The sequence below is a fragment of the Leptodactylus fuscus genome, chromosome 9 (assembly GCF_031893055.1).
Source record: "Leptodactylus fuscus isolate aLepFus1 chromosome 9, aLepFus1.hap2, whole genome shotgun sequence".
NCBI classification, from domain to species: Eukaryota; Metazoa; Chordata; class Amphibia; order Anura; family Leptodactylidae; genus Leptodactylus; species Leptodactylus fuscus.
This window is the reverse complement of record NC_134273.1, coordinates 53,644,425-53,788,603: the sequence shown is the minus strand read 5'-3', so window position 1 is coordinate 53,788,603 and position 144,179 is coordinate 53,644,425. Positions and strand designations below refer to the sequence as shown.

General features: G+C 41.8%; 6 protein-coding genes across 6 annotated transcripts; 2 read left to right on the top strand and 4 right to left on the bottom strand.

The window, feature by feature from the left end:
* Positions 1-2,968: 2,968 nt before the first annotated feature.
* On the bottom strand, positions 2,969-4,799 carry LOC142217852 (sperm acrosome membrane-associated protein 6-like). Its single transcript, XM_075286172.1, has 8 exons — positions 4,589-4,799; positions 4,423-4,497; positions 4,260-4,337; positions 4,123-4,155; positions 3,919-3,996; positions 3,725-3,828; positions 3,449-3,608; positions 2,969-3,252 (listed from the first exon to the last, which is right to left on the bottom strand). The coding sequence occupies exons 1-8, from the start codon at positions 4,797-4,799 to the stop codon at positions 2,969-2,971; spliced, it is 1,023 nt and encodes a 340-aa protein (XP_075142273.1).
* Positions 4,800-19,584: 14,785 nt separating this feature from the next.
* Positions 19,585-21,428, bottom strand: LOC142217851 (sperm acrosome membrane-associated protein 6-like). Its single transcript, XM_075286170.1, has 8 exons — positions 21,211-21,428; positions 21,045-21,119; positions 20,882-20,959; positions 20,745-20,777; positions 20,535-20,612; positions 20,341-20,444; positions 20,065-20,224; positions 19,585-19,868 (listed from the first exon to the last, which is right to left on the bottom strand). Exons 1-8 carry the CDS (start codon positions 21,419-21,421, stop codon positions 19,585-19,587), a joined length of 1,023 nt encoding a protein of 340 aa, XP_075142271.1. The 5' UTR covers positions 21,422-21,428.
* A 7,998-nt stretch (positions 21,429-29,426) lies between these two features.
* LOC142217850 (sperm acrosome membrane-associated protein 6-like) lies at positions 29,427-31,257 on the bottom strand. Its single transcript, XM_075286169.1, has 8 exons — positions 31,047-31,257; positions 30,881-30,955; positions 30,718-30,795; positions 30,581-30,613; positions 30,377-30,454; positions 30,183-30,286; positions 29,907-30,066; positions 29,427-29,710 (listed from the first exon to the last, which is right to left on the bottom strand). Exons 1-8 carry the CDS (start codon positions 31,255-31,257, stop codon positions 29,427-29,429), a joined length of 1,023 nt encoding a protein of 340 aa, XP_075142270.1.
* Positions 31,258-45,992: 14,735 nt separating this feature from the next.
* On the bottom strand, positions 45,993-47,830 carry LOC142217849 (sperm acrosome membrane-associated protein 6-like). The gene is made up of 8 exons (XM_075286168.1): positions 47,613-47,830; positions 47,447-47,521; positions 47,284-47,361; positions 47,147-47,179; positions 46,943-47,020; positions 46,749-46,852; positions 46,473-46,632; positions 45,993-46,276 (listed from the first exon to the last, which is right to left on the bottom strand). The coding sequence occupies exons 1-8, from the start codon at positions 47,821-47,823 to the stop codon at positions 45,993-45,995; spliced, it is 1,023 nt and encodes a 340-aa protein (XP_075142269.1). The 5' UTR covers positions 47,824-47,830.
* Positions 47,831-54,333: 6,503 nt separating this feature from the next.
* COLGALT2 (collagen beta(1-O)galactosyltransferase 2) lies at positions 54,334-126,604 on the top strand. Its single transcript, XM_075286702.1, has 12 exons — positions 54,334-54,645; positions 90,275-90,385; positions 94,883-95,000; positions 95,363-95,497; positions 102,620-102,824; positions 107,626-107,745; positions 113,789-113,865; positions 118,757-118,863; positions 120,082-120,214; positions 121,454-121,581; positions 123,753-123,959; positions 125,525-126,604. The coding sequence occupies exons 1-12, from the start codon at positions 54,419-54,421 to the stop codon at positions 125,796-125,798; spliced, it is 1,842 nt and encodes a 613-aa protein (XP_075142803.1). The 5' UTR covers positions 54,334-54,418; the 3' UTR covers positions 125,799-126,604.
* Positions 126,605-137,940: 11,336 nt separating this feature from the next.
* APOBEC4 (apolipoprotein B mRNA editing enzyme catalytic polypeptide like 4) lies at positions 137,941-139,032 on the top strand. The gene has a single exon (XM_075286783.1). The coding sequence runs from the start codon at positions 137,941-137,943 to the stop codon at positions 139,030-139,032; it is 1,092 nt and encodes a 363-aa protein (XP_075142884.1).
* The last annotated feature ends 5,147 nt before the right edge of the window (positions 139,033-144,179 follow it).

Here is a 144,179-nt window from a genome sequence, read left to right as displayed (position 1 = left end):
CAGTGGAAACCCCTTAAAAGTGATGCTATTTTGGAAACTACACCCCCACAGAACATATCAAAGGGTAAAGTGAGCATTTTGACCTTACAGCTGTTTCACAGATTTTATTAGCATTGGGACATGAAGATGAAAAATTACTTTTTTTCCAATAAACTGTCAATTTAGCCCCAAATTTTTCATTTTCACAAGAGGATGAAGGAAAAAAAGCTCCCTAAAGTCCATTACACAATCTCTCCTGAACACAGAAATGCCCCATATGTTGTCATAATCTGCTGTATGGGAACATGGTGGGACTCATAACGGAAAGAGTGCGATTCAGATTTTGGGGAGCAGATTTTGCTGGAGTAGTTTTCAAATGCCATGTCTTATTTGCAGAGCCCCTAAAGTACTAATGCCGTCTAAACCCCCTGAAAGTGACCCTATTTTGGAAGCTACACCCCTCATTTATCTAGGGGTAGAGTGAACATTTTGACCTCACAGCTGTTTCACAGATTTTATTAACATCGGGACATAAAAATGAAAAATTACTTTTTTTCCCAATAAATCATCCATTTAGCGCCATATTTTTAATTTTTGCAAGTAGTTAAAGAATTAAAAACACACCACAGTTTGTTACTCCATTTCTCCTGAACACGCTAATACCCCATATGTGGCCATAATCTGCTGTATGGGTACATGGTGGGGCTCAGAATGGGAACAGTGCTGTTTGGCTTTTAGAGGGCAGATGTGGCTGGAATAGTTTTAAGATGCCATGTCGCGTTTGCTGAGTCCCTAAAGTATCAATACAATGGAATCTCCTCAATAGTGACCACATTTCAGGGCCACGTGGTGGCTCAGTGGTTAGCACTGCAACCTTGCAGCACTGGAGTCCTGGTGTTCAAATCCCGCCAAGGGCAAAAAACCATCTGCAAGGAGTTTGTATGTTCTCCCCGTGTTTGCATGGATTTCCATCCCATATTCCAAAAAAGACATACTGATAGGGAAAAATATGTACATTGTGAGTGCTATGTGGGGCTCACAATCTACATTAAAGAAAAAAAAAGTGACCCTATCTTAGACACTACACCCATCAAGGAATGAATCAAGAGGTATTATCATTTTGAGACTAAAAATGCTTCCCAAAAAGTAATGTACAAAATAAAAATTTAAATTTTGAATGAAATATGCCATTTTGGCGCCCAATATGTTCCACCCACTTTTTGTTGTCAGAGACCTGCACTCCTAAAATGATTAAGTGGGCCATCCCAGTGGTCAAAAATTTATATATGTGGATGTAAACTGCTGCTTGGACACACTGCAGGGCTCAGAAGGGAAGGAGCATTGCGCTTTAGAGCTATTGGGGTACAGAGTTAGAGGGACTTTCTGAGCGGCATGATGTTTTTGCAGAGAGCTGGAGGTGACAGTAAACTGGAATTCCCCAAGAAGTGACCCCATTTTGTAAGGGCAATTTTAGGGTGTCTGCAAAAATTTCATGGCATCCAAAATCCAAACCGTCTAAGTCTGTGCTCCAAAAACCAAATAACACTTCTTCCTTTCTGTGTCCGACTGTGCCCTAATATCACTTTATACCCACATATGAGATTACGTCCATTATTCTGGGTACACCAGTGTCATACAGGTCGGTACGGTTATGGCGATACCTCATTTATATATATTTTTTTTTTTATTCGATACTAATTCTGCAGAACAAAAACACATTTGGGGACATAAATCAATGTTTGTGGGGCCACACGGTGGCTCAGTGGTTAGCACTGCAGCCTTGCAGCACTGGAGTCCTGGTGTTCAAATCCCACCAAGGGCAAAAAATCATCTGCAAGGAGTTTGTATGTTCTCCCCGTGTTTGCATGGATTTCCATCCCATATTCCAAAAAAAAGACATACTGATAGGGAAAAATGTACATTGTGAGCTCTATGTGGGACTCACAATCTACATTTAAAAAAATAAAAAAAAATAAATCAATGTTTGTTGCATTGCCATCTTCTGAAAGGCGCAACATTTTTTATTTTTCGGTTGACAGTGTTGGTTGGGGCTCAGGGTAGCCTGGGGTCAGTGGCCAGACCGCAGGCTCCGATCTTGCTGCGGGGAGTACCGGGGGGTAGGAATAGGGCGAAACCCTTTGTTTGTGGTGGCCATGTTTGACCATCACAATCAAAGGGTTAAAACCTCCGATCAGTAAAAGCACCGACCGCAGGTTATGGAAAAGGGTTATAGCTGTCGGTAACAGATATCACCCGCTTCTGCTTCCGCCCGCTCAGCTAGCTGAGCAGGCGGAATATCCTTGACGTAGGATTACCTCATGGTGCGCTAAGTACCTAGCACCCATGAGGTAATAGTACGTCAAAGGTCGCTAAGCGGTTAAAAGGCATATTACATAGACTAATTATCAGACCTATAAGCAGAGACTATCAGTCCTAGACCAGGCGCCAGTGATCGCCCCACAAACAAGCAAACGCTCAATTGTCGGGTGATCGCATCTTTTATGCATCATGAAAGCTGTTTGTTTGTGATCAGGAGATCCTCCCATGTAAACAGGAATGTGCAGGAAACAAATGTATATAAAGAATTGATAAAAGATTCCTTCATCCCCATACAGTAGTGAATGCTGTGTGTAAACACAGCCCAGGAGCAGGGCAATATCCTGGAATGAATGTTCTTAAGAACATCCATTACTGATGTCTGCCCCACTCATCGGACCCTGTAAATTGTCCCCTAACACCATCTTGTAACAATACATGCAGTATATATTGAAGATAATGGGCTAGTGATCTCTCTACATCCCTCCACCACCTCCTACCACCATTCCAACCCTTCTCTGTTCCAACCCTCTCCCCACACTGTAACATTTCACCTTCATATGTAATAAAGTTATCAAACAATAAAATGTTTTTTTTTTTTGTTTTTTTTTATTACAATCCTGCAAATATAGAATAATACAGGATTGTTGTTTTTTTTTTTTAGGTGTAGATCTTAGGGATATGGTGGTGACGTTAGTGGACTATATTTTTTCCTGTTCCTCCATTCCACGTTGAGGGAATATCGGGCCAGGTATCCAACCACCAAGATGATGACTAAAAAGCAGACTCCGGCGTAGATGGCATAGCTGATGGGGCTCTTGAGGTATGAGAGGATGGTCTCAGTAGTGGATGGACCATGTTGAAGCCTCTCCTCTTCATCCTCTTGAGTAGGAAGTTTTTCTACTAAAGCCCGTTGAAACTCCATCTGCATTTGATCGCCGAACGTTGACCGTGCCACTGAAAAATAGAAGATAAATGTAAGTAAATAAAGCAATAAGAGGAAAATTGTTTTCATAATAAGCAGAAGAATTATCAGAAAGAGTTCTTTACAGTAAAAGCAGGGCAGAGCCGGGAGCGGCTTCTTACCTACTATATTCATTTATGTGACGTATCACAAAATATTGGAGAGACAGAACGCTTTTAGAATTCTTACCATCCAGATAATAGAATTTTCGGATGATTATGTCATCATCTTCATCAAAGATCTCACAGGCATATGTCCCTTTATGGCTGACTCTTGTTGGCTTTATCATTACAAACAGGTCTTCGCCAGTGTGGATATCCTTAAAGTAGCTTGAATCGGTGACCTTCATCTGAAAACATAGATGACATCAGAAAGACATTAGTCACATGTGGAGTATAAACTGGAGCAGGAATGGGGACATTGCTATGTGTATACCTATAGAATAGGTAGAACTTGATGACTTACATTTTTGGCATATTTCCAGACTACTTTTAGTTTATCTGGCAGGATGAATGAGGCCCCGCAATAGATGTTGGTCGTATCCAATTCATTTACTTTAATGGATTCAACTGAAAAGAAAGAGAAGAGAAACGGTGGTCAAACACAACGGCAAAAACCCAAAAGCTTTATATAATAAGTGATGATAGAAATGATCTTACTGGGACAAGCCACAGGGAGCTGGCAATCCTCCTCGGCACAGCGGCTGCAGGTGAAGGCTCTGGCAGCTTTTTGAAGACCTGGGAATAAAAAACAGAGAGAGAGAGTTAAATGTATGAGGTAAGTGAGGATCCCCACATATATATATCATGGGGGTCATATACATGGTCCTGTCTAATGGATGATACTGTTTGATCAATACTCACCACATGGAGGACTGCATTGTGCCGGAGGATAACCTGATGGAAGGAATTGGAGACAGTTAAGAATAACCAAGGGCATGTGTGGGGGAGGGGAGATGATACAGATAATATATTCTATCTGATTACTATTACACACTTACTTGCTGCACGGCTTTTCACTGCTTTTACATATTGGGCCATTTTTTGATCAAATTGCTCGACCCAAGCCGGTGCAGAAGCTAAAAGAAAAAAGACAGAAAGCAGACATTTACTATTGATGCATCAACAGAAATTGGAGAAATTGTTGAGATTTCAGGAACTTACCTGATTTGTCAAATTTCTTGACTTCCTTTTCGAACGTTTTTAGATATTTACGAACGTAATCCATCTGCGAAAAGGCTGCAAGGAGAAGAGACATGAGGATTATGAGATGACACCTTCTATGTACAAGATGGAGGAGCCATAAGAAATAGAAGTAGGTCATAGTTACCTAATGAGATGTCATTCAGGGGGTCAAAACCCAAGTTCAGCCTCTGGAGGCATTCCTCAGGTCCCATCTTTCCCAGCGAGACGGCATGTTGGCATATGCTGGCTCTGTCTGCTGGGGTGGTGAAGCATCGTAGGCAGGATCTTACAACCTCCGCTCCACATAGGATCACTATAAGTTGCAGCAGCAGCTTATAGGAATGAAAGAAACGCATGACTGTCGTCACAGAAAAAGCACTTCAGAGTTTGCGAACCTGAGAAAACAGAAAAATGAGGTTACGATTTTTATTTGTGCAAAATTCAGTCCAATGTCACATTGTGTTGCTTCTATCTATATACTATATACAGGCAGCTAGAGACAGACATGAAGCAGTACTCACGTATTCACATCCAACTGATGAGTGACTGCTCTCTGCCCAGCACCACATTATATACCCCAGTGACATCACAATAGACTCTGCTGCAGGTTCCATGATGACATCACAGTAGACTCTGCTGCAGGTTCCATGATGACATCACGATGGGTGTTCATGATGTAGATTGGCCATGACCTTACCCATGAGAATGTCCAGAATTCACATTATTGTATATGGAATAATAGATTTATTATAGTCACATTTTACATGTAATAAATCAACACTAAATTATTCTACAATATCCAGAGATCTGACCTGAAACTTCTAAGACCTAATGATAAATATGTAAGATGATCCCCAGCTATAAAATGTCATTTATGGTACAGGTCTCCTCATATGGACCAAAGGGACCTTTTGGCTCCTGAAGCTTAAGGGCTTGGGTATGTTATATAGCTAAATCCCTGCAAATTAACCAAACATCATTCCCTAATATACACATAACAGGGCCGGTGAGAGGGAGAAACACCGATCTAGGGTACAATGTGAAGAATAAGACAAATATAAGATATCTCATGATACTAAGAAACTTGGACTCCTACTATAAAGATACAGCAGGTAGGGGATCTGGGCTATATATATATAGTGGGTTCAGTTATGTATTGCCATAGAACTACAAGTCACAGCATGCCCTAAAGTTAAGTGCATTGATATAAGAGACTCTGTTATAGGGATGGAGATATGTTTGCTCTGCAGATGTCTTAGGAATAAGAGACAATAGTTTTATAAAGGTTTTTTTCCCCATGAATATAACTAGATTTACCTTTGTAGACGGTTAAAGTTAAAACTCTGTAAATGTTTTAATTTCTTATATTTATAAAAATGTTTTTAAAGACTTTCTCTAATCATCTCAGTGATGACGGTCTTAGAATAAGGAAATTTCTGACAAGTTCCAGCCCATAGAAAGTTCCTGCATCTATGGACATATCCATTGGTAACTGATAAAACAGATATCACCACTAAGGGCTCGTTCACATCAGCGTTCATCTGTCCTTATTGCAGGTTTCCGTTTCCTGCATAAAACAGATGCAGGAGACGGAAGCCTGCAGGAGACTTTCTCACCCATTCATTTGAATGGGTGAGAAAGCTGTCCGGCCGTGAGCGGCGGTGAGCGTTTTGCGCTCTCCGCCGCGAAACCGGGTTTTATAATCTGGACACAGAGTCGGACATGCAGTACTCTGTGTCCGGATTAAAAAATCCGGTTTCGCGGCGGAGAGCCTAAAACGCTCACCGCCACTCACGACCGGACCCGGTCTATGGTTTCCGTCTTCTGCCATGCACAAGACGGAAACCACAGAACGGAGACATGAACGCAGGTGTGAACCTAGCGTCAGATGGTTAGAAGAAATCTCTAAAACTCTGCAATATGCTTCATTATTTCTATTTGCAAAAATGTTTATCTTTGAATAATCTACAAATGTAAATCTGGTTCTGTTCATAGGAAACCCCTCTAAGAAAAACCTGAAGGAAATGGGTAAGGATATAGGAGGGGACACTTATTTATTACCAAGAGATAGAGACAGAAATGAAGCAGTACTCACGTATTCACATCCAACTGATGAGTGACTGCTCTCTGCCCAGCACCACATTATATACCCCAGTGACATCACAATAGACTCTGCTGCAGGTTCCATGATGACATCACTATCATACTGCAGGTTGGTCACATGATTTTACCAATCAGTATGGCAGGATCTTACATAGTTCACTATGGTATATAGTATATAGTCAGGTTTATATGTAATAAACCTATACTGATTTATTCTGGAATTTACAGAGGCATAATCTGAAGCCTCTGGGTCCCTAAAAATACTTAAAAATAAAATTAGACAAAAATTTTACAATTTTCTTAGATTCCTACTACAAATATACAGAATTCTGTACATAATTAGGAAAACATGGCCGCCATCTTCCAGACAGCACTATACCTGTCTATAGGTTGTATCTTATATTGCAGTTCATCTCTACTACAGTGAATAGGGGTTGGGCTGTTTTAGTAAGAACAAGAAATTCTCCAGTTACAGATAATGTCCTAGTATCCCGGGCACAACATTCATCTCTGATACACGTCGGGCACAACATGAAATGACGGATTCCTGGAAAAAGTGTCATTTTCACCTCTCACAGTCAGCTTTGTATTCATTTATGGATAATGAGTTAAAGCAACACTTGGGGGTTAAAAATGCTCTCTGTACCCCTGGAGAAATCCTTCAGGGGTGTAGTTTCCAAAATAAGTTGACATATCAACGGATTCCACTTTACTGGTGTTTCAGCTCTGCAAAAGTGTCATGGCATCCAAAAACCAAACCGTCTGTGCTCCAAAAACCAAATACCCCTTCTTCCCTTCTGTGTCCGGCTGTGTCCTAATATCAGTTAATAATCCAAAAGGAGCAATCAGGAAAACCAAAAATGCATAAAACATAACCTTTAATAGAACCATTAAAATAGTAATAAAATCATTTGTTAAAAGCTATAACATTTAGCCCAAAGCTAATAAACATCTCCACAAGAAAAAAGTAACTACAAAACAGTGGACTCGGCGGTCCCAGGTAAGAAAAATAAACCAATAACAACTTACCCACTGGATGTGGATGACCAGGAGACGTATATTAAATCCAGGGGGTAGATATAAGGACGTTCTTGTAGAACTAGCAGAGGTGCATAGAAGGAAAGAAAAATGTCCCTAGACTGCTGTGTAACAACAGGGAAGGGACTAAGCACCCCTAATACCTAATACGTATATAAAACAAAAACAAAAAACAGCACCGAGCTGCATATGGTGAAGCACTGTGCCAAAATTTGAGATATTAATAGTAAGGTAAGATGGCCTCTTACCTCAGATGGTTGTGTATACAACCATTTGTTTGGGTTTTTGAACCACTTAGAGAGGGGGGGTTCTGCCCTTGATGGTGAGACTGCAGGATCCTGTGCCACCTTTGGTGTCAGTCGAGTATAGGAAGAGGACCAGATTACAAAGAGGATCACCGCGCTCAGTTGATGGATAGTAAGAAGACTTTTATTCCAGTAAAAGAAACACAACGCGTTTCGGGCATCGGTGCCCTTTCTCAAGTGTATGTACTGTATCACAATAAATAGAAAATGTATAATAAAATCAAATGCATCTCTATAAAAGTAAGGCTGTCTTGCTGATTAAAAAATCTCATTAAAGAGTATAAACATGGTAGTTCTATTCAATAAAAACAAAGGTCAATAAATGACTGATTCATATGTGCGAACAGTGCGATTAGTTCACAACTAAACATAATATACCATATAGAGCAATTGGTTATCAAGTGAATAAAATAATTGGAACTCTAGTATAGAATACAGCAAATTCTCTGGATGTAGTTCCCAAGATATAAACAGGTGGTCTGGACAAGTCCCACCAGGCACACAATGTCACATCCAACATATACATTAAAAGTTATAAGATTACTATTGAATAGGAGGAGATTCAGTTCAAAATGCCATATTAGACAGAACAAGCTGTCAAAGGACGATAATAGAAGGAAACCTTGTGTCCTTACCTTAACTCACGTCGAGCTGGATGCTTCTCCAGCCGACGGAGACTAATTCTATAAATACCATTGGTGGTAGTGGATACTCGCGCGCTCTTTCTCCAGGCGCGTGCGCAGATTGCCGCACGTGGAGAAGAGTCCCGGCGTCTAGAAAAAGCCAGTGCGCATGCGCCGGCCCGGCTCGCCCTGTGTACACGTCTCGGGACAAGTCGGAGGGAGCCGATCATGTACCCGAGACGGAGCACAAACCCGCGCATGTGCAACTGACCGGCAGGGCTGAAATAGCACAGCCGAGTCAGTGGCTTGTCCATGGATGGAAAAATTCTTTGTCTGGGATAAATATCCCAGAAATGGTGAGAGGCGATCACTAAGCAACCAGTAAGCATATGGGCATTTAAACCATATGTGTTTCTATTAAAAATATTTTTAAATTAGTATTACAATCTATTTTAGACTGCTGGATGTTTTGATGCAGATATTATAGGTAAAGGAGATATATATACACTTATGGTAAGTATACAGGAGATAAATAAAATCGTGATAAGATAGGCACTTGGTGCCACCAATAGTTAAAAACATACAAAAATTAATAAATGAATGAACTCATCAAGTCCCTGCATATGTACTATTTAAAATACTGATAGATGCTGCAACCCAGATTAGTCTTTATATTGATGGATGTTTCACTGTAAATAAGGGATATATAAATATAGATATGTGTACAAAAACTACATAAAACCGGGTGTGTATGGAATTACTGTGTACGTTATTGATAAGATGAATAAACCCATCGAGTGTTCACGTATGTTAAATATGAACACTTAAAATGACCCAATGATCTATAGTTGAGGCGACCTTAAGAGGGTAAATATCCTGACACTCGACTTAATTCTATTGCTAGAAAAAGTCAGGTTCCCAGTGCCTGATTAGCCAGAAATGTCTTCCAAGGCTTCATTTAGACCTATTGGAGTAAGTGAATTTATTTTATATATCCAATACATCTCCTTCCGACGTAACGTACTAAATCTGTTTGGACAGGAGATGGGGATATGTTCTATTGGATCTATTGAGAAATTAGCAAAGGATCCATCATGAGCAGAGGCTGCGTGTCTGGATACGCTGTGTTTAAGGAATCGGTTATTCACATTCGAACGGTGTTTTGTAAGCCTCTCCCTCAAGGTTCTAATGGTGCGCCCTACATACTGGAGGCCGCATGGGCACTCCAGGACGTATATTACAAAATTTGAATAGCAGGATAGATGTTGTTGTCTAATCGGGAAAATCTCTCCAGTGGAGTTGCTGGTTATATTATGTACGTCATTCTTAATACTTGTGCAACATTTGCACTTCTTGCTGTTGCAACGGTAGCTTCCCGCTGGTTCTATACTTGGCGGATTGGGCATCCGTATACTGCTCTGATCACGTAGTCTGCTCGGAGCCAAGGTACTCTTCAAAGTGCGGGCTCTTCGAAACGTCAGCTTGGGTTGTTTGGGGATTAAAGGTTTAAGAAAGTCGTCCCCTTCCAAGATAAACCAATGCTCCTTCAGAATTTTTCTAATTTTGGGGTGTAGACCGTTGTAGGTTGTTATAAAATTACAGCTGTAATTCTCCTGATTCATCTTTCTCTTGGATTGGAGACATTCCCGCTGATTGGAGCAAGAAGCCCGTTCTCTGGCTGCGTCCACTAAGCCCTTAGGATAATGCTTCTCCAAAAATCTGTTCGTCAAGACCTTACTTTGTCTTTCAAAATCATTGTCGACCGTACAATTACGTCGTACTCTCTTATATTGTCCGAACGGGACGTTGTCTTTCCACTTTTTATAGTGTAGACTTCTATAATCCAGTAAGCTGTTACAGTCCACTGTTTTGAAAAAGGTCTTAGTATGTATCTTGTCTCCTTCACCAACCAAAGTGAGATCCAAAAAGTGGATTTCTGTCTTGTTGGATCCACCGGAAAAGTGAAGTCCCCACTGATTGTTGTTGAGATGTTCTGTAAATTCTTGGAATACAACATCAGAACCTTTCCAAATGAAGATCATATCGTCGATATATCTCTTATAGAGAACAATGTTATTTGCCCATTTCTTGTTATTGAGAATATACTGTTCTTCAAATTTCCCGACATACAAATTCGCGAAACTAGGCGCAAAACGCGTGCCCATGGCAGTCCCTTGTGTTTGGAGGTAGATTTTTTCTTCAAAACTGAAGGCGTTATTTGCAAGAATAAAGCGGATGCCATCTAGGATAAAGTTTTTCTGTGCGTCAGGCATTGTGCTATTTTCGTTCAGAATAGTTGCAATATTTTCCACACCTTTCTTATGGGGGATATTGCTATACAGTGCAGTGATATCCAGGGTAGCCCATCTGTAGTCATCACACCACTGAAGGTCCAATACAAGATTGATTAAATGAGGCAAATCTTTCAGGTATGACCTTAATTCAACAACAAGCGGTTGTAGTTGGATGTCAATATAATGGGACAAATTTCTAGTAACTGAATTGAGACCTGAAATTATAGGTCTACCAGGAGGGTTTTGGCGGTTTTTATGAATCTTCGGGAGATGATAGTAGATTGCTAAAGTCGGGTTCTTCACCCACAAAAAGTCTTTTTCGTTCTTCAACAGTATTCCATCCGAAAATGCCTTTTGGATCAGTCTCAAATATTCCTTGAATTGCTCGGGGGTGGGGTCTTGTTCCAACCTAGTATAATATTCTGGATCCGACAGGATCCTTTCAGCTTCCAATAAATAATCGGTCCTGTTTTGTATGACTATCCCCCCTCCTTTATCCGCGTTGCGGATAACAATGTCCCTATTGGCCTATGTCCCTATTATATCTTGGGAACTACATCCAGAGAATTTGCTGTATTCTATACTAGAGTTCCAATTATTTTATTCACTTGATAACCAATTGCTCTATATGGTATATTATGTTTAGTTGTGAACTAATCGCACTGTTCGCACATATGAATCAGTCATTTATTGACCTTTGTTTTTATTGAATAGAACTACCATGTTTATACTCTTTAATGAGATTTTTTAATCAGCAAGACAGCCTTACTTTTATAGAGATGCATTTGATTTTATTATACATTTTCTATTTATTGTGATACAGTACATACACTTGAGAAAGGGCACCGATGCCCGAAACGCGTTGTGTTTCTTTTACTGGAATAAAAGTCTTCTTACTATCCATCAACTGAGCGCGGTGATCCTCTTTGTAATCTGGTCCTCTTCCTAATACCTAACACGGGGTCACCTCCTTAGTCGGCCGCGCCCCGTCCGGAACGTTACCCTAATATTGGGGTCTGTCCCTAATTAAACCCTCCTAGAAAAAGATGTGCATAAAAGTGTTTGAGAGTGTACATGAAAGTTAGACAAATAAGCATACAGTTACATCATCATACCCGACATGCATGTTTCGTGGTGCATCAATAACGAACAGCACCCACTCATCAGGGGTAATTAGTGCCAATAGAGCAACTCACAAGCACATGAGGATATAAACTCATATACACATGCTCACCATGGGGGACCGATACACTCTCCAATATGTGGAGAAAGTACATTCAAACCACACTGGTGTAGAGTGGCTAGTTGAAAAGGACAGAAAAGTTTACAGAGGATGCGTTCAGTGCAGACACTCTATCCCCCTCACACTCCGGAGTGCCGGACAGCGTGCGTCCTACGATCCCATCCCCTCCCACTCCTATTTTAATGGTTCTATTAAAGGTTATGTTTTATGCATTTTTGGTTTTCCTGATTGCTCCTTTTGGATTGTTAATGCAGTATTGAGCAATTACTTTATACATTATCAGATTTTCTTGGAATCTTGCTATTTTCGGGATATGGCTGGTTTTCTCAGGACAGGTCTTGATACTGCCCAATGGTTGAATGAACTACCAGATATATTTTCCAATAAGAATTATACCCAACAGAAATATACTCCTACTTTTAACCCCTTCCCGCCGATGGCATTTTTTGATTTTCGTTTTTCGTTTTTGACTCCCCTCCTTCTAAACCCCATAACTTTTTTATTTCTCCGCTCCCAGAGTCATATGAGGTCTTAATTTTTGCGGGACAATTTTTTCTTCATGATGCCACCATTAATTATTCTATATAATGTACTGGGAAGCAGGAAAAAAATTCAGAATGGGGTGGATTTGAAGAAAAAATGCATTTCTGCGACTTTCTTACGGGCTTTGGTTTTACGGCGTTCACTGTGTAGCCAAAATGACATGTCCCCTGTATTCTGTGTTTCGGTACGGTTCCAGGGATACCAAATTTATATGGTTTTATTTACATTTTGACCCCTAAAAAAAATTCGAAAACGGTGTTAAAAATTTTTTTTTCTAAAAGTCGCCATATTCCGACGGCCGTAACCTTTTTATACATAGGTGTACGGGGATGCATAGGGCGTCTTTTTTTGCGGGGCCGGGTGTACTTTTTAGTTCTACCATTTTCGGGAAATGTTATTGCTTTGATCACTTTTTATTCAAATTTTTAGCAGAATTAAAACAGTGAAAAAACGGCGGTTTGGCACTTTTGACTATTTTTCCTGCTACGGCGTTTACCGAACAGGAAAAATATTTGTATAGATTTGTAGAGCGGGCGATTTCGGACGCGGGGATACCTAACATGTATATGTTTCTCAGTTTTTAACTACTTTTATATCTGTTCTAGGGAAAGGGGGGTGATTTGAACTTTTAATACTTTTTATATTTTTTTATATTTTTTTTACTTTTTTTTTATTTTTTTTTTGCATTTATTAGACCCCCTAGGGGTGTTGAACCCCAGGGGGTCTGATCACTAATGCAATGCATTACAATGCTAATGCATTGCAATGCATTGCAAAAAAGCATCATCTCTTTTGCAGGCTGTATACACCAGCCTGCAAAAGAGAGAATTTGCAGACTGGCTGGGAGCCCTTAACAAGGCTCCCGGCTGTCATGGCAACGGGGGGTCGGCCCTGGAGCATGCTCCAGGAGCCGGCGATCCCTGCCAAAATGGCGGCGCCCATGCGCCGCCGGGAAGATGGCGCCTCCGGCGCCTTTGACAGCAGCGCCGGAGGGGTTAATGCCTCCGATCGGTCCGGGGACCGATCGGAGGCATTAGAGCCGGTTGTCTACTGCTTAAAGCAGTAGACACCCGGCGGCTATGACGGCCGCCCGGCTCCCGGGTGGTCGCCATAGTTACAGACCCGACACGCGCCGTACTATTACGGCGCATGTCGGGAAGGGGTTAAGGGAGCATTCAGGGAACTTACTGCAATATATAAAGAACAAATCAGCGTGTGGTGGGAGGTGCATAGCCTTGAGTGTTACATCAAACAGGGTATATTTCCCCGTGGTTTACGTATGCCCTTGGTGCCTGCAGCACGTTGCCGAAACGCTACATTTTTGGGTAAATGGGAACGTGAGGCTACTAATAGTTCTCTAAGACTAATGCAGTTGTTGTTAGAAGAGGAAAAATCTAACTTAGAACAATTAGATACAAAATTAAAAGACGCTATTGAGACTGCCCAGAAATTTGTACAGGAGTCAGATTTTGTGAATCAGGAACGGGTATTACAGCAAACGGTGGAGCGTTTCCAATATCATTTAAAGGAACGCAAGCATCGCCAATTTGTGCGAGACTCAGCTGATTTTAAGGATAACAAGGTCTACTCTTTTATAGGGTTACCACAGAGGGGAGGTCCTCCAGAGATGGATATCTCCTCCTCTGAGGTGGAAGTCTCAGATTCTGATTCTTCTGTTAGAAACAAAAATAAAAGCCGAAAAAATCAGAGGGGGAGAGGGCGATGAGCATCTAGTAACCCTCAAACCAATCGGGATTTTTTAGACAACAGCACTTCGTATCCTCTTCGCAATCGGTACCTAGGGAAACCACGTCAGTAGAGGCACAGATCATAACTCTTTCTTCCACCCCTTTAAAACCTGCTGAAATTTCAATCTTGCAGAAAGGTCTTTCTTTTGTTCCTACCAATAATTTTGATCTTTTAAATTGGACAAAAGACATTAATTTGTTTATTCGCAAACTTAAGTGGTATAAATATTTTAGAGTGAAGGATAGACGGGAGGCCTTAGAAATGGGCATCTCAACAGAAATGTTGACTGATGTCCGACTTCTTTTTGGATTATCTGAGGAATTGCCGGAACAAACGGGATGCGGTCCTTTTACCACACTTAAAAGTAAAAGCACAGCTTCTCCTCCAATAACTGATGTTTCATGTTTAGACGTGTTTTCTGACCTCGTTTTCTGTGATTTACAACAGGTCTCTGGTGGGTTCGCCCACCATAACTGTACACGGGAGGAATCTCAGGCGCTTTCCACCCTCGGGACGGATCTGTCCAGGGTGATTAAGCCCTCGGATAAAGGGGGCAACATCGTGGTGATGAATTCGGGTGATTACAAGGCATTATGTGAATCTTTATTGGCAGATACATCCTGCTATGAAATTCTATCGAATGACCTGACACAAATGTATCTACAGGAACTTAAATCTATTCTGACTGATGCCTTGAGTAATAATTTAATTAGCAAGGAGGAATACTCCTTTTTATTGCCATCACATCCCCGCATCGCCACTTTTTACTCCCTCCCCAAAATCCATAAGGGGACGACTCCCTTGAAAGGTCGACCGATCGTCTCGGGGGTGGGGGCGTTGTGTGAGAACATTGGTATATATTTAGACCGTATCATGGCCCCTTTTGTATGTGCACTTCCTTCTTTTGTAAAAGATACCACTGACCTATTGAAAAGGTTGGAAGGTACCCACATTGACGACCAATGTCAACTAGCTTCAATTGATGTGGAAGCCTTGTACTCATCGATCCCCCATAAGTTTGGCTTGTTGGCAGTTCGGTCTTACCTGGAGACTCGTGGCAGTCGTTTGCGGGCCCACACGGAATTCGTCCTGCGGTTGCTCGAGTTCTCCCTCACTCGGAATTATTTCACCTTTGACCAGCGGATCTTCCACCAGCTCAGGGGCTGTGCGATGGGCAGTCCTTGTACACCATCGTACGCTAATCTGTTCCTGGGCTGGTGGGAGCATTCGCTGGGTCCGGGTGAGGGGGAGGGCGATTGGCTTGGGCGGGTTCACGTGTGAGCCCGTTATATCGACGACATTTTTGTCGTCTGGGAGGGGACTAAATGTGAATTTGAACAGTTTGTTGGGTCCTTGAACAACAACCACATTGGTCTCCGTTTCACTTTTGAAATTGATCCTTGTAGTTTACCCTTCTTGGATGTTAAAATCTTCAGAACGGCGGGTGGTGACATACATACCACAATTTTTTGGAAGTCCACCGCTACAAACTCTCTGTTGAGGTGGGAGAGTCACCACCCGTCGTCTCTGAAGAGGGGGATCCCTAAGGGTCAATTTTTGCGACTGTGTCATAAATGCGCTACTCTCCAGGATTTTAAGATCCAAGCGGATGACCTTAGAACTAGATTTCAGGCCAGGGGGTACCCTGATTCGGTTATACGCAAAGCTTATCAATTTGCTCTCAGAAGTGACCGGACACAACTCTTGACACCCAAGACAAAGAGTCCGGATGAGGGCTTGATAAGGCTTATAGCCACTTTCGATGGGGCTTCTGGGCCTGTGAGAGACATTATCAACAAACATTGGAGGATCCTTTTGATGGACTCCGATATTGCGCCAGTGGTAGGACCTCGGCCTCAAATTACATACCGTAGAGGGAGAAACATCAGGGATCGTGTTGTAAATAGTCACTTTGTAGGTCCGGCTGCCGCTCAGAATTGGCTATCAGTGCAGACTAAGGGCTGTTACAGATGTAGTGGGTGTGTGGCTTGCCCATTCATTGCTCGTGGCAAATATTTTGTGAGTCAGGTGACAGGTGTAAGTTATACCATCCGACACTTCATTAACTGTCGTACCAAAGGTGTGATCTATAGAGCCATTTGCCAATGTGGCATGGAATATATTGGTAAGACAGTTAGAAAATTACGTAGACGGGTAGGTGAACATCTAGGCGACATCACGCAATTGAGGTTTATGGGTATTGATTTGGTAAAATTCCCAGCGTGAAAGGGTGACAGATTTTACTAACATTGGGATGTGTAAATGAAAATTGACTAAAATGTCACTTTATTCCCAAAGTTTTTATTTTTACAAGGGGTTAAAGGAGGAAAAGCCCCCCACAGTTTGTTAACCAATTTCTCCTGAACATGGCAATACCCCATATGTGGTTATAATCTGCTGTATGACTACATGGCGGGACTTGGAATGGAAGGAGCGCTATTTGGCTTTTGGATGGCAGATTTTGCTGGATTAGTTTTTAGGTGCCATGTTGCATTTGCTGAGCCCCTAGAGTACCAATACAGTGGAAACCCCTTAACAGTGATGCTATTTTGGAAACTACACCCCCACAGAACATATCAAAGGGTAGAGTGAGCATTTTGACACTACAGCTGTTTCACAGATTTTATTAGCATTGGGACATGAAGATGAAAAATTATTTTTTTTTTCCAATAAACTGTCAATTTAGCCCCAAATGTTTCATTTTCACAAGAGAATAAAGGAGAAAAAGCTCCCTAAAGTCCATTACACAATTTCTCCTAACACAGAAATGCCCCATATGTTGTCATAATCTGCTGTATGGGAACATGGTGGGACTCATAACGGAAAGAGTGTGATTCAGATTTTGGAGAGCAGGTTTTGCTGGAATAGTTTTCAAATGCTATGTCTTATTTGCAGAGCCCCTAAAGTACTAATGCCGTCTAAACCCCCTGAAAGTGACCCTATTTTGGAAGCTACACCCCTCATTTATCTAGGGGTAGAGTGAACATTTTGACCTCACAGCTGTTTCACAGATTTTATTAACATCGGGACATAAAAATGAAAAATTACTTTTTTTCCCAATAAATCATCCATTTAGCGCCATATTTTTAATTTTTGCAAGTAGTTAAAGAATTAAAAACACACCACAGTTTGTTACACAATTTCTCCTGAACACGCTAATACCCCATATGTGGCCATAATCTGCTGTATGGGTACATGGTGGGGCTCAGAATGGGAACAGTGCTGTTTGGCTTTTAGAGGGCAGATGTGGCTGGAATAGTTTTAAGATGCCATGTCGCGTTTGCTGAGTCCCTAAAAGTATCAATACAATGGAATCTCCTCAATAGTGACCACATTTCGGGGCCACATGGTGGCTCAGTGGTTAGCACTGCAACCTTGCAGCGCTGGAGTCCTGGTGTTCAAATCCCGCCAAGGGCAAAAAACCATCTGCAAGGAGTTTTTATGTTCTCCCCGTGTTTGCATGGATTTCCATTCCATATTCCAAAAAAGACATACTGATAGGGAAAAAAAATGTACATTGTGAGTGCTATGTGGGGCTCACAATCTACATTAAAGAAAAAAAAAGTGACCCTATCTTAGACACTACACCCATCAAGGAATGAATCAAGAGGTATTATCATTTTGAGACTAAAAATGCTTCCCAAAAAGTAATGTACAAAATAAAAATTAAAATTTTGAATGAAATATGCCATTTTGGTGCCCAATATGTTCCACCCACTTTTTGTTGTCAGAGACCTGCACTCCTAAAATGATTAAGTGGGCCATCCCAGTGGTCAAAAAATTATATATGTGGGTGTAAACTGCTGCTTGGACACACAGCAGGGCTCAGAAGGGAAGGAGCACTGCGCTTTAGAGCTATTGGGGTACAGAGTTAGAGGGACTTTCTGAGCGGCATGTTGTTTTTGCAGAGAGCTGGAGGTGACAGTAAACTGGAATTCCCCAAGAAGTGACCCCATTTTGTAAGGGCAATTTTAGGGTGTCTGCAAAAATTTCATGGCATCCAAAATCCAAACCGTCTAAGTCTGTGCTCCAAAAACCAAATAACACTTCTTCCTTTCTGTGTCCGACTGTGCCCTAATATCACTTTATACCCACATATGAGATTACGTCCATTATTCTGGGTACACCAGTGTCATACAGGTCGGTACGGTTACGGCAATACCTCATTTATATTATTTTTTTATTCGATACTAATTCTGCAGAACAAAAACACATTTGGGGACATAAATCAATGTTTGTTGCATTGCCATCTTCTGAAAGGCGCAACATTTTTTATTTTTCGGTTGACAGTGTTGGTTGGGGCTCAGGGCAGCCTGGGGTCAGTGGCCAGACCGCAGGCTCCGATCTTGCTGCGGGGAGTACCGAGGGTTAGGAATAGGGTGAAACCCTTTGTTTGTGGTGGCCATGTTTGACCATCACAATCAAAGGGTTAAAACCTCCGATCAGTAAAAGCACCGACCGCAGGTTATGGAAAAGGGTTATAGCTGTCGGTAACAGATATCACCCGCTTCCGCTTCCGCCCGCTCAGCTAGCTGAGCAGGCGGAATATCCTTGACGTAGGATTACCTCATGGTGCGCTAAGTACCTAGCACCCATGAGGTAATAGTACGTCAAAGGTCGCTAAGCGGTTAAAAGGCATATTACATAGACTAATTATCAGACCTATAAGCAGAGACTATCAGTCCTAGACCAGGCGCCAGTGATCGCCCCACAAACAAGCAAACGCTCAATTGTCGGGTGATCGCATCTTTTATGCATCATGAAAGCTGTTTGTTTGTGATCAGGAGATCCTCCCATGTAAACAGGAATGTGCAGGAAACAAATGTATATAAAGAATTGATAAAAGATTCCTTCATCCCCATACAGTAGTGAATGCTGTGTGTAAACACAGCCCAGGAGCAGGGCAATATCCTGGAATGAATGTTCTTAAGAACATCCATTACTGATGTCTGCCCCACTCATCGGACCCTGTAAATTGTCCCCTAACACCATCTTGTAACAATACATGCAGTATATATTGAAGATAATGGGCTAGTGATCTCTCTACATCCCTCCACCACCTCCTACCACCATTCCAACCCTTCTCTGTTCCAACCCTCGCCCCACACTGTGACATTTCACCTTCATATGTAATAAAGTTATCAAACAATAAAATGTTTTTTTTTTTGTTTTTGTTTTTTTATTACAATCCTGCAAATATAGAATAATACAGGATTGTTGTTTTTTTTTTTTAGGTGTAGATCTTAGGGATATGGTGGTGACGTTAGTGGACTATATTTTTTCCTGTTCCTCCATTCCACGTTGAGGGAATATCGGGCCAGGTATCCAACCACCAAGATGATGACTAAAAAGCAGACTCCGGCGTAGATGGCATAGCTGATGGGGCTCTTGAGGTATGAGAGGATGGTCTCAGTAGTGGATGGACCATGTTGAAGCCTCTCCTCTTCATCCTCTTGAGTAGGAAGTTTTTCTACTAAAGCCCGTTGAAACTCCATCTGCATTTGATCGCCGAACGTTGACCGTGCCACTGAAAAATAGAAGATAAATGTAAGTAAATAAAGCAATAAGAGGAAAATTGTTTTCATAATAAGCAGAAGAATTATCAGAAAGAGTTCTTTACAGTAAAAGCAGGGCAGAGCCGGGAGCGGCTTCTTATCTACTATATTCATTTATGTGACGTATCACAAAATATTGGAGAGACAGAACGCTTTTAGAATTCTTACCATCCAGATAATAGAATTTTCGGATGATTATGTCATCATCTTCATCAAAGATCTCACAGGCATATGTCCCTTTATGGCTGACTCTTGTTGGCTTTATCATTACAAACAGGTCTTCGCCAGTGTGGATATCCTTAAAGTAGCTTGAATCGGTGACCTTCATCTGAAAACATAGATGACATCAGAAAGACATTAGTCACATGTGGAGTATAAACTGGAGCAGGAATGGGGACATTGCTATGTGTATACCTATAGAATAGGTAGAACTTGATGACTTACATTTTTGGCATATTTCCAGACTACTTTTAGTTTATCTGGCAGGATGAATGAGGCCCCGCAATAGATGTTGGTCGTATCCAATTCATTTACTTTAATGGATTCAACTGAAAAGAAAGAGAAGAGAAACGGTGGTCAAACACAACGGCAAAAACCCAAAAGCTTTATATAATAAGTGATGATAGAAATGATCTTACTGGGACAAGCCACAGGGAGCTGGCAATCCTCCTCGGCACAGCGGCTGCAGGTGAAGGCTCTGGCAGCTTTTTGAAGACCTGGGAATAAAAAACAGAGAGAGAGAGTTAAATGTATGAGGTAAGTGAGGATCCCCACATATATATATATATATCATGGGGGTCATATACATGGTCCTGTCTAATGGATGATACTGTTTGATCAATACTCACCACATGGAGGACTGCATTGTGCCGGAGGATAACCTGATGGAAGGAATTGGAGACAGTTAAGAATAACCAAGGGCATGTGTGGGGGAGGGGAGATGATACAGATAATATATTCTATCTGATTACTATTACACACTTACTTGCTGCACGGCTTTTCACTGCTTTTACATATTGGGCCATTTTTTGATCAAATTGCTCGACCCAAGCCGGTGCAGAAGCTAAAAGAAAAAAGACAGAAATCAGACATTTACTATTGATGCATCAACAGAAATTGGAGAAATTGTTGAGATTTCAGGAACTTACCTGATTTGTCAAATTTCTTGACTTCCTTTTCGAACGTTTTTAGATATTTACGAACGTAATCCATCTGCGAAAAGGCTGCAAGGAGAAGAGACATGAGGATTATGAGATGACACCTTCTATGTACAAGATGGAGGAGCCATAAGAAATAGAAGTAGGTCATAGTTACCTAATGAGATGTCATTCAGGGGGTCAAAACCCAAGTTCAGCCTCTGGAGGCATTCCTCAGGTCCCATCTTTCCCAGCGAGACGGCATGTTGGCAAATGCTGGCTCTGTCTGCTGGGGTGGTGAAGCATCGTAGGCAGGATCTTACAACCTCCGCTCCACATAGGATCACTATAAGCTGCAGCAGCAGCTTATAGGAATGAAAGAAACGCATGACTGTCGTCACAGAAAAAGCACTTCAGAGTTTGCGAACCTGAGAAAACAGAAAAATGAGGTTACGATTTTTATTTGTGCAAAATTCAGTCCAATGTCACATTGTGTTACTTCTATCTATATACTATATACAGGCAGCTAGAGACAGACATGAAGCAGTACTCACGTATTCACATCCAACTGATGAGTGACTGCTCTCTGCCCAGCACCACATTATATACCCCAGTGACATCACAATAGACTCTGCTGCAGGTTCCATGATGACATCACAGTAGACTCTGCTGCAGGTTCCATGATGACATCACGATGGGTGTTCATGATGTAGATTGGCCATGACCTTACCCATGAGAATGTCCAGAATTCACATAGCTGATATTATTGTATATGGAATAATAGATTTATTATAGTCACATTTTACATGTAATAAATCAACACTAAATTATTCTACAATATCCAGAGATCTGACCTGAAACTTCTAAGACCTAATGATAAATATGTAAGATGATCCCCAGCTATAAAATGTCATTTATGGTACAGGTCTCCTCATATGGACCAAAGGGACCTTTTGGCTCCTGAGGCTTAAGGGCTTGGGTATGTTATATAGCTAAATCCCTGCAAATTAACCAAACATCATTCCCTAATATACACATAACAGGGCCGGTGAGAGGGAGAAACACCGATCTAGGGTACAATGTGCAGAATAATACAAATATAAGATATCTCATGATATTAAGAAACTTGGACTCCTACTATAAAGATACAGCAGGTAGGGGATCTGGGCTATATATATAGTGGGTTCAGTTATGTATTGCCATAGAACTACAAGTCACAGCATGCAGTAAAGTTAAGTGCATTGATATAAGAGGCTCTGTTATAGGGATGGAGAGATGTTTGCTCTGCAGATGTCTTAGGAATAAGAGACAATAGTTTTATAAAGGTTTTTTTCCCCATGAATATAACTAGATTTACCTTTGTAGACGGTTAAAGTTAAAACTCTGTAAATGTTTTAATTTCTTATATTTATAAAAAATGTTTTTAAAGACTTTCTCTAATCATCTCATTGATGACGGTCTTAGAATAAGGAAATTTCTGACCAGTTCCAGCCCATAGAAAGTTCCTGCATCTATGGACATATCCATTGGTAACTGATAAAACAGATATCACCACTAAGGGCTCGTTCACATCAGCGTTCATCTGTCCTTATTGCAGGTTTCCGTTTCCTGCATAAAACAGATGCAGGAGACGGAAGCCTGCAGGAGACTTTCTCACCCATTCATTTGAATGGGTGAGAAAGCTGTCCGGCCGTGAGCGGCAGTGAGCGTTTTGCGCTCTCCGCCGCGAAACCGGGTTTTATAATCCGGACACAGAGTCGGACATGCAGTACTCTGTGTCCGGATGTTTATCTTTGAATAATCTACAAATGTAAATCTGGTTCTGTTCATAGGAAACCCCTCTAAGAAAAACCTGAAGGAAATGGGTAAGGATATAGGAGGGGACACTTATTTATTACCAAGAGATAAAGACAGAAATGAAGCAGTACTCACGTATTCACATCCAACTGATGAGTGACTGCTCTCTGCCCAGCACCACATTATATACCCCAGTGACATCACAATAGACTCTGCTGCAGGTTCCATGATGACATCACTATAATACTGCAGGTTGGTCACATGATTTTACCAATCAGTATGGCAGGATCTTACATAGTTCACTATGGTATATAGTATATAGTCAGGTTTATATGTAATAAACCTATACTGATTTATTCTGGAATTTACAGAGGCATAATCTGAAGCCTCTGGGTCCCTAAAAATACTTAGAAATAAAATTAGACAAAAATTTTACAATTTTCTTAGATTCCTACTACAAATATACAGAATTCTGTACATAATTAGGAAAACATGGCCGCCATCTTCCAGACAGCACTATACCTGTCTATAGGTTGTATCTTATATTGCAGTACACATGCTCACCACGGGGGACCGATACACTCTCCAATATGTGGAGAAAGTACATTCAAACCACACTGGTGTAGAGTGGCTAGTTGAAAAGGACAGAAAAGTTTACAGAGGATGCGTTCAGTGCAGACACTCTATCCCCCTCACACTCCGGAGTGCCGGACAGTGTGCGTCCTACGATCCCATCCCCTCCCACTCCTATTTTAATGGTTCAATTAAAGGTTATGTTTTATGCATTTTTGGTTTTCCTGATTGCTCCTTTTGGATTGTTAATGCAGTATTGAGCAATTACTGTATACATTATCAGATTTTCTTGGAATCTTGCTATTTTCGGGATATGGCTGGTTTTCTCAGGACAGATCTTGATACTGCCCAGTGGTTGAATGAACTACCAGATATATTTTCCGATAAGAATTATACCCAACAGAAATATACTCCTACTTTTAAGGGAGCATTCAGGGAACTTACTGCAATATATAAAGAACAAATCAGCGCGTGGTGGGAGGTGCATAGCCTTGAGTGTTACATCAAACAGGGTATATTTCCCCGTGGTTTACGTATGCCCTTGGTGCCTGCAGCACGTTGCCGAAACGCTACATTTTTGGGTAAATGGGAACGTGAGGCTACTAATAGTTCTCTAAGACTAATGCAGTTGTTGTTAGAAGAGGAAAAATCTAACTTAGAACAATTAGATACAAAATTAAAAGACGCTATTGAGACTGCCCAGAAATTTGTACAGGAGTCAGATTTTGTGAATCAGGAACGGGTATTACAGCAAACAGTGGAGCGTTTCCAATATCATTTAAAGGAACGCAAGCATCGCCAATAAAATAAAAGCCGAAAAAATCAGAGGGGGAGAGGGCGATGAGCATCTAGTAACCCTCAAACCAATCGGGATTTTTTAGACAACAGCACTTCGTATCCTCTTCGCAATCGGTACCTAGGGAAACCACGTCAGTAGAGGCATAGATCATAACTCTTTCTTCCACCCCTTTAAAACCTGCTGAAATTTCAATCTTGCAGAAAGGTGTTTCTTTTGTTCCTACCAATAATTTTGATCTTTTAAATTGGACAAAAGACATTAATTTGTTTATTCGCAAACTTAAGTGGTATAAATATTTTAGAGTGAAGGATAGACGGGAGGCCTTAGAAATGGGCATCTCAACAGAAATGTTGACTGATGTCCGACTTCTTTTTGGATTATCTGAGGAATTGCCGGAACAAACGGGATGCGGTCCTTTTACCACACTTAAAAGTAAAAGCACAGCTTCTCCTCCAATAACTGATGTTTCATGTTTAGACGTGTTTTCTGACCTCGTTTTCTGTGATTTACAACAGGTCTCTGGTGGGTTCGCCCACCATAACTGTACACGGGAGGAATCTCAGGCGCTTTCCACCCTCGGGACGGATCGGTCCAGGGTGATTAAGCCCTCGGATAAAGGGGGCAACATCGTGGTGATGAATTCGGGTGATTACAAGGCATTATGTGAATCTTTATTGGCAGATACATCCTGCTATGAAATTATATCGAATGACCCGACACAAATGTATCTACAGGAACTTAAATCTATTCTGACTGATGCCTTGAGTAATAATTTAATTAGCAAGGAGGAATACTCCTTTTTATTGCCATCACATCCCCGCATCGCCATTTTTTACTCCCTCCCCAAAATCCATAAGGGGACGACTCCCTTGAAAGGTCGACCGATCGTCTCGGGGGTGGGGGCGTTGTGTGAGAACATTGGTATATATTTAGACCGTATCATGGCCCCTTTTGTATGTGCACTTCCTTCTTTTGTAAAAGATACCACTGACCTATTGAAAAGGTTGGAAGGTACCCACATTGACGACCAATGTCAACTAGCTTCAATTGATGTGGAAGCCTTGTACTCATCGATCCCCCATAAGTTTGGCTTGTTGGCAGTTCGGTCTTACCTGGAGACTCGTGGCAGTCGTTTGCGGGCCCACACGGAATTCGTCCTGCGGTTGCTCGAGTTCTCCCTCACCCGGAATTATTTCACCTTTGACCAGCGGATCTTCCACCAGCTCAGGGGCTGTGCGATGGGCAGTCCTTGTACGCCATCGTACGCTAATCTGTTCCTGGGCTGGTGGGAGCATTCGCTGGGTCCGGGTGAGGGGGAGAGCGATTGGCTTGGGCGGGTTCACGTGTGGGCCCGTTATATCGACGACATTTTTGTCGTCTGGGAGGGGACTAAATGTGAGTTTGAACAGTTTGTTGGGTCCTTGAACAACAACCACATTGGTCTCCGTTTCACTTTTGAAATTGATCCTTGTAGTTTACCCTTCTTGGATGTTAAAATCTTCAGAACGGCGGGTGGTGACATACATACCACAATTTTTTGGAAGTCCACCGCTACAAACTCTGTGTTGAGGTGGGAGAGTCACCACCCGTCATTTCTGAAGAGGGGGATCCCTAAGGGTCAATTTTTGCGACTGTGTCATAAATGCGCTACTCTCCAGGATTTTAAGGTCCAAGCGGATGACCTTAGAACTAGATTTCAGGCCAGGGGGTACCCTGATTCGGTTATACGCAAAGCTTATCAATTTGCTCTCAGAAGTGACCGGACACAACTCTTGACACCTAAGACAAAGAGTCCGGATGAGGGCTTGATAAGGCTTATAGCCACTTTCGATGGGGCTTCTGGGCCTGTGAGAGACATTATCAACAAACATTGGAGGATCCTTTTGATGGACTCCGATATTGCGCCAGTGGTAGGACCTCAGCCTCAAATTACATACCGTAGAGGGAGAAACATCAGGGATCGTGTTGTAAATAGTCACTTTGTAGGTCTGGCTGCCGCTCAGAATTGGCTATCAGTGCAGACTAAGGGCTGTTACAGATGTAGTGGGTGTGTGGCTTGCCCATTCATTGCTCGTGGCAAATATTTTGTGAGTCAGGTGACAGGTGTAAGTTATACCATCCGACACTTCATTAACTGTCGTACCAAAGGTGTGATCTATAGAGCCATTTGCCAATGTGGCATGGAATATATTGGTAAGACAGTTAGAAAATTACGTAGACGGGTAGGTGAACATCTGGGCGACATCACGCAATTGAGGTTTATGGGTATTGATTTGGTAAAATTCCCAGCGTGAAAGGGTGACAGATTTTACTAACATTGGGATGTGTAAATGAAAATTGACTAAAATGTCACTTTATTCCCAAAGTTTTTATTTTTACAAGGGGTTAAAGGAGGAAAAGCCCCCCACAGTTTGTTAACCAATTTCTCCTGAACATGGCAATACCCCATATGTGGTTATAATCTGCTGTATGACTACATGGCGGGACTTGGAATGGAAGGAGCGCTATTTGGCTTTTGGATGGCAGATTTTGCTGGATTAGTTTTTAGGTGCCATGTTGCATTTGCTGAGCCCCTAGAGTACCAATACAGTGGAAACCCCTTAACAGTGATGCTATTTTGGAAACTACACCCCCACAGAACATATCAAAGGGTAGAGTGAGCATTTTGACCCTACAGCTGTTTCACAGATTTTATTAGCATTGGGACATGAAGATGAAAAATTATTTTTTTTTCCAATAAACTGTCAATTTAGCCCCAAATGTTTCATTTTCACAAGAGAATAAAGGAGAAAAAGCTCCCTAAAGTCCATTACACAATTTCTCCTGAACACAGAAATGCCCCATATGTTGTCATAATCTGCTGTATGCCATGTCTTATTTGCAGAGCCCCTAAAGTACTAATGCCGTCTAAACCCCCTGAAAGTGACCCTATTTTGGAAGCTACACCCCTCATTTATCTAGGGGTAGAGTGAACATTTTGACCTCACAGCTGTTTCACAGATTTTATTAACATCGGGACATAAAAATGAAAAATTACTTTTTTTCCCAATATATCATCCATTTAGCGCCATATTTTTAATTTTTGCAAGTAGTTAAAGAATTAAAAGCACACCACAGTTTGTTACTCCATTTCTCCTGAACACGCTAATACCCCATATGTGGCCATAATCTGCTGTATGGGTACATGGTGGGGCTCAGAATGGGAACAGTGCTGTTTGGCTTTTAGAGGGCAGATGTGGCTGGAATAGTTTTAAGATGCCATGTCGCGTTTGCTGAGTCCCTAAAGTATCAATACAATGGAATCTCCTCAATAGTGATCACATTTCGGGGCCACATGGTGGCTCAGTGGTTAGCACTGCAACCTTGCAGCACTGGAGTCCTGGTGTTCAAATCCCGCCAAGGGCAAAAAACCATCTGCAAGGAGTTTGTATGTTCTCCCCGTGTTTGCATGGATTTCCATCCCATATTCCAAAAAAGACATACTGATAGGGAAAAAAATGTACATTGTGAGTGCTATGTGGGGCTCACAATCTACATTAAAGAAAAAAAAAGTGACCCTATCTTAGACACTACACCCATCAAGGAATGAATCAAGAGGTATTATCATTTTGAGACTAAAAATGCTTCCCAAAAAGTAATGTACAAAATAAAAATTTAAATTTTGAATGAAATATGCCATTTTGGCGCCCAATATGTTCCTCCCACTTTTTGTTGTCAGAGACCTGCACTCCTAAAATGATTAAGTGGGCCATCCCAGTGGTCAAAAAATTATATATGTGGGTGTAAACTGCTGCTTGGACACACAGCAGGGCTCAGAAGGGAAGGAGCACTGCGCTTTAGAGCTATTGGGGTACAGAGTTAGAGGGACTTTCTGAGCGGCATGTTGTTTTTGCAGAGAGCTGGAGGTGACAGTAAACTGGAATTCCCCAAGAAGTGACCCCATTTTGTAAGGGCAATTTTAGGGTGTCTGCAAAAATTTCATGGCATCCAAAATCCAAACCGTCTAAGTCTGTGCTCCAAAAACCAAATAACACTTCTTCCTTTCTGTGTCCGACTGTGCCCTAATATCACTTTATACCCACATATGAGATTACGTCCATTATTCTGGGTACACCAGTGTCATACAGGTCGGTACGGTTACGGCAATACCTCATTTATATTATTTTTTTATTCGATATTAATTCTGCAGAACAAAAACACATTTGGGGACATAAATCAATGTTTGTTGCATTGCCATCTTCTGAAAGGCGCAACATTTTTTATTTTTCGGTTGACAGTGTTGGTTGGGGCTCAGGGCAGCCTGGGGTCAGTGGCCAGACCGCAGGCTCCGATCTTGCTGCGGGGAGTACCGAGGGTTAGGAATAGGGCGAAACCCTTTGTTTGTGGTGGCCATGTTTGACCATCACAATCAAAGGGTTAAAACCTCCGATCAGTAAAAGCACCGACCGCAGGTTATGGAAAAGGGTTATAGCTGTCGGTAACAGATATCACCCGCTTCCGCCCGCTCAGCTAGCTGAGCAGGCGGAATATCCTTGACGTAGGATTACCTCATGGTGCGCTAAGTACCTAGCACCCATGAGGTAATAGTACGTCAAAGGTCGCTAAGCGGTTAAAAGGCATATTACATAGACTAATTATCAGACCTATAAGCAGAGACTATCAGTCCTAGACCAGGCGCCAGTGATCGCCCCACAAACAAGCAAACGCTCAATTGTCGGGTGATCGCATCTTTTATGCATCATGAAAGCTGTTTGTTTGTGATCAGGAGATCCTCCCATGTAAACAGGAATGTGCAGGAAACAAATGTATATAAAGAATTGATAAAAGATTCCTTCATCCCCATACAGTAGTGAATGCTGTGTGTAAACACAGCCCAGGAGCAGGGCAATATCCTGGAATGAATGTTCTTAAGAACATCCATTACTGATGTCTGCCCCACTCATCGGACCCTGTAAATTGTCCCCTAACACCATCTTGTAACAATACATGCAGTATATATTGAAGATAATGGGCTAGTGATCTCTCTACATCCCTCCACCACCTCCTACCACCATTCCAACCCTTCTCTGTTCCAACCCTCCCCCCACACTGTGACATTTCACCTTCATATGTAATAAAGTTATCAAACAATAAAATGTTTTTTTTTTTTTTTTTTGTTTTTTTATTACAATCCTGCAAATATAGAATAATACAGGATTGTTTTTTTTTTTTTTTAGGTGTAGATCTTAGGGATATGGTGGTGACGTTAGTGGACTATATTTTTTCCTGTTCCTCCATTCCACGTTGAGGGAATATCGGGCCAGGTATCCAACCACCAAGATGATGACTAAAAAGCAGACTCCGGCGTAGATGGCATAGCTGATGGGGCTCTTGAGGTATGAGAGGATGGTCTCAGTAGTGGATGGACCATGTTGAAGCCTCTCCTCTTCATCCTCTTGAGTAGGAAGTTTTTCTACTAAAGCCCGTTGAAACTCCATCTGCATTTGATCGCCGAACGTTGACCGTGCCACTGAAAAATAGAAGATAAATGTAAGTAAATAAAGCAATAAGAGGAAAATTGTTTTCATAATAAGCAGAAGAATTATCAGAAAGAGTTCTTTACAGTAAAAGCAGGGCAGAGCCGGGAGCGGCTTCTTACCTACTATATTCATTTATGTGACGTATCACAAAATATTGGAGAGACAGAACGCTTTTAGAATTCTTACCATCCAGATAATAGAATTTTCGGATGATTATGTCATCATCTTCATCAAAGATCTCACAGGCATATGTCCCTTTATGGCTGACTCTTGTTGGCTTTATCATTACAAACAGGTCTTCGCCAGTGTGGATATCCTTAAAGTAGCTTGAATCGGTGACCTTCATCTGAAAACATAGATGACATCAGAAAGACATTAGTCACATGTGGAGTATAAACTGGAGCAGGAATGGGGACATTGCTATGTGTATACCTATAGAATAGGTAGAACTTGATGACTTACATTTTTGGCATATTTCCAGACTACTTTTAGTTTATCTGGCAGGATGAATGAGGCCCCGCAATAGATGTTGGTCGTATCCAATTCATTTACTTTAATGGATTCAACTGAAAAGAAAGAGAAGAGAAACGGTGGTCAAAAACAACGGCAAAAACCCAAAAGCTTTATATAATAAGTGATGATAGAAATGATCTTACTGGGACAAGCCACAGGGAGCTGGCAATCCTCCTCGGCACAGCGGCTGCAGGTGAAGGCTCTGGCAGCTTTTTGAAGACCTGGGAATAAAAAACAGAGAGAGAGAGTTAAATGTATGAGGTAAGTGAGGATCCCCACATATATATATCATGGGGGTCATATACATGGTCCTGTCTAATGGATGATACTGTTTGATCAATACTCACCACATGGAGGACTGCATTGTGCCGGAGGATAACCTGATGGAAGGAATTGGAGACAGTTAAGAATAACCAAGGGCATGTGTGGGGGAGGGGAGATGATCCAGATAATATATTCTATCTGATTACTATTACACACTTACTTGCTGCACGGCTTTTCACTGCTTTTACATATTGGGCCATTTTTTGATCAAATTGCTCGACCCAAGCCGGTGCAGAAGCTAAAAGAAAAAAGACAGAAAGCAGACATTTACTATTGATGCATCAACAGAAATTGGAGAAATTGTTGAGATTTCAGGAACTTACCTGATTTGTCAAATTTCTTGACTTCCTTTTCGAACGTTTTTAGATATTTACGAACGTAATCCATCTGCGAAAAGGCTGCAAGGAGAAGAGACATGAGGATTATGAGATGACACCTTCTATGTACAAGATGGAGGAGCCATAAGAAATAGAAGTAGGTCATAGTTACCTAATGAGATGTCATTCAGGGGGTCAAAACCCAAGTTCAGCCTCTGGAGGCATTCCTCAGGTCCCATCTTTCCCAGCGAGACGGCATGTTGGCAAATGCTGGCTCTGTCTGCTGGGGTGGTGAAGCATCGTAGGCAGGATCTTACAACCTCCGCTCCACATAGGATCACTATAAGTTGCAGCAGCAGCTTATAGGAATGAAAGAAACGCATGACTGTCGTCACAGAAAAAGCACTTCAGAGTTTGCGAACCTGAGAAAACAGAAAAATGAGGTTACGATTTTTATTTGTGCAAAATTCAGTCCAATGTCACATTGTGTTGCTTCTATCTATATACTATATACAGGCAGCTAGAGACAGACATGAAGCAGTACTCACGTATTCACATCCAACTGATGAGTGACTGCTCTCTGCCCAGCACCACATTATATACCCCAGTGACATCACAATAGACTCTGCTGCAGGTTCCATGATGACATCACAGTAGACTCTGCTGCAGGTTCCATGATGACATCACGATGGGTGTTCATGATGTAGATTGGCCATGACCTTACCCATGAGAATGTCCAGAATTCACATTATTGTATATGGAATAATAGATTTATTATAGTCACATTTTACATGTAATAAATCAACACTAAATTATTCTACAATATCCAGAGATCTGACCTGAAACTTCTAAGACCTAATGATAAATATGTAAGATGATCCCCAGCTATAAAATGTCATTTATGGTACAGGTCTCCTCATATGGACCAAAGGGACCTTTTGGCTCCTGAGGCTTAAGGGCTTGGGTATGTTATATAGCTAAATCCCTGCAAATTAACCAAACATCATTCCCTAATATACACATAACAGGGCCGGTGAGAGGGAGAAACACCCATCTAGGGTACAATGTGAAGAATAAGACAAATATAAGATATCTCATGATACTAAGAAACTTGGACTCCTACTATAAAGATACAGCAGGTAGGGGATCTGGGCTATATATATATAGTGGGTTCAGTTATGTATTGCCATAGAACTACAAGTCACAGCATGCCCTAAAGTTAAGTGCATTGATATAAGAGACTCTGTTATAGGGATGGAGATATGTTTGCTCTGCAGATGTCTTAGGAATAAGAGACAATAGTTTTATAAAGGTTTTTTTCCCCAAGAATATAACTAGATTTACCTTTGTAGACGGTTAAAGTTAAAACTCTGTAAATGTTTTAATTTCTTATATTTATAAAAATGTTTTTAAAGACTTTCTCTAATCATCTCAGTGATGACGGTCTTAGAATAAGGAAATTTCTGACAAGTTCCAGCCCATAGAAAGTTCCTGCATCTATGGACATATCCATTGGTAACTGATAAAACAGATATCACCACTAAGGGCTCGTTCACATCAGCGTTCATCTGTCCTTATTGCAGGTTTCCGTTTCCTGCATAAAACAGATGCAGGAGACGGAAGCCTGCAGGAGACTTTCTCACCCATTCATTTGAATGGGTGAGAAAGCTGTCTGGCCGTGAGCGGCAGTGAGCGTTTTGCGCTCTCCGCTGCGAAACCGGGTTTTATAATCTGGACACAGAGTCGGACATGCAGTACTCTGTGTCCGGATTAAAAAATCCGGTTTCGCGGCGGAGAGCCTAAAACGCTCACCGCCACTCACGGCCGGACCCGGTCTATGGTTTCCGTCTTCTGCCATGCACAAGACGGAAACCACAGAACGGAGACATGAACGCAGGTGTGAACCTAGCGTCAGATGGTTAGAAGAAATCTCTAAAACTCTGCAATATGCTTCATTATTTCTATTTGCAAAAATGTTTATCTTTGAATAATCTACAAATGTAAATCTGGTTCTGTTCATAGGAAACCCCTCTAAGAAAAACCTGAAGGAAATGGGTAAGGATATAGGAGGGGACACTTATTTATTACCAAGAGATAGAGACAGAAATGAAGCAGTACTCACGTATTCACATCCAACTGATGAGTGACTGCTCTCTGCCCAGCACCACATTATATACCCCAGTGACATCACAATAGACTCTGCTGCAGGTTCCATGATGACATCACTATCATACTGCAGGTTGGTCACATGATTTTACCAATCAGTATGGCAGGATCTTACATAGTTCACTATGGTATATAGTATATAGTCAGGTTTATATGTAATAAACCTATACTGATTTATTCTGGAATTTACAGAGGCATAATCTGAAGCCTCTGGGTCCCTAAAAATACTTAGAAATAAAATTAGACACAAATTTTACAATTTTCTTAGATTCCTACTACAAATATACAGAATTCTGTACATAATTAGGAAAACATGGCCGCCATCTTCCAGACAGCACTATACCTGTCTATAGGTTGTATCTTATATTGCAGTTCATCTCTACTACAGTGAATAGGGGTTGGGCTGTTTTAGTAAGAACAAGAAATTCTCCAGTTACAGATAATGTCCTAGTATCCCGGGCACAACATTCATCTCTGATACACGTCGGGCACAACATGAAATGACGGATTCCTGGAAAAAGTGTCATTTTCACCTCTCACAGTCAGCTTTGTATTCATTTATGGATAATGAGTTAAAGCAACACTTGGGGGTTAAAAATGCTCTCTGTACCCCTGGAGAAATCCTTCAGGGGTGTAGTTTCCAAAATAAGTTGACATATCAACGGATTCCACTTTACTGGTGTTTCAGCTCTGCAAAAGTGTCATGGCATCCAAAAACCAAACCGTCTGTGCTCCAAAAACCAAATACCCCTTCTTCCCTTCTGTGTCCGGCTGTGTCCTAATATCAGTTAATAATCCAAAAGGAGCAATCAGGAAAACCAAAAATTCATAAAACATAACCTTTAATAGAACCATTAAAATAGTAATAAAATCATTTGTTAAAAGGTATAACATTTAGCCCAAAGCTAATAAACATCTCCACAAGAAAAAAGTAACTACAAAACAGTGGACTCGGCGGTCCCAGGTAAGAAAAATAAACCAATAACAACTTACCCACTGGATGTGGATGACCAGGAGACGTATATTAAATCCAGGGGGTAGATATAAGGACGTTCTTGTAGAACTAGCAGAGGTGCATAGAAGGAAAGAAAAATGTCCCTAGACTGCTGTGTAACAACAGGGAAGGGACTAAGCACCCCTAATACCTAATACGTATATAAAACAAAAACAAAAAACAGCACCGAGCTGCATATGGTGAAGCACTGTGCCAAAATTTGAGATATTAATAGTAAGGTAAGATGGCCTCTTACCTCAGATGGTTGTGTATACAACCATTTGTTTGGGTTTTTGAACCACTTAGAGAGGGGGGGTTCTGCCCTTGATGGTGAGACTGCAGGATCCTGTGCCACCTTTGGTGTCAGTCGAGTATAGGAAGAGGACCAGATTACAAAGAGGATCACCGCGCTCAGTTGATGGATAGTAAGAAGACTTTTATTCCAGTAAAAGAAACACAACGCGTTTCGGGCATCGGTGCCCTTTCTCAAGTGTATGTACTGTATCACAATAAATAGAAAATGTATAATAAAATCAAATGCATCTCTATAAAAGTAAGGCTGTCTTGCTGATTAAAAAATCTCATTAAAGAGTATAAACATGGTAGTTCTATTCAATAAAAACAAAGGTCAATAAATGACTGATTCATATGTGCGAACAGTGCGATTAGTTCACAACTAAACATAATATACCATATAGAGCAATTGGTTATCAAGTGAATAAAATAATTGGAACTCTAGTATAGAATACAGCAAATTCTCTGGATGTAGTTCCCAAGATATAAACAGGTGGTCTGGACAAGTCCCACCAGGCACACAATGTCACATCCAACATATACATTAAAAGTTATAAGATTACTATTGAATAGGAGGAGATTCAGTTCAAAATGCCATATTAGACAGAACAAGCTGTCAAAGGACGATAATAGAAGGAAACCTTGTGTCCTTACCTTAACTCACGTCGAGCTGGATGCTTCTCCAGCCGACGGAGACTAATTCTATAAATACCATTGGTGGTAGTGGATACTCGCGTGCTCTTTCTCCAGGCGCGTGCGCAGATTGCCGCACGTGGAGAAGAGTCCCGGCGTCTAGAAAAAGCCAGTGCGCATGCGCCGGCCCGGCTCGCCCTGTGTACACGTCTCGGGACAAGTCGGAGGGAGCCGATCATGTACCCGAGACGGAGCACAAACCCGCGCATGCGCAACTGACCGGCAGGGCTGAAATAGCACAGCCGAGTCAGTGGCTTGTCCATGGATGGAAAAATTCTTTGTCTGGGATAAATATCCCAGAAATGGTGAGAGGCGATCACTAAGCAACCAGTAAGCATATGGGCATTTAAACCATATGTGTTTCTATTAAAAATATATTTAAATTAGTATTACAATCTATTTTAGACTGCTGGATGTTTTGATGCAGATATTATAGGTAAAGGAGATATATATACACTTATGGTAAGTATACAGGAGATAAATAAAATCGTGATAAGATAGGCACTTGGTGCCACCAATAGTTAAAAACATACAAAAATTAATAAATGAATGAACTCATCAAGTCCCTGCATATGTACTATTTAAAATACTGATAGATGCTGCAACCCAGATTAGTCTTTATACTGATGGATGTTTCACTGTAAATAAGGGATATATAAATATAGATATGTGTACAAAAACTACATAAAACCGGGTGTGTATGGAATTACTGTGTACGTTATTGATAAGATGAATAAACCCATCGAGTGTTCACGTATGTTAAATAAATATGAACACTTAAAATGACCCAATGATCTATAGTTGAGGCGACCTTAAGAGGGTAAATATCCTGACACTCGACTTAATTCTATTGCTAGAAAAAGTCAGGTTCCCAGTGCCTGATTAGCCAGAAATGTCTTCCAAGGCTTCATTTAGACCTATTGGAGTAAGTGAATTTATTTTATATATCCAATACATCTCCTTCCGACGTAACGTACTAAATCTGTTTGGACAGGAGATGGGGATATGTTCTATTGGATCTATTGAGAAATTAGCAAAGGATCCATCATGAGCAGAGGCTGCGTGTCTGGATACGCTGTGTTTAAGGAATCGGTTATTCACATTCGAACGGTGTTTTGTAAGCCTCTCCCTCAAGGTTCTAATGGTGCGCCCTACATACTGGAGGCCGCATGGGCACTCCAGGACGTATATTACAAAATTTGAATAGCAGGATAGATGTTGTTGTCTAATCGGGAAAATCTCTCCAGTGGAGTTGCTGGTTATATTATGTACGTCATTCTTAATACTTGTGCAACATTTGCACTATTTGCTGTTGCAACGGTAGCTTCCCGCTGGTTCTATACTTGGCGGATTGGGCATCCGTATACTGCTCTGATCACGTAGTCTGCTCGGAGCCAAGGTACTCTTCAAAGTGCGGGCTCTTCGAAACGTCAGCTTGGGTTGTTTGGGGATTAAAGGTTTAAGAAAGTCGTCCCCTTCCAAGATAAACCAATGCTCCTTCAGAATTTTTCTAATTTTGGGGTGTAGACCGTTGTAGGTTGTTATAAAATTACAGCTGTAATTCTCCTGATTCGTCTTTCTCTTGGATTGGAGACATTCCCGCTGATTGGAGCAAGAAGCCCGTTCTCTGGCTGCGTCCACTAAGCCCTTAGGATAATGCTTCTCCAAAAATCTGTTCGTCAAGACCTTACTTTGTCTTTCAAAATCATTGTCGACCGTACAATTACGTCGTACTCTCTTATATTGTCCGAACGGGACGTTGTCTTTCCACTTTTTATAGTGTAGACTTCTATAATCCAGTAAGCTGTTACAGTCCACTGTTTTGAAAAAGGTCTTAGTATGTATCTTGTCTCCTTCACCAACCAAAGTGAGATCCAAAAAGTGGATTTCTGTCTTGTTGGATCCACCGGAAAAGTGAAGTCCCCACTGATTGTTGTTGAGATGTTCTGTAAATTCTTGGAATACAACATCAGAACCTTTCCAAATGAAGATCATATCGTCGATATATCTCTTATAGAGAACAATGTTATTTGCCCATTTCTTGTTATTGAGAATATACTGTTCTTCAAATTTCCCGACATACAAATTCGCGAAACTAGGCGCAAAACACGTGCCCATGGCAGTCCCTTGTGTTTGGAGGTAGATTTTTTCTTCAAAACTAAAGGCGTTATTTGCAAGAATAAAGCGGATGCCATCTAGGATAAAGTTTTTCTGTGCGTCAGGCATTGTGCTATTTTCGTTCAGAATAGTTGCAATATTTTCCACACCTTTCTTATGGGGGATATTGCTATACAGTGCAGTGATATCCAGGGTAGCCCATCTGTAGTCATCACACCACTGAAGGTCCAATACAAGATTGATGAAATGAGGCAAATCTTTCAGGTATGACCTTAATTCAACAACAAGCGGTTGTAGTTGGATGTCAATATAATGGGACAAATTTCTAGTAACTGAATTGAGACCTGAAATTATAGGTCTACCAGGAGGGTTTTGGCGGTTTTTATGAATCTTCGGGAGATGATAGTAGATTGCTAAAGTCGGGTTCTTCACCCACAAAAAGTCTTTTTCGTTCTTCAACAGTATTCCATCCGAAAATGCCTTTTGGATCAGTCTCAAATATTCCTTGAATTGCTCGGGGGTGGGGTCTTGTTCCAACCTAGTATAATATTCTGGATCCGACAGGATCCTTTCAGCTTCCAATAAATAATCGGTCCTGTTTTGTATGACTATCCCCCCTCCTTTATCCGCGTTGCGGATAACAATGTCCCTATTGGCCTATGTCCCTATTATATCTTGGGAACTACATCCAGAGAATTTGCTGTATTCTATACTAGAGTTCCAATTATTTTATTCACTTGATAACCAATTGCTCTATATGGTATATTATGTTTAGTTGTGAACTAATCGCACTGTTCGCACATATGAATCAGTCATTTATTGACCTTTGTTTTTATTGAATAGAACTACCATGTTTATACTCTTTAATGAGATTTTTTAATCAGCAAGACAGCCTTACTTTTATAGAGATGCATTTGATTTTATTATACATTTTCTATTTATTGTGATACAGTACATACACTTGAGAAAGGGCACCGATGCCCGAAACGCGTTGTGTTTCTTTTACTGGAATAAAAGTCTTCTTACTATCCATCAACTGAGCGCGGTGATCCTCTTTGTAATCTGGTCCTCTTCCTAATACCTAACACGGGGTCACCTCCTTAGTCGGCCGCGCCCCGTCCGGAACCTTACCCTAATATTGGGGTCTGTCCCTAATTAAACCCTCCTAGAAAAAGATGTGCATAAAAGTGTTTGAGAGTGTACATGAAAGTTAGACAAATAAGCATACAGTTACATCATCATACCCGACATGCATGTTTCGTGGTGCATCAATAACGAACAGCACCCACTCATCAGGGGTAATTAGTGCCAATAGAGCAACTCACAAGCACATGAGGATATAAACTCATATACACATGCTCACCATGGGGGACCGATACACTCTCCAATATGTGGAGAAAGTACATTCAAACCACACTGGTGTAGAGTGGCTAGTTGAAAAGGACAGAAAAGTTTACAGAGGATGCGTTCAGTGCAGACACTCTATCCCCCTCACACTCCGGAGTGCCGGACAGTGTGCGTCCTACGATCCCATCCCCTCCCACTCCTATTTTAATGGTTCTATTAAAGGTTATGTTTTATGCATTTTTGGTTTTCCTGATTGCTCCTTTTGGATTGTTAATGCAGTATTGAGCAATTACTGTATACATTATCAGATTTTCTTGGAATCTTGCTATTTTCGGGATATGGCTGGTTTTCTCAGGACAGGTCTTGATACTGCCCAGTGGTTGAATGAACTACCAGATATATTTTCCGATAAGAATTATACCCAACAGAAATATACTCCTACTTTTAACCCCTTCCCGCCGATGGCATTTTTTGATTTTCGTTTTTCGTTTTTGACTCCCCTCCTTCTAAACCCCATAACTTTTTTATTTCTCAGCTCCCAGAGTCATATGAGGTCTTAATTTTTGCGGGACAATTTTTTCTTCATGATGCCACCATTAATTATTCTATATAATGTACTGGGAAGCAGGAAAAAAATTCAGAATGGGGTGGATTTGAAGAAAAAATGCATTTCTGCGACTTTCTTACGGGCTTTGGTTTTACGGCGTTCACTGTGCAGCCAAAATGACATGTCCCCTGTATTCTGTGTTTCGGTACGGTTCCAGGGATACCAAATTTATATGGTTTTATTTACATTTTGACCCCTAAAAAAAATTCGAAAACGGTGTTAAAAAAATTTTTTTCTAAAAGTCGCCATATTCCGACGGCCGTAACCTTTTTATACATAGGTGTACGGGGATGCATAGGGCGTCTTTTTTTGCGGGGCCGGGTGTACTTTTTAGTTCTACCATTTTCGGGAAATGTTATTACTTTGATCACTTTTTATTCAAATTTTTAGCAGAATTAAAACAGTGAAAAAACGGCGGTTTGGCACTTTTGACTATTTTTCCTGCTACGGCGTTTACCGAACAGGAAAAATATTTGTATAGATTTGTAGAGCGGGCGATTTTGGACGCGGGGATACCTAACATGTATATGTTTCACAGTTTTTAACTACTTTTATATCTGTTCTAGGGAAAGGGGGGTGATTTGAACTTTTAATACTTTTTATATTTTTTTATATTTTTTTTTACTTTTTTTTTTTTTTTTTTTGCATTTATTAGACCCCCTAGGGGTGTTGCAATGCATTGCAAAAAAGCATCATCTCTTTTGCAGGCTGTATACACCAGCCTGCAAAAGAGAGAATTTGCAGACTGGCTGGGAGCCCTTAACAAGGCTCCCGGCTGTCATGGCAACGGGGGGTCGGTCCTGGAGCATGCTCCAGGAGCCGGCGATCCCTGCCAAAATGGCGGCGCCCATGCGCCGCCGGGAAGATGGCGCCTCCGGCGCCTTTGACAGCAGCGCCGGAGGGGTTAATGCCTCCGATCGGTCCGGGGACCGATCGGAGGCATTAGAGCCGGTTGTCTACTGCTTAAAGCAGTAGACACCCGGCGGCTATGACGGCCGCCCGGCTCCCAGGCGGTCGCCATAGTTACAGACCCGACACGCGCCGTACTATTACGGCGCATGTCGGGAAGGGGTTAAGGGAGCATTCAGGGAACTTACTGCAATATATAAAGAACAAATCAGCGTGTGGTGGGAGGTGCATAGCCTTGAGTGTTACATCAAACAGGGTATATTTCCCCGTGGTTTACGTATGCCCTTGGTGCCTGCAGCACGTTGCCGAAACGCTACATTTTTGGGTAAATGGGAACGTGAGGCTACTAATAGTTCTCTAAGACTAATGCAGTTGTTGTTAGAAGAGGAAAAATCTAACTTAGAACAATTAGATACAAAATTAAAAGACGCTATTGAGACTGCCCAGAAATTTGTACAGGAGTCAGATTTTGTGAATCAGGAACGGGTATTACAGCAAACGGTGGAGCGTTTCCAATATCATTTAAAGGAACGCAAGCATCGCCAATTTGTGCGAGACTCAGCTGATTTTAAAGATAACAAGGTCTACTCTTTTATAGGGTTACCACAGAGGGGAGGTCCTCCAGAGATGGATATCTCCTCCTCTGAGGTGGAAGTCTCAGATTCTGATTCTTCTGTTAGAAACAAAAATAAAAGCCGAAAAAATCAGAGGGGGAGAGGGCGATGAGCATCTAGTAACCCTCAAACCAATCGGGATTTTTTAGACAACAGCACTTCGTATCTTCTTCGCAATCGGTACCTAGGGAAACCACGTCAGTAGAGGCACAGATCATAACTCTTTCTTCCACCCCTTTAAAACCTGCTGAAATTTCAATCTTGCAGAAAGGTGTTTCTTTTGTTCCTACCAATAATTTTGATCTTTTAAATTGGACAAAAGACATTAATTTGTTTATTCGCAAACTTAAGTGGTATAAATATTTTAGAGTGAAGGATAGACGGGAGGCCTTAGAAATGGGCATCTCAACAGAAATGTTGACTGATGTCCGACTTCTTTTTGGATTATCTGAGGAATTGCCGGAACAAACGGGATGCGGTCCTTTTACCACACTTAAAAGTAAAAGCACAGCTTCTCCTCCAATAACTGATGTTTCATGTTTAGACGTGTTTTCTGACCTCGTTTTCTGTGATTTACAACAGGTCTCTGGTGGGTTCGCCCACCATAACTGTACACGGGAGGAATCTCAGGCGCTTTCCACCCTCGGGACGGATCTGTCCAGGGTGATTAAGCCCTCGGATAAAGGGGGCAACATCGTGGTGATGAATTCGGGTGATTACAAGGCATTATGTGAATCTTTATTGGCAGATACATCCTGCTATGAAATTCTATCGAATGACCTGACACAAATGTATCTACAGGAACTTAAATCTATTCTGACTGATGCCTTGAGTAATAATTTAATTAGCAAGGAGGAATACTCCTTTTTATTGCCATCACATCCCCGCATCGCCACTTTTTACTCCCTCCCCAAAATCCATAAGGGGACGACTCCCTTGAAAGGTCGACCGATCGTCTCGGGGGTGGGGGCGTTGTGTGAGAACATTGGTATATATTTAGACCGTATCATGGCCCCTTTTGTATGTGCACTTCCTTCTTTTGTAAAAGATACCACTGACCTATTGAAAAGGTTGGAAGGTACCCACATTGACGACCAATGTCAACTAGCTTCAATTGATGTGGAAGCCTTGTACTCATCGATCCCCCATAAGTTTGGCTTGTTGGCAGTTCGGTCTTACCTGGAGACTCGTGGCAGTCGTTTGCGGGCCCACACGGAATTCGTCCTGCGGTTGCTCGAGTTCTCCCTCACCCGGAATTATTTCACCTTTGACCAGCGGATCTTCCACCAGCTCAGGGGCTGTGCGATGGGCAGTCCTTGTACACCATCGTACGCTAATCTGTTCCTGGGCTGGTGGGAGCATTCGCTGGGTCCGGGTGAGGGGGAGGGCGATTGGCTTGGGCGGGTTCACGTGTGGGCCCGTTATATCGACGACATTTTTGTCGTCTGGGAGGGGACTAAATGTGAATTTGAACAGTTTGTTGGGTCCTTGAACAACAACCACATTGGTCTCCGTTTCACTTTTGAAATTGATCCTTGTAGTTTACCCTTCTTGGATGTTAAAATCTTCAGAACGGCGGGTGGTGACATACATACCACAATTTTTTGGAAGTCCACCGCTACAAACTCTCTGTTGAGGTGGGAGAGTCACCACCCGTCGTCTCTGAAGAGGGGGATCCCTAAGGGTCAATTTTTGCGACTGTGTCATAAATGCGCTACTCTCCAGGATTTTAAGATCCAAGCGGATGACCTTAGAACTAGATTTCAGGCCAGGGGGTACCCTGATTCGGTTATACGCAAAGCTTATCAATTTGCTCTCAGAAGTGACCGGACACAACTCTTGACACCCAAGACAAAGAGTCCGGATGAGGGCTTGATAAGGCTTATAGCCACTTTCGATGGGGCTTCTGGGCCTGTGAGAGACATTATCAACAAACATTGGAGGATCCTTTTGATGGACTCCGATATTGCGCCAGTGGTAGGACCTCGGCCTCAAATTACATACCGTAGAGGGAGAAACATCAGGGATCGTGTTGTAAATAGTCACTTTGTAGGTCCGGCTGCCGCTCAGAATTGGCTATCAGTGCAGACTAAGGGCTGTTACAGATGTAGTGGGTGTGTGGCTTGCCCATTCATTGCTCGTGGCAAATATTTTGTGAGTCAGGTGACAGGTGTAAGTTATACCATCCGACACTTCATTAACTGTCGTACCAAAGGTGTGATCTATAGAGCCATTTGCCAATGTGGCATGGAATATATTGGTAAGACAGTTAGAAAATTACGTAGACGGGTAGGTGAACATCTGGGCGACATCACGCAATTGAGGTTTATGGGTATTGATTTGGTAAAATTCCCAGCGTGAAAGGGTGACAGATTTTACTAACATTGGGATGTGCAAATGAAAATTGACTAAAATGTCACTTTATTCCCAAAGTTTTTATTTTTACAAGGGGTTAAAGGAGGAAAAGCCCCCCACAGTTTGTTAACCAATTTCTCCTGAACATGGCAATACCCCATATGTGGTTATAATCTGCTGTATGACTACATGGCGGGACTTGGAATGGAAGGAGCGCTATTTGGCTTTTGGATGGCAGATTTTGCTGGATTAGTTTTTAGGTGCCATGTTGCATTTGCTGAGCCCCTAGAGTACCAATACAGTGGAAACCCCTTAACAGTGATGCTATTTTGGAAACTACACCCCCACAGAACATATCAAAGGGTAGAGTGAGCATTTTGACACTACAGCTGTTTCACAGATTTTATTAGCATTGGGACATGAAGATGAAAAATTATTTTTTTTTTCCAATAAACTGTCAATTTAGCCCCAAATGTTTCATTTTCACAAGAGAATAAAGGAGAAAAAGCTCCCTAAAGTCCATTACACAATTTCTCCTAACACAGAAATGCCCCATATGTTGTCATAATCTGCTGTATGGGAACATGGTGGGACTCATAACGGAAAGAGTGCGATTCAGATTTTGGAGAGCAGGTTTTGCTGGAATAGTTTTCAAATGCTATGTCTTATTTGCAGAGCCCCTAAAGTACTAATGCCGTCTAAACCCCCTGAAAGTGACCCTATTTTGGAAGCTACACCCCTCATTTATCTAGGGGTAGAGTGAACATTTTGACCTCACAGCTGTTTCACAGATTTTATTAACATCGGGACATAAAAATGAAAAATTACTTTTTTTCCCAATAAATCATCCATTTAGCGCCATATTTTTAATTTTTGCAAGTAGTTAAAGAATTAAAAACACACCACAGTTTGTTACACAATTTCTCCTGAACACGCTAATACCCCATATGTGGCCATAATCTGCTGTATGGGTACATGGTGGGGCTCAGAATGGGAACAGTGCTGTTTGGCTTTTAGAGGGCAGATGTGGCTGGAATAGTTTTAAGATGCCATGTCGCGTTTGCTGAGTCCCTAAAGTATCAATACAATGGAATCTCCTCAATAGTGACCACATTTCGGGGCCACATGGTGGCTCAGTGGTTAGCACTGCAACCTTGCAGCGCTGGAGTCCTGGTGTTCAAATCCCGCCAAGGGCAAAAAACCATCTGCAAGGAGTTTTTATGTTCTCCCCGTGTTTGCATGGATTTCCATCCCATATTCCAAAAAAGACATACTGATAGGGAAAAAAATGTACATTGTGAGTGCTATGTGGGGCTCACAATCTACATTAAAGAAAAAAAAAGTGACCCTATCTTAGACACTACACCCATCAAGGAATGAATCAAGAGGTATTATCATTTTGAGACTAAAAATGCTTCCCAAAAAGTAATGTACAAAATAAAAATTTAAATTTTGAATGAAATATGCCATTTTGGCGCCCAATATGTTCCTCCCACTTTTTGTTGTCAGAGACCTGCACTCCTAAAATGATTAAGTGGGCCATCCCAGTGGTCAAAAAATTATATATGTGGGTGTAAACTGCTGCTTGGACACACAGCAGGGCTCAGAAGGGAAGGAGCACTGCGCTTTAGAGCTATTGGGGTACAGAGTTAGAGGGACTTTCTGAGCGGCATGTTGTTTTTGCAGAGAGCTGGAGGTGACAGTAAACTGGAATTCCCCAAGAAGTGACCCCATTTTGTAAGGGCAATTTTAGGGTGTCTGCAAAAATTTCATGGCATCCAAAATCCAAACCGTCTAAGTCTGTGCTCCAAAAACCAAATAACACTTCTTCCTTTCTGTGTCCGACTGTGCCCTAATATCACTTTATACCCACATATGAGATTACGTCCATTATTCTGGGTACACCAGTCTCATACAGGTCGGTACGGTTACGGCAATACCTCATTTATATTATTTTTTTATTCGATACTAATTCTGCAGAACAAAAACACATTTGGGGACATAAATCAATGTTTGTTGCATTGCCATCTTCTGAAAGGCGCAACATTTTTTATTTTTCGGTTGACAGTGTTGGTTGGGGCTCAGGGCAGCCTGGGGTCAGTGGCCAGACCGCAGGCTCCGATCTTGCTGCGGGGAGTACCGGGGGGTAGGAATAGGGCGAAACCCTTTGTTTGTGGTGGCCATGTTTGACCATCACAATCAAAGGGTTAAAACCTCCGATCAGTAAAAGCACCGACCGCAGGTTATGGAAAAGGGTTATAGCTGTCGGTAACAGATATCACCCGCTTCCGCTTCCGCCCGCTCAGCTAGCTGAGCAGGCGGAATATCCTTGACGTAGGATTACCTCATGGTGCGCTAAGTACCTAGCACCCATGAGGTAATAGTACGTCAAAGGTCGCTAAGCGGTTAAAAGGCATATTACATAGACTAATTATCAGACCTATAAGCAGAGACTATCAGTCCTAGACCAGGCGCCAGTGATCGCCCCACAAACAAGCAAACGCTCAATTGTCGGGTGATCGCATCTTTTATGCATCATGAAAGCTGTTTGTTTGTGATCAGGAGATCCTCCCATGTAAACAGGAATGTGCAGGAAACAAATGTATATAAAGAATTGATAAAATATTCCTTCATCCCCATACAGTAGTGAATGCTGTGTGTAAACACAGCCCAGGAGCAGGGCAATATCCTGGAATGAATGTTCTTAAGAACATCCATTACTGATGTCTGCCCCACTCATCGGACCCTGTAAATTGTCCCCTAACACCATCTTGTAACAATACATGCAGTATATATTGAAGATAATGGGCTAGTGATCTCTCTACATCCCTCCACCACCTCCTACCACCATTCCAACCCTTCTCTGTTCCAACCCTCCCCCCACACTGTGACATTTCACCTTCATATGTAATAAAGTTATCAAACAATAAAATGTTTTTTTTTGTTTTTTTGTTTTTTTATTACAATCCTGCAAATATAGAATAATACAGGATTGTTGTTTTTTTTTTTTAGGTGTAGATCTTAGGGATATGGTGGTGACGTTAGTGGACTATATTTTTTCCTGTTCCTCCATTCCACGTTGAGGGAATATCGGGCCAGGTATCCAACCACCAAGATGATGACTAAAAAGCAGACTCCGGCGTAGATGGCATAGCTGATGGGGCTCTTGAGGTATGAGAGGATGGTCTCAGTAGTGGATGGACCATGTTGAAGCCTCTCCTCTTCATCCTCTTGAGTAGGAAGTTTTTCTACTAAAGCCCGTTGAAACTCCATCTGCATTTGATCGCCGAACGTTGACCGTGCCACTGAAAAATAGAAGATAAATGTAAGTAAATAAAGCAATAAGAGAAAAATTGTTTTCATAATAAGCAGAAGAATTATCAGAAAGAGTTCTTTACAGTAAAAGCAGGGCAGAGCCGGGAGCGGCTTCTTATCTACTATATTCATTTATGTGACGTATCACAAAATATTGGAGAGACAGAACGCTTTTAGAATTCTTACCATCCAGATAATAGAATTTTCGGATGATTATGTCATCATCTTCATCAAAGATCTCACAGGCATATGTCCCTTTATGGCTGACTCTTGTTGGCTTTATCATTACAAACAGGTCTTCGCCAGTGTGGATATCCTTAAAGTAGCTTGAATCGGTGACCTTCATCTGAAAACATAGATGACATCAGAAAGACATTAGTCACATGTGGAGTATAAACTGGAGCAGGAATGGGGACATTGCTATGTGTATACCTATAGAATAGGTAGAACTTGATGACTTACATTTTTGGCATATTTCCAGACTACTTTTAGTTTATCTGGCAGGATGAATGAGGCCCCGCAATAGATGTTGGTCGTATCCAATTCATTTACTTTAATGGATTCAACTGAAAAGAAAGAGAAGAGAAACGGTGGTCAAAAACAACGGCAAAAACCCAAAAGCTTTATATAATAAGTGATGATAGAAATGATCTTACTGGGACAAGCCACAGGGAGCTGGCAATCCTCCTCGGCACAGCGGCTGCAGGTGAAGGCTCTGGCAGCTTTTTGAAGACCTGGGAATAAAAAACAGAGAGAGAGAGTTAAATGTATGAGGTAAGTGAGGATCCCCACATATATATATCATGGGGGTCATATACATGGTCCTGTCTAATGGATGATACTGTTTGATCAATACTCACCACATGGAGGACTGCATTGTGCCGGAGGATAACCTGATGGAAGGAATTGGAGACAGTTAAGAATAACCAAGGGCATGTGTGGGGGAGGGGAGATGATCCAGATAATATATTCTATCTGATTACTATTACACACTTACTTGCTGCACGGCTTTTCACTGCTTTTACATATTGGGCCATTTTTTGATCAAATTGCTCGACCCAAGCCGGTGCAGAAGCTAAAAGAAAAAAGACAGAAAGCAGACATTTACTATTGATGCATCAACAGAAATTGGAGAAATTGTTGAGATTTCAGGAACTTACCTGATTTGTCAAATTTCTTGACTTCCTTTTCGAACGTTTTTAGATATTTACGAACGTAATCCATCTGCGAAAAGGCTGCAAGGAGAAGAGACATGAGGATTATGAGATGACACCTTCTATGTACAAGATGGAGGAGCCATAAGAAATAGAAGTAGGTCATAGTTACCTAATGAGATGTCATTCAGGGGGTCAAAACCCAAGTTCAGCCTCTGGAGGCATTCCTCAGGTCCCATCTTTCCCAGCGAGACGGCATGTTGGCATATGCTGGCTCTGTCTGCTGGGGTGGTGAAGCATCGTAGGCAGGATCTTACAACCTCCGCTCCACATAGGATCACTATAAGCTGCAGCAGCAGCTTATAGGAATGAAAGAAACGCATGACTGTCGTCACAGAAAAAGCACTTCAGAGTTTGCGAACCTGAGAAAACAGAAAAATGAGGTTACGATTTTTATTTGTGCAAAATTCAGTCCAATGTCACATTGTGTTACTTCTATCTATATACTATATACAGGCAGCTAGAGACAGACATGAAGCAGTACTCACGTATTCACATCCAACTGATGAGTGACTGCTCTCTGCCCAGCACCACATTATATACCCCAGTGACATCACAATAGACTCTGCTGCAGGTTCCATGATGACATCACAGTAGACTCTGCTGCAGGTTCCATGATGACATCACGATGGGTGTTCATGATGTAGATTGGCCATGACCTTACCCATGAGAATGTCCAGAATTCACATAGCTGATATTATTGTATATGGAATAATAGATTTATTATAGTCACATTTTACATGTAATAAATCAACACTAAATTATTCTACAATATCCAGAGATCTGACCTGAAACTTCTAAGACCTAATGATAAATATGTAAGATGATCCCCAGCTATAAAATGTCATTTATGGTACAGGTCTCCTCATATGGACCAAAGGGACCTTTTGGCTCCTGAGGCTTAAGGGCTTGGGTATGTTATATAGCTAAATCCCTGCAAATTAACCAAACATCATTCCCTAATATACACATAACAGGGCCGGTGAGAGGGAGAAACACCGATCTAGGGTACAATGTGAAGAATAAGACAAATATAAGACATCTCATGATACTAAGAAACTTGGACTCCTACTATAAAGATACAGCAGGTAGAGGATCTGGGCTATATATATATAGTGGGTTCAGTTATGTATTGCCATAGAACTACAAGTCACAGCATGCCCTAAAGTTAAGTGCATTGATATAAGAGACTCTGTTATAGGGATGGAGAGATGTTTGCTCTGCAGATGTCTTAGGAATAAGAGACAATAGTTTTATAAAGGTTTTTTTCCCCATGAATATAACTAGATTTACCTTTGTAGACGGTTAAAGTTAAAACTCTGTAAATGTTTTAATTTCTTATATTTATAAAAATGTTTTTAGAGACTTTCTCTAATCATCTCAGTGATGACGGTCTTAGAATAAGGAAATTTCTGACAAGTTCCAGCCCATAGAAAGTTCCTGCATCTATGGACATATCCATTGGTAACTGATAAAACAGATATCACCACTAAGGGCTCGTTCACATCAGCGTTCATCTGTCCTTATTGCAGGTTTCCGTTTCCTGCATAAAACAGATGCAGGAGACGGAAGCCTGCAGGAGTCTCTCTCACCCATTCATTTGAATGGGTGAGAAAGCTGTCCGAACGTGAGCGGCGGTGAGCGTTTTGCGCTCTCCGCCGCGAAACCGGGTTTTATAATCCGGACACAGAGTCGGACATGCAGTACTCTGTGTCCGGATTAAAAAATCCGGTTTCGTGGCGGAGAGCCTAAAACGCTCACCGCCACTCACGACCGGACCCGGTCTATGGTTTCCGTCTTCTGCCATGCACAAGACGGAAACCACAGAACGGAGACATGAACGCAGGTGTGAACCTAGCGTCAGATGGTTAGAAGAAATCTCTAAAACTCTGCAATATGCTTCATTATTTCTATTTGCAAAAATGTTTATCTTTGAATAATCTACAAATGTAAATCTGGTTCTGTTCATAGGAAACCCCTCTAAGAAAAACCTGAAGGAAATGGGTAAGGATATAGGAGGGGACACTTATTTATTACCAAGAGATAGAGACAGAAATGAAGCAGTACTCACGTATTCACATCCAACTGATGAGTGACTGCTCTCTGCCCAGCACCACATTATATACCCCAGTGACATCACAATAGACTCTGCTGCAGGTTCCATGATGACATCACTATCATACTGCAGGTTGGTCACATGATTTTACCAATCAGTATGGCAGGATCTTACATAGTTCACTATGGTATATAGTATATAGTCAGGTTTATATGTAATAAACCTATACTGATTTATTCTGGAATTTACAGAGGCATAATCTGAAGCTTCTGGGTCCCCAAAAATACTTAGAAATAAAATTAGACAAAAAATTTTCCAATTTTCTTAGATTCCTACTACAAATATACAGAATTCTGTACACAATTAGGAAAACATGGCCGCCATCTTCCAGACAGCACTATACCTGTCTATAGGTTGTATCTTATATTGCAGTTCATCTCTACTACAGTGAATAGGGGTTGGGCTGTTTTAGTAAGAACAAGAAATTCTCCAGTTACAGATAATGTCCTAGTATCCCGGGCACAACAGCTTTTAGAGCGTTCATCTCTGATACACGTCGGGCACAACATGAAATGACGGATTCCTCGAAAAAGTGTCATTTTCACCTCTCACAGTCAGCTTTGTATTCATTTATGGATAATGAGTTATAGCAACACTTGGGGGTTAAAAATGCTCTCTGTACCCCTGGATAAATCCTTCAGGGGTGTAGTTTCCAAAATAAGTTGACATATCAACGGATTCCACTTTACTGGTGTTTCAGCTTTGCAAAAGTGTCATGGCATCCAAAAACCAAAACGTCTGTGCTCCAAAAACCAAATACCCCGTCTTCCTTTCCGTGTCCGGCTGTGTCCTAATATCAGTTAATACCCACATATGACATTACGTATGGTATCCCGGGTACACCAGTGTCATACATGTGGCATAAACTGCAGTTTGGGCACACAGCAGGGCGCAGAAGGGAAGGAGCGCTATGCGGCTTTTGGAGTACAGATTTGAATGTTTGATATTTGGCCGCCATGTCATGTTTGTAGAGCCTGTAAGGTACCAGAAAAGTGGATTCCCCAAAGGAGTGACCTAATTTTGAAAACTGCACCCCTCAAAGAATTTCTCAGAGAGTGTAATGAGTATTAGTATCCCAGACGTGACTGCACAGCGGATGGCGAAGAGTGAATATGTAAGCGGTGTGGAGGACATTGCAAACACCAAATTCCCTACCATGTCCCAGTAGCTCCTATGATTGGGGGAGTCACTCTGGGGGTCACTTTGGGGGTTACTTCTGGTGTCTTTTCCTTCATAAACTCTAAATCTGGGGTGTCCCCTGATATACAATCACACAGCTTATATATTCTCTACCTGACGCAGCCAGTTGTGTTCTAATGATTTGGCGATTTTGGGGGTTTTGTCTTCACATTGCTAGATGCTATATTTTCTTTATTTTTCTGGTGACGTGGCCATATAAGGGCTTGTTGTTTGCGGGATGAGATGCATTTTGTAATGACACCATTTTTGGTTGCCTACAACTTATTGAATACATTTTATTAACTGTTTTTTGCTGGATTAACTGTTTTACCTTTTAAATTTTTCGCCATGCAACATACAGTATAAGTAACATGTGACCGTTATTCTGTGGGTTGGTACGATGACGGCGATACCTCATTTATATTATTTTTTTATGTGATACTAATTCTGCAGAGAAAAAACACATTTGGGGACATAAATCAATGTTTTTTGCATCGCCATCTTCTGAAAGGCGCAACATTTTTATTTTTCGTTGTTGGTTGGGGGCTTATTTTTGCGGGACAACGTGTGCTTTTTATTGGTTCTGTTGTGGGGTACATATGACTTTTTGATCACTTTTTATAGCATATTTTGTAAGGTGAGTTGGTGAAAAATAACTACTTCCTGCTGTTTTTTTCCGTTTCTTGGCAAAAACCAAGCCCAAAAACCGCCAGTCGGTTTTTTAAGGTCCATTCACTGTCCAGGAGGGAAAAACCGGCTGGCGTTTTTTGAGGCGGTTTTCACCAAAAACCACTCCAAAAAACGCCTCAGTGTCCAAAAACCGCTTCAGGAATAATAATAATTCCTGAAGCGTTTTTTTTTTCCGGACCAAATTACGCCACACAGTATTCATGTGTGAACTAACCCTAAAGAGGTTGCAATGCTCACTTGAGTACTGTGGTCCATTCAAACAGTTGATCTATGGAGAGGTGTGGTGGGGGGTTTGGAGGGGTCAAGAGTCTGACCCTTATGAATTGATCTAGATGAAATATTCTAAGTTTAGGTGATCAGTATATTGATCCTTTACATTTTAGAGGTCTGAATTAATTTAGGGGTGTGCTCTGGGTTCTGAATTTATCTTATGGCCCTCTCTAGGATATGAATTAACATGTGGGTCTGGTCTTAATCCTGCATTAACTTGTGTTACAGAAATAGCATGAAATCCACAGCAAAAGACACATATGGATGGAATGCTTTGTACTTTAAAATTACTAAAAAATCTGCGTCACATATGTCATGCTGCAGATAATGAATTTTAGCTTGACCTCAAATATATAAAATCTGATTCACATGCAAGTTCTATAGTTTGTGTGATGAAATATGTATGTATTGTGTTAGTTAAGAATTTTCTTATAATTATGTTTTTACCATTCATGGCTGTAGTTAGGGGATTGGGCCTTTGTATACTTTTCCGTGCTAGAGTTTCATTTGTTGGTAACTCCAATGCAATGCATTGCAAATATCCAGCAGTTCTATTATAAGCTACATAGAGTAGCCTGCAATAGAATGTGTTGAATAACAAATCTGGGAGCCTTCACAAGGCCCCCGACTGCCATAGAAACGGGACACTGGGCCTGGAGCTTGCTCCGGGTGCTTGTGATCCCTAGGAAAATGGCAGCACCCATGCGCCGGCAGTAAAATAGCGCCTCAGTCAGCTTTGACAGAGGTGCAAGAGGGGTTAATGCCCATGATCAATGCAGGCACCGATCATGGGCATTACCGCTGTGTGTCTGCTGTATAAAACAGCAGACACCCGGCAGCTATGGCGGCCGCCATCTTTAAGCACTCGTCATCCACCATACTAATACGGCAGATGTCAGGAAGGGGGTTAAGGCTCACCCTTCTGACGGCGATGAGATGTTGGTGCCGAAACAAATGGCACCGATATCAACGGCACCTGGGTGCATATCATCAAAGTATATAAACCGCGGGTGTCAGAGGATGTGAAAGGTCCTCTTTAAGTTGGAAGTGGTGGCAGCTCTGTGGAATCCACAGCAAAATAACCATGTGTGCTGCTAGCATAAGGCACCAAGTTGCGGAAACCCAGTGTTTTTTGTTGCAGATTTTGCTGTGGTTATTTGAGGCAGAGTCAGATGTGAAATTAACAGAAGGGAAACAAGTAGGAGCTTCCTTTTCCATTTCTTTTATAGCCACTCCTAACTTTGGCTCAAAAATTGTAGCGAAATCTGTAACAGAAAAGCTGCATTTTCGCAACATGGGGCCTTCAGCTAAGACAGCACATTGTGGAAACCAGGCAGAAAACAGCTGTAGAAATCCAGTAGAAACTGCAATACAAATAACACACCTTGTACTTGCAGTTGTCAAAGCATTTTGCTATTTTCCGTTTTGAAAACTTCCATGGGAAAAAAACCCCATCATTTTACCAGCTACGTTTTCATGCACACGGGTATATGTATTGTCAGTGTGCTACTGACCTATTATATTATTTGGCCCCATACACATTTGTGTATTATCATTAGCCCAGGTATTGGGCCATGAGCCCAGGACAAAATGCAAGACAGGTCCTGTTCCTGTCCATTTTGTGGCCTAGGCTCACTGAAATAAGTGAATGGGCTCATGGAGCCACAGGCGGCACATGTATGTCATTCATATATCGGCAATGCCATTCAACCATGTACCTGGCACATGCACACAGCCATGTGTAAGTAGCCTCAAATTAACGTGCAGATTTTTACAAACTAATGCGTTTTCCAAAGCATTTTTTTTTCTGCAATATGTGGATGAGACTATATGAAACTGTAAAATGGGGCTGTAAAAGGCTACGTTTTTGAAACTTGCATTACCATTTTGTTCAGAAATGCTGTGTTTCTGCAATGTTTTGCCTCTGCCTAATGTCATATTCACGTGTTTTGCCTCTGCCTAATGTCATATTCACGTGGTGGAGATAAGATAAGATAATCCTTTAATAGTCCCACATTGGGGAAATTTCAGACTATACCAAAATGACATCTGACGAAAATACCATACAGTTTTGATGCTGTTTTGGGTTTACAGGTGAAACAAACCTGCAAAATCTGTAACATTAAAAAAAATGCAACAAAACGGCGTTCAGTTTTTATGCAGTTGTAAATGGGCCCAACTGTGCTGTGTGAATGCTCCCTTAACTATCAGCATCTGGGCACTATATCTTCCTCCAATGACAGCCATGTGATCAGAGTCTTACTAGAAGGTGAGGCTGTGACATTACTAGTCCTAGTGAGCCACCTGTGAAGTGACTTGTCCTATAGCCCTAGTACACACTGCTAGGAATGCTGGCAATGGATCCTAGCTGTTTACTGATCTCAATGATCTCTTGCACAGACAGACTTATGTTCTGGCATCTGCTGTAGACTCCAGGGGACCCCTTTAAGCAGCACCCTAGTTCCCAGCAGAGACAATATTGATGCAGTGTGATGAATGGCATCCATTATTAGCCGGCCGTGCCTGTCTCTCTGTATCCAGCCCCCTGTGTGCTCAGATTTCAGCTCCATCCCCCCATGTCCACCTAGTGCTGCTGCCGCTGCGGCTGCTGGAGAGCCTGCTCCGAGGACACAGCAGTATGAGAGCAGCGGGCTCAGCACAACATGGCTGCAGTCAGTGCCCGGCTCCTTGTGCCCTTCTACCTGTGTATCATCGGGGCTGTAGTGGGCGATGAGCTGGTGGCGGTGGAAGAGGAGATCCTGCCGGAGTCTGCCCTCCAGAAGCCCCGTGTCCTGGTCGCCATCATCGCCCGGAATGCTGCCCACACGCTGCCCTATTTCCTGGACTGTATCGATAAGCTGGACTACCCCAAGAAGAGGATGGCTATCTGGTGAGGGCATGGCTGGCACACCAGCTCTATACATACTTACCTACTATGAGTGACAGCTCTGGGTCACTGCTGATCATACACTGGGTTAGTAGTCCTGTGGCTACTGACATGTTCCTGATAGTGGCTTCTTTCTGTAGGTCACACAGATATGCTCATTGTCCTGCTTAAAGGGATTTTACACCGCTTGCCATTCAGCGGACAACTTCTCAGACTCCGCTGGCTTTTTATGTATTCATTCATTTATTTTGCTTGCATAACATATTCCGCAGATGTGTCCAGATCTAGATGTATAGAACCCTGCAGGGCTACTAGTACTATCACACTGCTATAGTCCTTGTGCAGGTAGGACTAACAGCTAGGTAGTAGGAGAGACACTGAACACTAGTGAGATGGCAGAAGTGTCCTCTGATTTGTGAAGTGCTACGGAATATGTTGGTGCTATATAAGTAACATTTATTATTATTACTACTTATTTATTAAGTGATCTTATCCACTGAATCTGAATCGTACCGGGTAGGAGAAGGTTATTGGATCTCAGACAAGCAGATCAAAGTCTGTTCTGACTTAGAACATTGTCCAGTGATGCCAGACACCAAGAACTGTAGTATTATGCCTCACCCAGCTGCACAGGATATCCTATAGAAAAGCATCTTTGTACTCTGTCACCCTAGGCAGAAAGAGATCACCCAGCCTGGGATTTAGGAGATGGAGTCCTGTATGTCCTATATGATCTGTCCTGTCTGTCTGTCTGTCTATCTATCTATCTATCTATCTATCTATCTATCTATCTATCTATCTATCTATCTATCTATCTCCTATCTATCATCTATCTATCTATCTATCTATCTATCTATCTATCTATCTATCTCCTATCTATCTATCTATCTATCTATCTATCTATCTATCTATCTCCTATCTATCTATCTATCTATCTAATTTGCTTGACTTTTTTTGTAGAAAGATAAGACAAGGTATAGGGCATGGACACAAGGTGGCACAACCCTAGTAATGTCATATCATAATAGACCTTATGGTAGGCTGCTGTGTGAAATCACATAGACGCCCTAGTATACAGATATGGCTGTGAAAACTGGCAACCATCACATGATCCATATCATCTGCCTTTATATTATTTCCATTTTATCTTATTTTACTGTAGATTTCCCAACTACATCTGATGGAAGTTTGTTCCGAGTCTCATCTATTTCAATGAAATAATATTTTCTGGCATTTCTTCTCCTCTTCCACCGCAACTAATTTCAAATTGTTTCAGATTGTTTTGTTCTTGTGTTCAGGTTTTTATTATATTTATATACATATAGGCTTAGGGCAACTTCTTCCTTATATCAATGGACAAGTTCCCCTTCTAAGAAAATCAGAAGCCCACCTTAAAGTTCCAAGTGAGCACCATATATGTGCAGGTGATGTGCATCACTTCCACCTTGTAGTAAGGAATCCCCTCCCCTATTTGATGTCAGGGTGTTTTACTCAGAGTGTTTTATTCATCTTCTCTTTCCGCTGTAGGTGTCACTTCAGAAGACTCTATACAATGGCATGTCTGTGGGATTGTTTGCACTATTTAACTGTGGCTGAGCAATAGTAATCCTTATATTTATGGTTCCTGTTGTGCATTATTAGTATAGACTGTTCTCTGTTTAGTTTTTGATTCTCAATATTTGTGGCTTGTAAATCCTTTTTTTACTATACATAAGTCTTCTATTGTTATCAAAGCCCATTCAATCGTAAGTCCACATGTATCTGCATGCTATCATTGTTTTTCAAGTCATATTTCCTTCAATCTCCTAGGTAAATTGAACCCTGTACTGTTCACAGCAGCACAGAGTATTTATGGATATGGTTATACACATAGGACTATTTGTGTCAGATGCTATTAGTGACAAGATACTGCTTTGTGAGTACTTAGTGTAAGGCAGATGGGAAGTGTTTGGGTTCATAGAATGACTGTGAGGAGCAGAATAAGCCTGGGGTTTACAGTTCATGTGTTAGATATGGAATATGCAAATAAGACCTCACTGGTGGAAAAGAGGAAATTGCTCCTCGCGCCATCTTTTGGAAGGTATCTTCCTATAGGTTAATGCATTTTCTCCATGTGCTGGTGGTCTTTCGTGTGTGCTAATCATTCATTTCCAAGGCTGCTAGCACGTCTAAATAGCAAACATGTCGGCAGTATAGCTATCTGCATTTGTTACCTCGGGTCCTTGTACGTGCCCTATAGTCAGTGGATTGCATAAAGACACTTGGCATGTTTTCAATCAATCATAATAATTTCCTAGTGCATAGACAAACAACTAATCCCCCTTCTTAAAAGGGTTATGCCACGAAATGTATTTATCCTCTACTCATAGGATAGAATAGGATAGGATAAATACCTCTCCTGTGGGGATTCTGAGAACAGGGGCTGTTTCTGCTGCCAGGCTAAATGTAGTTGTGTCACTTGGTGGACGGCGGTTCCGTTCACTTAAATGGTAGCATAAGAGAAAGCTGAAGTAGAACCATCCAGCAGTCCCACTGAAGTGACATGCCTACATTTAACCTGACTGCGTTCAGGCTGAATGTGCAACGGGGGGAAATCCACATCCCTATTCTCATTGGTCAGAACCCATGGATCGGATATTTATCCTCTATCCTATAGAAAGTGGATACATTCTCTTTTAAGTTGAGCTATTACCACTCCTGACATGTCTGCGTTAGTGAATACTTAAACTCCCATGAAATTTTTGGGCATCTTTTCGTAGAACTCCTTTGTTACTCCTTCTGGAAATGTAAAAATAAATTAACGTACCAGTTAGGGATATGTTCCTGAACACACTGACGATTCCCATTTAGCGGTGACCGTGTAGCGTATAGCACCAAACTTTATTCTGAAATTTTAAGGAGGAATGACAGAGAAATGGCACAATGTAGAATCCTACAAATAAGACTGAATTCACACTTGTATTGGAGTCTCTGTAGGAGACTGCGCCGCATAACCCGCCTAAAATCCGCAGAGAAAAGACCTGCAAGAAGGACATTTTTCTCCGCCAGTCTATGGGATCTTTGTGTCTCCATGTGTAACTGCTTTTTTAAAGGGGCTCTGTCAGCAAAATCATGCTGCTAGAGCCCCACATATGCGTGAATAGCCTTTAAGAAGGCTATTCAGGCACCATAAATGTTATATTAAACTACCCCCCCCCCCCCCGTTTTAAAATAATAACCTAAAAAAGAATGTTATCTACTTACGCCCAGCGTGCACAATCCGTAAGTAGATAACATTCTTTTTTATCGTATTATTTTAAAATGGGGGGGGGGGGTAGTTTAATATAACATTTACGGTGCCTGAATAGCCTTTTTAAAGGCTATTCACGCATATGTGGGGCTCTATCAGCATGATTTTGCTGATAGAGCCCCTATAAGCGGATAGAGTCTCCATCTTTCAGGCCCCATATGCACCCAAAGAACAGAAACCAGGACGCTAGTGTGAACCTAGCGTAATTTCCACCAGAATTGTTATTTAAGGAGGTTGTCCAGTCTTATTTTTTTCATACTCCTTTTCTATCCACATCTATCTGTTAGATTGATGATCCCTGGAGGTGCAACACCCGGACCACACACTGATCTGATCAGCTATACCTTCAGGTGCTGGAAGCTGCTAGTGGACAGAAGGCTGCCAGAACCATTAGTCTGGGTGGGGTCTGATTGTTGGACCTTCACAGATCACATACCATTGACTATTCTGGATAGGTCTGATGAAACATATTTCTAGAACGCTACATTGTGCCATGCCTCTGTATAAAAAAATCAATTTTGGGCCTGAAAACCCTTTTACTGGTGTGAAGATGACTGGACCTCTATAAATTTTCACACTTCCATCAATTATTCCATCCAGTTCTATTATAAGAGAAGAAAAACAAAAATAGTTCCAGGTATGTTTTATGACCAATGGCACTGCCAGGGTGTCCCCTTATTGTGACTAGAATAGTGCTCATAACTAAGATCCTTCCTTTTGGCTGTAGCAGTTTTAAAGGGAATCTGTCACTGGATAAAGTCATTTTTCACTAAGCATGTGTTGGAATAACCTTTAGAGAGGCTATTCTAGTCTTACCTTTCTTCTTCTTTTCTGATAAGCCTTTTTGAATAAAATGCTTATTTTCTGATATGCAAATTCTGTGCTCAGAGCGGGGGAGGAGGGGGGTGTTACCTCTATGCTCCAAGCACAGCACCGTCATCAAATAAAATTCCTCCTCCTCCTGCTTTCAAAGACGCCCCCTTCTTTCAAAATGAGTCTTTCTCTTCATACTCTTCGCTGTATAACCAGTAGCAAGTATCTTTGGCAAAGATCCAAATCCCAAGCAGACGCTGTACGCTTCTGTAGTTCTAAAGAGTACTCCTGCAGGAGTGTACTGCGCCTGCTCGGGATTTGGATCTCACAAGTATCTTCTTAAAAGAAGGGGACATCTCTGAAAGCAGGAGGAGGCGGAATGTTGCTGATGACGGTGCTGTGCTTGGAGCACAGGGGTGATGACACCCCCACTCTGGGCACATAATTTGCATAACAGAAAAAAGAATTTTATTTGAAAATGGGTTGCAAGAAAAGAAAAAGAAAGTTAGGACTATAATAGGCTTTCCAAAGGCTATTCCAACATATGCTTAGTGAAAAATCCAATGATAAGACTCCCTTTAATATGTAATGCAGTAGCCTGAAATCTGCAGCAAAGTTCACTTGCCAATTGGGCCACAGATTTTACCTTTTGTATCAGTCCAGAAATCTGTATCACACATTATAAACTGCAGACATGAAAATCCCTAGTATGTTCTCAGATATATATTGTGTAAAATATCATTCACTTAGTGACATAGTTTTCCAATATAAAATTCAAACTGATAATCTGTATCAAAACACCATGTGTGAACATGACCTGAAGCTGGCCTAACATATTAAACAACAGTTATTTTTGCTGACTCCATAGACATGCCTGCCCTGGCTTTGTGGCCTATAGCAGCTTTGTGAGAATGATGGGATGCATAGCTGTAGGATTTGTCCTTTGCTTCGGAGGTAGATTGGAGTTGTGGTTGTATTGCTGCCAGCATAACTGCAGTTCATTCAAGTGTCAACTGTGAAAAGCCTAGCAAAATACTAGTGCAAACTTTTGTCATGAGGCCCCATGTGCCCTAGTGGTGCCAATTCACTGATCATAATAAGCAGGTCAGATCCATATTGACAGTCTCCTGTTCCTTGTAATGCACACAGATTCCCTGCCAGTGTGATAAGCTGCGCGGTACCAAAGAGAGAACTTACCATTTACTTCCTTTTCATACCTTCCACTTAAAACATGACATGTCCCTTTTGTACCCAAGCAATTTACCATCTATCCAAAATGACATATCCTTAATATCTTTACGCAGAATTGTTAGCTATGCCTGGCTTGTAGTGCCTTTTATAACTACAGTAAGCTCAAAGCTTTCGGTATCAAATTAAAGACCCTATAGGGCGCCTTCTGCATTTTCTAAAGATGTCTTTCTTATTCTACATTGTTTGAAAATCTACATTTATATCTTATGTACGGTATATTAGCTGAAAAGTGTGTCAGGGGCGTTTCTTCTCCTACTGGGTTTGCTCTCTGCTCTAGATAACAGCCCTTAACTGCTGCCCAGCTCTGTCCCCATTGTTTGAGTGGTTTGTCCCCCTTGTTCTCAGTGTCTGGATAGACCATGGCAAGCACAATACTGACTGTACTGCACATGTCTGATGACATCAGCCTGCATCCAGAGAGGCAGGAGGCCAGCTCCAGACAGAGGCAGTGGGAGATGTTACTCAAACAATGTGGGGCCGAGCTAGGCAGATGTTAGGGATGGTTATCTAGAGCGGAGCACAAAGCCCCAGTCATTAGGGGATCTGTTTTATTGTTGTCTGTGTTTAGGTGATCTGTTATAGTGCTGCCTGTATCTAGGTGATCTGTAATAGCTGCCTGTCTGTAGGTGATCTGTTTTATTGTTGTCTGTGTTTAGGTGATCTGTAATATTTCTGCCTGTCTAGGTGATGCTGTAATTAAAAGAAAAAAGTCAAGCATGAAAAAGTGTAATAACTGCTTCTACACAGACACTGTCATGCAGCACTTTATAGACAATTTTATTTTTTTAATGTAGATTGTGAGCCCCATCTAGGGATCACAATGTACATTTTTCCCTATCAGTATGTCTTTGGAGTATGGGAGGAAATCCACACAAACTCAGCAAGAACATGCAAACTCCTTGCAGATGATGCCCTTGGCAGGATTTGAACCCAGGACTACAGTGCTTGAAGTGCTAACCACTGAGCATGTTGCCCCAGCACTTTACATACATTGTCAGTCACTGTCCTATATAGTGCTCACTATCTACATTCTCTATCAGTGTGTCTTTGGAGTGTGTGATGAAACCCATAGACAGAACATACAAACTCATTGCAGATGTTGTCCTTGGTTGGGTTTGAACCTGGAATTCCAGAGCTGTAACACTACAATTCTAACTACAGAGTCACCGTTCTATGATGCTGCTATAGTAATACTGTATAAATTACTATAGCAGTTACTCAATATACTGTACAGCATTTAGCTGCAGGCACCAACAAATCATCTTGGTCACGTCGCCGGTAAAACATCTCTTTACTACCCCATATACATGATCGTAGTTTGTATCCACAATTGCATATCTGCATTTATTTCTATGGGCCAATACACACAAGCACAATTTTTGTAGCTGTGTCCTGAGCCATCTTGTAGGTTCTTATATTGTGACACATGTCCTATTCTTGTCCACAATTAAAGAACTGACAAATGTAGAGGGATTATACAAGTCTTTCTGACGATCTGTAATTGTGGATGATATCCTGACTTCCTTTTGTGGATTGCAGTATTAGTATTTGTGTACATTAAAAATAACTACAGTTGTGTGCATGTAGCCTAAGGCCCCATTCACAAGACAGCGGCCAGCACACAGCCCCATAGACTTTAATGGATCTTTTCACACGACTGTTATTTTAACGATCCCTCTGAAAGATCTGTGAAAAAATAGAACCTGTCATTCATTTCTCGGGCCGGGGTCACGGATCCCTCAATACACTCATATCTCTACTTGTGCCAGGATGAGCTGCCCCTTTGCACACCTGATGGGATTTTATTTATCGGGTACACTTGGTATATAACTTCTATCGCTATCATAGAAAGTGATCTATAACTTCCTGCAGCTCATTCTGACTTTGCTATATGAATATTAGCCACCTGATTTTTCTTATTTTCCCATTACATTTTGACAAATTACTAGCCTTCCATACAATTAGGGTCTTTAAGATATTGTCCAGGATTAAAAAAAAAAATAAAAAATTAGTCCAGGAAGTTAAAAAAATAAAAAAAGAACATACGTGTCCCTGGATGCTCCGATGCCTCCCAGTGCGGTTCGGTTCTGCTTCTTGGCTGTCTTCTTCTGCTGGTAGTCCTTGCCGGGTGTGACGTCATGTGTCCCTTAGGCCTCTGATTGACCTCAGACACGTGCGACAGGGACTTCCGTAGATAACAGCAGAGTAGCAGGTCAATCTTCTTTTACCTAAAATACAAACAAAAATTATCCTGGACAACCCCTTTACAATGGTCGTCCCAGAACCAATTATTATTGTACCTTTATACCACTGTTTAGAGCAAGGTGTATGTAGGAAAATTTTCACTAGGGAAGCAGGTAGTCACATACTGCTAGGTGCAGGACATTGTAGGCTGAACATGTAATGAATGTAGACAGAGGTAACTTGAAGCTCCTGGACCACAATGAAAATCTTTCTCAGGGCCCGAATTTACTATATGATATGTATAATACTGGTGCCTCACTCTCTAGGGTCTGTTAGCGACTGCTACCGCCGCACCCACTTGTTAATTTCAGCTGCTGAATGGCGACCACTTTTCTATTACAGCACCTATAATAGAAGAAGGAACAAAGTGGAGAAAAATGAAGCAAAAACTCGATGAAAAACAATGTGGGAAAAAAACAATGTCTTATCACTATGTTTTTCAGCAGCATTTTTCTATCTGCATTTTATTACCTTGGACCTTAGGCTGAGATCACACATTGCGGAAGAGTTGCATTTTTTGTTGCAGATTTTGCTGTGCTTTCTGAACTAAAACTAGGAGTGACTTCAAAATCCTGCCCACCCCTATAGCACAAGTAATAACCTATGAGATCAGGAGAGGAGGGAGGGGGACAGAGAAACCCAGGGGTCTGGGCAGTTTCCAAGCATGTGACCCAGGTGTCAGAACCAGGCTGAAACCCCTGGGTACATCACAGAATATTCCCCGAATTAACTAATGTGCAATTAAAGATGACCTTTCACCTCCTGGGGCCCATGTGGTGTATTACACCGCTAGAAAGCTGATAGTGCGCTGAATTCCCGGCTTTCCCATTCTGTGCCCCGGTGAAGAGCTATCGGTGCCGGTACTGTAGCTCTTCAGTGTCAGAAGGGAGTTTCTGACAGTCAGTCAGGAACGCCCTTCCCCACAGCAGTGTCTATTGCGCTGTACTGTGAGAGAGGGCGTTCCTTACCGCCAAGAGATGGCACTGAGTGGTGAGGAATGCCCCATGCCCAGTACTCGTCTAAGGACAAATACTATCAGTAGGGAAGGGAGGCGTTAATCACCGCTCTCACAGTATAGCGCTATAGACACTGCTGTGAGGAGGGGCGTTCCTGACTGACTGTCAGAAACATCTTTCTGACAGTGAAGAGCTACGGTACTGGCACTGATTACTCTTCACCGGGGGCACAGAACATAAAAGTGGTGTTGGCTTTCTAGTGGTGTATAAAACCGCATGTGCCCCAAGTGGTGAGAGGTCCTCTTTAACCTTCCAGACAACCACTTTAGACCGGCATCGTTCACCTTTAATATTGATGGTTAGGTATTTGAGGCATAAGACCATCTCCATGCTGAGACCTCAGGCAGATTGTGAGTTTTATTCAGGAATAATTTATTTAAGGCACATTTGTGTAAAAGTTAGAAACAGAAACTGGGCTGCGTAGTGGTACAAGGTGGTGACTTACAATTTATGGAAAGAAATGAAATAATGCACATGTGTTAAACATATTCTTCCTTTGATGCTTCTGAGCTGCCTCGCAGACATCTATTCTGCAGACATTTACACTTATCTCTCATATGGTATGAGCTCATTTCATTATTCAAAGTTGAAAAAAATCTGTAGTTGTGTCTGTGGACTTACACAATGGTTTTCCTGCAATGCAAAACACCAAACATTATAAAGCACCAATAAATACATGGTGGTAGAAGTCATACCAGTAACTACGCAAACCATATTCTGTGAAAATGGAGCTTTTCTCTGCCATTAGTAACTTAATAGATTGTAAAAGTTAAATAATAACAGAGAACGGAAAGATAAATCGCTGCGTCTGAGGCTTCATTAGGACTTTACTATACAGAGTCAGCCTAAAAGCAGGACTAAATATCAGTGGTTTTGTCTGGTAAAATGCCATACCCCATGGCGTAAACCCTAGTACGGACCAGTTTACAGTCAAAGGGCATTTAGGCTGAGGTCACACGTTGCAGAAAAGCTGCTTTTTTGTTGCAGATTTTGCTGTGGTCTCTGAGTCAAAGCCAAGAGTGGCTTCAGAAGGAATAGGAAATATAAAGGAAGGTCTTAGCCTACTGTTCCCTGATAAATCCACTCCTGGCTTTGTCTAAAACAAAACGCAGCAAAAACTGCAACAAATAAAATGCAGCTTTTCTGCAATTTGTGGCCTCAGCCTTATGACATATCCACAGAATATAGATGTGGAACTTACATCTGGGACCAACATTTATCTCTTAGGCTCCATTCACACAGAGTAACGTTGGCATTTTTTGTGCTTATTTTGGCACATAGCGCCGCGTTAACACCGCGTAACGCCGCGTATACCCCGCGTTTGTGCCGCGCTATTTTGCGGTCGCGTTAAACGGCGCAAACGCGGCGTATACGTGGCGTTACGCAGCGTTAACGCGGCGCTATGTGCCAAAATAAGCACAAAAAACGCCAACGTTACTCTGTGTGAATGGAGCCTTAACATGAAGCCCTCATCTCACCCACCTCTTTTGACATTCAGATCCAGCAGTAGTCTGGTTTTATGGAAACATCTGAGCTCTCACTTTTTTTCCATAACTCCCATATAAATGAATAGGATTTAGTGAAAGCTTGTATAGCAGTGTTATACGGAAATAGATTATCTTACAAGTGACATATCCTGTGAATATTGCATACATGTCTTTTGTGTGTGAACCCCTTTAATGGCACGTTTGTTATAAATACATTGTATTTTCATTGAAACTACAATATCTTTTTTCTTTAACAAGGTTTGCTTGGCATGAGTAAGCAGACAGCTAGTCGATCTCGTAATGACTAATAAATATGGAGTTAAGAGAGTGCGTAGATTTTCTGCCAAAGGCAGCTGTTCATAAAATGGCGCTGTACCTGCCAGACTAGTACTATCGCCTCTATCACTTTTGGCTAGAGTGTTTTCTGAGGTTACTATTAAGATTCTAAGGAAAGCTCTTGGCATTTCGTAAATCCTGTTCCCTCTGCTTGATGAATTCATACTGCATGACCTGAACCACGAGACCATTCATGTGTGTTTAATATGGAAGACACAAGCTCTGCTGGTTTATTCATTGCTGTTCAAGCCGTAAATGTTCAGAAAGCGGCGTCATCTGTTAAGGTCGCTCACACATTAGTGAGATTGACCCTACCTCTAATGGCTCGGCAGAGGACCCGATCAGTAGAATTTGTAATGTTAGAGACGTGAGGTGCTCTAACTAAATATTTTTGCTATTTTTCTGTTAGGAGATGTCCATATTTATACTGGCTACATACAGCTCAGTTACGCTGTGAAATATAATATTCATCACTACATATATAAAAGAAGGCTGTTTTCCCACAGACATGTCTTACAGGCTGTTAAAGGTTATAGTGTATTTCACAGCCCCTCCTTACATGAAGTGTGTGTGTACTTTTGGGTTGCATCCCATTTCTCTTAATGCTTGGTTAGAGTTTGAGTCCAGTAATTCAGTAACATTATCGTCTCTGTTATCCTTACGCTATGCAGTAGTTTTACTACAGATTATTTATAAAACCTCGACGCGGAGAGGATATAGCCAAGTGATATTCAGCAAAAATATTCTATACTATCAAAAAGTAAGTAGCCAAACAAGCCTCGGATTATAAGTAATAAGTCACAATGTAGAGACTTATACATTCAATACATTTTGACAGAACTCTTAGAGCCAATTGCAGATATAAGTGACAGTTCACTTCCAGCAAGGCCTAAACTTACAGAGGTTATGTCAGGAGGAAAAACTTCTGGCAGTGTACACAGTGCCCCAGAAGGGTCCCTTTACTAATACCGATGCAGGTTCGGTTCCCCATCACATCAATTCTGAGCTTTCCATAGTCTGGGTTCTTTTTCAGTCTGCTCTCCCGACACTCCAGCTTTTCGGCAACTAACCCCACTCTATTCTGAGTGCCACAAGCAGACTGCTCCAGTGATGGTAGAATAGAGTCAAATAGATTATTCCTCCTATAAAGACTTTTTCTGAGAGTTATATGGATACGATAGGTCATCAGTATCGGAGTGGTAGGGTCCATTGAGCAATGATTCCACGTAACAGGCCACTTATGTCACACTTACTTTTCTCGTGGCCTGTTCGTAGCTCATGTGGCTGAGCTGCAATATCAAGCACCACCCTATGCAATATGGCTCCTTATTTGGTAGAAGAGGGCACAATGTTCACCCAAATACTGCAGTCTTTTCAAAAAGCTGATGTGTGTAGGGGTCCTTATTGTTGGGAACCGACCAAACACATATTGATGACCTATCCTAAGTCAACAATATGTAACTCTTGTAAAACTCTTGCTTTAACTGACCATAAGGCCATGAAACATATTTTAGCTTGACGACTACCACTATTCACATTTCTGCTATAACTTGTCTGAAAAACCTCAAGGTCAGAAATTCTTCAGTTCTCAGGTGTAGGAATTTCACTTTCTCTGCACTTGCTGGCATGGATTAGAATAAAATTCTTTAATGACAAAGCCTGACCTGAGGCGTTATAAAAGTGTGCGTCTTCTCTCCTCGTGTATTCATTGATAATGTCTATAAAGCAAGAAAAAACATAGTTCAGATGGTCCAGTCACTTTACCAACAGCTTCAAATTGTCTTTCGTTGAATAAAGTATACACAGGCCTGTCTGCTCAGTATGGAATAAAGATCAAGCTGCTGGCTGATCCCTTTGGTGGTGGCATACAGTAACGCTAGGTTCACACCTGCATTCAGGGTCTCCGTTCTATGGTTTCCGTCTTCTGCATGTCAGAAGACGGAAACCATAGACCGGGTCCGGCCGTGAGCGGCGGTGAGCGTTTTAGGCTCTCCGCCGCGAAACCGGATTTTTTAATCCAGACACAGAGTACTGCATGTCCGACTCTGTGTCCGGATTATAAAACCCGGTTTCGCGGCGGAGAGCGCAAAACGCTCACCGCCGCTCACGGCCGGACATCTTTCTCACCCATTCAAATGAATGGGTGAGAAAGACTCCTGCAGGTTTCCGTCTCCTGCTCTGTTTTATGCAGGAAACGGAATCCTCAAGTACGGAGTGCCGGCGCAGATGTGAACGAGCCCTAACTTCCTTGAGAAGAAAAGGGACTGGGCATCTTAAAATCTAAACAGGGCTTTCCTCTGATGGTTAGGCTCAGATGAATGGGCCTAGATGGCAGGGTCTCCCGAGTCGCTGATTTTTTTTTTCCCTTGTCCTGCTGCGATTTCTGCCTTCAATTAATAGCAATGGGAGGAGGATTTGGGAAGGAATTCTGTCTCCCAGAATCTGATCCTAAATCCCAAATCTATGGCAGATTCCTCCATGTGAATTTAGTTTAAGAATCTGTGGTCTGGCTGACTGGCTCCACAACCCTGAATTTAACTGCCCAATCCTTTTTTACCCCAACACTAGCTGTGGAGAGAGTTGTATATGGCAGGCAATCTTACGGCTGAGGCCCTATCTCCTCTCCTCGCTTTCTGGTGTGAAGATGTTCCTGACAGTATGGGAGGTGTGGAATTGGGGAATGATTCCCTGCAAGATTGGAAGGTTTTAAGGGGGCATTCACACGGAGTATTTTGGTGTGAATTCTGGAACCCATTGAAATCAATGGGAGGCTTTATTTCCGCGTGGATTCTGACGCGAGTTTCGTGTCAGAATCAGTGCACGCCAAACTCCGTGTGAATGCCCCCTTATTTGGGCAGAATACTGCTTCCAATGGGCTTGAGGTGTAAAGGGGGAAAGGGAGTAACTGTTCCTTTCATTAGGAAACAGGAGAGTTGGGGGCAGTGCTGCTACTAGTGATGCTGTACTGTGGTGGTTGGCACTGCTAGGGCGGTATTTTGTTGCAGCACTGTGGTATTCGGAGTTGCTATAAGTATTTTGTGTGCTGTACTGCGGTATTTGGTAGCCAGTGATCAGGGTATTATGTGTACAGCCCAGTGGCGTTTGTTTGGCCCTTCATGGTAGTATTTCTTTGCTAGCGAGGCGCTGGTATCACAACAGATTGACTGGTGAGGCCTGAGCCAAAAAAGTTTGCAAAGCCCAGTATTACAGGAATGCTTAGTCATAATTTGCCATTTAGAAAAACAACTTGATGCTACTCTCTAGCCATGGCCAAGGAAAATGTGACGCGCTAAAGTTATCTTGTTTTCAACAAGCTTCTGTCTGCTGGGCCATATTTACCTCAATGTTCTTTTTTTTCTTTAGTTTTGTGAAGTCATACCCGTCTAGTTGGCAGCAAGAATAGCTGGCGTGTTCTTCCATCCAAATAAAAATCAACTTGCCAGGATTTATGCTGTCATATTTTTTTCAGTAAATTGCAAAATATGACATGTTGTGCTCGCACTCTCCACCTTGTGAGGAGACCTGTCATACTGTTGCTAAACATTAATCCTTCTTGAACTCAGTTATGCATTTAAGATACAGTACAATGTTTAAGGCATTGTCATGACCTATCCACAGAAACAGTGGACTGCAATGCTGCTCCTATTACTTGTATATGGGGGGTGCAGTACGTGTCGCCCATTCACTACCAGCTTCTGGTACCTGGATGATCTACCCACAGCTAGGTGAACTGCAACGCCACTCCTATCACTTGTTTTACGCCGGTACCAGGAGTCTGCCAGGTCATCAATATGAAAATTCGATTTGGGACTGGACAACTCCTTTATGTACTTTGAAAATAAAAACTCATTTTTAAGCATCTTAACATCTTGAAGAGGACCCCAAAGAATGTCTGCTGTATGATAAAACTTTTGAAAAGTTATGTAGCATCTGTTCTTAGAACCCTTCATTATGCCATTCCTCTGTTCTTCCTCCTGGAAATGAGTAAATTCAGAGCTGAACATTTTTCATTTTCATTTTTCCTGTAAATGTGTGTTCCTATAAAACTTAAAGTGTCCAATCAATGCTCATAGTGTGAGACTGTAAAATACCCTATTGATACCCTATTGAGACAAGAGGAATTGTAACACCCAGTTGTTATTTCATTTATACATTTTCAGGAAGATGGCAGAGTACCTTCACACAATAGTATATGCTTCACAGTAAACCTCCTTCCCCCCTCCATACACACACACACACACACACAGTATTATACTTACTTGAAGTCCGATGAAGAACATCTTCCTTCTTCCTGCAGGCGCTGATGACTTACGCCATTGCGTCTGCATCGGGGCAGAGGTCACACTCACGCAGTCAGTGTAAGTGGGAGACCGTGGCCTACACTGACAGCTTTCGGCTGTATTTGCATTTGCTTCCTGTATCGGATTCCGCATTAGTGAGTGACTCATGCGTCAGCGCACGTGCCAGCAGAGAGGGCTTTGTGTGCCCTCTCTGACACTTGTGCCATAGGTTAGCAATCACAGCACTATGTGAATGGAGTCATGGCCAGTGCTCTTTTCGCTTCCAATTAGGGGAAGTTGTCTTAATGACCGGAAATCCCAACCATCAGCTATCGCCTATTGTATGAATACAGTAACCCCTTTAGGCCAAGGACCCACGCTGTGGAAACTCAGTGGATTTTGTTGCAGATTTTAAATTTTTTTTGAGCCAAAGTCAGGAGTGGCTTTAACAGAAGGGAAACATCTAAGCGCTTCCTTTTATATTTTCCATTCCTTTTTAAGTCAATCCTGACATTGGCTCAAAAAAAAAAAAAAAGCAGCACAATCTGCCTTAGGCTAAGGCCCCACGGGGCGTCCCGCAGCAAAAAAGCGCTCCATGAAAAACCATGCTGACAACACATCATTGTTCTTCCCACAGCGCTTTAGACAGAAAGTTCACAGAGGTTTTGTCTGCGGAATTTCTGGTTCTTTTATACTTCTGGCGAAACTGACGGCATTTCTGTAGGTATCATTGACATGCTGTGATTTCCAAAACTGCGCCGTTTTTAGAAATCGTGGCAAGTCCGTGCTGCGGTTTTTACTGAAAAGTGGACATGGGATTCGCTAGAATCCCATCCACTTTGCCCTTACTGTAAAACGCTGCGATTTTTCCCATGGCGGATCACAACATTCACATCCTGTGGGGCCCCAGCCTTAAGGTTCGGACCCACATTGTGGAAAAGCTACTTTTTTTGTTGCAGATTTTGCTGCAGTTTTTTTGAGCTAAATGCAGGAGTGATTACAAAAAAAAATGCAAACTATATAGAAAATATATTATACTTCTCCTTCTGCTCAATCCACTCTGGGTTTAGCTGAAAACCGCAGCAAATCTTCAACAGAACAAAAATGCTTTTCCGCAATGTAGGGCCTCAGCCTAAACATGAGAAACCTCTGAGCCAGAATCTTGGTGATGTGCAGTGCCAGGAAATATACAGTAATCTTTTAGCAATCTGTAGAATTATGAGGTCTGATCTCAGGGTCAGTATAATATGCAATGCCTTTTCATAGCTTTAGTTTTTATTCAGAAGTTATGTACAGTAGGTTAGTCATATTATGACAGATTCCATTCTTTTAATACCTCAGCGGTAGAAGTTCTAGGGGCTCTGGTGTGATACTGGGACATAGTCCAGTATGACATTTAGAAGCCTCACGGGGGCATTTTGCAGTACATAGATGTGAGCATCTGTCTGGGGCTCTGTATGTCAGAGTAGAGGTTTGTGTATGTTTATCACATCTGCTTGTAGTTTAGTGTATTATAGTAGATGCAGCGTACTTAGGGGTTGCATCTATTCCCTCTCCTATTTCTTCAGCCTCTCATTCATATCACTCTTGGCCTTTCCTCCACTTTTCCTTTCCCTCCCATATCCCCCGAAGGACGTATTTCATGCAGAAATACCTATACGTGTTTCTTGGAAACCACTAACACCAGATTCTGACTAAATCCTCCACTTCAATAGCTTACTGTTACTGTTGATTTGGTCTAACCATAGTTTTATTAGTTATGTCAGACTATTAGTTATGTCAGACATAAAACTAATCTAGATTGTAAGCTCTTGCGAGCAGGGCCATCATTCCCTTTGTGTGAAATGACTTTCTTTGTAATGTATCTTTCTGTCTGTATTTGAACCCTACAAATTGTACAGCGCTGCGGAATATGTTGACGCTATATAAAGAATTTTTTTTATTATTATTATTATTAATCTAGGGATTTTGTTAGATTGATAAAATCTCTGTTTCTAATACACACGTTAGGTTGTAGGTCTCTATAAAAGGGGAGCGACAATATCATTGTCAGTGTTGACCATAAACAAGTTGTTGTACATTCCACTTCTTTCCCAATTACAATCTCACAATATGGCACACAGATTCAGGCCATAAATCTAACTTCATAGTATAAAGTCGCTGCATAGAAACAAAAAAATCAGCTTGTGAAGAGCTACCACAATCTAAAGATATTCGCCTGAGGCTCCGTGCTTCAGAGTTTTGTCCAGATGTCCTCCAGGAGTACTTATGCCTGGAAACAGAATGGGGTTGTTAGTCCTGATACTTGTCAAAAAATTTCTATAGTACTACCAACTGGATCAACACTCTAGGGATTGTAGGGTTATAGGTTGGACTTGATGGACTAATGTCTTTATTAGAGATGAGCAAACGCCATTCGATCGAATAGGTATTCGATCGAATATCATGGCGTTCGATGTATTCGTTCACAATCGAATACAAGGCCGCATACGCAGTAAAAATTCCCACCTTCCCTGACGCATATTTTGCACCAATAACTGTGCATGGCAGGTGGGACAGGAACTACGACAACGGAGGCAGTGAAAAAATTGAAAAAAACGCATTGGCTGCCAAAAACATGTGACCTCCCATTCATAAGAACGGCCGCTGCCATATTCGTGTCATTTCAATTTTGGAGTGATAGGGAGAGCTTCTTCTGAGGGCGATTAGATACAGTGCTTTCTAGCTTTGGTTAGGCAGGAAATAACAGCTCTTTTCAGAGCTTAATACATCATTCAGCGTAGCAGCAGGGGACGTGGGCGAGGGTGTGGATGTGGATATTCCACTGGGTATCCAGTCCACAGTCCAGATACTGGAGAGGGGCTGCCAGCATTGACTCTCGTCAGTAGCAGCAGGGGACGTGCGCGAGGACGTGGACGTGCATACCCAGCTGTGTATCCACTCCACAGTCCAGGTACTGGAGAGGGACTGCCAGCAGTGCCCCTCGTCAGTAGGAGCAGGGGACGTGGACGTGGACGTGGACATCCAGCTGGGTGTCTAGTCCACAGTCCAGGTACTGGAGAGGGGCTGCCAGCAGTGTCCTTCATCACTATGAGCAGGTGACGTGGGCTAGGATGTGGATACCCAGCTGTATATCCACTCCACAGTCCAGGTACTGGAGAGGGGCTGCCAGCAGCAACTCAATTTTTTAGGGCTCCAGCCCAAGGGCCTGCAAAATAATTTTTTAGGGCTCCCCCCAAGGGCCTGAAATCTAATGTTTTAGGGCTCCCTCCAAGGGCCTGAAAATTAATGTTTTAGGCTCCCCCTAAGGGCCTGAAAATTAATGTTTTAGGGCTCACCACAAGGGCCTGAAAATTAATGTTTTAGGGCTCACCCCAAGGGCCTGAAATCTAATTTTTTTAGGGGTCACCCCAAGGGCCAAAAAATAAAACACTGCTGCTGCATGGCTCTAGTCACCCCAAGGGCCCAAAACACTGCTTTTTAAAGGCTCTACTCACGCCAAGGGCCAAAAACTTAAAAAACTGCTGTTTAAAGGCTCAACTCACCCAAAGAACCAACAAATCTCTGCTGGTGCAAGGCTGAACTAAGTTAAAGGGCCTAAAACTCTGCAGATAAAAAGCTGAAGTCACCTAAAGGGCCTCAATCTCTGCTGGTAGCTCAGCTTAAGGGCCTGTAACTTAATTTGGAAGGGCTCCTGTTAAGGCAGGGGTCTCAAACTCGCGGCCCGCGGGCCGCATGCGGCACCCCGAACAATTTTGTGCGGCCCGCTCAAGCCTAGAGACGCCGGATCCGAGTTGAATACATTGCGAGATGATTATATCCACTAGCCGCTACGTTCCGGCTAGTGGACACATAGGCGCGATGTGATGACGTCACATCATCACATCGCGCCTACAGGTCTATTAGTGAAACTGCAGAGCGCGGCGGGGGAGCGTTGGATGGTGAGTATAAGTATTTTTTTTGTGTTAAAGTGGACCTTTCACCATTTTGCCCACAGGCAGTTCTATATACTGCCGGAAAGCTGACGGTGCACTGAGTTCAGCACACTGTCGGCTTTCCTGATGTGGGCCCAGTGTGAAGAGCATACGGTCCGGTACCGTAGCTCTTCTATGGTCAGAAGGGAGTTTCTGACACTCGCGCTGTGCTGTGAGAGCCAGGAGGAACTCCCCCCTCCCTCCCTGATAGTGCTCGTCTATGGATTGCGATTGGCTGTGCTGTGAAGAAGGACGTCTCTGGCTAACAGTCAGAAACGCCCTTCTGACCATAGAAGAGCTACGGTACTGGACCGTAAGCTCTTCACACTGGGCCCACATCGGGAAAGCTGAGTTCAGCGCACTGTCAGCTTTCCGGCAGTATATAGAACTGCCTGTGTGCAAAATGGTGAAAGGTCCTCTTTAAACATTGAGGTGGAATGAAGGGGCTCATGACACTGGGGGCAGACGAAGGGAGGGGGGAGAACGTCATGACACTGGGGCAGAAATGGAGGGACATGAATCTGGGGGAAGAGATGGGGGGACATGAATCTGGGGGAAGGGATGGAGGGACATGAATCTGGGGGCAGAGATGGGTGGACATGAATCTGGGGGCAGAGATGGAGGGACATGAATCTGGGGGCAGAGATGGAGGGGACATGAATCTGGGGGCAGAGATGGAGGGGACATGAATCTGGGGGAAGAGATGGGGGGACATGAATCTGGGGGCAGAGATGGAGGGACATGAATCTGGGGGCAGAAATGGAGGGACATGAATCTGGGGGCAGAGATGGAGGGACATGAATCTGGGGGCAGAGATGGAGGGGACATGAATCTGGGGGCAGAGATGGAGGGACATGAATCTGGGGCAGAGATGGAGGGACATGAATCTGGGGGCAGAGATGGAGGGGACATGAATCTGGGGGCAGAGATGGAGGGGACATGAATCTGGGGGAAGAGATGGGGAGGCATGAATCTGGGGGTAGAGATGGAGGGACATTAATCTGGGGGCAGAGATGGAGGGGACATGAATCTGGGGGCAGAGATGGAGGGGACATGAATCTGGGGGCAGAGATGGAGGGACATGAATCTGGGGCAGAGATGGAGGGACATGAATCTGGGAGCAGAGATGGAGGGGACATGAATCTGGGGGCAGAGATGGAGGGGACATGAATCTGGGGGCAGAGATGGGGAGGCATGAATCTGGGGGTAGAGATGGAGGGACATTAATCTGGGGGCAGATGAAGGGTGTATATGTAACTGGGGGAAAGATGGAGGGGGGACATATAGTTTACGGCTGACTGTAGGAGGATTATACAGTGTGGGGGCACATGAAAAATGAATGGGCGGAGTCAACATAAAAGTGGGTGGAGCTAAATTTGCCGCAGTGCGGCCCGCCGACTGGCTGGGATCTTGCTCTGCGGCCCACATGCTGAGTTGAGTTTGAGACCCCTGTGTTAAGGGCTAGAAAAGTGAATTTTGGAAGGCCTTACCACATCTCTCTCTCACACACACACTCAAAATGACAGTTAAGGGTGGGGGCTTTTGGATTTCCCATTGTCTATTCCATCTGTGGTTGTCATGGGCAACATGATTTAAAGGGGTGCTTGATAATGTTTTTTGAGCTTAATTTTGGGTTTGTGTCCATCCATTTGGGGAGTAAAGAAGGTTTCCAGGTATTTTCCCACTTTGATAGAGGTTTTTTTGAATGTGTAAAGTGTGTAGTTGTTAGGCTGTGATGTTGGGGTAATAGAGGGTCTTTGGTGTGTTAGATGCCCCCAGACATGCTTCACCTGCTGTCCCAGTTGCATTTTAGAGGTGTTGTCATCATTTGCTGAGGTTTAAAAGTAGACTTGGTGACCCTCCTGAGTCGAATGGTGGGATCCCCTGAAACAAAGCATTTTCTCCCATAGACTATAATGGGGTTCGATATTCGTTCGACTAGTCGAATATTGAGATGCTATTCGGGACGAATAACAAACATCAAATATTTTACTGTTCACTCATCTCTAGTCTTTATCCAACCTCATCTACTATCTATCTACCATACTTGCCAGGTCTCCCAGGCTCTCCAGAAGATTCCTTGAAAAAGGGGAGACCTCTCAGAATATTTGGCAAAGCTCTTTAGAATATCAGAAGCCTCCTGGAACCTCGCAGAAAGCAGTGTTCAGCAGACTTTTTATGGGCATGGCATAAGGATTATTATCATTTATTATTTTAAGAGCACGATTAATGAGATTACTCAGTTTTCTAAAAAAATATGGGCGCAATAACAGGATGCGTCAATACAAATCACTTCCTAATGGCATTCTGTGTACAGACTCACTACCTCTCCCTGTGAGCAGTTCAGCCAGTAAATGGAAAATCACAGCAGCATGTGAACTCAGATGTGGGAGTGATTTATTATTTGTGATTTCATTGTAAAGTAGAGTGGAGAAGGGAAGGGGCACACAGAGATTGAGAGCAGGCGGATGCATCATGGGAAATGTAGTTTGGCCACAGATTCACTACATGTAAATAACACACACAACATACACACAAACACACAAGTAACGTAATAAATTGTGGGGTGGGGCAATATAACTGTAATAGTGCGCCCCTACAGATAAAAGTCTTTCTAACATACACAAACAGGTAATGGTGTATGGTGGGGGGGTTGTTGGTCGGTCGAGGTCTTCAATGTCGGGGGGGGGGGGGGAGGGGCATGTAAAAAGTTCGCCACGGGGCCCTGCCATTCCTAGTTACGCCACTGACCATCTGTGTTACAGGTGCACAAGGTATCGTCTTGTTATATACTTTCTATCACTCAGTTTATGGCAAAAATAATCCATCCAGAACAGCGTTTCTTATTTGTCTGTGTCCATAAAAGCAGCTTTGTGTGCAGTCACCTAGGTTAGACAGTGTGAACAGGAATGTAAATAGCTACCACGCATGGTGAATTTATACAGACATTTTAAGACGTATGAGAGTTTGTAGAAATTCTGTCCTAAGGATGATAATAGACCTGTAAATATATTAGTTCTCCTCATACTGATGTATGGCGTAGCCTGGAAAGCAGATGGTAGACATTCCAGTGAAAGGAAAGGTACTTGAGCTTACAAAGCTGGATCTGTCAGGAGCTCGGCAGCTCTGCTGGGTTTCATTATTATGTATTTTATTCAAAGTCTGTATACGATGCATTTCCTCTCCTGCGAGATCCTTACAGATGATCATACAATAGAGATATCTGTGTTTCCAGCGCTGATGCAAAAACTATGGCAAGAAATTCAGACACTATTGTACTGTATTCGTGTTATGTGTGAAAAATATTCCAGTCAAAACTAAGAATTTAGTTTTGTCTGAAGTTTTAGACACCTCCTCCTCCGTCATGGGTATTACTACACCTGGTATTGAGCTTTTTTGTTACGTTGCTTTACATTCCACCAATACCTATAGACGGGGACGTTATAGCCAAAATGTGGCTCAGTGCAAAATGAACAGTGAGGCCCTGAATTCTGACATAATGTTCCAACAACACAAACGCATAAAGACATTGTGCAGAACGTTCCTTCAAAGACCAATATTACCACCATACAGGTCAGAAAACACTTCTACGCAGATGCTCTGATGCCCCTGAAAACAAATAATGCCAGAGGGTGCCTTGTATTTTGCCTAAAACATTAGTAGTGGTAATGCACCGCTCAGTAATAACATAGCTCCCAACCGCCCTGCATTTAGCGGGAAAGTCCTGCTTTTATACTCCTGTTCCGCAGCCCCGCACAGCTCCCTGCATGTCCCGCTATGTCCCTTTAGTCTTTTCCTTAAACTTTCCTCCGATCACCGCCAGCTCTTATAACAGAGATAAAAGTGGTGGGTGATCAGGGGAAAGCTTGTACTACTGTAATCTGAAGGACTTTGTGTGACGTCAGACATCACGTGACTAGGGAGGCGTGTCTTAGTGTGCGGGTCAGAAGATGGGGAGATGTGCCATCTAAAGGTACTGAGAGGGGAGGGGTATGTGAGAAGCAGGGTGGAGAGTGTGTGTGTGTGTGTGTGTGTGTGTGAGTGTGAGTGTGTTTCTCTATGTGTGTGTGTCTGTGTGTGTTTCTGTGTTTGTGTGTGTGTGTGTGTGTCTCTCTCCGTAACCTAGGAGCAGAGATGGAAGGGGAACGTTATACTGGGGGCGTAGATGGAGGGGGGACATGATACCAGGGCCACTGATGGAAGGGGAACCTGAAACTGGGGGCAGAGATGAGGGGAGCATGAAAATGGGGGCAGATGGAGGGGGGGACATGAAACTGGGGGCAGATGAAGGGGGGACATGAAACTGGGGGCAGATGGAGGGGGACATGAAACTGGTAGCAGATGGAGGGGAGACATAAAATGGGGCAGATGAAGGGGGGATATGAAACTGGGGGAGAAATGGTGGGGGGGGATGAAACTGGGGGTAAATGAAGGGGGCACTTAAACTGGGGGACATTAAACTGAGGACAACTGGAGGGGGCATTAAACCATGGAGGTAGCTGGAGAGGGACCTGTCTGCCTCCTGTTACCTCCAGTTTAATGTCACCGTCCAGCTACCCCTACAGTTTAATGTCTGCTTCTATCTGCCTGAGTTTAATGACCCCCTCTAGTTACCCCTAGTTTCATGTCCCACTTCAGCTGCCATTAATTTATTGTCTCCCTCCAACTAGCCCCACTGTTAATGTCCCCCTCCAGCTGCTCCAGTTTCATGTCCCCTCTAGTTTCCCCCAGTTTAAACCGGGGCACCAGGAGAGGGACCTAATACTGTGGGGCAGTTGGAAGGGAACATTACAATGTGGGAGCATATAATGTACGGGTGACTGTAGGAGGATTATACTGTGTGGGGGCACATGAAAAATGAATGATAATGGGCGGAGTCAACATAAAAGTGGGCGGAGCTAAATTTGCAGCGGCACCGCACATTTTGTCCCTCTTTCTATTCTTCAAAAGTTGGGTGGTATAGTAATAGTGTTGCCTTGTGGGGGGGCGTTCCTTACAGTCCATTGATGGCGCTAGGGAGTAATACGCACGTCTCTGACAGTGCGGAGTATACCGGCACCAGGGCATTCAGGGAACTCAGCGCACTGTGTTGGCTTTTTAGTGGTATACAATGCCACACATCTATGAGGACGTGAAAGGTCCTCTTTAAGTAGCAATCTCTCTTTCTTGCAGGGTTTTCTTTGCTTTTCAGTGAAATCATTCATAACTAAACAATGCCTCTATAATGTATATAAATGTACGCTTAATGTATCTAATATAGCCTTCCCCTTTGCTGCTCCAGTGTCTAACACTCCAGGGGATTCAGGTTAAATATACAAACCCTTACGTTTTCCAGCAGGCAGATAAATAAATGAATGTAGCAGACTGTTACATAATATTCCTCCTGGGTACTAATCCATAATTAATGGTTATGTGTGATTCGGAGTGTGTGGATCAGATCATGTGTTTACACAGGAAGTAACTTTTGCAGTGTTGGAAATTTCCTTGTAGGTTTCCACAAATACTAATTCTCCTTGAAGGTTTCGTCTATAGTTTACATCTCTACATCTACTCACTATTCTTTTACTGCTTCATTATACTTTAGAAATCATGATTTTGACCAGGGGTTCCCTAGCTTTCTCAAGGTGAGCGCCTCTTTTGGGTGAGACCTTTGTTTTGGTACCCCCACCCAATACAGTGCTTAGTCCCATTTGAAAAATAAAAAACAGCTGTATTTGGCCTCCATTCTGTTTTTCAGCTGTATGCTGCCTCTGTTCTACTTCTTCACTCACACACCACAGCTGTTCTACGTCCATGCCCCTGATGCTAACACAACTCTGCTATTCCCATGTTTTTCTCCCCACACTAATCTGTTACCTCCATGTCTGACCGTCCACAAAATGATCACTGCTGCCTCTATTCCCACCCCACACCCAACTCTACTTCCTCCATGTTTTCTAGTCTTCACCCACCACCATGCTACTTCCATGTTTCTTCCGTACATATGGCCTGCTACCTTCAGGTTCCTTCCACTTTCAGCTCTGCTGTCTTTATGTTCCCCTCACAGCTCTGTTATCTCCACATCCACTTCCACTCAGCTTTGCTACATCTAGATTCCTCCACACTCAGCTCTTCTACCTTCACTTTACCCCAAACTTAGCTCTTCTTCCTTTAAACAAGCTCTGCCCCACATGTGACTGGTCACATTACTGTGACCTCATGAAAAGTCCTCTTGCCTTTCCTATACTCAGTGAAATCCTGTGTGCAATGTTATGCAGTGCCTCTAAAATATAATTGCAATTAGTATTGTCTGCAGTCCTGTCTGCAATCTGTGACGTGGAAAAGAAAGTTCTCAACTCTGTTTGTGACCCCCTCGGAGGTCTTCACATTATGTACAAGAAACGGTGGTCTAGTCAATTGACAACAGCTGTCAATATGGATGGAACATTTTCCAGAACTGATATTAATTGCCTGTCCTTAGGATAGGGAATCGATGTCAGATCACTGGTGGTCTCACATCCGCAACCCCACAGATCAGCTGATTGAAGGTTTTAATCTACAGTACAAGGTGTGCTGCTGCACAAACCTAAATTAGTGTGGTACTCAGTGGAAGGGTTCTCCAACCCAAGTCACATAGCAATGAGAAACCACTGCATATACGATTTTTCGATGCAAAAGTCACAGGTAAAAATAATAATACATTTTATTTATATAGTGCCAACATATTCCGCAACACTTTACAAATTGTAAGGTTCAAGTACAGACAAAACGAGACATTACAGGGTAATAGTTCACACAATGGGACTGAAGGCCTTGCTCGCAAGAGCTTACAATCTATGGGGTAGAGGGGGTGACACAAGAGGTAGCAGGGGCGGCATCGGAGGTAGCATTGCTTATACTGTACAGTACTGATAATAGGTACTGATAATGGAGGATGTAAGTCTTAGGTCATTGAGTGAATGCGGGAGAAAATGTAGGGAGGGGGCCACACGGTGGCTCAGTGGTTAGCACTGCAGCCTTGCAGCGCTGGAGTCCTGGTGTTCAAATCCCACCAAGGGCAAAAAAAAACCATCTGCAAGGAGCTTGTATGTTCTCCCCGTGTTTGCATGGATTTCCATCCCATATTCCAAAGACATACTGATAGGGAAGAATGTACATTGTGAGCTCTATGTGGGGCTCACAATCTACATTTAAAAAAAAAAAGAAAATGTATGGAGGTGCGGCATTATGGAGAACCTTGTGAATGAGGGTGATACGTTTATATTGTATTCTATAATGAATAGGCAGCCAATGTAGTGACTGGCACAGACCGGAGGCATCGCTGTAGCGTCTGGACTGATAGATGAGCCTGGCCATTGCATTCAGAATAGATTGTAGAGGGGAGAGTTTAGTGAGGGGAAGACCGATTAGTAAGGAGTTACAGTAGTCAAGGCGAGAATGAATCAGAGAGACAATAAGTGTCTTTAGTGTATCTCTGGTAAGGAAAGGGAGTATTCTGGAGATGTTTATGAGTTGGAGATGACATGAGGGTGCGAGTGATAGGATATGGGGGTAAAAGAGAGTCAAACATAACCCTGAGGAAGCGGGCACACTGCCTAGGAGTTATGGAAAGGTGGGAGACTGAAATGAAGATATCAGGTCTGTTAGATGATGGAAACAGCAGTAGACTCTGAGATACTCAGTTTCAGATAGAGCGAAAACATGCTATTTGAGACATCAGAGAGACAGTCACTGGTGTATTAGTGTAGGGGTCATGTCACAGGGTGAGGTACGTTTATTAGTACATATACAAAAAGATGAAAGCTTGAAAATTACATATTAGACCATCCATAATACATAAACTAGTATTCTACTGAGTGGTAGGATGAACATATTAATAACATAGCAACATTTCCGTCTGAAACTAAAGCCCTTTGTCTAGCATGACCTGTAGAAAAACAGAGAGGAGACTATAATATGGTGCATATATAATATGGTATAATGTGTAATAAAATATAGCAAAATGTATGATACATAATAAATGAAAAATAAATAAGGCCTCATACACACTACCATATGCAGAGTCAGTGTGCTAGCTGTGTTTTTTGAGGCTACCACGCTGACCCATTCATTTCTATGGCCCCATACACCCAACCGTGTATTTTCATGGTCCCATGTATGGGGCCGTGAGCAAAATTCAGGACAGGTCCTATTCCTGTTGGTTTTATAGATTTTTAATTGTCAGTATTGTTCTATGCGGGTTTTTTTTGTATTTTGTGGCATTTCTTAATTTTTTTTAATTGTTTCACTTTTAACTCTTTTTACATTTTCTTTTTTTTTTCTTACTATAATTCACTGCCATGACTTTGTGCTTGTAAATTCAAAGATATGAAAGTAAATTAAGTCAAAAGATCACCCCCATTCATCATAATGCCATCTTCATTGCCCCCACACAATATAGTGCCCCCTACAACAGGATAATGCTCCCTCAAGCACCCGCACAAGATCATGCCAATCTTTGTGCCACATATAGCAGTATAATGACCTCTCTATTACTCCCATACAGGGTAATTGTTGTGGTAAATTCAGAACATTTGGCAAGTGCTAAGTGGGACATTGGTAGCATAGATTCTAAATGTTGGTTTTAAAGGCATCCTATCATTAAAACTCATTTTTTTCTGCCTAACACATAGGAATAGCCTTAAGAAAGGCTATTCTTCTCCTACCTTTAGATGTCTTCTCCGCGCCGCCGTTCGGTATATAATCCGGTTTTCGTCGGTATGCAAATGAGTTCTCTCGCAGCACTAGGGGCGTCCCCAATGCTGCAAGAGAACTCTTTGAAGAAGAAGAAGATGCCAGAAGAAGACGCGAAGAAGACCCGTTCCTGAAGAAGATGGAGGCGGCGCTGGAGAGTTCTCTCGCAGCATTGGGGACGCCCCTAGTGTTGTTTGAGCGCTGGGTACTGCCCCCAGTGCCGTGAAAGAACTAATTTGCATACCGATTATAAACCGAACGGCGGCGCGGAGAAGACATCTAATAAAGGTAGGAGAAGAATAACCTTTCTTAAGGCTATTCCTACTGGTTAGGCAGAAAAAAAAAGAGTTTTAATGATAGGATCCCTTTTATAAAGAAAGACAATTGGAAGTGTTTTTTCTACATGTGTTACATTGTTTCTATCTGTGAGGTGGAGCATTAATGCTTGTGTCTATTTTCTGTTACAAATTATTAGAGGGTAATGCGGTATCCACTGTAGGTCTGAGCCAATTACATTGAAGTGGTAGCATTCTTGTATTGTGTTAAGACATTCATGTATCTGTATAACAGCTGGTGTCCCAAGTGCTTGCAGACTTTTGTTATGCCAGGGCCACACACAGTGTGTTTTCAGCGTGTTGCGCTGCAAAATCACTGGCTGCTTATCGATTGTCATCTTCAGTAGCAGCGCTATTCTCATCTGAAGGCTGCAGCTAAATCTCGCAGCGCAAAGTTACTCACAGGATACTTGCAAAGTTAATTGGCGAAGGTTTTACTTGCGGCTTTGCAGTGGGATCCACAGAGAAACATGCACGTAGACCACAGTGATTTTTGCCATGGCAGGAATATACGCTGGCTGTAGAATTTCCAGCAAAGAAAAGCCAAAGCACTGTGTGGGTTTCCAGGAGTTTTACACTGATAAAGGCCTATCAAAAGAATAGGTCACCATTTTTGAAAATGTGGGTAACTTCTTTAACTTTGATTTCTAAATATTTCAAGACCACTGTTACTTTAAACAGAGAAGACAGCACCGAGCCGAACCTTGTGTGATACCGTTTGGAAAGGTGATAAATTGTCAAGCAGTGACAGGCTCACTCACCTTCTTTGGTTGTGATGTAGTCACAACAACCAAGAAGCATAGGGGCAACACGCTGGCTCAGTAGTTAGCACTGGGTTCGAATACTGCCAGAAACAACATCTGCAAGGAGTTTGTATACTCTCCCCGTGGTAGCTTGGATTCCCTCCCATACTCCAAAAACATATTGATAGGGAAACATATGCATTGTGCATATAAAAAAAACATGTATAGAAAGTAGCTGGTGATGGGGTTGCAGATGGATCTCTGTCATCAGGACTTCAGAGTACATGATACAAAGGACCAAAACCAATCCAATATTGGAATGATGAGGTGATCAGCGCTTGCCCAAGATGGTGGAATAATTCTTCTTTATAAGTGCCAAACACTGTGTTAGGGAGCCTTCACACGGAGTAAATGTTTCGCTCATTCTGAACGTAAACTCATTCAGAATGAGCGGCGTTAAAACAGATCCCATTGATTCGTATGGGTGCCGGCATACGCGCGCTACCCATTTCTTTCAATGTGATACGCGCTTATCACATTGAAAGCATTAGGTAAAAAAGCAGCCCATTGATTTCAATGGGTAGCACGCATATGCCGGCACCCATAGAAATCAATGGGATCTGTTTTAACGCCGCTCATTCTGAACGAGTTTACTCCGTGTGAAGGCTCCCTTAGTACCAAAAAAGCTGTGTTTTTGCAACATAGGGCCTCATCCAAAAATGGCAAACATATAAGTGTTAAGGCTGGGTTCACACAATGCCATCTTCCATCATGCTTATTTACTTTTGTAACAGAAGAAGAAGTCTTGCATGCAGGACTTTATCTTCCTTTACAATGGTAAACATCATGTTTTTACATTAGTTTCAATAGGAACGGACACAGAATCAGTCTGTGACTATTCTCTACAACAGTTTAATGTCCGTTGCTGTCATCCTATGACAGAAGACAGCAATGGACATTAACAACGGTAGTCTGAACCAAGCCTTAGGGGGCATTCACACGATGTAAGGCGGCGTTGATTCTACCACGTAAACTCAGAATCCCATTGACTTCAATGAGTTCCGTTTAGCATGCGTAACACATTGAAATCAATGGGTTAAAAAGCCTCCCATTGACTTCAATGTGTTACGAGCGCTAAATGGAACCCATTGAAGTCCATGGGATTCCATTTTGCAGCGCTAATTCTGACGCGAGTTTACATGTCAGAATCAACGCCGCGTTACATCATGTGAATACCTCCCTTAGTAGTCACGTTTAATCGTCTCTATAGCATTGGTAAACAAACAAGGTGCACTTTATAATGTGAGCACCCCAGCAGCCATTTGTAAGTTCTCTACATGTGCGTTAGGACCATTTCTCTTGATACAGGGACTATATTATATGTCCTTGCTCATAAGGAAAATGAGTAATAAGTAATTGCTGTTTATGCAAGCAGAGGTGTAACGTGAAGACCCAATGTAAAATCTGTAATGAGGCCCCTACCTTCCTTGTACTTTTTAGTGTAGTGATGTACAGTATTTTAGATAGCAGCTCCTCACAGGGTCCAGGACCCAGTAGCGACTATTACCTTTCTGTAGCTATGCCCCTGTATGCAACTGCATAATATAAAGCTGAAGGTGTACTTTAATATGGTTCTTAACTGTGCCCATTTATAAAAGGTGAGGTCATGAAGTCTGCTTCCAAATCTGTGATGCATTCCTGTTATTTTCCATGTTGTTCCGATGCATTCAGTTTAGCCTAAGACATCAGTATGACACAACTTGGTGATACAACATTTTGTTCTAAAAAAATAACCTATTCCACACGTCTCAGTTTATTTTCGATCACACTGAAGACGGCTCTTGTTTTCTCCAAATGTACAAATGAGGATGGAGAGTCTCCACAAGTAAACAGATGTTTCCTGTAACCCAGAAATGTACAGGAGACGTCTGCCTTCTCTCCAAAGGCCCTCTGTATGAAATAGAATGAAAAATAAAAAAGCCATTTTGAGAGAGTAATAACCTGCATCACAACATGTATAAAAGTGGAGTCAATAAAATGATGGAAGGCTTATTTTAGCAAAGCGATTTAGGAAAACCAAATCTTAATTTGGACAAGCAAGAAGTTCAATTCAGAAAACACCTGCAAGGATGGAAAAATCCCAAATGTTGTACATTAGTGAGTGATGTCCTATGTGTGTATCACTATTGATAATGATTGTTTCTTTAATAGGTTCCCACTGTCTTTGGAAAATTACTTATCATCTTATACTAATTTCACAATTTTTTATATTTCATTTTTCCAAAACTGATAGAAAATGAAGCTTTCCTAAAGTAATTGCTGTATTGTATTGCCATGTGGATTTTCAGACTGTTGCTCTGCTTCCCTTCTGGCTTGTATAACAACTTTCACTGTGAGAATCATTGCTCTAACCATCACCAGATAGATTGCAGATCAGATAACTCTCTATTTAGAGGGGAGAGGGACACGTGCGCAGGAAAAACAAGACATAGTAGAAGAAACCACTCTATTACGCTGGCAAAAGAGCTAAATATGCAGTTACTCACATGGGTCAGTACTTCTCTGTTTACGTCCTGCATGGTCCTTCTGCTAAAAAATGCAGACCAAGTCATAAAATGGCAAGATGTAGTGTTACTTTTCATGTACGCACATATGGCAGCTTATCCTGAAAAGTCAAACAAAACGACAGATGAAGCAACAGGACTGTAGAAGCATCAATAGTATATACAGTGTTGGCCAAAAGTATTAGCACCCCTGCAATTCTGTCAGATAATACTCGTTTTCTTCCAGAAAATGATTGCAATCACAAACTCTTTGGTAGTAATATCTTCATTTAATTTGTCTTCAGTGGAAAACCTCAAAAAGAATTGTCAAAAAGCCAAATTGGATATAATTCCACAGCAAACATAAAAAAGGGGGTGGGCAAAAGTATTGGCACTGTTTGAAAAATCATGTGATGCTTCTCTAATTTGTGTAATTAACAGCACCTGTTACTTACCTGAGGCACCTAACAGGTGGTGGCAATAACTAAATCACACTTGCAGCCAGTTGAAATGGATTAAAGTTGACTCAACCTCTGTCCTGTGTACTTGTGTGTACCACATTGAGCATGGAGAAAAGAAAGAAGACCAAAGAACTGTCTGAGGACTTGAGAAGCAAAATTGTGAGTAAGCATGAGTAATCTCAAGGCTACAAGTCCATCTCCAAAGACCTGAATGTTCCCGTGCGCAATGTCATCAAGAAGTTTAAAGCCCATGGCACTGTGGCTAACCTCCCTAGATGTGGACGGAAAAGAAAAATTGACGAGAGATTTCAATGCAAGATTGTTCGGATGGTGGATAAACAACCTCGACTAACATCCAAACAAGTTCAAACTGCCCTGCAGTCCGAGGGTACAACAGTGTCAACCCGTACTATCTGTCAGCGTCTGAATGAAAAGGGACTGTATGGTAGGATACCCAGGAAGACCCCACTTCTTACCCAGAGACATAAAAAAGCCAGGCTGGAGTTTGCCAAAACTTACCTGAGAAAGCCAAAAACGTTTTGGAAGAATGTTCTCTGGTCAGATGAGACAAAAGTAGAGCTTTTTGGGAAAAGGCATCAACAAAGAGTTTACAGGAAAAAAAAAAAGAGGCCTTCGAAGAAAAAAACATGGTCCCTACAGTCAAACATGGCGGAGGTCCCCTGATGTTTTGGGGATGCTTTGCTGCCTTTGGCACTGGACTGCTTGACCGTGTGCATGGCATTATGAAGTCTGAAGACTACCAACATATTTTGCAGCATAATGTAGGGCCCAGTGTGAGAAAGCTGGGTCTCCCTCAGAGGTCATGGGTCTTCCAGCAGGACAATGACCCAAAACACACTTCAGGTCAGCACTAGAAAATGGTTTGAGAGAAAGCACTGGAGACTTCTAAAGTGGCAGCAATGAGTCCAGACCTGAATCCCATAGAACACCTGTGGAGAGATCTCTTGATGGCAGTTTGGAGAAGGCCCCCTTCACATCTCAGGGACCTGGAGCAGTTTGCCAAAGAAGAATGGTCTAAAATTCCAGCAGAGCATTGTAAGAAACTCATTGATGGTTACCGGAAGCGGTTGTTCGCAGTTATTTTGTCTAAAGGTTGTGCTACCAAGTATTAGGCTCAGGGTGCCAATACTTTTGTCCGGCCCATTTTTGGAGTTTTGTGTAAAATGATCAATGATTTGACTTTTTTTCATTCTCTTTTGTGTTTTTCATTGCAAACAAAATAAATGAAGATATTAATACCAAAGAGTTTGTGCTTGCAATCATTTTCTGGAAGAAACTGAGTATTATCTGACAGAATTGCAGGGGTGCCAATACTTTTGGCCAACACTGTATCTCCTGAATATTGGAATCTTACAGTATTATTTGTTATATCTATCGGTAAGACATGGACCAGAGCAATGAACAGAGACTCTATTCTTGCACATCAGTCTGCTTGCAGTGGGGCTCACAGTCTAATTTCCCTTTCTCAGGAATGTTACGTATATACACTCTAAGCAAATTTCACAGAAATCCACTGTGTTTTTTTGAGCCTGGGAGGAAAGCTGAATGTGCAGAGGTCACTTTCCTGATCACCACGTCTAAACTCCATACAGATGTGCACTCACAGCTCCCGCGCCTGCAGGCAGTAGTGATCATCATATCCTTATGCTGCCTTTTCTTCTTCTTACTATAATGGTTTAATAGACATGTGCTCTTTATATACAATTTGTATTCTTGCAAAAACATAGTATTTTCTGATAAAAATCACCAATTGTTTATTCATCTTGATCAGACTTCTGACAAATATGCCCTAATATACATCATACTTTACATTTTTATATAATAATACCCTCTAGAGGGCGCTACAACCCCTGTGTTGTAGTGAGCAGTTCCTACATGCCTCTATTACACCAAGGTTAATTGAGTTGTCACATTTGGCCTTATAGCATGCTCTAGCTGTGAGATCTTCCCTCATGGACTGAATGAAAAAAAAATAAAAAACAAAATGCCTGTGTGTTTGTAATAACCAGTAGAGGGCGCCAGAACTATAACGGCAGCATGCAGTGAAGGAGATCTGTCCCGAACTAGAAGTGGACAGGCAGTGGGTGTGTGCATGTGTGTGTAGTGTGAGGTTGTGCGCCCCTCATAGACACTACTCTGTAAGACAATTGTAAAAGAAGAAGTGACACTCCCAATGAGAAATGGTTAGACTGCACTTCTTAACGAATGGTGGACTTTATTATATGCTCACTGCACACAACGCGTTTCAGAGACATGTCTCCGTTTTTCAAGTGCAGAATGAGAAGGAGATGTGTTGTCTTTGAAACACGTTGTATACTGTGAGCATGTTATAAAGTCTACCATTCCTTAAGAAGCGCAGTCTAACCATCTCTTATTGGGAGTGCCACTCCTTCTTCTACATTTTGCATCTTTCGGATTTTGAGGTTCAGATGCTGGGAGGTTCTGCAGCTTCCTTTATCGGTGTGATATGCCTTCATAGTAGTTCTGACTTATCACAACTCAACTAGGTGAGAGAACAACCTTAACTTTGGTTCCAGTTACCCTTGTTATAAAGTTTTTCCACCTTCACTGGAGTGTTACCTCTTTCATTGTGTATTCCAACACCAGTGTAAGGTGCACCCCCTTACAGCCCCCTAAGGGCTGCGTTCACACTGTACTAATTCACTTTTTTCAGTCCCACAGCATCTTAACAACTGCAAGTTCTTTAATTGCAATAATGACTGTAAACCTCTGGTTTTTAATGTGATGGTCATTGGCTTACAGCCAGCGCCGCACCTGCCATGAGGTGACCTGAAGCGACCGCTTCAGGCGGCGCTATGCCAGGGCCCCAGGGAGGGCGGCATTTTTGCTTACCTAAGCCAGTCCAGGACAAGCTGTCCTGGACTGGCTTAGCACCGAGTGATGGATTGGGGAGGCCACTGGAGCAGCGCTGCTCGAGCGGCCTCCCCTCACGCTCAGGCAGAGAGCAGGTCCTCTCCGTGCCTGCGAACGCCGCTAAGCCCTGCCCCTTCACTTAGCCCCACGCCCCCTCCACTCCGCCCCCTCCTCCCGGGGGAGGGGGGCGGCTTTCTGTCGTTCGCCTCAGGCGGCGAAAGGGGCAGGTTCACCCCTGCTTACAGCTAAAATGTTTAGAAAAAAGGCTAGTCAGTACTACAATTAAAAACCATGCAATTCTTAAGATGCGTTGAAAGAAGCAGCACTTCTGTATCAGAACGGCAGCGGAGTGTGAGTGGAGCAGGAACATCCGGGGGTAGCATTGGCAAGCAGAATAGCTGAACTGTGTACTATTATGTTAGCATGATAGCCAAAAATGTCTCCGGGCCTCACAGATTATGTGTTGTCAGAAAAGTTAGAAACTGTTGTTATGATATACTGTTTTACATGGAAGATAACTGTGGTCATATATAGAAGTTGTATGAGCAAACTGCTGCGGAACATCTGCAACCATTACTTTCTGCTGCCGTTGTGTAGCCCTATTAGCAGCCATATGTCATCTTCGGCCAGCTGAATCCAGTGTTATCACTCACTACATTATTATTGTATATATTATGGAAAATGCTTTGGAAAGAGATAGATAGATAGATAGATAGATAGATAGATAGATAGATAGATATTCAAATTAATGAAAGTGCAAAAAACAAAACAGGTCTTGTGACTGGTGGAGGTCGGACTTCTTGTGGCCAGAAAACCCAATTTAGGCCATGGCCTGAATGTGGTCAAACACGCAGTGTTACAGTTACAGCAAAGTATAAGGGACTCGACCTAATCCCATCCCCACTTTGCAGAAAAATATACGCAGCGGACATGCTGTGATTTCCAAATATTACACCTCTGGAAACGCCACTATTTTGCCTATAGGTATAACTGAAACAGATTCTCTGTGAAAAGCACTGCAGGAAAAATGCAATATTTTGCTGCCACTGTTTTTTCCACAGCACTTTTTAGCTGCCGCCCGCTACGTGGGTGCTATATACCTTAGAATAGAGCAGCTGGTGCAGTATGCGCAGTCTCTCAATCAGACAGTAATGCCTTACAAGTGGATATGGAAATACTTTAAACTCACCACAATACCCTTTAATTAAAAAGATTGCAATAATTTCTAACCTTATGTATTTTGTATGTTTTAGGGCAGCGACAGATCACAACATTGATAACACCACAGCTATTTTACGAGAATGGTTAAAGAGTGTACAAAAATTATACCATTATGTTGAATGGAGACCTCTGGCAGAGCCACAGTAAGTAATGTCACCTTGTAATGTCATGCTTTCAGGAGAATACCGTACTTACCAGGGTACCTATTTCTACAATGTGGACATGATGGATTTGTACTGCTTAAGCAGTGAATAAAGCATATGCAACAATAAATACAGTAGCACAACGCCCACCGGGCTCCCATAAGTACATGGTTAGGTGGTCTGTGGCTTTGGATGGGCAGATCTCACCCGGGCAGTGGTAAACTACTTATGCACTGGTACCATACCCCTGCTGCACTCCCTTAATCCTAGTATTCCCTCCCAATGTTGGTGTTTTCAAATGGATGTGAGCTCGCTCTGTCATGTTTTCTGGGACTGTCCTGGTATTCGTCCCTTTTGGCTGGAAGTTAAAGGGGTACTCCCACGTCGCATACTTACCTGTCTTCGTTCCTCTAAAATCTTCTGTCTTCCGGCTTTGTCTCGTCATTGGTGGGCTGGGTCACATATGCAAAGCCAAGCGGCGAGATGCCGCCGGCCCTGCGTGCGCGCTCATACATCAGTCTACCCTTCACAATGCGAATACAGACCCGACACCCTGCGGGTCTGTATTCGCATTGTGAAGGTTAGACTGGTGTATGAGCGTGCACGCAGGGTCGGCGGCATCTCGCCGCTTGGCTTTGCATATGTGACCCAGCCCACCAATGACGAGACAAAGCCGGAAGACAGAAGATTTTAGAGGAACGAAGACAGGTAAGTATGCGACGTGGGAGTACCCCTTTAACTTCCAGCCAAAAGGGACGAATACCAGGACAGTCCCAGAAAACATGACAGAGCGAGCTCACATCCATTTGAAAACACCAACATTGGGAGGGAATACTAGGATTAAGGGAGTGCAGCAGGGGTATGGTACCAGTGCATAAGTAGTTTACCACTGCCCGCTTGGCTTTGCATATGTGACCCCGGAGCGGAACAGCATCGCTTCTGCCGCTGCTGTCTTCATGCAAGGCAGAAGCATAGAGATGTGCCTGTGCCGGCGTCTAACAGTCCCCAGCATCCGCCTATTACAGCGGATGCCGGGGAGTTAGATGCCGGCACAGGTGAAGCCAGCAACATCGCTATGCTTCTGCCCTGCATGAAGACAGCAGCGGCAGAAGCGATGCTGTTATTCCGCTCCTCCGCCCCCCGCCCCGGAATAGCAGCATCGCTTCTGCCGCTGCTGGCTTCATGCAGGGCAGGCACATAGCGATGTTGCTGGCTTCACCTGTCCCCCAAAGGGTAAACTACCCCCCCCCCCAGGCTCGCTCCCGTGTACTTAGCCCCTCCTCCCTCCCCCCTGAGAGCAGGCAGACACATCACTTGACTCAGGAGCAGCTAGGTCAGGGCTGTGGCCACAAAAAAATGAATAAAGTGAGGTAGTGGCCAAACAAAGCAGTTTTGTTGAAGCATTGTATTTAGGAAAAGTCTTACATTCACATTTACAAGCAGTATAGATAGGATCCTTGTGACGGGACAACCCCTTTAAGTCTCTCTCCAATGCCCTTTTTATACTAGGTGTCCCACTGGACCCCCTCATCTACTTGCTTAACCTTCCCCCTAAACATTTGGGCAAGCAGACCTCTAAACTGTTTCTGTATTTATGTATGGCCGCTTAGATGCTCATCGCTCTTCATTGGAAAAGGAGTTCGCCTCCCACTGGCCCAGATCTTATTGCCCGGGTGAAGGATGTGCGCAGTATGGAATAAAAATGTTCAGCTCACCCACAGGTTGATATCAGACATCGGCTTTTCAATGGTTGAATTCTTCGGGGTGCACGGCAACACACTCTATTCCTTGAGTGTAATATCTCCACAGCAAAAACAAATTTCTCTGGCAACTCTCCGATGATAAAATATAACTTTTAATCAGAAAACATCATAAAATGACAAAAAATTTGATGTCAATCACAAAATAAAGAAAAAAAAAATGTAAACCCCCTAAAAAAAACGCAGACGCGTTGCGGAACCATCGTTCCTTCCTCAGTGCACTGAGGAAGGAACGATGGTTCCGCAACGCGTCTGCGTTTTTTAGGGGGTTTACTTTTTTTTTTCTTTATTTTGTGATTGACATCAAATTTTTTGTCATTTTATGATGTTTTCTGATTAAAAGTTATATTTTATCATCGGAGAGTTGCCGGAGAAATTTGTTTTTGCAGTATGGAATACCTGACTGCCTCCCTTAATCTCACAATGGATGCCTTTCAAGCTGCATGGTTATCATGGGATGCATATTGTGCTTTGCATGGTCTCTGACTCCTTTCTTTACCCTTACCCCTTCCTTTCGCCCCCTACTCCTCTGTTATACTCACATGTATAACTAATGGAGAAAATATGGGGTCACAGTAATGTTACTTCTAGTGGATAAAAATCAGACCTTGGTCGTGTGATATACAGTCCATGGTCATGTTATATACGGTCCATGGTTATGTGATATACAGTCCATGGTCATGTGATGGACACCCAGGTGCACAGTGTTAGGAGTATTTTGGTTCATTGCTTTCTATTTTTCTTACCTGGGGAGTTTTTGGCTGCGCGGTATCTGGGGTGGCATCCTGGCGCTGCGGGGTTGTCCTGTCGTGGGTATTGGTGCACACCTTCTGACTTGCATGCGCGCACTGATGGTAGGCAGCTTTATTTCCTGGTTGATTAGTCTGTCCTCCCATTTGCACCTGGGAGGAGTGGTCTCTACTCTGTATTTAAACCCATGCCTCCCATGGTTCTGTGCTGAGTGTCTCTTTTACAGTGCTAGGCCTTAGCAGGAGGAGTAGGTGGTGATCTGGGATAGAGGAAGTTCCGTGGTTGGTTTTTGGGAGGTTTGGGTGAACTAGTTGGTGTGTGAGTTTTCCCTTCTGTGTTCACCAATCCTACCTCTGTGTGTATTGACTGTGTGAGTGAATTGCCTTATCCTTTGATTTCTACTCAGTTTCCCTGTGTTTGTTTCCTAGTGTAAGGTACCTTCCCATATTGGTTTGGGGGAATCCTTTCCCACATTTTTCCTGTGTGCTGCTTGTGTTGTTAGTCAGCGCACACCCTTGTCAGTCCCTGTCAGTAGCAGCTTCACTTGTTCGTTAGGGGTGACCCCCTTTAGTCTCCAGTCCCTAGAGATCTTATAGGGCATTCCTTCTCCCACTTCCATCTAGGCCTACGGTATCAGTGAGAGAGGAGCCGTCGGGGTCAGGCTTAGCCTGAGTACAGCCGACCCACACCCATGAGGCAGGGACCGGGATAGCTAGTGGAAATAGTGCAGGGCGAGATTTCCTACTGCTATTCCTTAGCCCCGTTGCAGCTACCTGGACTGACATAACACACAGTACATTATAGTCACAGCACCAGTAACAAGCTGTGCACCTGTGTGTTCAACACATGACCATGGACTGTATAAAAATATGTAAATCTATTCTTCAGGATGTAATTAGGAGAACAGTGCCTCTGTATGCTGTCCTCTAGAGGGCAGCATCCTTAACATCATGCATGACTCAGTTAATAAGTCTACTATCATGATGCGGATTTAATTGCCAAATTAGTATTTCTATTCCAAAAGGAACAGATTCCCAATTATGGACAGCGCTGTTTCGGTCTTTTGGACCTCCTTAGCATAGCGCAGGGATACTGATTTGGCAGAGTGAGAACCTATAGACCAGGGTCAGGGGATAATCGTACACATCAGGGATAGGCAGTACAGAGACTTACAAGTCATTCCTGCTCCGCTAGGGATTCTGGGTAAAAAATATGCAAATCTATTCTCCAGGATGTAATTAGGAGAACAGTGCACTCTGTATGCCACCTTCTAGAGAGCAGCATCCTTAACATCATGCATGACTCAGTTAATAAGTCTACTATCATGATGCGGATTTAATTGCCAAATTAGTATTTCTATTCCAAAAGGAAGACACTCTCCCTGATGTGTATGATTATCCCCTGACCATGGACTGTATATCACATAACCATGGACTGATTTGACTAAGAGTAAGCAGAATGAATGACAGCAGAGATCTAGAAAATGGTGAAGAAATGATACGGACAATATATAGATAAATTATTCAACTTTATATTATACAAACAATAACATTTTTCTTTCTTTCAAAATTGGGCTGAAAGTGGACAACCCCTTTAGTAACTTGTAAATGACTTGCTGAATATTCAGTATTTGGTGTGACTACCCTTTGCCCTGTAACTGCTTCAATTTTTCTACGTACATTTGAACAGTTTTTGAATAAAATCAGCATGGTGGTTGTTCCAGTTCAGGGCTCTTTGGGGACCATATCATCACTTCCAGGCGGTTACACCAAATATTGATTCAATTTAGATTTTTTTTTTTTTTTCATTCGTATAATTGACAAAGTTGACAAACATAATTGATAAAAATAAATTAACACTAGCCCGGACACTTCAGTTCTTCTCTGAGTCCAAGTTTGTGGTTACAGGAATTGAATTAGGAAAAGGAAAGTTATGGAACAATGGAAGGAATATTTCAGACTTTATAGATCATTATGTCTGTTTTCAGATCTTACACAGATGAATTTGGACCTAAACACTGGCCGACATCCAGGTTTGCCCATGTGATGAAGCTTCGTCAGGCGGCGCTGCGCACAGCGAAGGAGAAATGGTCTGATTTTATATTTGTAAGTGCAGTATAGCAGTTCCATTCTCATACACATGCTGTACCATCTATTCATTATTCTTGATATCTTATTATCCTATGCATAGCTCTCTATACTTATCTCAGACAATACTGTAGCCCATAATGTCTCAGAACATAATCGGACTCATGTATCAGACATCAAACAGAGCGGCTGCAAACATATTTGCTAGACTCATGTGAATTTAGAAAAGAAAAACACCCAAAGAACTATTCTTCAAATACTTTATAGCCATAATTTATTCATTTATAATATAGCATTTATTGCAGACATAACTCTGTAGTTGTTGTACATGCTTTCATTGTGACAAATATAATATGCATTTGTATATTTTCTCCATCCAGTTTGTAGATGTAGACAACTTTCTGACAAACCCACAAACGTTAAATCTCCTGATTGAAGAGAACAAAACCATTGTGGCCCCTATGCTGGAGTCTCGGACCCTTTACTCCAATTTCTGGTGTGGTATGACACCTCAGGTAAGTATTACAGATACAAATCATTCTACAATAATTGTCTTTGTGTGCAGTATGCTGTGCAATGGGGTGTAAACCTCAGCATGTCCATATAAGTTTGGCTAAAAGGGGTCTATAGGGTTAAAAATATTGCTGACCTATACTAACGATAGGTCATCAATATCACATTGGTAGAGGTCCAACACCTGGGACCCCACCTGTTCTCAGCAGCTGATACACAGAGAATGGAGCAGGAAGCAGAAACCTAAATTGGAGCATATTTGGCCATTACAGAGCTGCCTGCTTCCTGCTCCATCCTCAGAGTATCATCCGCTGAGAACAGCTGATCCATGGGGGTCCTGGGTGTTGGACCCCCATTGTTTTTCTTGGAAAAACCACTTTAAGACCTGTATAGCTGCTATTATTTACTAAATTAGAAATTCCATAGCAATGTTTAGTTTCCAAGTAAATACTGTCCCAGATCCCAGAAGTAATGTAGCAGATACATTCTCAAGATGTTAAACAGGGCTACAATTTTCTGTGCTGACTAAAGACATTGAAAGTGATATTTCATGTAGCGGTGATGATAACACTATGTAACAGAGTTTGTGTCCTTGTTCATCAGATGTGCATAGGTTGGCATTACAGAAAATACAGAAAATACAAATTATTATTAATCAACTTTGTTTTTATGACCAGGGCATCGAAAACAATAAAAATGTCTGATATTAGTAAAAATATCGACTATATTCAGCTGTCCAGCTTCATATGCAATCACAATATGTCATAGAAAAATAATGTCATTATATAGTACTGTAAGAGTCAAGATATTAAACTTAGAAGTGTGTTTGCTTTCTAGATTTACGATTATACTGTAAGTCACTTTCTCGAACAAGTCCCCAAATGTAATCTCCCATCATGTTTTCGCTGGTCTGCAATTTGAACACTTTCGTGCAGAAGGTTCCACGGCCTCAGTCTAGATGTCAATAGCTCAGCATTGGACCTTGTGAGTCCCATATCTCATATAAAGTCATTGAGATCCTTTTGATTGGGGTAGTATCTCTCTGTTTCTCCCCTACTGACACTATAGACTGGATCGGTTACATCTTCTTGTTCAATATCTGATGTGCCACTTTGTTCATGATGGCTGATTTCTTTCATGAGGTGCAGGTATAGGGAGCTCAGGGCAGTGTAGCACTGGAGCAATTGATGATGAGATATCAGGATACGCCACTGGAGGAGCATTCTTGCCAATTCGACATTTGGAAGGATCGACCATGCAAAAGTAGCAGTTACTTGAGTGGTCGGTAGGCTCTCGCCAAATTATTGGAATAGCAAACTTCATGGCTCTTCGTTCCTCTCTGAACCATCCCTCAAGTGTTCTTTTGCAGTTTTCACAACTGTAGTGAGGTGCCCCGGGTTTGTCCTGGTCCCCAACCCGTACTCCAAAGTATAGCTTATAGGCTTCACACATCCTGACTGATGTTCTCATTGAATATTTCTTGGCTCGTGTCTTGATGAATTCGCCACATATGTAGCAAAACTAATCAGCAGGATGCTTACAGCCTCTTGATGGCATCTCTGCATCTAACTACACACTATATTCCTCAGTCCTATTCAGTTGCTGCACTTGCTCTCACAGTATATCGCTATCCACTATCACACTATAACTGCAATTACAATAAGGACTACTGTCCAGCAGACATGCTTATATAGTAAACAGGCAGACGTCTAGAATATTCTACCGATGTCTAGACATGGCTAGAATGATGTAGACGTTAGAAGTTTTCAGAACTGTCTAGATCAGGGGTGGGCAATTAATTTTCCCATGGGGCCACATGAGAAATTATAAAGGTTCTAGATGGCCATGCACACCGTGGCAAATTTAGTTCCACCTACTTATCCGCTGACTCCGCCCATTCTCAATCATTTTTCCATGTGCCCCACAAAGTAAAATCCTCCTACAGTCACCCTAACATTATACACCCCCACATTATAACATTTCCCTCCAAATGTCCCACAGTATTAAGTCCCTTTCCTGGTGCCCCAGTATAAACTAGCAGAAACTGGGGCAGCTGGAGGGGGACATTAAACTGAGGGCAACTAGAGTCAGACATGTCCCCCTCCAGCTACCCCCCATGGTTTAATATCTGGCTCCAGCTGCCCCAATTTAATGTCACCCTCCATCTGCCCCCTATTTTAATGTCCCCCCTTCATGTGTATTCAGTTTAACTCCCCCCCCCCCCCCTACATCTGCCTCTAGTTCCTCCCTCTTGCTCACACATGCTGTCTCTTCTCTTTTTGTCATTCAGCAGCCTCCATTGCCAGCAGCTTGCATCAAGCACACAGTCCCGTGTGGCTCCACCCACTAACGAGTCATAGCCTATCCTGGTGATAGGCTGTGATGACATCATCATAGGTCCTTGAAAAAACTTCCACTAGCTATGCAGGCCGGATAAAAGCAGTCAGAGGGCCGGATGTGGCCCGCGGGCCGTACATTGCCCAGGTCTGGTCTAGATTATTTCACCAACATCTAGACATAAAATATGCTTTGTTAATTAAAATATATGATTTTAAAATATTGATGTTCTGGTACCAAAAGCAAAGTTTGTGAGTCGAAATTAGCATTTAATATTCTTTTCAGAGCTAAATAATCAGAAAATAACATTATTAAAACAAAGACAAAACAAAAATAAAAATTTGTTACTTAGTGTAATTGATCCTGGATACTTATCTAGCTGTTATATGGGGTCACCAAGGAATTATTTTCTGCCCATGATGCAAAACTGGCAACAGCTTGATATGGAATTTTGCCTTGCCTCTGCTGGACCAAACAGCCAAGTCCATTATGGCTTGTATCTGTTTTCTGGTCAATTTTATTGAAAGATTTTTCAGTATAATAAGAAAACTAGATAAAAGTAACAGGTAGTGCAAGACAGGACCAACATTAAGGTGACAGTACACGGTTAATATGTAATATATGTATAGAAGCTGGTATACATTTGCATACTAAATTTGTTGAACCTATTGGACTGTTGAGTACAAAATACATTCCATCTGTGCAGTAGAATGTGTCATAGAGAAATAAAGACTAGAGATGAGCGAACAGTAAAATGTTCGAGGTTCGATATTCGTTTCGAGTAGCCCCTCAATATTCATCTACTCGAATCGAATATTGAACCCTATTATAGTCTATGGGGGGAAATGCTCGTTTCAGGGGTAGGCAACGTTTGATCAAATTACACTTACCAAGTCCACGAGTGAGGGTCGGGCTGGATCCTCCGAGAAGTCTTCTCCTTGCAGCATCCCCGCGGCATCTTCTGGCTCTGAATTCACTCTGCCAGGCATCGGGCCTGGGCAGAGCCGGCTGCGCATGTCCGCACTACAAGCGGGCATGCGCAGTCGGCTCTGCCCAGGCCCGATGCCTGGCAGAGTGAATTCAGAGCTGGAAGATGCCGCGGGGACGCTGCAAGGAGAAGACTTCTAAAGGTAGGAGAAGAACCAGCGTTGATTGGCTGACTGTATAGCATTCGGCCAATCAATGCTGGTTCTGCATCGAACTTTTACATTTGAATAGTGAGTGGTACTCGATCGAGTACGAGTATTTCGAATACCGTAGTATTCGATCGAATACCTACTCGATTGAGTACTACTCGCTCATCTCTAATAAAGACCTTTAGGGCTATTAATAAGCAAGTACACATTATAGATACAGCTTTATGTGCAGTTAGACTCACTGACTACCAGACTGGTATTGAACATTGAAGCCTTTTACTTTAATCTCTATTGTGTTTCTATACACAATCTGTTTCCATGCAAGTTTGCAGGAAGGAGGTTGAAGGAATATCTGTAGATAGTTTATATGACAGTCAGCCTTTGCTTAGGCTATGTTCACACTATATTTGAGCCATCTGTTGGATGTCCTGTGCAGTATCTGTGTATTTCAGCATAATAATTATATAATACTGTATTCTGTACAGTAAAGGTCAGAAAGGACACCCTTGGGAACTGCTGGATGAATAGAGGCTTATACATACAGTACATTTGCCATATGTACACTGGGAGCATTCCTGGCATTGAGAACACATATAGAGCTCTAATGTAATGTGAACAGACCCCATGTTATGTTTCTTTCTTCCTTTAATGCATTCAAAAGTGTAAAGTGTTTATGTTTGTAGTCTTAGACTATAGGGCCATAGTGTTTTTATGCCTCACTTTTATTGCCTCTAGGATGTAAATTTTGTTGGCTGTGTAATATAAGATTTCTGGGAAAATTAGTTCATAAATTAAAAAAAAATTACCCCAAATAATTTCTGTAAATGTGTTAAACTAACCTGTCCAACATTGTCCGGCATCGAACACATAAACACCAGGATCAGCAGTTATGTCTTTGGAAAGTATGGGTCAGGGTTGGCCTGAATATTTTTCAGTGTTCTTGGAACAGTCAGTAGGCAGCTAATAAAAGTAAAATGTCCCTAACACTATAAATGTTCGCTTTGTGAAGAATCAGAGAAATTGTGTCACCTAACGGAACAGTGGGATGGAGGCGGAGGACGACCACTACTCATCCATAGCCTGTGATAATACTATACTGTTACAGTAGATCTTGGTTCTCTCTATGTCCATTTCCATGATGCGTTCCTTGTGTGTTATGGAGGCTGAAATATTTATCAAGATCTAATTTTTTGCACTCACAGTTATAAGTGAGAGTTGTATGTGCTTTGGAAACATCAGTCATCCAGTGGTTTGCATGGCGAAAGGCTTTCCTGATGGTATAGGAATACATCATTGACAATAGTTTATGCATAAGGAAAATGTTTGTTTTTGTACCGTTAGCCAGTGGGTATGAAATATAAAAAAACAAAAAAACTTGCAAGTCTTCAGTAGATGATACCTTTTTTAATGGCTAACTCTTAATGATGACAAAATATAATGTTTCAAAGCTCTCGGCTTCTTCTTCAGATATATCTAAAAACACTTTCTAAAGGCTGTATATTTATGTACGACAGGACACATAGGGATAGGATTTCAGGAGGGAGGGGAAGAGGCTTATTACTATATACATGTAAATATAAACAATTCACAGTTCCCAGGTTCTTTATCTTTATGGCTGTCTTAGTTCAGTGATTTGTATAGAATGACATGAACCCATGTGATGCATTCATTCCATTCTCCAGAGTGTTAAATAGGGTCATGCACCTGTACTCATAAATCCGTCTCTCTTTCCTTGATTTAAAATTCCCTCTCAAAATCAAAATTTTCATGTCACTGGTGATATTATGATCTTCCTGGCAGAAACGTTTTGGCACAGGAAGGTCCATTCTTTGTTGTTTAATTGTATGGCGATGTGAATTAATTCTCATTCTGAGCTTCTGGACGGTCTCTCCAACATATAGATTTTTGGTGGAACATTTGGTGCAAATTATTAAATACATTATGAGTTAGCCATTAAAAAAGGTATCACCTACTGAAGACTCACAAGTTTTTTGTTTTTTTATATTTCAATAGTTTAAGCAATGAACCATAGTTTATTGAGTCATGTACATGTTCTTTTGAGGTCAGTGGAAGTAAGGCTCATAAATGTCACTCTAAGGTCTTATTCGCAAAATGCACTTTTAATGCAGTTTTTCATGTAATGTTTCTTTTTGCCCATTTTAGCTTAAAAAAAACACAAAATGATACCAAATTGTGCTGTGCGAATAAGGGTTCTTAATCATCCTGCAAGAATAAATTAAAAGGCTATGCTCATGCAGTGCAGTTATGGCAAATAAGTGTGATCAGAGTCAGATAGGGTTTAGACATAGGCATGCATGGAAAATTTAGGCAAGAAAGGGTTAAATGTGTTGGTGGGTGGTACGAGTAGTCAGTCGGAAGAGGTGGTCCTCTTTAAGCCCCCTGCAGACGACATATGGAAGGTCTGGGTTTTTCCCATATAGCACACTGACCCATTTATTTCTATGGGCCCGAACATATGATTGTGAATTACACAGTCCTGTGTGCGTTCAGACATTCTGGGCCGCAAAATATTTAGCAGACCCTATATTTGTTCGATTTTGCAGCCGTGCTTCCGAGGCTCCTATTCATTGAACGATAGGGACCGCGGAAGCATGGCTGGTGCATAGGCGGCACACGGATGACTTCTGTGTGACTTCTGTGTCTACCCGTGCGCCGCCCATGACGTTCATTCACGGTGGGCAGGTAGCAAGCGGTCGTGTGCAACCTGGCTTAGACTTTATATTCATTACAGTAGCTTTTCCAACTAGTCTCCCTATCAGCTCGGGTATGTCCAGTTGATAGTGAGTAAAAAAAATTGTAACTGAGAGTGCAAAATATCTGAGTAATATAAATAAGGTAGGAATGACCTTAAGACCCCACGTAGCGGGCCGCAGGGGAAAAAGTGCTGCGGGAAAGACGCAACAGAAACACATTGCAGTGTTTCTTGCAGCTCTTTTCACAGAAAGTTCTGCTACAGTTATACCTATAGGGAAACCGCCAGCGTTTTCATAGGTATAATTGATAAGCTGTGACTTCCAAAAACACAATGGTTTTGGAAATTGCAGCATTTACGCTGCAGGTAATTCTTTGCAATGTGTGGATGGGAATCACTAGAAAACTGCAGCGTTTTACAGTCATAATAATAATAATAATAATAAATAATAATACATTTTATTTATATAGTGCCAACATATTCCGCAGCACTGTACAATTTGTAGGGTTCAAATACAGACAGATACATAACAAAGAACGTCATTTCACACAATGGGACTGAGGGCCCTGCTCGCAAGAGCTTACAATCTATGAGGTAGAGGGGGTGACACAAGAGGTAGCAAGTCCCTACAATCTGTAGGCTCTCCCATTCTAGCAAATCCCATCCACACATTGCAGACAAATATGCGCAGGAGAAGTGCTCCGAAACTGTTGCGTTTTTGGAAATTACAGCATGTCAATTATACCTATTGAAGTGTCCATAGAGGAAATCTGAGAAAATTGCTTCGGGAAAAAACACAATGCGTTTCCACCAAATTTTTTCTATGTCCTATGTTGGTTTTTCATAAGGTAACAAAGCACAAGTCCACTTATAGAAGCCAATACTCGTCTAGGGCTTTATCACATAATGACTTTTAATCCAAAGTCTAATCTTTACAGGGTTATTATAAAAGAACTCCAGACTATGTTCTCATAAGAGAATGGAAAAGACAAGGCTGTTTCGCTGTCCCGATGATTCATTCAACAATGCTTATTGACCTCCGAAAGGAAGCCTCCATGAATTTACAGTTCTACCCTCCACATGAAGACTTTACATGGAGCTTTGATGACATCATTGTATTTGCTTTTTCGTGCAGACATTCTGGTATGTATATAGAGACCTGAACATCCGACGTAAAGGGGAACGGATATGAACGACTTACTTGGCAGACTCCTAAAGGGGAAAAAAAGCTTAAAAAAAAAAGTTTATTAATTTTAGGATTTTGGTGGCATTTTATATTTTTCAAATTTCAGGAAATCTTAAAAATGATAGAATAATTTTTTACATCTCCTACTGCTGGCCGCTAAAGGGTTCATTGTTGTAGTTATGTACTGTATACGCTTATTACTTTAATAGATTCTGTCTCTGCAGCCAACTAACTTAGGGATCAGCTGTTTGACATGGGCCTTCACTTCAGACCTCTAGTGATCAGCTGCAGATTTAGGGGCATTCACACGGGGTAATGCGGCACTGATTCTGGCACGATAACTCGCGTAAGAATCAGCGCTGCAAAACAGAATCCCATTAACTTCAATGGGTTCCGTTTAACGCGTGTAACACATTAAAAATGTGCTTTTTAACCCATGGATTTCAATGTGTTATGCACGTTAAATGGAACCCATTGAAGTCAATGGGATTCTGTTTTGCAGCGCTGATTCTTACACGAGTTATCGTGCCAGAATCAGTGCCGCGTTACTCCTTGTGAATGCCCCCTTAGGCTGAAGGTCCACATTTCGAAAACGTTGCGTTTTACAGTACTTGCAAAGTGAATGGCATTCTGACCAATCCCATCCACAAATTGCAACAAAAAATAGCATCGGAAAAGCTGGGTTTTCAAAAAGGTCCGTGTTATATAGTTATACTGCGGAAACGCTGGCGTTTTACCTAAAGGTATAATATGGACAGAAAGTCTGCAGAGAAAAACTGTGTGGAAACGCAATGTTAAATGCTGAGGCAAAAAAAGTGAGGCATTTACGCTGCATTTTTTTCTGCAGCATTTTTTTTTTTTTTTTTTGCTGCGTTTCACTATATGGGTTCTCAGCCTTACAAGGTTTTTTTTACCCCCGGGACAGCTGGCTTTCATAGCAAAACCCCTTTACATAAAATTTGTGCATGGGAAGAATATGCAAATCTGTCTCCAAGATGTAAACAGGGAGACAGTGCCTCTGTTATGCTGCCCTCTATAGCAAGCACCCTGAACAACATGCCCGACTTCCCAGAAGCCTTTGCTGCATGATGCGAGGTTATAACCAAATCAATTTCTCAGCTACGGACGGCACCGTTTCTGCGCAGCAGTAGACCCTATTACCCTGTGTACATATTTATTTTTTATGGTTTAATACACTGCCACCTTGTGGTTTTCTGTGGTCCTGGACCTCTTCTCCTTTCTTTTAGTATTAGGGCCCGTGCACATGGAGTAAACGCGCGCTCATTTTTGCATAATACAAATCAGACTCCCATTGACTTCAATGACATTTTTTACACGTGTAAAAAACGCGCAAAAAAACGCACTGTGCTGAGGCTCAAGAAGTTTCTGCTGTGTAACTGGTAAGCAATGAGTATGAGCAGTGCTATATGTTGTATATGCTTCCTAATGTCACCTGAAATCCCAGAGTCCCTCTCATTAAATGTCCGACTACATGTATTGTCTGGGGCAATGGGCAGCATGGTGGCTCAGTGGTTAGCACTGCAGCCTTGCAGTGCTGGGGTCCTTGGTTCAAATCCTGCCAGGGACAACATCTGCAAGGAATTTGTATGTTCTCCTCATGTTTGCATGGGTTTCCTCCCACACACCAAAGACATACTGATAGGAACTGTAGATTGTGAGCCCTATATGGGACAGTAACTGTCAATGTCTGTAAAGTGCTGCAGAATATGTTGGCGCTATACAAGTAAGTATAATAAAGACGTTATCTTAGAAAAGCAATACCAAATAAACATGTTCAGTCTTCTAAATTAATGGTGGTCCCTGTGGATTCTGCTGTGGTGGTTATTTGTTAAAGTCCTGGCAGCCTCATAACAGTGAAGCAACAGTCACGCCCCATTCACAGCTTTTTTTTTTTTTTTTTTTTTATATATATGCAGGACTCAGCATAAATGAGTATACCCACTTTGAAAACCTGAAAACACACCCCTCATCAATCATAACTACAATCTAGTATTTTGTATGACCTACTTGGTTTTTAATAACAGCTCAAAGTCTTCTAGGCATGGAATGAAAAAGTTGGTGACATATTGCAAACTCTTATATTTTTCCATTCATCAAAAGGGTTTTCCGGGCAAAAAAAAAACCAACATTTTTTTTTTTTAAGTAAAAGAAAAGGTCTGTTAGTGCTGTTAATGGGTTAATAAGTGCATCCAAATACCTTTAGCAGTGTTTTGAGTAGCTTCCTGATCTCATAGCCTACATCTAGCCCACAGACTACTAGCCCCACCTAACTCATTTTCCTCTGTGCCACCATCTCCTCTTCTCTTGGCTTCTGCCGCCACTCCGACTCTATTGTGCAAGTGTGGCAGATTCTTCTCCTATTCACGTCTGTCAGCGTTTGCACAATAGAGCCAGAGTGCACTACAGCCGTATTGCACAGGTGCTGGCCCATCTGAGGGAAGTGACTCTTCATGCCCAGAAGAAGAGGACATGAAGACAGGTAAGTATTATGAGGTGGGGGGTGGTTAGTATTTCTGATGTTCCATTTTTGAAAACGGAACGTCACCAGGAAATCAGAATATGTGCCTGGGGCGGTCAAAACTGCCCCAGAGATACAGGTAATTATACATTTTTTTAAACTACTTAAATTAGTTGGGGGGAGGGGATTTAGTTTAGTTTTAAATTTTATCCCGTACAACGCCTTTAAGAATGACCTCTTTTAGAGCCTGGATGATGCTCATCTTGTCTCTTCAGAAATCCCCATAGGTGTTCGTTTGGGTTGAGATCAACAGACATACTTGACTACTGAACCGCATTCACCTTGTTCTTCTTCATAAATTCATCAGTGACCTTAGATGTATATTTTGGATCGTTGTCATGTTGGAAAAGTGCATGACCACCAAGAGCATGGAGTGGTGGTAGCAGCTTGTCTTTCAGTATAGAGCAGTACATCTGTGAGTCAATGAAATTCAGCTCCCGACACCAGCGGCACTCATGTAGCCCCACATAAGGACACTGCCACCAACATGTTCCACTTTAGGCACCTTGCATTTTTCTTTGTACCCCTCACCTTTGCAATGCCATACATGTCATCCGTTCTAAAAACACTTATCTTGGTCTCATCACTCCAAATTATTGAGTCCCAGTTGTCATATTTTTCAGCATGGGTCCTGGCAAAGTGTAGATGGGCTGTTTTGTGCATGGGCTTTAGAAGGAGCTTCCTTTGTGGACAATACCCATACATGTCATTTCCCTGCAGTCTGCAGTGTATGCCGTATTTTTGTCACATGAAACACATAATTTTGGTTTTCTACTTTAGTTTCCTGCAGTGAACTTGCATGGTAATTTTCTTCAACCCTTCTCACCAGAAGACATTCCTGTTTTAGGTGTTAACTTTGGTGGACGGCATGGACATCTATGTGAGATGGTGGCAGCGCCATCTTTGTTAGATTTTTGTATCACTTTTGCTCTAGTTACTATAGTATTCTGACTGGTATGTAAAGCTTTGCTGATCTTCTTGTAGCCTTCACCTTCCTTGTGTAAAAAAATAATTTCCTTTCTTGGGTCTTACAATATTTCTCTTCCATGCGATACCATTGCTAACAGCATAAAATCAGAAGGGGTTTTGTTGCACCCTGCTACCGTCAGTCGTCTGCTGGAAACCTGATTATAGACTCCCATGTGGTTGAATTCTTGTTGTTTAGTATTTTTGCATTAGAATTTTGTAGTCTAAGGGCCCGTTCACAGTAAACGTGCGTGTATTTTGGCAAAATACACGTGTAAAAAAATACATGTGTAAAAATAAGACTTCATTTGACTTCAATGATATTTTTTTACACGTGTAAAAAACCCACGTCAAAATACACATCAAAATACACGTCAAAATATACGTGTAAAATGTCATTGAAATCAATGGGAGTCTTATTTTTACACGTGTATTTTTTACACGTATATTTTGCTAAAATACACTCGCGTTTACTCCGTGTGAACAGGCCCTAAACTTTAGCTTAGCTCCTAAGGGTGTATTCAGGAGGAAAATGGGGCTGAATTTGGTGTGGAATCCACGTCAGATTCAGCGCTGAAAAAAAAGCCTCTCATTGACTTCAATGGGCTCCTTTTTCTGCTAGCAGGCTAGCTAGCTAGGCTTTTTTTTCAGCGCTTAATCTGACGCGGATTCCACTCCAAATTCAGCGCCATTTTCCTCTGTGTGAATGCACCCTCAGACCTTTATTAGGGTGTAGTCATTTATGCTGAGCACTGTGTGTATGTAGATGTAGAGATATATAATTTAATATTTTTTTTTACATGTTCGTGACGTGTCGTTGGCTGTCCATTGTTCTGGTATGTCGGAGGACAGAACAGCAGACAGAGGAACCAGTAAAATAGCGGAGCCAAATAAACCCTATTGACTATAATAGAGACCATTGGGTGTCTGTTGTTTTTAAACTGAAAGTGGTGAATGAAAATGTCTTATGTAAACTCTGACGCAAATGTGAACGCAGCCTTATAAGTATTTTTCCTGCGGTATCCTATCGTGTATATATAAGACACTTACACCCCTTTAGCCAAGAAAGACAGATCTTTTCAGCATGTAATAGCTAGGTTTGTTTGACTTAAAATTAACAATGGGGTTTTGGTTCTCCAGCCATATCTCTCCATGTCTTGTCATTAAAGGCATTCTTTACTCTTACAAACATCATTAATCTGCCATTAGTCTGGTACAAAGCGATGTTTCATTAGTCTCTGCTTCTTTTCCAGGAATTCAGATGTATATTTGTAACAAGGAACATTATGGATACCTCCCTGTGCCTCTGAAACCACATCAAACCCTGGAGGATGATATTGAGAGCTTTTCACATGTACTGACAGAAGCCATGAGTAAGTGACATTCTTAAAGAATATACAGGCGGTGCATTCCCTTTATATACAGTCGTATGAAAAAGTTTGGGCACCCCTATTAATCTTAATCATTTTTAGTTCTAAATATTTTGGTATTTGCAACAGCCATTTCAGTTTGATATATCTAATAACTGATGGACACAGTAATATTTCAGGATTGAAATGAGGTTTATTGTACTAACAGAAAATGCGCAATATGCATTAAACCAAAATTTGACCAGTGCAAAAGTATGGGCACCTCAACAGAAAAGTGACATTAATATTTAGTAGATCCTCCTTTTGCAAAGATAACAGCCTCTAGTCGCTTCCTGTAGCTTTTAATCAGTTCCTGGATCCTGGATAAAGGTATTTTGGACAAACAATTCAAGTTCAGTTAAGTTAGATGGTCGCCGAGCATGGACAGCCCGCTTCAAATCATCCCACAGATGTTCAATGATATTCAGGTCTGGGGACTGGGATGGCCATTCCAGAACATTGTAATTGTTCCTCTGCATGAATGCCTGAGGATTTGGAGCGGTGTTTTGGATCATTGTCTTGCTGAAATATCCATCCCCGGCGTAACTTCAACTTCGTCACTGATTCTTGAACATTATTCTCAAGAATCTGCTGATACTGAGTGGAATCCATGCGACCCTCAACTTTAACAAGATTCCCGATGCCGGCATTGGCCACACAGCCCCAAAGCATGATGCAACCTCCACCAAATTTTACAATGGGTAGCATGTGTTTTTCTTGGAATGCTGTTTCTTTTTGGACGCCATGCATAACGCCTTTTTTTATAACCAAACAACTCAATTTTTGTTTCCAAAATGAAGCTGCCTTGTCCAAATGTGCTTTTTCATACCTCAGGCAACTCTATTTGTGGCGTACATGCAGAAACGGCTTCTTTCTCATCACTCTCCCATACAGCTTCTATTTGTGCAAAGTGCGCTGTATAGTTGACCGATGCACAGTGACACCATCTGCAGCAAGATGATGCTGCAGCTCTTTGGAGGTGGTCTGTGGATTGTCCTTGACTTTTCTCACCATTCCTCTTCTCTGCCTTTCTGATATTTTTCTTGGCCTGCCACTTCTGGGCTTAACAAGAACTGTAACCAAAAAAACTTGAGACAAAAAAACAAAAAATACTTAAAAAATAGAAAATATTTATTAATTCATAAATAAACACTACAAAATACAAGGGGAGACAACAAAAGACAATCTACCACATAGTAGCAGAATATACTGAATCTTCTCACTGGTTAAATGAGCAGAGGGAAACCCCCAGGTGATACCAAACAAATATCCAGGGGAAATGCACCAATTACATAAATATAAACATATCAGAGCAAGATAATCATATATAAATATAAATAAATAGACGGTACATACCCATAGTCATATTGGAACAAAAATATAACCGGTCACCAGAGAAGGGGGAAAAAGCCGCTGCACATTACCAGTGAGATCAGAATATGATCGCCTGACGCGCGTTTCGCCTGAATGGCTTCATCAAGAGGCGCCTCTTGATGAAGCCATTCAGGCGAAACGCGCGTCAGGCGATCATATTCTGATCTCACTGGTAATGTGCAGCGGCTTTTTCCCCCTTCTCTGGTGACCGGTTATATTTTTGTTCCAATATGACTATGGGTATGTACCGTCTATTTATTTATATTTATATATGATTATCTTGCTCTGATATGTTTATATTTATGTAATTGGTGCATTTCCCCTGGATATTTGTTTGGTATCACCTGGGGGTTTCCCTCTGCTCATTTAACCAGTGAGAAGATTCAGTATATTCTGCTACTATGTGGTAGATTGTCTTTTGTTGTCTCCCCTTGTATTTTGTAGTGTTTATTTATGAATTAATAAATATTTTCTATTTTTTAAGTATTTTTTGTTTTTTTGTCTCAAGTTTTTTTGGTTTGAGTATCTATTTGGTTTTGAGACTATGTATGTTATTTAATTTGAGGTATCTTCTATTGACTTAACAAGAACTGTCCCTGTGGTCTTCCATTTCCTTACTATGTTCCTCACAGTGGAAACTGACAGATTAAATCTCTGAGACAACGTTTTGTATCCTTCCCCTGAACAACTATGTTGAACAATCTTTGTTTTCAGATCATTTGAGAGCGGGCTGTCCATGTTCGGCGACCATCAAACTTAACTGAACTTGAATTGTTTTGTAGAAAGAAATGGTCCAAAATACCTTCATCCAGGATCCAGGAACTGATTAAAAGCTACAGGAAGCGACTAGAGGCTGTTATCTTTGCAAAAGGAGGATGTACTAAATATTAATGTCACTTTTCTGTTGAGGTGCCCATATTTTTGCACCGGTCAAATTTTGGCTTAATGCATATTGCGCATTTTCTGTTAGTACAATAAACCTCATTTCAATCCTGAAATATTACTGTGTCCATCAGTTATTAGATATATCAAACTGAAATGGCTGCTGCAAACACCAAAATATTTAGAACTAAAAATGATTAAGATTAATAGGGGTGCCCAAACTTTTTCATAGGACTGTAAGTCTCTGTTTTCTGGAGCCTGACTGTGAATGTTCTGGTTGCAGTCAATGGCTGTGTTTACTCTGTATAGACATGTGTAAGACATATGTATAAGGACTTCCATTCCGGCTTATCTTAAAGTTTACACTTCGTGACTGAATTTCAATACACAGTATAGAGTTGAGGCACAAAGTACCTTAAGGCCGGAGCCCCACAGGTCATAAACGCTGAGATTTTTCGATACCCTTTTTTGCTGCAGGACGTCCCGTGGGGGCTTTCCCTAAAAGAAGTGGTCACAAGGGTGAAGCATATGAAACCAGTAATACAGATAGCTCAAGTTCATCTGAATGTAACGCCCTTTTCCCCATAAAAATTAATCCTTACATTGCAGAGATATTCATTTATTTTACAGTCTGCAAATAAGGAATCTGGAGCACCGAGGATGTTTTCCTGCTACACTGCTGTAATACCAGGGAATGAATTAAGACTGGCTTAAGAATTGCTAACCATAATATATTCCCTGGTAGTATTTTGGATTCCTAATAGATTATAACAGAGTGTAAAAATTTTGAATTTTTTCAGATTTTTTTTTCAATCTCATTAGTTTAATCGCATTAAAGAATGTTATACATTTGTATCTATGTCCACTAGTGTTTTTTTTTTTAATTTTTATACTGTTTTATCATATCCACCAAAAGTCAGAAAAGACCTTTGGGTGACCTGATCTGTTATTTCTGCATATATCCCTTATAAGTGGACAATGCCTACACACAGCCATACACAAGCACACATAACTGTGTAAAAGCTTAGTCTTCGTTCTTCTCTCAGTTTACCATTGTCTATAAGTACAGTAATGTTGTCTGCCACCTACTGGTGATGTAGCAAAGTTAACAATCACAGGCTAAGAGCTGTGACATCTGTAATAGCAGACAACATTACCTGCAGCATCGGGAGGTGGGAGCCACTAACAAGACCCCGGAGGAATGAGGTTCAGTTTATAACCGCTTCCTTCTGTAAGTCTCTGACGCAGGTTATAAACTTGAGTTTTTCTATGTCCTCTTCTTCAGCACTAACCTGTCATTACTTTATGAAAATCTTAGGAAGAACTGGGACAGAAGTATCAGTACAGCTGAAGGACAAGATCTAGTTATATGAAAACTGTTTTGTTGGTTAAAGGTGGTGGATTTTTTTGCAAACTATTTCTATAAATCCCAATGTACTAAAGGCCTTATGCAGTATATTGAAATCAACAAATGATTGTCGCTTGTCGTACTTTTCAATCCTCCCACATCCTGTTATAAGTACAGACATTTCCTTGCAGTGTAGCCAGACTGATAATGTAATACAGCTCTCTGGTGACTATATGAGAAGTACACAGGGTGCCCACTATAAACGTGGTTATTCTGATAGGACATATAGGCAGGGCTTGTCATCGTGAGAAAACCTCTGTATACTAAGATCCCTGCAGACATGACCTCTGACCTGTGGTACATGTGCTTTACTTATGTAAGACATTAATAATGGCATAATATGAATTCATTTATAGTATGGAGAAAAATGTCAATTCTCTGGGCATGTTGAATACTTTTTAGGCACCTTGTCACGGCATTTACATCAGTGTTTTATACTATACAAAAGAAGCATGTGTTTAATAAATCTGAAACATTTTAGCCATGGTTTATAGACACTTTCCAAAACTGTAGACATGGATGAAAAAGTGTCTCCAACATAATAAACTTGGTACATGCCATGTACTTTAATATTTGGTCTGAGTTTTGAGTCCCCCACAATTTGCTGAACAAAGCACCCAGCTGAGCCCTGCACCCCTTCAGTTCTGTTTGACTCTCCTCTAAGATGCCGACAGAGTGATGAACAAATTTGTATACTCTTTCTATAATCTCCCGTCTAACAGCTGCGGAGGGACTGAGCTCAACCTTTGTTTCAGTCATCATTGGGGGTTTTAGCAACCAGACCCTCACCATTTAAAACTCCTGACATGTAGCTATGACATGTCAAAAGTTTTCTGAAACTGGAGGTATACTTTCTTTTAAACTGGAACACAAAAATTTTGCAACACAAGGCACACAAAAAAGCAACTGCTTCAAAAATAAACTAAGTATGACTATGTCCAAGAAGGGACAGAAGCAACACAATAAATAAAATGACAATTTTTATTAAATGATAATAAATATGAAAACATAAATTACACATAAACAACAGGGGGTAAATGCTTCACAAAAAGGCGGGTGGTGGTGGTAATAAATAGTATATAGGTCTAGGGTGAAAAAAGTATGTATATCACAGTCAAATAATAAGGGTTCACATGTTGTTGCAAGTGTGGCAGTTCCAAAGCAGATAGAAATATCCCACAGGTAAGAATGCACAACAGAGAGACATATGTGAAAATTGTATACATAGAAGGTAAAGAACCAACCCTAAGACCATAGTTATAATGTAAAGCACCTACCACCCGTACCGCACCCCGACGCGCGTTTCGCCCAACGGCTTCCCCCTGACGAAGCTTAATAGTTGGATACATTAAACACGCTTTGTCTTTACCAATCTGTACTTGGCAGGGTCTCCCCGACTTCATGCGTGTCACTTTTTGAAGTGGATACAAGTTTAGTAATATTGTAAAGATTTGTTTTTTATTTCTTTTGACCTCTGGATAGTTTCATCTCTGCTCTATGGGAATAACATTCTGGCCACATAACCAGGGGTTTCATTTTTTATCTAGTTTATTAAAAATGTGCAAACCTAAAGTGATCCTATATGTTGGGGGCCCAAACCATTCAGGCGTAAAAAGAATGTAAAGGGTATTTTGGAAGGTATTTTGTGTTGCTGTCTTAGCCAGGCAGAAGCATTCTCACTAATCTTAGTCCTAGTAGGAGGGGAAATGATCATTGGCAAGATGGCCCCTTACAGTAATCCTGCAAAACGCTTCCTAGGACACTAGAACATGTTGGTACCAGTAGATCACTTCTTTGATAGACTTTTCCTTTTCTTGCAGGTTATTTCAGTAGATTGACTGTTCATATACACTAGCGCTTTACAACTACTTTCTCCCAGAAAATGTTGTACATAACTGATCTAAAAGACGAGGTTCAGGATAGCCCCCCTGTCCTTCTACCCCACAACCCCTTCTTTTTCCTGCTATTAGTCAGAGCTGTCAGCCTGCCATGTCTGTCTTATACACAGATGCACACATTTAAGTAATAGTAATGGAAAACACACACGAGGCTTGGGACGGGAAATGACTCAATATTCCAGCAATAAGTAAAAGAGCATCAGGTCCCAATAATGACCCAGCTTGTCTCTGTCCAGCAAACAATACTTGAAGTTTATTATTACAGACTTAAAATCTCATGATTGGGTACCATGCTTTATTTTGGGGTCCAGTGTTTATTTGTAATATTACATTAGAATGAGTGTTGGATTGGGTATACAGTTAATGGTATGAATATCTCTGAATATCATATGCAATAAATGTCTGTGATTTTTGTAATCTGAGTATGTCATTTTATGGCTTTCAGTTGATCGACCACCCCTGGAGACATCAAGATATGTGCATGTGCCGCCCAAACAGCCAGACAAGTTGGGGTTTGATGAAGTGAGTTCTTCTTCTCTGCTGTAAACACTTTTCTGAACTAATGGGAACTTGTCATTATTAGAGATGAGCGAGTAGTATTCAATCGAGTAGGTATTCGAAATATTCGTACTCGATCAAATACTACTAGCTATTCGCAGTAAATATTTGATTCAGAACCAGAGTTGATTGGCCGAATGTTATACACTGTATAGCATTCGGCCAATCAACGCTGGTTCTGCCGCAGGCTCATCTTTGCTAGTCGGGAGAGCTGGCAGCTTGCGGTTACGAGAGAGCTTACTTTTTATCAGCGCAACTGCAAGCGCTGTGCAGTTAAAGCGCACTGACCCCATAGACTATAATGGGGTCTGTGCGCTTTAACTGCACAGCGCTCCTCCTAAACACTCTCTTCCTGCTACTCGTGGACTTGGTGACTCTCCTTTAGTCAAATAGTGGTTTCCCCTGAAACAAGCATTTTTTCCCATAGACTATAATGGGATTCGGTATTCAATCGAGTAGTCGAATATTGAGGCTCTACTCGAAACGAATATCGAATCTCGAATATTTCACTGTTCACTCATCTCTAGTCATTATGATAACAAAATTCGATCTATAAGCAAAAGAAGCTGAGCAGTCCAGTCTACAGACATCATGTTGTAGAGCAGGATAAGCTGAACCATAAGTATTGTTTATTGTGTAATTTTATGTAAAAAGGTTCAGTACACGTTGTATCTTATAGAAGTTGTATCTAAAAACTCTTGCTCTTTCTATGCTTAGGAGTCCAGTAAGTGATCCAACTAAGGCTAAGGCTCCACGTAGTGGCCCGCATCACAAAAGCTCTGTAGGAGAAACCGCAGAGGCAACGCAATTTTTTTTCCTGTATTGCTTTACACAGCGGTTTTGATAATCGCAGCTTATCCACTGCGTGTATTTTTCTGCAATTTGTTGATGGAATTCGCTAGATTCCCATCCTCTTTGGAAAAAGTAGCAGCGTTTTAAAGTTCCTGCACATTGTGTACACCTTGCTGGAACTGCAGAGTTTACACCACATGGGGCCTGCACCTTCAAGGGCTTTTCCCTCTAGGGCTGCAGGATAGATTGTGGTAATAGAAGCAGCATGCTTCTGAAGCTAAGGGTAAGGAAATGGATGAGGAATTAGAGGACTTTCACTTCAATTCTTGTCCCTTCTAGAAGCAGATCTGTGGGGGTGACAGGAGTCAGACCCCACTGATCTGATATTGATGACTTGTCCTAAGGACAGCTCATCCATTGACATGCAAGCACTTTACTGTTTGTCTTTTAGTGCTGCCTCCAGTTTACAGTTTGATGACGTATTTAGTTGAGAACTTCTAACTCGCTGACTAGAACTGATGAAAACCTTGGGATCCTTAGGATGGTGCAACAGGAATAGCTCCTATTAATATATAAGATGAAGATTAAAGAACTGAGCCTGGATTAAAGGACTGTAAGAGCCTCATAGGCATCTATTTGAAGGGTCCCATTTTACAAGTTACAATAATTGAGTAAGCGTGGGCTTCATAGAGACTTAGAAGAGTCTAAAATTTCAAAGGTCAGGGAGCTGAAGGGGCAGCTTCAGGGTTAACCAGTAAAATTTGTTGGAGGTAGTAAGCAATAAAACCATTCCAGGGATTCCTGGGCAGGAATGTAAGAGACTAATTGAAGAGTTGCTGCTTACAGTCTTGGGTTAATTGTCTCCAGGTGCTTCCAGGCTAGATTACAAGACTTAGAACTCATGGCACCTTTCTTCCTCTGGATCAAAAGATTAACAGTTTGATCATTTGTCTAAAGTAAAGACATTAAGGCCAGAACCTACTAAGAGATCCAAGTCTATGGTCATCATCAATATTGTAAGCACAGGCTAAGTGACAACTAAAGCCTCTCTCCAGTGTAAAGGCATCACCAAACAGCTCCCTTATCTCAGCTTCCAGGATTTAAGTGTGGCCTGGGAAGTAGATTGGTGTTAAAACCAGTCATCTGAATGAATGCAATATGTATACTCTTAAGGCATTTATATCACACTCCAGAAAAAATATACACTGTGTTATGCTTAAAGGGCATCTAAAAGGTCAAAAATGTCACCCAAATCAATAATGGTGCCGTGTAGGGACCTTTAATAAACACAGAAACACAACAAACCAATGAAGCAATGCAGTGAAAGAAAGAAGGTTTTGTAATGGGTATGCAAATCTTCATGGGGTCAGGCCAGATTTGCCCAGCTCTCCTCTGGAACATCACAGCTTTAGCCATGAATGACGTTTTTTACCTTGTACCTGGAACATGGTTATTTGTAGACTAATCTTATAAATTAGGCCCCACCCCAATAAACTTTCCAGTGGATTTGCATTTCCATAAAAAGATGATTATTTCTGTATTACTTACCTTTCATGTCATCAGGCACATGCGTTGTAATTCACCGCTAGAAAGCCGACAGTGCAATGAATTCAGCTTTCTTGTCCTGTGCCCCCGGTGAAGAGCTATCTGTGCTGTTACCGTAGCTCTTCAGTGTCAGACTGTCAGAAACGCCCCTCCTCACGGTAGCGTCTATTGCACTGTACTATGAGAAGGAGTGTTCCTTACCGCTTAGCGATGACGCTGAGTGGTGAGGAACACCCACCCTACCCCTAACAGTATTTGTCCATAGACTAGTACTGGGCGACGTTCCTCACCACTCAGCGTCATCGCTAGGCGGTAAGGAACGACCCCTCTCACAGTACAGTGCAATAGATGCTACCGTGAGGAGCGGCGTTTCTGACAGTCTGACACTGAAGAGCTACGGTAACAGTACCAATAGCTCATCACCAGGGGCACATAACGGAAAAGCTGATTTCAGCGCACTGTCGGCTTTCTAACGCTGTATGTGCCTGAGGACGTGAGAGGTCCTCTTGAATTAGTTTGTGCCCACAAATCTCCTCTTTTTAAAGGCACAATTGGAACTATAATAGGTTTGGGAAGAATTATGTACCTACAGTTCTCCTTTAAGGGTCCATTCACACGGAGTAACATGCAGTGTGACCTGGCACGTATACGGCGTGTGAGATTTTGAGTGCCGTAAAAGCTCCCATTGATTTCAATGGGAGCCTGGATCGCATACACGGCGTTATTTTGCGGCCGTGATTTTGCGGCCGCAAAATAACGTGGCATATACGATCCAGGCTCCCATTGAAATCAACGGGAGCGTATACGGTGCTCAAAGTCTCACACACTGTATACGTGCCACATCACGCGGCACGTTACTCCGTGTGAATGCCCCCTTAGGCTAAAGTTCCATGATGCAGCAGGCAGTTAAAAAAACGCTGCGGAAAAAAACATGACAGAAACGTATCATGTTTTTTTCGCAGCATTTTTCATTCTGTTTTTCTTTGCGGTTTTTCTTCACTTATTAAATCTATAAGGAGAACATGAGCATTTCCATAGCCTGAAGAAACACTCTAGTAACATTAGTTTTTTTCCCCATTGTTTGAAAATGAGCATGTGGGTGTGGTGTAATGATAGTGAATAATTTACTGATAGCTTTATTGTGAAGTTATCTCCTCTTTATACAGTAAATACTGTGTGCATCAGAGGAGCAGAGAAGAGGTCAGTGCTCTGGAGGGGAGCACATAACTTCACAATAAAGCTGTACCATTAAGCCAGACTTAAATTAAATCAACTTGAAAAATTGTGGACTGTAGATTGTAGTAGAACAGCTTGTATATGCCAGACCCAAGATAGTTGTAGGAAAACCTTTGTTCTGAAGTTATCTTCTGGTCATACAGGAAACAATGTTTGCATCTGAGGAGGAGAGAGGACGTCAGTGCTCTGGAGGGGAGCACATAACTTCACAGACTTATTCTCAAATGGGGCTGTTATACTGGAGTGCTTCTTTCATCCATGATGCAGTGTATTAAATTAAATCAACTCAAAAGATTGTGGACACACATCACCCCTTTAGACCCTATACTAGGCATAACACTAGCTCCAGTTGTCTTCCTTTATCTGTTGGCAAAATGTAGACTTTTTTTTTTTTTTAAACCTGTTCCTAGTCTGCAAATAATATGCTGACTGCCTATTGTAGTATAATAACTTGTATATGCCAGATCCGAGATAATTGTAGGGAAATTGGCAACCTCTCTGGAGACCTTGCAGTATTTTAGATTGTTAACTTAATTTAGAGGAGTGAATCCAATAATAAGATTACAATAGCACACCACGTCTGAGCCAAAAACACACTTTGACAGATGTTATCCTTGACATAAAGTATTCGGCCACATTAGATTACAGTAGTGATTATCACTGAAAAACTCCATTTACAAGTTATCCTGGGAGTGCAAAGGGAAATTTCCAGCCGAAGTGAGAACAATGCACGTAAAGCCCTTAAGAGTTCCTATTAGGTGATTTCACTTAGTGTGTGGCAGAGTGTAAGAAGCTGAGCTGACAGGACTCGTACAAGACTTGTCAAGACTTCTAGGAGAGACAAGGAGACACTGGATCTTACTAAGGCCCAGTTCACATCAGTGTTTGGGTAGTTCACTTGGGGATCCCCCGAATGGAAATCTATACACATTAAAAAGCAACCACTTTATAATGCGTATAGGTTTCCATTTGGGGGGGAGGGGGGGGTCCCCAAGCTGACTTCTTGAACGGAAACCTGAAAGCTGATGTGAACAAGCAAGCAGCACTTTTCTGTCTGCATGTTTTGTGCGGAAACCAGGCGGACCTCATTACAGTCTGTGGGGTCCGTGTGGTTTCTTAGTTCCGTTCGAGGGGGAAACTCAAATGCTGATGTTAAACGGGCCTTACCTCCCTCCCACACGTGCGAGAAAATTTAAAACTGTATCTTGTACAGTCTTTGTATTTTCATATGTATGCAAACTTATTTATCATTTAATATACCTTATTGATTCTCTGTCGTCAGGTTTTCATGATCAATCTGAAACGCCGTCTAGATCGTCGTGTCCGGATGCTGCGTAGTTTGTATGAACTTCAAATCCAGGTGAAGATATTTGATGCTGTAGATGGCAAGTAAGTACATAATACTAAATGAATATAGTGTTCCAATTTTATTGCTAGAATATGGTTTTTAGAAATGTCTGTGTGTGATGATAACACTTTGTGGTATATAAGAAAACAATGGGGCAGAATTACTAATCCTATCCTTAGATTAGATCTAAGTATGTGTCAGATTTATTGCAGTGACTGATGCTGGAAGATAAATCTGCTGCAGCCTCAGACTGTTATGTCCAAGTTTATAGATTGTATTAGTTAGTTATATTGTGCCAGATTTTTGGTGCATTATTTTTATGACACATATTGTTACATCTTATGCCCTGTCTTTTTCCACTAAGCCCCATCCCTTTACGAGAGGTAAAAAAGGCGTCAAAGGCTAGAGTCCCATGTAGCGGACCACAGCCTAAAAGGGTTGCGGGAAAAACACAGCGGAAACTATTGTCCACAGAGTTCTCCTTTGCGGACCTTCTACTTCATTTATACCCTTTACGGAAACCACCAGCGGTTTTGGAAATTGCAGCATTTCCACTACGTGTATTTTTCTGCAATGTGTGGAAGGGATTCTTTGCAGGGACAGTATAATTCCATGTTTTTCCATGATGTCATCACGACTCATGACTAAACACAGGTGATATAGACTATGGCTATAAGTATATAAGGACCATGTCGGATAGTGTGTAGGTGCTCTCCTCTATTGTCCAGAATGCTCCCTCTTGTAAAGACAGTGGTCTGTGCAATATGTTAACATTAGTACTGCGAATGCTTAAACTCTGACAATAGAACTTACTTTTATTTCAGGCACAGCTATAGAATTGTGCCAAAGATAACCATGTACTTCTCAAGTCCTCTGCCTGCCTATCTCTCAACTGTCTGGCCTCCCAGTCACTGAATAGCTGCATTTATAGGGTTCTGCCTCCATCCACATCAATATGTGAACTCTGTGATACAACGTGGTAAAGAAAACAGGAAGCCGCGTGTTCACGTAGCACATTCCTGGGCCCCTGTAGTTACGATAGAGGAGCCATCAATGGCGCTATTCACTGTTCTAAGAGAGAGGAGTGCCGGTCACAGGCACCTGTATTTTTGGAAATATGATGCGTAAGTCAGCAGCTGTCGCTGCAGTATACGGTCATGGGTTCACTTATGTGTCATAGCACCTTTGTATGTGAAGTACAGTATAAGCAGGTAATGCTTTTCTATGGTAATCACTCATTCATGCTTACTTACTTCCAGGGCCCTTAATACAAGTCAGATTAAGGCTCTGAATATAGATGTCTTACCCGGATACCATGACCCCTACTCTGGGAGAACGCTGACCAGGGGTGAAATTGGATGCTTCCTCAGCCATTACTACTTGTGGAAAGAGGTAAGTGAAAATGACATGCAAGAGCATACAGGTTATCTTTTAAGGCAAAGTGTCATCATTATTATTATTTATTAATACCAGATAATGAAATACATCAATTTTTTCTAATGTTTTTATTTTCTGATTGTAGTTATCTTATATTGAAAACCTGTCTAACTAGACTACACAGTAATGGAAAGTGTTAATCAAGTATCAGGCTTAGTGGCTAGAGTGAAAATTGCAGGATTTAGAAACAGATCATAACAGGGAAGTTTTACATAAAAACTTTGTTTACAAAATTAGGACGTTTTCTGGTGTCATATTCCCTTTAAGTAAATAAAATAGGCCTTATGCCTACAGTCATGTTTTGAGATTTTATGTAGCTCATTTTGTAAAATGAAAACAATGACCAAGATTTAGGGCTAGTTCACACGGAGCAGGGTTAGGCGTATTTTAGTTCTGATTTTGATGCAGGAAGCCGCATCAGAATAGGGCCAAAATGTGCCTGACATGACTGTTGCGGCTTCCGATAGTCACGGCTTCCCGCTCCGGAGTAGGCCCAAATGATTGGGCGTAGTTCGGAGGGTGCTGCCGCGAGGCGGACGCCGGGGCTGAATCAGCCGCGGAATCCACCTGAAGAAAGGGCAGCTCGCTTCTTTTTGTCCACTTACGGAAAAAAGTAAACTAGCAGTCTACATAGACCTCTATTGTGAGCGAGCGGATTCTGACGTGGATTCAGCACCAAAATCCACCCCCTCTTGCCCCGTGTGAACGAGCCCTTAGTTATTGTGGTTTATAGTCAGGCACTTAGGTAAATGAGGTACCATTAAATCAATAAATGTCAATTATATCTAAGGAAGCTTCCCCGTACATACAATTGTAAAAGAAAGTCTTCAGAGGAAAACCCAGAGAACTTTCTGTTTAAAGTGCTGCGTGAAGAACCACGATGTGTTCCTGCCACGGTTGTTCCCGCGGTGCTTTAGCGCTGCATATCATCCCGTGTGGCCTTAGCCTCCGCCGTGTTTTTTTTCCATAGCATTTTTTTTTGCTGCATCTTTCTATGAGGGGCCTTAGCCTAAGTTCCACATATTAGTTGTATAGTATTATATGGTTGTAGTAGGTTATGAGTGAGGATGTAATTTGCCCTAAAAACTCTTTAGCATACATATCCAGACTCCTACTATGAGAAGTCTCTTGCGTTTTCAATATTGTTCTGTTCCTCCATCATTTGTGACTTTTCGCCTGACCATGTTATTCCAGGTAGTTGATCGAGGCCTGGAGAAAGCCCTGGTGATAGAAGATGACGCACGATTTGAGTATCAGTTTAGGAGTAAACTTCTAAAGCTCATGAATGACATTGAAACAGTTGCTCTAGACTGGGATTTAATGTAAGTATCAGGATTGTGATAACCATGTATCTGAGGAATGCAAGGACGAGGTTAGAATAATTCATGGAAAACGTGTTATCATTTATAGCCCGAAAACTTAGTAGTATATCTTCTATTATATTATCTATTACATAACTATAATAGCTTATAACAATTTGCAACCAACAACTCATATGTATCGGTACTCCAGACTAAAAAAATATATCAAGTAGTCATTGGCCACCAAATTTAAATACACAGAATTCAAGCCCACAGAAGGGACGTACTCAACATTTTTTTAAATGACCATAACTCAGCCATTACAGAACCCATGTATGTCAATGGGTCTATTCACACTGTTCTACCAATGTCCTTTTAAACCGGCAAAGATACAGCATGTCCATTTTTTTTACATAGTATTTTATGAATAAGGCCTTAGGCCACATTCACATCACTGTGTCAATTCTATGAAACACAGTTCTTATGTGGGTCATATATCCCGGACTGAACAGAGCTGTGTGAACTGAGCCCACTTCAATGTGGAGTTACATACATGTACATGCAGATTTTGCTGTGGATTTTCACGCCATTGTTTGGAAATGTCTGCCAGAAAAAAAGGAATAAATTGATATGCTGCAGATATTAAAATCCACAGCATAGGTCAGTTTCTGCACATGCACCCTTATAGTTCAGATTGCTCACCATTCCCTACACTTCAAAGTAGGCATAAAGTTTGTTCCCCATCACATTCAGTGTCACTGTTCCTCCATTATAATTCAACCAGCCCATCACGAGGCTCACCAAAGACTCCTTTATTAAACAACCCCTAGCAGCTTACTGCTCCAATTACACCACAACGCCCATATCCCCACCGCTCGCTGTTATTTTACTACATCCTCCCAACTACCCCCTCCCATGGTGAATTGTACCCCCATGTGCATAGCACTTCTTCCCACAATGAAATTCACAATCTTCCATTGGTCTCCTTTCAACCATGAGGAATCACTCGCTTCCTTACTGGAAGATTCTTTTTTTTTAATCAAACATGTGTAGAATCAATATTGCATACATCTGACTGAGAGCTGAGCTGCAGTATTCGGGCACTACACAGTTTTCTGTTTCCAGCTCCATAAACTGTATAGTTTTGGCATTGAAGTTTTTTTCACTACCTGCAAAGTGGTTGGGATTCTGGCTAATCCCCTCCACACATTGCAGAAAGATATCCGCAATGGAAATACTGCGAAAATGCTAGCGGTTTCTGTATAGGTATAATAGAGCCAGAAAGTCCACAGATGAAAACTCTGCGGACTTTCTATAAGAAAAACGCTGCAACACAGTTTTTTGTTTTTTTTTGCAGTCATTTGCTGCATGGGTCCTTAACCCTGCTATCATAAGAGTAGGAGGATAAGTCACTAGAGACCTCCAGGATACCAATAATTGGGTTACAATTTAAAGAAGATCCCACTGACGCTGAATGATCTGATTCAGAGTGAGTTTAATACAAAACACGTGGCCTTCAGTTGGCCTTCTTCACCACCAACGTTTTCATCAGCAAGCCGAACGTCTGCTACCACAGAGGACGCCACGGGGATATCCCACTACCCCATGGGATCTGTGCCCTAAGTCTATAGTGAAGATTCATATTGCCTGCACAAATCTGCTGACATTATCAGCACATCTATCCGTCAAAAAAATTTTAAGCAGCACACAGGACCACTCATCTACTTTCTTCTACTAACGATCTGTTAATTCTATGCTTTGTTCTGCACGTGACTACACCTGTACTTTAGCTGAGTTACGTGATATCATACCTGAGTCTGAGGAAGGCTGATTGAGGCCAAAAACGTTTATACTTACACCATATACCTCGTGATTTGTATTAAACTCACTTTGAATCAGATCATTCAGCGTCAGTGGGATCTTCTTTAGATTGTTTCATACGGATTGGGACCCTATCCCACTGAGAACCACCCGACACCCCACCACACCATACAGTACAATAATTGGATAACAGAGTCTACAAGTCTTGTTTCATTTACATAACTTTCCCTATTTTACAGGAATGATTCCTAGTTTAAACTGTGTTTGTATCTTGGAAACAGCCTATAAATCAAATGTCTTTACTAGCACTGCACATTGACTTTATGATTATATAGAGCGTTAAGATAGTTTCTTTTGTTTTGCACCTATAGCTATATTGGAAGGAAAAGAATGCAAGTGAAACGTCCAGAAAAAGCTGTTCCAAATGTACTGAATTTGGTTGAAGCAGATTATTCCTATTGGACACTTGCTTATGCAATCTCGCAGAAGGGAGCACAAAAGCTGATAAATGCTGAACCTTTGGGCAAGATGCTTCCAGTGGATGAATTTTTTCCAGTCATGTATAACAAGCACCCAGTGTAAGTATACCCATAAAAATGTCCGCCTGATCCTGTATTGTGACTGGGGAATACAATAATTGGTTTGCTGTTACTAAAACCCCTGAACACACTACAAGTTCCGATCGCTATGTTCCCAATGGGATTACCTGTGTACAGAAGCTTGAAGGCATGCAGCAAAGACACAGTCTGTATATTCTCCCCATCTTTGCGTATAGGCAATATCTGTAAAGTGAATCCCATCTACACAATGTGGAAAAGTACGTACAGTGGAGAAGCTGGGATTATCAAAACTGTTACGATTTTGGAAATCGTAGCATGCCGATTATACCTATGGAAAAGTCGGTGGTTACCCTATAGGTATCATTGAAATAGAAAGTCTGCAGAGGAAAACGCTGTGGACTTTCCGTGGAAAAGTGCTGCGAGAAAACCCCCAATGTGTTGCTGCTGTGGTTTTTTTCCTGCAGTGCTTTTTTGCTGCGGCCCACTACATGGAGCCTTAGCCTAAACGGCTTTTACCATCTCAGGATTTCACTTGCTTTTTTTTTTCCCAATCTACTCCACTTTCCTGGTTTCAATGACAAAATGGTGGAAAAGCTTAGACTGTGTGGTGGACAGTTCAGACCAGCAGCTCATGAAACTAAACTGTACACTATCTCTGGAGTTACAGTCAAAGAGAACATAAGCTTGATCAGTACCTCTAAGCGTATTTTGCAGAGCAAAATACAGAATTTACAATGAACAGAAGAAAATGGAGGTGTTTGGGAACAGTGACTGACATTACCAGCCTGGCCACTGCTGCTAGATAGCAGAGGTGGTCTAAAATATAGTAATCACTGAGAACAAATATTCCACCATATCTGACAAATGGAGAAAGATAGAGAAAGCAATGTATTGTGTAAAACGTTTAAGTCAGCTTAAAGAGGTTGTCCCATCACAAGGATCCTATCTATACTGCTTGTTAATATGGATGTAAGACTTTTCCTAAATACATTGCTTCAGCAAAACTGCTTTGTTTGTCCACTATCTTACTTTATTCAATTCTTTGTGGCCACAGCCCTGACTTAGCTGCTCATGAATCAAGTGATGTATCTGCTGCTCTGAGGGAGGAGGGGCTAAGTGCAGGGAGCGAGCCTGTGTATCTAGCTATTCCTGTGTCTACACCACATGTGACCTAGCTTCCTGCTATCAGATAGGGGAGAGAAGCTGCTTTCATTTCTTCTGTTCTCCCAGTTATCAGGATAGCTAACTCAATTGTGTTCATTATGGCAGAGACAGGCAGTGTCTGTATGTAACACAGAATGGAGTTGCTGCTGCCTGTACTTCATAGTCCAATATGGGTGGGCGGAGCTACATGCGAATTTAGGGGCGGAGCTAAACAGCAGGTTGCACGTGAAACCACGCCCACCAAATGATGCAAGAAACCAGAAAGAAAAGATTTTACAGCAGTAAAGACTGATGAGTATGTGAGGTGGGAATACCCCTTTAAGGTACAACTTTAAATGTTATGCTGGATAAGATACCCCTTTAATATGCTTTAAATGGTGTTATAATGATCTAATTCACCATCTTGTTCTTGTCTTTAGAGAGAAATACATGGAGCATTATTACCCACGGAATCTTAAGGCCTTTTCTGCCGAACCCCTGCTTGTCTACCCAACTCATTACACTGGCCAACCCGGATATTTCAGTGACACGGAAACATCCACCATATGGGATAATGAAACGGTGGCAACTGATTGGGACAGACAATACTCTGGGAAAACAAGACAGCAGGGTCAAATAGACACGGATGCTCAGAATACAGAGGCATTGTCACCTCAGACTACACTTGACACATCATCTCGGGATGAGCTATGATTACTATAATGCGTGTGTATAGAGTCTAGGTTTTGTATAGAAAGAAATGGTTACTGTGAATATTTGGAAAAAGCAAATAATTTTATATGAGAAAACACATGTATAGAACATCGGCTGTAAAGGTCCTGCTACATCTACAAGTGTTGATGACAATGTCGCAGAATAATACTATTCCATTTAGGCCGAGGTCACACATGGGGAAAAAGTGGACATAAGTAACAAGAGATAAAAAGAAACGCTTCATAACTTTCTTATTGATCTATGTCACAGACGTATGAACATCTCAGGAATGTTGTATTTACATGCTACTCTGTCTAAACCTACTGACTACAACGGTTGCAGTACTTTTATGGTTGGTGTGTGTGCACATTCAGTACCGCAAGAATACAACTTTTCTGAGAGCCTCATACGACTGCAACCAATATCAATAAGAAAGTCATTAGATAAAAAGAGTTGGGCGCAAGTCGTTCAACAGCTATTGATGCAGCATAGATCTAAGGCCTGGTAAATCTCTAGTGGCAACTTTTGTAGAATTTATTTTTGTGTATTTATGTATATTACAACATATTATATGTTCTGTGTGGTAAACGTCAAGCACATTTTGATACTGAAGAACATTTTTTGGAGAAAATCTATTTTGACTTTGATACTCAGAATTGTATCAGTAAATATTCTGCTAAGTCTGTGTGCCAGTTATTTAAGTGGGATATGCATCTTGTTTTTATTCGGGAGAAATTCTTAGGTAAAAAAAAAAATAGTCCTAAAATTATTTTTTGTTAACGAAATTGCGATGTTAAATATTGGTATAAAAACTATAAATATTTCTTAAAATAAAACCAATGGACAAACTCAGTAAAACTTGGTGACTTGACTTATGCTGCAATCTAGGTTTATGTGGTCAATTTACTTATAGGGAAAAATGTGTCTCCATAACACAGTGTGTATATATGTGTGTGTGTATATATATATATATATATATATATATATATATATATATATATATACAGTGTGTATATATAGATAAATATATATATATATGGACCTTTTGTGATCCCCTATGAGTATTCTTGGTACATCTTCATCTTCAATGTTCATCGATCCTTTAGAGATTTTCGGTTTGCTTAGACTGTGTTTGAATGGACACATTTCCATGCTTTCTTGTATTCTCAACTTTGAAGCTAGTTAGACTTCAGCAAAATCTCATTAAAGGGAATCTATCATCCACCCGGTTAGAGTACTTATTGGAATTCTGAAACAAGACCCATGAGTACCAGATTAGCTCAAATTTTGAGGAGTTGGGAGAGTCCTGTGCCACCAAGATCTCCATTCCCTGAATGCAGAGAAGCTCCTGGAGCCGCTCCACCAGTGTAGGAGTGACAGAACTAAGCCAGTGTCTGGTGATGACAAATCTGGAAGAAGTGTCGCTTGAGGTCCTTTTTTATTGCAGAGATTTTACCATTTTTTTTTTATATGTTCTTTTTCTACATTTCACTGCATTTCACTGCATACATGTTAAGGCATCATTGTCCATGAAAGATAACAGGTTGGATTGCCAACCTGGACCTAAATCCTCCTAGCTGGTTCCTTTTAATCTCAGCAAAACATTACCTACAGAGATATTTTCTGTGGATGGTTAAGGCTACATGACCTTTTTTTTTATTACATAAACCCTTGTTTCCAGAAGTAGCTTCTCAATGAAAGACACAAACTAATTTCCGTAGTTGTTGTATTCATAAAAAGTTCAGGCACATTCATATAAAGTTCAGGCACATTCATATACAGTCTTATGCAGGTCAAAGAGGGTTCCTTCAGCCGATAAAGAAAACAACCAAGGAAGGTCACATAGGTCACCATGGGAACACTGCATACTAAATATATAAATAAATAAATATATATATATATATATATATATATATACACTGCAGACTTATTTTGTATAATAATTTCTCTTTAATTTTACTTGTATTACTGGATGTATATTGTAAATTAAAGGTGTGCCTTAGTGTTGCCATAGGCATACAAATATTACACTTTGTTCAGTGACTGCAACAAAACTGTATTGTCAAATTTTAATATCAACTCTTATCTTATGAGACATGCTATTCATTCTCACCCCCAATGTTCAGATTGGCTGAAGACCGCCAATTGCTTGGCTGCGCCTGTACTTCACATTGTTTAAAATAGCAAGTACAAGCGCAGCCTGGCAAATAGTGGTAAGTGAATGTAGCTTTGGTGCACCATGTAAGAGCTCCCTCAGTTCCAATACAGCAAGAACAGAATGATCCATTTTAGGAAACTGTGTTGTATTTACATTAGGAGTTAATTATAAAATAAATAAAATATATCTGGATTAAAATATTTTTTTTGTTTCCAGTTTCAGCAACTACAGCTGCTTTAGTTTATATAGACAACTCATTAGTTTCTGGAAGATGGGGAGCAGATGTGGGAGAAGATGTTGGCCACTCATAGGGTGCTCAGTTACACCAAATTAGTTTTTATTACCAAATGACATTTAATGAGCTTAGAGCCAGCATTGTTCACTGCAAGTTGGCAGTCGTTCACTTATGTAATTTAATAGCGTATAGATTGCAGAATTTAGGTATTAAGTGATAAACTTTGTAGAACACATTTTGTACTATATGGGGTACATATACATTTACAAGCAGATCTTTCATTCATTTCCAGCAATACATATTAAATATATATTTTTACCATGAAATGTTATGACTAGAGATGAGTGAACAGCGTTAGACTGACTACATGTTCAATCGGATATCAGGCTGTTCGAGATGTTCGATTCGAGTTGAACACCAGGTAGCAAACTCACTAAAAATTCAATTCCCCTCCCACCTTCCCTGGCGCTTTTTTTGCACCAATAACTGCGCAGGGGAGGTGGGACAAGAACTACGACAACGGAGGCATTTAAAAAAAATCAGAAAACGTAATTGGCTGGCTAATTCAGGTGACCTCCAATTTATACGAAGAGTGGATTTAATATCAGGTTCATATGAGACTATGAACTATGTGACTGTGAGACAGGGACAGATGTACAGGCAGGGTTAGCTAGGAATTAGCTTTATTTAGGTGGGAATGTTACTCACCCAGCTCTTTGGGGGCTCTATCTGGTCGGGATCCCTGTCAACTTGTGATATGCGGGAGCTGACTTTTTCCCATAGGAATGCATTGACCAGCGTTGATTGGCTGAATGCCATACAGAGTACAGCATTCGGCCAATCAACGCTGGTTCTGCCGGACGCTCGTCTGTGAGGAGGTGGAGTCTAAGATCGGACCAGAATGGAGACTGCTGTGGACCGAACATAGACTCCGCCTCCTCCAGCAGAACCAGCGTTGATTGGCCGAATGCTGTACTCTGTATGGCATTTGGCCAATCAACGCTGGTCAATACATTCCTATGCCGAGATGTAGCAGTGCTGGCCGTGCGCTCAGCTCAGCTACTCCAGAGATACAGCCAAGCTGAGCGCACGGCCAGCACTGCTACACCGGAGAACCACTGAACCCTGCTGCACACTCAGCACTGTTGCATCACAGTAGTATGGCCCATAGTGGCCCCTACACACAGTATTATGCCCCATAGTGGCCCCTGCACACAGTATTATGCCCCATAGTAGCCCCTGCACACAGTATTATGCCCCATAGTGGCCCCTGCACACAGTATTATGCTCCATAGTGCCCCCTACACACAGTATTATGCCCCATAGTGCCCCATGTATTCATTTTTTCATCCTCTAATTTGAGTAAAGCCGAAGACTTTGTGATCTAAATTATAGTGTTAAAAAAAAATAATGCACCCAGCTAGAAATGTCAGATTGCTGCAGAACTTGGTATGCAGTTATTCTTCAGGCAGATATCTAAATGATAACTGGTGCCTTATGATTATACCCTAGTAGAGATGAGCGAGTAGTATTCGATGGAGTAGGTATTTGATCAAATACTACGGTATTCGAAATACTCGTACTCGATCGAGTACCACTCGCTATTCGAATGGAAAAGTTCGATGCACAACCAGCATTGATTGGCCGAATGCTATACAGTCAGCCAATCAATGCTGGTTCTTCTCCTACCTTTAGAAGTCTTCTCTGTGCAGCTTCCCCGCGGCGTCTTCCGGCTCTGAATTCACTCTGCCAGGCATCGGGCCTGGGCAGAGCCGACTGCGCATGTCCGCTTGTAGTGCGGACATGCACAGTTGGCTCTGCCCAGGCCCGATGCCTGGCAGAGTGAATTCAGAGCCGGAAGATGCCGCGGGGGCCCTGCAAGGAGAAGACTTCTCGGAGGATCCAGCCCGACCCTCACTCGTGGACTTGGTAAGTATAATTTGATCGAATGTTGCCTACCCCTGAAACGAGCATTTTCCCCCCATAGACTATAATAGGGTTCAATAGTCGATTCGAGTAGTCGAATATTGAGGGGCTACTTGAAACAAATCTCGAATCTCGAACATTTTACTGTTCGCTCATCTCTATACCCTAGGTCTTACCACAAGAGGGGGTGAAAGTCTTTACTGCTGCCCTTTAAAAAGGCTCTCACAGACTACTATTCCCTGCAGGTATTTCACTGGTAAATCCCTTAGCCCAATGTCTGACAGTGTTGTGATCTATTAGAAGTGTAGTCTATAGACACATGCTGAAATGTCTGGCAAATACATGCAGTTCTGCTTACTTGAACAGGTAGAAATTACCAGCATAGAAAACAGAAACCATATTTGTACATGTGAGTGTATGGACAAGGAATGCTGTAATATAGTTAGGACACACCCGTCTGTACACAATACAATGCCTTCTACAGCCTAATGGCTTAGCAACCACTTTGTATTGCCTAGAAATTCTTGCAGCAACTCCTACAGAAGTGGGAACTCACAGAACTTGTAACTACAGACCAGATACAGTAAGTAAAAGAGCATTTTGTGTGTTGTATGTTATACCATACTGTTTGCTATACATTAGACTGCCTGCATAGTGCACAGACAAAACCCATCTGTTGTCTTTCCCAGGTATACAGTTCTTGTATATAGACCAAATGAATTGGTCTCTATTGTGATCTATAGATCTACAATAAAAATAACACAAAATTAATTCCAATTCTACTTGTAAAATCCTTATTTTAAAGTTTTGTGAAATTATCTGTATAATTTGCTGTTTCTGTATCAAGAATTTTACTGGGTTTTAAGTTTAAGGTATAGTACACTACATATTTGGAAAGTTACATTTGTATAATATACAATTTTTCTAAATCATGAAACCCATACAAATATTCTGTAACAAAATTTTTAGCAAACATTAGGAGGATGATATTGTCAGTAAAGAGAGGTATGTTAAGGTTTGTTTTAACCACTTCCGAACGGCCCATTAGGTTTTTACGTTCGGAAGGTGGATGCCTTGTTCTGCTATGACGTATCGGTCTGTCCAAGCAGTTTTCAGTAACTGCACAAAATTGTGCAGCTGCTGAAACAGGGAGCTTGCAGTAACTATAGTCAGAGCTCCCCTAGAGAAGGCAGGGAAGGCTTATTACCGTCCCTGCCTTCCCTGATCGCAGTGTACAATGAGCGCTGTATACACAGCTATAAGCGCTGCCATGATGCCGCTCCCCTCTGACCCAGCGGTCACTTGACCCACCGAGATTAGAGTCTATTAGAGCTGCTGGGATGCTACTGGGTTCTACAGGACCCAGATCAGCTCTGTAGAATGGGCAGGAGGCTGTATTCAGCCCCAGTTACAGTGGAAATCAGCTTCCCCTCCAAAAAAATAAAAATAAATAGTGTTCAGATGTGTCCAAATGTATGACCTTATAGGGACACAATGTAAAAAAAAAAAAATGAATAGAAAAAAATAAATAAATAAAACAATTAAAATAAATAAACTAATACGCCAGTAACACGCCCCATCCCCAATGACACAATACAAAATAAAAATTACCATGATGGAGAGGAAAAGTTATTGTATAAAGGTTTTTTTTTTATAGTAGTACTCTGTGCTATTAAATTAAAAAAAAAAAAAAGTGAAAAACAGACACATATTCCCCCTTCTTTTGTTTTGTTTATACTTTCCCGAATATAAAAAAATTAAAACAATTGCAAAAATAAAAACAACATAAAAATAAAGCCCTATGTGTCACCAGAAAAAAGACGAAGAGAAATTAGTTGAATAACACAAATGATAAACATGTTATAGCCCTCAAAACCACACATACAAAAAAACCCGAAAATGTGTCTAGTCCTGAACTACAAATTGACCCGGTATGGAAGTGTTTGTGGGCTTCCCAGGCCTGCGGCCTTACTTACCTGTAGCAGCTCCTGCTTACAGCCTCCGCAGAAGGAGAAGCGCAGGCGGCTGTGAGCAGGAGTGAGGATCAGTAAGTAAATAGGCCCCCCTTACCTGCTGGAGTTACTCCAGTAGGTAACGACCTATTAGAAAAAAAATAAAATAATCGCAGCTACCACAGTAGATACCCCCCTGACCTGAACAGCAACTGATGTCCTGTTAGATGTGTCCCTCTCTCCACGTGGCTCTTCTAGCTTGTCTGGTCTTGCAGGTCTTCCTCTACAAGCTATCTTCCAACAGTGAACCATCTCTAAATAGGGGGGAGGGAGGAGGGGCTAAGTGCACGGGAGCGAGCCTGTGTATCTAGCTATTCCTGTGTCTACACCATGTGACCTAGCTTCCTGCTATCAGATAGGGGAGAGGAGCTGCTTTCATTTCTTCTGTTCTCCCAGCTATCAGGCTAGCTAAGCTAATTCAATTGTGTTCATTATGGCAGAGACAGGCAGTCTCTGTATGTAACACAGAATGGAGTTGCTGCTGCCTGTACTTCATAGTCCAATATGGGTGGGTGGAGCTACACACGAATTTGAGGGCGGGGCTAAACAGCAGGTTGCATGTGAAACCCCGCCCACCAAATGACGCAAGAAACCAGGAAGAAAGAAGATTTTACAACAGTGAAGACTAGTGAGTATGCGACGTGGGAATACCCCTTTAAACCGCTTCTGAGGCAAAGACATACTAAGCACTGACCCACAATGCAACTCATCACGTGATCCACGCATGAGTGCTACCAGAGAAATGCATGTCCAGTGTGAACATTCCCCTACAGCTTGTCAGATGATTCATACACCAAATGCTGTTCAGACAGGCTGAGACTGCAAAGAGCGGGTCATAACATTGCCGACCCTCTCCTCTTTGTGCTCCTGAGTTCCCTGCTTCCGGTCTCGGGAGGCAACCCAGAACTTCTGCAGTGATGTGTGGGGGTTGCCAGTCTCCTCCTAAGCCGGACAGGGGACTTCCGATTTTTTCAGCCCTAACGGCGGGCCGGAGCTTATTTAACGATGGGATCTTGCGCCAGACTGGCTATTCAGTATACCTGGTTCATGATAGTAAGCATCTCTTTTTGTCTGTTGCCTCGTTTCCTGACCCCTGCTTTGACCTCTGACTTTTCCCTCCTGTTTTTGTAGTAAACCTGCTCCTGTTTATGACCCTAACTTGCCTTTAGACCTCTGCTTCCTGAACACTGTTTCTGTACTGCATTGTATATCCTGTTACTGACCCAGCCTGCCTGACCTTCCCTCTGATTACCCTCTGTACTGGGCTGCTCTCTTGTTGATGACTCAGACTGAATGACTATCCTTTGGTATCTCTGCGGCTACCTGCTGACCACCGCCTGCTGCTGCCTTCTGGACCTGCACTGCTACCCTGAGGATCTGCTGGCAAGAGTTCCTAGTTTATGGTTCTGCTGCGATATGTGGTGCGCTCTGTGTCTGGCGCTTCACAACTCGTACCAATCTGCCAAGCAGTGCCGCCTGTCTATCCCCACCACTGTGGGGTTGGAGTTGGTGCAGCCCGGGGGGGTGCTGGATACTCAGCGCCATATTCACCATTTTGATTAGTGTGTCTAGTGCTGGTTCTCACTATTGGCTCAGAAATGCATTTACTATCCTAACAGCAGGAAGAACATACATTTCTGCAAGCCTGCTTTCAGGTGAATGAGATGGTATCAGAAATTTCTGTTGTGTGTGAACGTATCCTTCACTAGAGACATTTTCCACTAATAACTGAGTTTTTCCATTTATCTGGAGACATTATATTGTACTGAAACCCAATAGATCCAATTACAATGTAAACAGTTCTGCCAGAGTACCTTATTGTTACAAGTACTTGCCATAGTGATGCGACTACTTATTTCATTATTTGCAGCACTCAGCAAGAATATCCCTATGTTAGTACTTGTTGTCTATGGTTGTCTACTAAGTGGGACACTAAAAACTACAAAGACAATTCAGTTTGACCATCAAGGTTTACATTAAGCTTCCTTTTAAATGACAATGTACATTATCTCATAGAGCTCTAATCTAACATTACATATCACCACATTGGGGCACCTACCCTGGAGTCCGTACCTTGTATTTCAGAGTAAGAAATGAAGACATTAAACAGACACAAGAAGTGGATAGATCATTTAACTTCCAGAATGTTCCAAAGTTGTTGTAATGTAATTTTGTAATTATATATGATACAGTATAGTTGCTAAGGTTGTAATTGGTGTAATGAATGTGATTTTTCATTTCAGATATAATTACTACATTGCTAATTGGTTTACATTTGACCAAACAAATGGACTTTTAGCTATTTAACTGGTATAAAAAGGGCAAAACCATATAACTACACAAGACTCAGAAGTAAAATAATCAGTGCAACTTTATTATATCAATATAGGTTAAAATAAAATCATAAGGCTGAGTGAGGGGGTCACAGAATGAAGAAATGTAGCCGTATATTGCTGGAAATGTCAATATGGTAAAACATGATAAAGTAATGTATGTTCCCGCTGGGATCAGACAATTGAGAAGATATATCACTAATCATACATACTGTATATGGTATAGTACTGTGAGCTCAACATAGAAAGTAACACATTGCAACACAATTAGCACCAATGGGTCTGGTATAGTACATATTGGTCTGTGTGTGTGTGTGTGTGTGTGTGTGTGTGTGTGTATATATATATATATATATATATAGAGAGAGAGAGAGCGTATATTATATATTGTGTTACTCTCTATTTTGGGTTCATATTAGTTGCTGAATATTAGTAATATTAGTATTCTATATATATATGTGGTTTATAATATATTTTCTCATTTGTCTGACCCAGCGGTTAGATACATTACTTTATCGTATTGTAGCACTTTCTTATTTAACATATATTATCATATATTCATATAATAAAGTTGCAACTTTTTTGTTGTAAATTTTGCTGCATTTTTTGGATCCAAAGTCAGGAGTGGATTGAGCAGAAGGGAGAAGTAGAATCTGCAATAAAAAAAAACCAAAAAAAAAAAACCACAAAGCTGTATTTCTGCAATGTGGCGCCATCTTGTAGAAAAGCAGGTTTTTTTTTATTCTTGCATATTTTGATGCAGTTTTTTGAGCCAAAGTCAAGAGAAGCTGGAAAAGGAATGGGAAATATAAAGTAAGCTCTTATACTTCTTCCTTCTGTTAAATACAATCCTGGCTTTGAAAAAAAAAATGCTGCAAAATCTTCCTAAGGGAAGCTCTAGTTGAACTGGCTGGATTTTTTACACTAATATGTTCTCATGCCTCTCACATACATTGCCTGATCATCTACTATCTATGTTAAAAGGAAACCTGTACATTAATTTTCTCAGCTCCTGCTTCATCAAGTTAGGTCAGATTTGGTCTATGCTCGTGCTTTGAAGCCTTATGTCTTACATATACAGCTTTAATCTAAGCGGATTGTTTACAATGTATGGAGCCTACATGATAATAGTACAGAGAAGTGCATCAATAGCTAGTAAACACCACGTACACAATGAGACTCTTATAACTGCATGGGATGTTTTCTGTTACGGAAAAATAAACTATTTTAAATAACTTCCAAATGTATGTGCCATGTACAGTACAACAAAGAAATGACTACAAAGTGCCTGCAATTATATTCTGCGCAGTATGTATAAGCAGAGACTTGTAGACCATAGTTACAGACTCCTTGGGTAATTTACTGATTTCAAAGGGGTCGTCTCGAGCTTACAACTTATCACCTATCCACAGGAGAAATGATAAGTGTTTGATCCTTGAGGCCTAACTGATGAGACTTCCAATGATCACAAGAACAGAGGGTTCCTTCTGAATGTAGCAGTCACATTCATCTCTATGGACCTGACAAAGTAAAGTCAAGTACACAGTTATACAATAAATGGAGTGACATAAAACATGTACAACTCTCGGTCCATTCAAAACCACAGCGTGTTACATTACCTGCAAAGTGGTTGGAATTCTGTCTAATCCCATCCACGCATTACAGAAAAAATCTGCAGCAGAAATTTTGTAAATCGCAGCATGTTATTTATATCTACGGAAATGCTGGCGTTTTCTGTATATGTATAATGGGGACAAAAAGTCCGTAGAGGAAAACTACTCAAAACCACAATGTGTTTCCGTCACGGTCTTTTCCGTAGCACTTATTCTCTGTGGTTCACTATATGAGGTCCTAGGCCGAGTTCACACTGAGTTTTTGGTCAGGAATTTAGTCAGGAATCCACCTCAAAATCAGTCACCAAAAAGGCCTCCCAATAGAGTACTATTGGTAGGATTTTTTTGGAGGCTGATTTTGAGGGTAAGTTCAAATGGGGATTTTTGAGCTATATCCCGTTCAAAATCCTGACCCAAAACACGGCTCCCATTGAAATCAATGGGAGCCGCTCAGGTCTTTTTTCTGGGAGCCGTTTTTTTCTGGAAAAGATGCTCATTCTTCAGGCTGTTTTGTTTCGCGATTCGTCCTGAAGACACTCCCCCCTCCGGACTAGACACATTCATTGGGCCTAATCCGGAGCGGAGTGTGCAGCTGGATGCCGGTGCAGTGCACTGGCTTTCAGTTGCAGATACCCGCCTCAGGTTCCGAACCAAGAAACCCCGTATGAACTTACCCTGAGGCGGATACCTGACCAAAAAACTCTGTAAACTTAGCCTTAAAATGGAAAGATATACAGATTTTTTTTTTCTGCAAGTTTCTACAAGACAGCTCATTTTTCAGGGCCATGCTGAACATCCCACAGACTGAAAGCTCTTTACTGTTATCATTCATATCTACATTTAGTGTTCCCTTATTGTTATTCCACCCCACCCCAGAATACTTAAGAGCAAATCTGTCAACCTTTATCTGCGCCTAGTCACCCAACATTACTCTGAAGATCATAGATCCTTTCCTGACTGAAGTTTCTCATTATATGTCGAAGTGCCTGCTGTCAAGAAATTTCTGGGGCCGCTTAGGAAAGATGGCTGACGCCTTAAAAGTAAATGTTAAGGTATAATAACCAAACAAAAACAATAGAGAAATGAATATGTTTTATTAAGCATTTTAATTTGTAAACGCAAAATACGGTGATGCATTCCCTTTAATATACACATGCAGCAGTTCATGACTCTAAAGTAATATATACAACAAATAGAGATGAGCGAACAGTAAAATGTTCGAGGTTCGATATTCGTTTCGAGTAGCCCCTCAATATTCGACTACTTGAATCGAATATCGAACCCTATTATAGTCTATGGGGGGAAAATGCTCGTTTCAGGTGTAGGTAATGTTCGATCAAATTATACTTACCAAGTCCACGAGTGAGGGTCGGGCTGGATCCTCCGAGAAGTCTTCTCCGTGCAGCGTCCCCGCACTACAAGCGGACATGCGCAGTTGGCTCTGCCCAGGCCCGATGCCTGGCAGAGTGAATTCAGAGCTAGAAGACACTGCGGGGAAGCTGCACGGAGAAGACTTCTAAAGGTAGGAGAAGAACCAGTGTTGATTGGCCAACTGTATAGCATTCAGCCAATCAATGCTGGTTCTGCATCAAACTTTTACATTTGAATAGTGAGTGGTACTCGATCGAGTACGAGCATTTGGAATACCGTAGTATTTGATCGAATACCTACTCGATCGAGTACTACTCGCTCATCTCTAATAAAAAAATTTAGTATATAATAAGACAATGGGGTTATTTTCCTGAACTATCAGGCCCATGAAGTGACATTTCAAATACATTTACTATATACATATGTATTTTGCAGGCAAAATTTCAAGGTGGAAGAATACAACCTGGATTGTGGACGCCTCTTAGCAGCTGTAGATGGAGAGTATTTTCCAGGAATTCTCTGGATATAATGGAACCCTAGTAAAGCCATATTACTGGCTTTATCAAAACCACAATTGTGTGAAATGTCCCTATCATATTAGAACAGGAGAAGATGGCAGGGTTACTTATGGAGAGTTCTATGAGGCATTTGGCTTTCCATACGGACCGACAATGCCTGAAAATAAACAGATGATATTTTATGAAATAAAAGCTTTCAATGGATCAATCATACAGAAAGGTCAGGTCACAAACTGCACTCTTTTTAACCTTCACGCAGAGTCCATGCTGTTTGAGAATCAGGGATATCTGGACTCCTTTATCTACCAGCATAACCCAGTTGGCTACTTAACTCTTTACACTAACTTTACTCCTTGCAATGAGCACGGACATTGTTGCATCAGTAAAATACACGATTTCTTAATGAAGTATCCTGAGATGCGCCTCGATATCTATTTCTCGCAGTTGTACCATGTTGCAGAAGAGTTTCCTGCTTCTTTTTGGAACAAAGAAGCATTAAAGAGCCTTGCTGGTCACTGGCCAAGAGTAACGCTGAATCCATTGAGCAATGGAGTTTGGAAGACTGTTCTTAATGCTTTTGTGAAAGAAGTTCCAGAGAGCACTTTATATCAACCAATTCTGCCCGCGAGAGTTTCTGCCGACAGTTACAATGCACACATGATTCATTTTATCACTGGGATCAAGCCTTATTTTATTGACCCTCCTCCAGTTTCTCAACCTCAAGAAACAAAACGTTCTCTAGAGAATCAACGAGATAAGATTCCTACAGTTATCCCTCAACCCCATAATGGCTTCTTTCTGTACTATCCTCCATTGTTTCCACGCTTGCCCTTTATGCCTGGTTTACAGGGCTCAAAAGAAGTTTCTTCCAAACCCATACAAGTTGTCCGACATCTAAACATGCCTGGCGACATGAGTGAAGAATTGAGTTCAAGAAATATTGTGCCAAATACAAAAAAAATTAATGAGGTTCTAATAACTGAGCAAGTGGTAACAGAAAAGGATAAAGAAGCCAAAAGAGAAAGAAGGAAAAGGAAAACCAAGTCTGTGAAAAAATCCAAGCACTAAGAATTGTATTAAGGCAAAGGCCATAGAAGAGATATTATGTAGTGTACGACTGAGTAGCACGCAGCAGAAATGTATTTTGCTATATAAAGTTTTTTGTAGGCCTTAAAATATTATGGCTAAGGTCACACATAGCTGAAACAAAGATTTTGTTGTTGCAGATTTTGGTGCGGTTTTTTTTTTAGCCAAAGTCAGGAGTGGATTAAACAGAAAGGAAATATCTAAGACCTTCTTTTATATTTTCCATTACTTTTCAAGCCACTCCTGACTTAGGTTTAAAAAACACAGCAAAATGTGCAACAAACAAATACTGCATCTCCGTAACATGGGAACGTGGCCTCACAAGGCTTAGCATTTCCATGTTCAGGCTATTGCAAGAGGTGAGCTTTCTGTGAAAGTGTCTTCCTACAGATGCCAGATGCAATGTTGCAATGTTAGTGAAGGACAATTTCGTTAGCTAAATGAATGGCTATGTACTGTCCCCAAATACAGCTCCGGTGTATCTAAAATATAAAAGAAAACAATTTTACAAATAGAAATAAAACTATTCTACCATTTATGTCTATAATAGAGATGAGCGAACAGTGTTCTATCGAACACATGTTCGATCGGATATCAGGGTGTTCGCCATGTTCGAATCGAATCGAACACCGCGTGGTAAAGTGCGCCAAAATTCGATTCCCCTCCCACCTTCCCTGGCGCCTTTTTTGCACCAATAACAGCGCAGGGGAGGTGGGACAGGAACTACGACACCGGGGGCATTGAAAAAAATTGGAAAAAGTCATTGGCTGCCGAAATCAGGTGACCTCCATTTTAGACGAATAGTGGATTTCAAATCCGGGTCATATGAGAATGTGAACTTTGTGACTATGAGACAGGGATAGCTGTACAGGCAGGGATAGCTAGGGATAACCTTTATTTAGGGGGGAATGTTATTAAAAATAACTTTTTGGGGCTCTATCGGGTGTGTAATTGTGATTTTTGTGAGATAAACTTTTTCCCATAGGGATGCATTGGCCAGCGCTGATTGGCCAGAGTACGGAACTCGACCAATCAGCGCTGGCTCTGCTGGAGGAGGCGGAGTCTAAGATCGCTCCACACCAGTCTCCATTCAGGTCCGACCTTAGACTCCGCCTCCTCCAGCAGAGCCAGCGCTGATTGGCCGAATTCCGTACTCTGGCCAATCAGCACTGGCAAATGCATTGTATTGGCGTGATGAAGCAGTGCTGAATGTGTGTGCTTAGCACACACATTCAGCTCTACTTCATCGGGCTAATAGAATGCATTGGCCAATCAGCGCTGGCCAATGCATTCTATTAGCTTGATGAAGCAGAGTGTGCACAAGGGTTCAAGCGCACCCTCGGCTCTGATGTAGCAGAGCCGAGGCTGCACAAGGGTTCAAGCGCACCCTCGGCTCTGATGTAGCAGAGCCGAGGCTGCACAAGGGTTCAAGCGCACCCTCGGCTCTGATGTAGCAGAGCCGAGGCTGCACAAGGGTTCAAGCGCACCCTCGGCTCTGATGTAGCAGAGCCGAGGCTGCACAAGGGTTCAAGCGCACCCTCGGCTCTGATGTAGCAGAGCCGAGGGTGCACAAGGGTTCAAGTGCACCCTCAGCTCTGCTACATCAGAGCCGAGGGTGCGCTTGAACCCTTGTGCAGCCTCGGCTCTGCTACATCAGAGCCGAGGGTGCGCTTGAACCCTTGTGCAGCCTCGGCTCTGCTACATCAGAGCCGAGGGTGCGCTTGAACCCTTGTGCACACTCTACTTCATCAAGCTAATAGAATGCATTGGCCAGCGCTGATTGGCCAATGTATTCTATTAGCCCGATGAAGTAGAGCTGAATGTGTGTGCTAAGCACACACATTCAGCACTGCTTCATCACGCCAATACAATGCATTAGCCAGTGCTGATTGGCCAGAGTACGGAATTCGGCCAATCAGCGCTGGCTCTGCTGGAGGAGGCGGAGTCTAAGATCGCTCCACACCAGTCTCCATTCAGGTCCGACCTTAGACTCCGCCTCCTCCAGCAGAGCCAGCGCTGATTGGTCGAGTTCCGTACTCTGGCCAATCAGCGCTGGCCAATGCATTCTATTAGCCCGATGAAGTAGAGCTGAATGTGTGTGCTAAGCACACACATTCAGCACTGCTTCATCACGCCAATACAATGCATTAGCCAGTGCTGATTGGCCAGAGTACGGAATTCGGCCAATCAGCGCTGGCTCTGCTGGAGGAGGCGGAGTCTAAGGTCGGACCTGAATGGAGACTGGTGTGGAGCGATCTTAGACTCCGCCTCCTCCAGAAGAGCCAGCGCTGATTGGCCGAATTCCGTACTCTGGCCAATCAGCACTGGCTAATGCATTGTATTGGCGTGATGAAGCAGTGCTGAATGTGTGTGCTTAGCACACACATTCAGCTCTACTTCATCGGGCTAATAGAATGCATTGGCCAATCAGCGCTGGCCAATGCATTCTATTAGCGTGAACTGAGTTTGCACAGGGGTTCTAGTGCACCCTCGGCTCTGCTACATCAGATTGCTACATCTGATGTAGCAGTGCCGAGTGTGCATCAGATGTGTAGTTGAGCAAAACTGACTCAGCACTGCTAAGTCTCTGCATTCGCATAGGAATGCATTGGCCAGCCTTCGGCCAATCAGCGCTGGCTCTGCCGGAGGAGGCGGAGTCTAAGGTCGGACCTGAATGGAGACTGGTGTGGAGCGATCTTAGACTCCGCCTCCTCCAGCAGAGCCAGCGCTGATTGGTCGAGTTCCGTACTCTGGCCAATCAGCACTGGCCAATGCATTTCTATGGGGAAAAGTTAGCTTGCGAAAATCGCAAACTGACAGGGATTTCCATGAAATAAAGTGACTTTTATGCCCCCAGACATGCTTCCCCTGCTGTCCCAGTGTCATTCCAGGGTGTTGGTATCATTTCCTGGGGTGTCATAGTGGACTTGGTGACCCTCCAGACACGAATTTGGGTTTCCCCCTTAACGAGTTTATGTTCCCCATAGACTATAATGGGGTTCGAAACCCATTCGAACACTCGAACAGTGAGCGGCTGTTCGAATCGAATTTCGAACCTCGAACATTTTAGTGTTCGCTCATCTCTAGTCTATAACTTAAATCTACCCTGTGTGTTGCTACGGTTACAGACTACATGTAGTCTGATCCTGCTGTCATATTCTCATATTCCCTTGCAATATATATATATAGAGAGAGAGAGTTAAATTATCAGAAAGTAGCTAGATGGAAGGATGATAACTTTAGGATCAGAATGCGCAATATACGTTATAATGTGCAGACAGAGACTAGAGATGAGTGAACACTGTTCGGAACAGCCGTTCCAAACAGCACGCTCCCAGCACGCTCCCATAGAAATGAATGGAAGCGGCCGGCAAGCGGGGGGTTAAGCGGCCGGCCGCCAGCAAAGTCTGCGTGCCAGGTGCTTCCATTCATTTCTATGGGAGCGTGCTGTTCGGATCGGCTGATCCGAACAGTGTTCGCTCATCTCTATTAGAGACCATTAAATATGCATAGAAACTGAAGAGAAAGAATCATACGAGAATTTTAATAAACATAAACTTCATTAAAACAGGAAACCAAACTAGATGCAAAAGTGCAGATTATAGTTAGAAGGATCTATATTAGTGGCATAATGAGAAAAGGTGGACTTTCCCTTTAAGTGTATACACCTACATTAATTACTGGGTCCTAGAGCAGAAGTTTCACAAGGTAACCGTTGTACAATAAAATATATTCTAGTACTTTTTATAGTACTTCTCAATATACGAAGACACCTAAAAAACTGATCCTTCCAATACACCAACAGAACAAAAGGGAGTTTCTAGGATTTTTTTATGGTCTTTTTTTATTGTAATGAATATGGAATCATTGGGGGCCACTTGGTCCTTGCATGCCACTAAGCTGTTTGGGTCTGCTGCCAGGCCCATTACCATATATATGGAGCCAGATGCAGAGCCACACTATTACAGATCACTACCCATGCACAGCCACTACAATGTGTGCAGCAATCTCCTTCCAGCTCCGTACACTGTATAGTACTGCTAGCAGCAATTAACAGCTGATTCTTTTGGGAACCGGGACCACCAATCAGATATTGAAGGCATATCCTACATCCTACAGATAGGCCATAAAACTATCCCAGAAAACATCTTTACCAGGTCAAATTTCTTTGGTGTTTTTCTGTATGATATTGACATGCATAGTTATATAATGTTGTTAATTTACATCCCTATATATGGATTTTTACAATTTACAAGTCTTCTGATACATATGGTGGTAAGTCGGTGTAAAGTATCTCAATACTCTATGGCTCTAGTAGACTCGTGATACATGAGTTTTTGTCTTGTGATTTTAATTCAGATTTAACTGTGCAGTGACTTGTGTCTTGGATGAGTCTGTCCTGTAACCAAGTCATTATATGTAATATACGTCAGTATTCCTCTGTAACAAAAGTACCAACAAATCACCAGAAAGAAAACTGAAAAGTGCAGAGCCTTTTTTTTTTTTTGTGCTTATATTAAACTGTATAGTGACTTGTGTCCTAGATGTGACTATATCTAATATGTCAACTTTCTTCTATAACAAAAATACAGAAATATTACTGACAAGTGCAGTCCCTATTATATGGACTACCTGGATTTTATCAGGCAGTTGAAATCCTAGATAAAGCGGTCCCTTATATTCCTGGTGGCTTGGGGTGGTTCAGGGATTAAAGGGGTTTTCTAGGAGCTACATATCGATGGTCAACATTTGAACATTGAAGGGCCAACCCCAGAGACCCAAACAAATCAGCTGCTGCTTTCTCTTCACAGACCAATGATGTCATGTTCATTCATCATGTGGCCATTTTGCAGCTCAGATGTATTCAAGTGAGTGAGTCTGAGACGCAATGCCAAGCACATCTATACAATATATAATTGCATATATAAAAACTGCTATTTTGGGTACAGAATTGGGCACAGCAATCCATATGTGAGTGTAATCTTGCTATAAACAGTCTATAAAGAAAAAGAACTGTATTTGCAAAATGTTCACTTTGAATAAACTAGCAAAGGTCTGAATCACTTGACCATCAGCCCCCTGACAGAGAGGAAGGAAGTGGGTGGAGCCTGGCAGGAGAGAAGGAAGAG

What these genes read in the sequence shown, in the direction of transcription:
- LOC142217852 (XM_075286172.1), bottom strand. Translation starts at nt 4,799, where the DNA reads ATGCGTTTCTTTCATTCCTATAAGCTGCTGCTGCAACTTATAGTGATC. An exon ending in TCTGGAAATATGCCAAAAAT is followed by an intron (nt 3,609 to 3,724) that starts GTAAGTCATCAA and finishes CTATGTTTTCAG; the next exon opens with ATGAAGGTCACCGATTCAAG. An exon ending in AAAATTCTATTATCTGGATG is followed by an intron (nt 3,253 to 3,448) that starts GTAAGAATTCTA and finishes TCTATTTTTCAG; the next exon opens with TGGCACGGTCAACGTTCGGC.
- LOC142217851 (XM_075286170.1), bottom strand. Translation starts at nt 21,421, where the DNA reads ATGCGTTTCTTTCATTCCTATAAGCTGCTGCTGCAGCTTATAGTGATC. An exon ending in ACAATGCAGTCCTCCATGTG is followed by an intron (nt 20,613 to 20,744) that starts GTGAGTATTGAT and finishes TTTTATTCCCAG; the next exon opens with GTCTTCAAAAAGCTGCCAGA. An exon ending in TCTGGAAATATGCCAAAAAT is followed by an intron (nt 20,225 to 20,340) that starts GTAAGTCATCAA and finishes CTATGTTTTCAG; the next exon opens with ATGAAGGTCACCGATTCAAG.
- LOC142217850 (XM_075286169.1), bottom strand. Translation starts at nt 31,257, where the DNA reads ATGCGTTTCTTTCATTCCTATAAGCTGCTGCTGCAACTTATAGTGATC. An exon ending in CCTGAATGACATCTCATTAG is followed by an intron (nt 30,956 to 31,046) that starts GTAACTATGACC and finishes TTCTCCTTGCAG; the next exon opens with CCTTTTCGCAGATGGATTAC. An exon ending in AGTGAAAAGCCGTGCAGCAA is followed by an intron (nt 30,614 to 30,717) that starts GTAAGTGTGTAA and finishes TCCTTCCATCAG; the next exon opens with GTTATCCTCCGGCACAATGC.
- LOC142217849 (XM_075286168.1), bottom strand. Translation starts at nt 47,823, where the DNA reads ATGCGTTTCTTTCATTCCTATAAGCTGCTGCTGCAGCTTATAGTGATC. An exon ending in CAAGAAATTTGACAAATCAG is followed by an intron (nt 47,362 to 47,446) that starts GTAAGTTCCTGA and finishes TTTTTCTTTTAG; the next exon opens with CTTCTGCACCGGCTTGGGTC. An exon ending in ACAATGCAGTCCTCCATGTG is followed by an intron (nt 47,021 to 47,146) that starts GTGAGTATTGAT and finishes TTTTATTCCCAG; the next exon opens with GTCTTCAAAAAGCTGCCAGA.
- COLGALT2 (XM_075286702.1), top strand. Translation starts at nt 54,419, where the DNA reads ATGGCTGCAGTCAGTGCCCGGCTCCTTGTGCCCTTCTACCTGTGTATC. An exon ending in AAGAAGAGGATGGCTATCTG is followed by an intron (nt 54,646 to 90,274) that starts GTGAGGGCATGG and finishes TGTATGTTTTAG; the next exon opens with GGCAGCGACAGATCACAACA. An exon ending in TTTGATGCTGTAGATGGCAA is followed by an intron (nt 118,864 to 120,081) that starts GTAAGTACATAA and finishes ACTTACTTCCAG; the next exon opens with GGCCCTTAATACAAGTCAGA.
- APOBEC4 (XM_075286783.1), top strand. Translation starts at nt 137,941, where the DNA reads ATGGAGAGTATTTTCCAGGAATTCTCTGGATATAATGGAACCCTAGTA.